The 139,016-nt window shown below is 52.4% G+C and overlaps 7 protein-coding genes, 1 long non-coding RNA gene and 1 pseudogene across 9 annotated transcripts; 6 read left to right on the top strand and 3 right to left on the bottom strand.

Moving 5' to 3' along the window:
- On the top strand, positions 8,868-21,059 carry LSM4 (LSM4 homolog, U6 small nuclear RNA and mRNA degradation associated). Its single transcript, XM_018051433.1, has 5 exons — positions 8,868-8,990; positions 13,245-13,286; positions 15,815-15,913; positions 18,408-18,591; positions 20,425-21,059. The coding sequence occupies exons 1-5, from the start codon at positions 8,988-8,990 to the stop codon at positions 20,514-20,516; spliced, it is 420 nt and encodes a 139-aa protein (XP_017906922.1). The 5' UTR covers positions 8,868-8,987; the 3' UTR covers positions 20,517-21,059.
- Positions 25,763-32,794, bottom strand: LOC106502274. The gene is made up of 3 exons (XR_001918371.1): positions 32,567-32,794; positions 30,716-31,488; positions 25,763-26,398 (listed from the first exon to the last, which is right to left on the bottom strand). It is a non-coding gene; the product is annotated as an uncharacterized LOC106502274 (long non-coding RNA).
- On the top strand, positions 37,237-39,086 carry JUND (JunD proto-oncogene, AP-1 transcription factor subunit). The gene has a single exon (XM_018051431.1). The coding sequence runs from the start codon at positions 37,358-37,360 to the stop codon at positions 38,399-38,401; it is 1,044 nt and encodes a 347-aa protein (XP_017906920.1). The 5' UTR covers positions 37,237-37,357; the 3' UTR covers positions 38,402-39,086.
- KIAA1683 (KIAA1683 ortholog) lies at positions 54,174-65,382 on the top strand. The gene is made up of 2 exons (XM_018051430.1): positions 54,174-57,836; positions 64,374-65,382. Exons 1-2 carry the CDS (start codon positions 54,189-54,191, stop codon positions 65,298-65,300), a joined length of 4,575 nt encoding a protein of 1,524 aa, XP_017906919.1. The 5' UTR covers positions 54,174-54,188; the 3' UTR covers positions 65,301-65,382.
- On the top strand, positions 66,269-71,356 carry LOC102171051 (putative protein TPRXL). Its single transcript, XM_018051429.1, has 4 exons — positions 66,269-66,535; positions 69,141-69,536; positions 70,920-71,071; positions 71,189-71,356. Exons 1-4 carry the CDS (start codon positions 66,421-66,423, stop codon positions 71,234-71,236), a joined length of 711 nt encoding a protein of 236 aa, XP_017906918.1. The 5' UTR covers positions 66,269-66,420; the 3' UTR covers positions 71,237-71,356.
- On the top strand, positions 88,655-100,495 carry PDE4C (phosphodiesterase 4C). 2 transcript variants are annotated; one of them, XM_005682114.3, is made up of 15 exons: positions 88,655-88,840; positions 92,325-92,516; positions 93,053-93,089; positions 93,177-93,250; positions 93,460-93,512; positions 93,778-93,890; positions 93,970-94,063; positions 94,600-94,763; positions 94,961-95,059; positions 95,483-95,647; positions 95,733-95,832; positions 96,408-96,562; positions 97,965-98,087; positions 98,343-98,525; positions 99,055-100,495. In XM_005682114.3, the coding sequence occupies exons 1-15, from the start codon at positions 88,695-88,697 to the stop codon at positions 99,460-99,462; spliced, it is 2,106 nt and encodes a 701-aa protein (XP_005682171.1). In that variant the 5' UTR covers positions 88,655-88,694; the 3' UTR covers positions 99,463-100,495. The 2 variants fall into 2 exon arrangements, with proteins under 2 accessions (XP_005682171.1, XP_005682169.1); XM_005682112.2 differs by having other exon boundaries at positions 88,657-88,840; positions 93,781-93,890.
- RAB3A (RAB3A, member RAS oncogene family) lies at positions 104,747-110,485 on the top strand. Its single transcript, XM_018051428.1, has 5 exons — positions 104,747-104,952; positions 106,071-106,298; positions 107,440-107,558; positions 108,562-108,686; positions 109,631-110,485. The coding sequence occupies exons 2-5, from the start codon at positions 106,071-106,073 to the stop codon at positions 109,819-109,821; spliced, it is 663 nt and encodes a 220-aa protein (XP_017906917.1). The 5' UTR covers positions 104,747-104,952; the 3' UTR covers positions 109,822-110,485.
- Positions 110,525-113,694, bottom strand: MPV17L2 (MPV17 mitochondrial inner membrane protein like 2). The gene is made up of 5 exons (XM_005682183.3): positions 113,452-113,694; positions 112,639-112,809; positions 111,588-111,664; positions 111,309-111,437; positions 110,525-111,018 (listed from the first exon to the last, which is right to left on the bottom strand). Exons 1-5 carry the CDS (start codon positions 113,681-113,683, stop codon positions 110,926-110,928), a joined length of 702 nt encoding a protein of 233 aa, XP_005682240.2. The 5' UTR covers positions 113,684-113,694; the 3' UTR covers positions 110,525-110,925.
- On the bottom strand, positions 124,732-125,311 carry LOC102171964 (annotated as a pseudogene).

Here is a 139,016-nt window from a genome sequence, read left to right as displayed (position 1 = left end):
TTTACTCCAGGTGGTCTTGATACCTGTGAGTCCTTTAGGGGTCTCAGGCTAGCAAACGGAAGGGGTGCTTTTGTTAATGAACCAAACTTGGGTCTGCTCACATGCACACAGTAAAGTCAATCTACGGATAGGGGTTTGTGGGGGAGGAGAGCGTAACAATTAGCGCAAGTCCCCATAAAGGAGAGTGGGTGGCTGCAGCGGCTTGTGCTCCAAGACCCTGACCTCGTGGAGGAGCTCCTCCTCATCACAGTTACTCTGTCTAGTGCGTCGCCACGTAACATCATAACCTGCCCTACGTGTAGCATGTACGTTACAGGTGCCTTTTCAAACTGAAGTATGAACCACACTTCATTAACCGGTTGTGTTTATTTCAGGTATGCAGTGAAGTGATTCAGTTACACATAGACACGTATTCTTTTTCAGATTCGTTTCCATGATAGGTTATTGCAAGATATTGAGTATAGTTCCGTGTGCTATCTGGGAGGTCCTTGTTGTTTGCTTGTTTCTTATATAGTAGTGTGTATATGTTAATCTCAAACTTCTCTTCCCCCAGCTACCGCTATCCCCTTTGGTAAGCGTAAGTTGTTTTCAATGTCTGTTAGTCTATTTCTGTTTTGTAAATAAGCTCATCTGTATCTTTTTTTTAGATTCTACATACAAGTGATATATTTGTCTTTATCTGCCTTACTTCACTTAGTATGATAATATCTAATCCATCCGTGTTGCTACAAATGGCATTATTTCGTTCTTTTTCACGGCTGAAAGTGAAAGTCGCTCAGTCGTGTCCAAATCTTTGCGACCCCATGTACTATACAGTCCATGGAATTCTCCAGGCCAGAATACTGGAGGGGGTAGCCTTTCCTGTCTCCAGGGGATCTTCCCAACCCAGGGATCCCGTATTGCAGGCGAATTCTTTACAGCTGAGCCTCCAGGGAAGCCCAAGAATACTGGAGTGGGTAGCCTTATCCTTTCTGTAGCAGATCTTCACAACCCAGGAATTGAACTGGGATCTCCTGCATTACAGGTGGATTCTTTGGCTGAGCTACCAGGGAAGCCCTTTTTATGGCTGAGTAATATCCATTTTATTTATGTATTTATATATGTAATATATCACATTTCTATCCATTCATCTGTTGATGGACATTTATATTGCTTCCATGTTTTTGTCGTATGATTTTGAAATTTTGTTTTGGTTTTTGGTCTTTTTGGCCCAACCCTGCGGCATGCAGGATGTTAGTCGCCAGACCAGAGGTTGAACCCGTGTACCCTGCATTAGGAGCTTGGACTGCCAGGAAAGTCCCCTATGTGACTTCTTAAATAAGTTGTTAATAGTGGAATAAGTTCGGATCTATAGAAAAGTTGCAAAGACAACACGGAAAGTTCCCTCTATCTTCACCCATAGTCACCAAATAGGAGCAGCTTACATGATCAGTTCTAATGTTTGTACAGCTAAGAAATCGACACCAGTGCACTGCTGTCAACCAGCCATCTGGCCTTATTCAGATGTCCCCAGTTCTTCCATTCACGTCCTCTCTCTGGCCCAGGACCCTGGCCAGGGACCCTTGTTCCATTAAGTCCTCATAGCTCCTTAGTTTCCTCTGACTGGGACGGCTCCTTGCGCTTTTCTTGTTGCTCATGACCTTTGAAGTCTTGGGGAGGGCAGGCCAGGCGTCCTTCACGCTGCCCCCGATCTGGGTCTGTCTGATGTCCTTGTCATGATTAGAATGGGTGTTTGAGGAAAGCCACAGAGTTGAGGCACCTTTCCCATCTCGCCATATCAGGGATCCCTGACTTCCGCACGACTTGTCCCAGTGACATGATCTGAATTACTTGATGAAGGCGGTGTATGAGATTCATGATTGCTGTATCAAATGACCACAAACTCTGGCTTAAATAACACACGTTTATTCTCTTGCACTCCTGGAGGCCAGAAGTCTGAAATCCAGGTGTTGGCAGGGCCACATTCCCTCCAGAGGCTGTGGGGAAGAGCCCTTCTTTGTCACACCCCTCTTCTGGGGCTCCAGGTATCCCTTGGCTTGTGGCCACATCACTCCAGGCTCCACCTCTGTCCTCTCTGTCTGTGTCTCAAATCTTCCTCTGCCTTTTCTTAGAACACCAGTCACTGGGTTCCAGCTCCAACCTAAATCCCAGACGACCCCAGGCTCCTTAGCTGAATTACATCTGAAAAGACTCTTTATTCAAATAAGGTCACTTTCACTGGTACTGGGGTCAGGACTTGGACATATGTTTAGGGGGCCACCATTCACCCCACTGGCTTCCCAGGTGGCCCCTTGGTAAAGAATCCACCTACCGACGCAGGAGACATGGGCTTGACCCCTGGGTCGAGAAGATCCCCTGGAGGAGGAAATGGCAACCCACTCCAGTATTCTTGCCTGGAAGATTCCATGGACAGAGGAGCCTGGCGAGCAAGTCAGAGTCGGACACAACCAAGCACGTGAGTATATGCACACCACATATTCAACCCACTACAGGGGGTGTTGCTAGTATTTTTACTGTTGAGTTTCTATTTTCCCCTTTCTCTATTGTTTAAAATCTAACCCCTAAATTCAGCCCACTGCAGCTCCCCCTGCCCCAGGGTAAAGGTGGGGGAGGATTAAAATATAATTTTTTAATGAATGGAAAATATTCTGTCTAGTGGAAGAAATATAGCTTACTCAACTAGTCCACTGTTGTTAGATATTTATATTCTTCCTGCTATTTTAAAATTGGTGACATTGCTGCAAGGCCTTGGCACAGAGCAGTTCCCTTCATTTGTAAGACCTCCTTAGTGTAAGTGTTCAGAAATGAATTACTGAGTTGCAGGGTGTGACACTTTTATGGATTTTGAAACAATGCCATTTTCTTCCACTTAAAAGAAAATATATGTCTACCAGTTTCACTTTGTCAGTATTGAGTTTTAAAATCCTCTCCTCATTTTTAAAGTGGAGGGTGGTGTATCTTTTCTTTTAAATTAATTATCTATTTATTTTTGGCTGTGTGGGGTCTTGCTTGCACACTCAGGCTTAGCTGCCCTGCTGCATGTGGGATCCTAGTCCCCAGATCCATCAACTGAAACCCTGTCCCCTGCATTGAAAGGTGGGTTCTTAACCGCTGGACCACCGAGGAAGTCTCTACTGTGTCTTTTTTAATTTGATAGGTTTAGCAGACACTCTCTAGGTTTCTACTGTCAGAAATATAATTTAAACTGGACCGCGAAAATGGAGGAGTATTTTCAAGGGATAGGAAATGATGACAATTTATGAAGCCTCAGCTGCAGCTGGATCTAGGATGAAACAGGACCAGGATGCCAAAGTGGAAAGATGGCTATGTCTGTACCTGACTCACATTACTCCAGCTCTGCGATTCCAGAAGCTTCCCAGGGAAGACCTCTACTTGGCTGAACCTGTGTCATGTGTCCGTGATAAAGGGGAAGGAAAACCTGTGCTGACAGCCTCAAACAGTGGCCCATGCAAACTCTCACATTGTTCCTATAAGTCAGGATCGAGAAGGATTAAGTGTGCAAACAAGCGATTACAACTTGGGCCAAACCAGGTATTGATTGAAAGTCAATACAAGGTACTGAAGTTCAAAGTATAAGAAACGGAATGATTAGATTTGGGGGGACAGTCACTCAAGAATTCAGAGCAGCTATGGTATTAGTGGAGGGCTTGCCAATTGCTAGGGACAGAGTCTAAGCTCCAAGCGGATTAAGCAACAAAGGACAACTACTTGTATTCATATATGTAGAAAGTAGACCTATGCCTTCAGGTACAGCTGGATCCAGGAGCTGAAAACATGCCTCTTTTCCACAGAGAAGTTCTTGTGTATGTTAGTAGAGAGCTTCTTCCAGAAGATCAGTTGTAATAGCCCTGGGCTTTCACTATTGCACTTTCAAAAACCTCTGTAGAAAGTGCTTTTCTCCCTTCTAGCCCTCAGTATCCCTTTCAAGGGAGAGTCTAACTGGCCTTGGTTGGTCACTTGCTCCTATTAAACCGATCAATCACTTTGCCCAGGTGGACAGAGAACTGATTTGGTGGTGGTGTTCAGTTGCTAAGTCATGTCCGACTCTGTGACCTCATGGACTGCAGCACACCAGGCTTCCCTGTCCTTCACTGTCTCCTGGAGTTTGCTCACACTCAAGTCCATTGAGTCAGTGATGTCATCCAACCATCTCATCCCCTGTCATTCCCCTCTTCTCCTGCCCTGTCTTTCCTAACATCAGGGTCTTTCCCAGTGAGCCGGCTCTTTGCAATAGGTGGCCAAAGTATTGGAGCTTCAGCTTCAGCATCAGTCCTTCCAATAAATGTTCAGTGTTGATTTCCTTTAGGACTGACTGACTGATTTCCTTTACGATTGAATTCTAATTGCCCAGCACAGGGCTTCTGTGGTGGCTCAGAAGTTAAACCATCTGCCTGGAATGCAGGAGACCTGGGTTCGATCCCTGGGTCGGGAAGATCCCCTGGAGAAGGAAATGGCAAACCCACTCCAGTATTCTTGCCTGGAGAATCCCATGGAGGGAGGAGTCTGGTAGGCTACAGTCCATGGGGTCACAAAGAGTCGGACACGACTGAGCAACTTTACTCTTTCAAGAGTGAAAGCGACTTCACTCTTTCAGCTCTTGAAAGAGCTGAGCAAAACTGTAGTAACCATAGTCTGCCACAAGGGGTCACCCAAGCAGAGTTTCCAAGGATGAATATGAGTTTATCAATTGCGCAAAAGGAGAAAGACTGCACATAGAAAGATCTAGAAAGGCAGGAAGAGGTGCATGACCATGCAATTTTCTGCCAGCACCATGTTGACGTTGGAGCACATCATGTGCCCCAGTTTCTGTTGTTTACATCAAAGTGGCCTTTACCCTTGCCAAACACAGCTTGGCTGGTCATGCTGATCCCTCTAACCCAGTTGGCATATCACTGTTGCCTGCTACTAATGTCCTAAACACTTCCCAGACCTCACCAGCACCCCTGGGATCATCCCCCAGCCCATGATAGAGAGGAAAATAAACACTGCCCTAACCTGGGTGGGACCTCTTTGAGACACAAGCTCTTGTGTTGTCTCCCTAAGGTCCACAGCTGGACTAACCCTCAGGTGCCCACTCTGTCATCTGCTCATTGGTGTCCACTGCAGGGATCCTTCCCTCTGTGTCTCAGTTCTCCATCCCCAGTGGGGACTTCCTAGGGTCATCCCTTGAGTACTCTATGTACCCTTGAGTTCTCATTTCAGGGTCAGCTTCTGAGGGAGGGAAGACCCCAAACCAAGACACGAAAGACAACCGTGGGTCCAGGGCTATCTGCTGCTTCAGTCTTTATACGAGTTTCACATTTGATCACTCCACACAGTAACCCTGGTTGGCAGAGATGATCATAGACAGTCCCCAACTTGTGATAGTTTGACTTCAGATTTTTCAGCTTCATGATGTGGGCAAGCAATCGTTCAGGAGAAACCACACTTTGAATTTTGATCTTTTCCTGGACTAGTGATATGTGGTAAGATGCTCTCTCATGATTCTGGGCAGCTGGCAATGAGCCTCAGCTCCCAGTCAGTCATGGGGTTACAGCGGTAAACAACTGATACACTGACTTTTTGTTAACTTTCAGTACAGTATTCAATACATTATATAAGGTATTCAACACTCTTATCCAATAGGCTTGTGTTTGATGATTTTGCTCAACTATAGGTTTATTTGAGTGTTCTGAGCACGTTTAAAATAGGCGAGGCTAAACTAAGCTATGACGTTTAGTAGGCTAAATGTATTAAATGTATTTTCAATTTATTAAATTTTCAACTTACCATGGGTTTATTGGGACATAACCCCATCACAGGGCTTCCCTGCTGGCTCAGTGGTAAAGAACCCACCTGCCAATGAAGGAGACCTGGGTTCAATCCCTGGATAAGGAAGATCCCCTGGAGAAGGAAATGGCAACCCACTCCAGTATTCTTGCCTGGGAAATCCCATGGACAGAGAAGCCTGGCGGGCTACAGCCCACGGGGTTGCAAAAGGGTCGGACACGACTCAGCGACTAAACCACCACGCTATCACAAATGAAGGGAAATCTGTATTCTTGTTTTTAGCGAGAAGAAAGAGGGAGGAACAAGCCTGAGCTACTCAGTCCCTTCATAACAAAACTGACCCCCAAACCGTCTCCCCTCACTAGGTCCTGGAGGGGAGATTCTAGTGCCCTGCCTGGTGGGATGTGGCTGGGCAGTTCTCATCCTCTTCTGCCCCGGTCTCTGAGACCTGATGCAGGGGAATCTCTTACTGAGAAGCTGAGCATCAAGGGGCTCCCTAAGCCAGCTCTGAGAGACATCGGGTCTCTTCAGCTGGAAGAGCTTGGCTCTGGGCTCTTGGGAATTCCCTGGTAGTCCAGTGGTTAGGACTTGACGCTTTCACTGCCAGGGTCTGGGTTCAAATTCTGATTGGGAAACTAAGATTCCACAAGCCATGCAACGCTGCCAAAAAAAGAAAGGAAAAATCTCTCAGGCCGATGAAGACACTAAGGAGGCCTGGAAAAGGGTAGTCCTGGAGGAGGACACCTATGTCTCATTTACAAACCTGAGTCAAGGCAAGTGTGGAAGCCAAAACAGAGAAAGGAACACTCAGTGGTCACCCAGCTGGATCTCTCTTGGAAATTTAGGCTGTAGACATGCTCATGACTGTGTGAAAGTATATGCACGGTCACCTAGGAGATGTGAACTAGTCACATAAATGTCAGTGTTCAAAGGAATCATAGCTTATACTTGATGTAGTGGGTTGAGAATTGGCCCTAAAAAGATACATGCTAACATATCTTAAAAAACATAGATAAGTTCTAGTCCCCATATCTGTGAATATGACCTTATTTGAAATACATTCTTTGCAGATTTAATCAAGATCTCAAGGTGAAATTTATCCTGGATTTAGGGTGGGCAGGCTTCCCAGGTGGCGCTAGTGGTAAAGAACCCACCTGCCAATGCAGGAGACAAGAGACGCAGGTTCAATTCCCTGGGTCGGGAAGATCCCCTGGAGGAGGACATGGCAACCCACTCCAGTATTCTTGCCTAGAGAATCCCATGGACTGAGGAGCCTGGAGGGCTACAGTCCATAGGGTGGCAAAGACTCAGACACAACTGAAGCAACTTAGCACGCACAGCACACAATAAGAGAAAGGAGTGTCCTCATAAGAAAAGAAGAGGAAAGAGAAAAGCTATGTGATGACAGGCAGAGACTGGAGTGACATGTTTATAACCAAGAACTACAAGGATTGCTGGATTGCTGGAGGAGAGGCTTGGGATGAACTGTCCCTCAGATCCTTGAGAAGAAACCAATCCTGCCCACACCTTGAGTTCAGACTTCTGGATCACGTTCTGTGGTTTAAAGCCACGCAGTTTGATTGCTCTGTTGTGGCAGCCCAAGGGGATGAATACATTTGCCAGTTTGTCTTGCTCACCAGCTGTCACCCCTCCTAAGCCTTGGGAGGGCCAGGAGTTTCGTCTGGTTTATTCACTTTGTGTTTCCCAGAGCAGGCCCATAGTAGGTGCTCAATAAATATTGCACATCTGAATATATCAAGCAGACACTGTTCTGTGTGCTTTCCCATGGCTTACCTCATTTCCTCCTCACTGCAACCTTCTACAGCACTCATTACACCCATTTTAAAGGGAGGTGAACTAAGGCTCCGAGGGACAAAGCCAGGATTCCAACCTACCAAAGAGATGGTGACTGTAGTCATGAAATTAAAAGGCACTTGCTCCTTGGAAGAAAAGCTATGAGGAACCTAGAGAGCGTATTAAAAAACAGAGACTTCACTTTGCCGACATAAGCCCGTATAGTCTAAGCTATGGTTTTTCCAGTAGTTATGTACAGATATGAGGATTAAACCATAAAGAAGGCTGAGCGCCGGAAGAATTGATGCTTTTGAACTGTGGTGCTGGAGAAGACTATTTAGAGCCCCTTGGACAGCAAAACAGAGAAGGCAATGGCACCCCCACTCCAGTCCTCTTGCCTGGAAAATTCCATGGATGGAGGAGCCTGGTGGGCTGTAGTCCATGGGATCACTGAGGGTCGGACACGACTGAGCGACTTCACTTTCACGCATTGAAGGAAATGGCAACCCACTCCAGTGTTTTTGCCTGGAGAATCCCAGGGACGGGGGAGCCTGGTGGGCTGCAGTCTATGGGGTCGCACAGAGGTGGACACGACTGAAGTGACTTAGCAGCAGCAGGACAGCACAGAGATCAAAGCAGTCAATCCTCAACCCTGAGTATTCGTTTGAAGGACTGATACTAAAGCTTCAACTTCAATACACTGGGCACCTGATGCGAGGAGCCGACTCACTGGAAAAAACCCTGATGCTGGGAAAGACTGAAGGCAGGAGAAGGGGACGACAGAGGATGAGATTGTTGAATGGCATCACCGACTCGATGGCCAGGAGTTTGACCAAACTCCAGGAGACAATGAAGAGCAGGGATGCCTGGCGTGCTGCAGTCCATGGGGGTCACAAAGCGTCCGACTCACTGAGCGATTGAACAACAATAATGAGAACCAGAAAAGGGGCGGGAAGGCAGACATTAAGCACATTCCAATAATAACCGATAATAACCGAAGAGCCTCCATTTCTCAAGGAAATTGGAAGTAATAACCGACTTTGCCCACAGCGTGGAGCCGATGAGATCCTCGAGCGTTTGACCTGCGCAAGCGCCTTTACCCACAAAGCCTCCTGCTCGGGCACATATTGTTCCGCCCCCTTTTGCAGCACTCAACTACGGCACTTTACGACTCTGGTCCTTATTTCACTGGTGAGAACACGGCCCGGCCCGCCCCTCGAGTTTAGTAGGCCCCGCCTTGCTCTGAGTGGATTGGTTGTCCTTCCCACGAGCCCCGCTCTGACTGGCTCGCGTCGCTGCCACTCTATTTCAGCCTAGTGGCGCGCAGCGGCGGCTCCCGGCGGGAACGTGAGCGGCGGCGGCGGTGGCGGAAGTGGCCGGGGAGGCCGGTCCCTACCGACACCATGGTGAGGCGACGGGGGAGCCGGCCGCCAAGGGCCCTCGGGGCGGGTGCTGGGGCAGGGGCGATGCAGAGCGAGTGTGTCATCCGGGCCTCGAGTCCTGCCACCCGGTCGGAGCGGGGGAAACAGACCGGAGAATGCAGGGGGTTCTCTCAAGACACCTGGCACGTCGGTCTCAGGGGAATAGAGGATTGGACGAACGTGTAATAGTGTAGCAATCTAGCCGCAGTCTTCTCATTTTTCGTATGGGAGAAATGAGGTCGGAGAGGAAGGGGAACCCCCCACCCCTCCCAGAATCCCAGTGAATGAAACAGCATGACTTCTCAGTTAGAGAAGCGACTCCGAGTGATCAGACCCAGTCTGACCTCGTGGAATGTAAAGTTAGAGCGCCAGGAAGTAGAGACCCGTTGTGCGTTCTCAGATTACGCCAACTTGGGGAATTTCAGAGCTTGTAAGGTCCTTAGAGGGCTTCCCTCGTGGCTCCGTGGTAAAGAACCCGCGTGTCAGTGTAGGAGACGCGAGTTCCATCCCGGGGTCAGGAAGATCCCCTGGAGAAGGAAATGGCAGTATCTTGCCAGAGAAATCTCGTGAGCAGGTGGGTCTGGCGGGATACAGTCCATGGGATTGCAAGAGTCGGACCGACTTAGTTACTGAACAACAACAAGGCCCTTAGGATGCTAGCTGCACAATCTCCTGTGCCTCTGTTTTTCAGGCTGAAAAACACCCAGAGATGGGTTTGCTTTTCCCAGGGTCACACAGGATGCGGTTCAGAGGGAGAGGGGTCATTTTGAGCCAAAATGGGCTAACTGTCCTCCCAGTTCACAGAAGGAAAAACTGAGACCCTGACAGGAAACCTCTCCAAAGGCATGCTGTTCACAAGTTGTGGACAAGTTATAGATCTAAACCAGAGAGTGCACGTCCCCCCGCCCCGCCCAGTGTATGACAGAAAAACTGTGGCCCCACAATGGAATTGAGAGCCGAGGGCTTCCTGAGAGAGTATTTGGCCTGTCAGCACCCAGGTTGCTCTGAGGTGGTCGCTGCACATTTCTCTGAGCCAACCATGAGGGCTCATTAAATTTCTCCTGGTCAGTGTAAGGCTGGAGAGAAGGGAGCAGGTTCCTCTCTGCTCAAGGGTACAGTTGGTCTCAGGGAATGAGCAAAACTGGAAAAATCCATGTGTTAAGCTCTGTGGAGACAGGATTTTTGCTTTTTATTCTCTTAGGAGTCCCAGAGCCTAGAGTAGTGCCTGCGTGAAGGACAGGCTCGTTCAGCCTGTTCCTTCCTTCTGGGGAGTGTTGAGGCCGTTGACAGGGCTTTTTCCCTGTGGTCCCTGCAGGGCTGGAAGCAGAGGTCTGGGTGAAGGAGTGGGTGGTCTGCAACAAATTCCTGAATTAGGAGCCTCAGGGTACTGTTAGATCTAGGCCTGAGGACCAGGCCCCAGGCGTTCTGAGAAAGGCCTTTCTTTCCTCAACCTTTTTTCCCTGACTCCAGAGGACCCTGTCTCCCCCAGAACTGAGTGTTCAGCCCTCTCCTGTCTCCCTGGCACCTTCAAGCATCTTCCATCCCCCACCCGTGCTGCTATCCCTTCCCCTTGGCTTTCAGGTTCCTCAGGATCCTCCCCTTCCCCTCACCCTTGTCTTCAGCACAGTTTGGGGTTGTAGAAGATGGTGAGATGTGACCGTGGCTCCAGGCCCTGGGCTGTCCCAGCTCCACCTCTCCCTACCTAAGCTCTCCTTTCTTTGTGGGGTGGAGCAGGAATCCCCCCGCCCCACGTGCCTCCAGCGGGTGGTGTGTGCTGTATTTGTTCAGCAAATATTTACTGAGACCTTCTCGTGTGCCTGACCGGGTGTTCAGTGCTGGACAAAGTCCACACCCTCCGAATTTTCCAGTCTAGCAGGAGGTTTGGCGTTTCCAGTCTAGCCAGGGAGACATCATAAATAAACAAGTTAATTAGAGACTGGCTGTGTCCTGTAATAGCAGCAGCAGAGGGTGACCCAGGTGGAAACCTCCTTTCTTCCCTCGACAGGGTTATAACGAGGACCTGGCTGAGGGCACAGTCACCAGCTGGGGGCAGGGCACCCCAGGCAGAGGGAGCCTCAGAACAAAGGCTGCCAGCAGCACCAGGCGCGGTGTGTGAGGCGCAGAGTGGGCCAGTTTGCTGGAGCTGGATCAGGTCTGGCTCTGTGGGCTGCCTAGGGAGCGGGTGCTGGTCCCATCTGTGTCACAGCCATCCTCCGAGGGCACACTGCCAGCAACAGCTGTGGAGGCTGTGGGTCCTGCAGGTCTGTGCTACTGGTAGCTGGTACTGGTGGCAGCCTGAGAGGGACCAGCTTAGAGGCTCTGTGTGCCATAAAGGGACATCTGTGGGTTCCCTGCTGACAGGCATCAGCCCCCTCTCCCCAGCTTTACCAGGACCTTGCTCTGTGGCCCTGGGCAGGTTCCTCCTGCTCTAGCCGCTGGTGTCTCATGTAGAGGCTCCTTGATTGGACTGTTCCGACCCCCTCCAACCTCTCAGAGTCCATCTTCATTCTCACCTTCCAGGGCTAACCTGGTGATCTGGGAGGAGGATCTTGGTGTGCCCCAGTCCAGATTCCCATTGTGGACACAAGAGAACAAGAGAACAGGCTTGCCCAGGAAGAGTGCAAGGCTTTGCCGCTGTAAATACCCTGGGTGTGTGGCTGCTGCATGCGTGTCTGCTGAACCTCCGGCTCACCGCACTCGGGCAGCCTCGCACAGATTCATTCCAGAGCAGAGGGCAGGTTGGCCACCTACGCGCCCTTCTGGGAACAACCACCTCCTTTCCACGTGGCCCCTTCTTCCTCCTTATCTTGCCCTTCCAGGAAGCCTGTGCAGGAAGTGGGCCTGGGCCTAGCTTCCTGCTGCCACTGGACCTCCCCTGGGTGGCTTGTAGGGAAGGCCCGTGGGATGTGGAATTCCCCTCCCTCCAAGCCCTTCCACAGGGAACCTTCCTCTGGAGATTGAGGGCCATTTGTGGCCTCCTGACAGAGAGGCTCACAGTCCCCACCACCTGGAGAAACAGCTACCACCTGTTAGATAGAGCCTGAGGGTAGGCTGGGACTCCCCAGCAAAGAGCTCCTGGGGGTCAGGCCAACTTAGAGTTCCCCAGTTACTGGGGCATGGTACGGTTTTCCCTGAGATAATTTCCTGTCTGGTGGGGCCCTTGCTCTAGAACTTTCACCTGCCTATACTGGATAGGTTGCCATTGGACTCTGAACCCAAGCACTGCTCCTTGAGTCACCCTTCTGGAGGCCCAGAGACAGGCCCCAGGGTAAGGCTCAAGATTTGTGTTACAAAAATGAAAACTGATTCCCACCCCCACCCCAGTTAACACTATATGGGTTTTTTTTTATGAAAAAGAAATTCAGTAATGAAGGAAACAGAACTATCTTGAAAGTTTACCTTACCTGGGTGAGTTTTTAAATCCCATCGTTTATCTGCTGTCCCAGTAACCACAGACTTGTTCTGAAATGTTTCTTCCTCTCACCTGGTAAATTCCTCTTGAATACCCAGCTCAGATGTCACCTCTTTAGATCAAGAGGCCAGTTGAGTCTGATGGATCACTCTGCCAGGGGACAGTCAGGGCTGCCGCCCAAGGTGTGGGCCCAGCATGAGCTGGCTTCTGACAGGGTCGAGCCATGCTCCATCTCTCACTAGGTCTGTGGTGCTGGGCAGGTTCCTCAGTCTCTAAGCTCATCCTCACCTGTAAAGTGGGTGTGAGGATAACCATCTACCATACTGAAAATGAAAGGCTTAGCTAGAACTGCGTGTGTTAACCTGGACGTATCTCTGAAACATCATCAGAGCAAAACACGTAAGCAGGAGCAGGACCCATGTGCCATGATGCTGTTGATAAACCTGGGGGGCTATGCCTGGTCCTGTCAGGCATGAGCTACAGAGAAATACCCAGAATGATCAGCCCCAACACCAGAGGGCAGCTGCTGCTGAGATTATCAGGGGAGAGATCAAACCATTTTATTGAAGGACTTCAGGGGAGGGTCAAAAGGCTGGGAGGACAAAGATCTAACGTCCTTCTCCAGGCTGGGGTCTCCCCAGCTGCAGAATTGCTGAAATGAGATTTTTTCTAGACTTCAGTGCTAACCTGGGAGGCGGATATGTGGCCTGGGGTTGGGGAGAGTTCAGAGGCTGTGTTTCTGTTGAGGGATATGCTAGCCCTGCCTAGAGGCCGAGTCCAGGGTGCTGATGAGCCAGACAAGTCATGCTCTTTTATTTGCCTTTCAGCTTCCCTTGTCGCTGCTGAAAACGGCTCAGAATCACCCAATGGTGAGTATGTGCCACTCTGGAGTGGTGCCTTTCAGCAGGGCCCAGCCTCAGCACAGGAACGGACACGGCACAGGGCGAGGTGCCTCCAGACAAGCCCGCCTCCTGCCTGTCCGCGAAGCAGCAGCTTGACCTCTCCTCCCTCCCGCACGCCAGGGCCTGTGTCATTTCTGCTTCTGCTCCAAGTCATATGTACTTATTAAAAGTGGCAAATACTAGAGATTCGGAGGAAGTGGAATCCCCTCTTCGTTAATCTTCCCAACAATTTTTTCTTCGGTATTTACACGTTTTGACTTTTAACGTGTGTGTAAGCATGAATGAATTTTTAAAATGTGGGTGGGTTCATGCAATACACATTTCCTAATGTGCTTTTGTTCCTTTGTGATAGAGTGTGATATCTGTCAATATGTTCTGTTGTCTTTCCTTTTTTAAATTCGGATGTTATTCACACGACCATGCAGTTCAGCCTTTTCAAGGCGGACAGTTTAGGGACGCGCAGCACGTTTGCAGTGTTGTGCAGCCGCCACCTCTGTGTCATTGCAGAGTACTCCTGTCACCCTAAAAGGTGGCCCAGTCCCCATTAGCAGCCACCCCACAGCCCCCTCCCCCAGCACCTGGCAGCCACTACTCTGCCTTCTGTCTCTGTGGATTTGCCTGTTGTGGACATTTCCCATACATGGGATCACGCAACATGTGGCCTTTCATGTCTGGCTTCTCTCCCTCAGCATGATGTTCTCAGGGCTTGTCCACTTTATAACGTGTGTCAGCCCTCCGTTCCTTATGGCCAGGTGCTATTCCATTGTGTAGATATATGACACTTTATCCGTTTGTCCTGGTGGCTTCCCTGATAGTTCAGATGGTAAAGAATCTGCCTGCAGTGTAGGAGACCAGAGTTTGATCCCTGGGTCGGGAAGATCCTCTGGAGAAGGGAATGGCAGCCCACTCCAGTATTCTTGCCTGGAGACTTCGGTGGACAGAGGAGCCTTGCAGGCTACAGTTCATGGGGTCACAGAGTCAGACACGACTGAGCAACTAACACACGTCCATTTGTTCCTGATGACGGACATTTGGGTTCTTTCTGCTTTTTGGCTACTGAAAATTTGAGCTGCCGGGAACATTCGTGTGCACATTTTTCCATGGATGTATGCCTTCGTTTCTCTTGGGCAGATAGCTGAGTTGATTCCTTTTCTTTTTTTTTTTTTTTCAATTTTTTCAAACTGGAAAGTGATGACTTTCTAAATCATGTTTAAACCTTAAAGTGGTTGCCAAGGGAAACGGGCAGAGTAGCTGTAAAATGTCGACAGCACCATGGAAGGCAGGGGAGAGCACGTGATGACTGCCCGTGGCCATCCGGGGACTCAGCTGAGCTGTCCTACAGGCCTACCAGGGTCTCACCCTTGCCCCCGTCACTGGTCACCCACCAGCAGGAACTTGAGCAGGAAGTCACGGGCATGGGCTGGGCTGCCGCTGGCGCTCATCATGCCAGCACCCGGCATCGTGCCAGTGCTCAGGCTCAGCCCACAGAATGGTGCAGAGGTGGTGTCTGGGCAGCCCAGTGCCTCTCCAGCCCCAAGAGTTGATTATTTTAAAAAATTTTTATTTTATATTGAAATATGGTTGATCCACAGCACTTTGTTAGTTTCAGGTGTCCAGCAAAGTGATTCAGTTATGTATGCGCAGGTATCTGTTATTTTAAAAATTCTTTTCCCATTTAGGTTGTTATATAATATGGAGCAAAGAATTCCCTGCACTCTAGAGTAGATCCTTGCTCCGTTCTTTGTTTGCTTTTGGGGGAGAATTGGTTTACAGTGCTCTGTTAGTTTCTGCTCTACCATGAAGTGAATCAGCAGTATGTGTATGTATCCCCTCCCTCTTGGACCTCGTCCCACCCCACCCCCTTCCCATCCGTCTCGGTCATCACACAGCATTGAGCTGAGCTCCCAGCGCTATCCTGCAGGTTCCTGGTTATTCATTTTAAATGTAGTTGTGTCTACATGTCAATTCCAAAGTCCTTAACTATCCCTCCTCGCCCCCATCCCCTCTGGTAACCGTAAGTCTGTTCTCTCAGTTGATTTTTTTTTTTAAGACAGGCTTTTCCTAGCAAAAGCATGTCTTCTGAATGAGGTGCTTTTCCCGAAACACATCAAGACAGGCCAGTAATTCCTGCAGTGAAAGACTATCTCCAGACCACCATGGATCACGCATGTGGCATCCCTGGGCACCTGGCCACCCTCTTACCCTAACTTTACTCGTTCTTTTAAAGATGTGTGGGTGTTGTTCATTTCTTCCACACACAGGAAAACGGTTTCATCATAGAAAGTGTACAATGCCCAGCAAAGTGTACTGAAAAAGCAGAGCACATCTCCTGCAAGATGGGCCCCTGGGGGCCTGGGCACTGTGCGCTGTGCCCACTGGGTCCCAAGAGGAGCCAAGGCCGTGTCTGACCAGGCCCGATGGTGGCGACCTGCTCCTCGGGGTAGGTCTGCCCTTCCTCGGGGCCTGTGCCTGATGTGGGGCCCGTTTCTCTCCAGCTGGTGGAGCTCAAAAACGGGGAGACATACAACGGGCACCTGGTGAGCTGTGACAACTGGATGAACATCAACCTGCGTGAGGTGATCTGCACGTCCAGGGTGAGTACCCTGTGCCCTCAGCCTGTACCCCCATCCGGGGGCCTTCAGGTGGTACTGGTCTGGTGGGTGTTTTGAGTGGAGGCTCTGTGGCCAGGGTCACGCACTGGAACCTGGGATGACCTTCCAGAGCCTCGGCCTTCCCACTTCCAAGTCCGGTACAAGCCCTCTGCCTGGACTTTTGGGAGGAGTGGGACAGCCCACACCTCAGCCTCTACTGCAGGTCATCCTGCCAGGGGCAGGGCTTTGTGGAGGGCCGGGGCCCGAGGCACGGGGCTGGATGTGGAGCTGGGCAGAGGCACAAGGCTCCAAGTCTCTGGTGCCCTGGACTTTGCACCTGTGGTTGCTGCCCAGCAGGTACTGAGCTGCTCCTCCACCCCCCAACCCCAACCCCACTCCTGACCAGGAAGGACTTGTGCCGTTCTCTACAGGAAGGGGGTGGCCTCCAGGGCAGACTCCCTCCCCCTGCCTGCACTGGGTTCTGCTAGTTAGCGCTTTCCTTTCCCCTTGATTCCCGTCTCCATCACCTGCCCAAGGTAGCCCCCCATGTTACGGGGAAGAACCTGCTGGGAGGCCCGGGCTGTCTTGAGCCAAGGACAGGGTACCCCCAGGGCTCGCCCCGCCAGCATTCAGCAGAGCACGAGGCAGCCAGTCTTGTCCTCGAAGACAGACAGGGGCTGGGGGACCACCCCCGCTCCCCCTCAGCTGCTCAGCTCTGTGGCTTATTTCCTGGGACCAAACTCCAGGTGGCGGGTGGCTGGGGATTTCCATTGTGGCTGTAGCACATGGCGCCATGGTGCACAGCTGGGCACGTGTCCTTCTGCACACGGCCAATAGGTTTCTGTCCACTTTGAGGACATCGAGCCAATCACTGGGTCTTGGGCCAAGGTCAGTCCTGCCTCCATGGCCAAGCCTGGACACATGGCTCCCCCTGGAGGGTTCCCCTCAGGACCCAGCAGTTGGGAGGAGAAACTGGGTGTGAGGAACCAATCTGTGCAGCCATCAGGCCTCCTCACCTGTAAACAGGTGACAGCAGCCCCTTCTCCCCTCGGGCAGCCGGATCCAGAGACCCCAGAGGCTGAGAGTGTGCAGGAGAGCAAGCGTCTGGAGGCATGAGCTGCCCCATGGAAAGCGTGTAAGCCTGGTTCCCCCAGGGAGTGCACTGGGCTGGGCTGCCCTTGGCTGGGGAAATGCCTCACGCTGAAAGGCCGCCCCGGTCCCAGCCCTGAGCTTCCACAGAATCGTCGTCCTGCCTGGCTGTACTCTGCATCCCCACAGACTTGGCTGCTCGCCTACCCTTTCTGGGAAAAGAATGCTCTGAGGCCTCTTGGGGCTCCTGTATGGGTCGGGGGCTCTTATGTATGTTCCTGGGAAGAGCTGGCCCTCAGACATTCCACTTGTCCCCGCCGAGCGCCTGCACTGGGCTGCGCCAAGTGGTCCAGGCACTGCTGATGTCATTCAGGAGGACTGGGGGCTTCAAGGAGGCTGCAAGTGAGGCCTGTTGAGGGCTGCAGTTAGCCAGACATGAAAAGGAGGAAACAGCGTGTGCAAAATGCTGGAGGCCAGAAGCCCACTGCGTGTGTTCCAGAATGTTCCATCTGGAAGGCACATCGAATGCTGAGGGAGGGCAGCCAGAGTGGGGCTGGATCTCAGGCCCTCTGGAGCCACACTGAGAGAGTTGGACCTTGTCCTCGGCCAACGGGGCCCTGATTGGGATCTAAGCAGGGAGATGTCTTGGTCTGATTTCTAAGGGTGTGGGGGAGGGGTTGGCTTGGGGCAGCAGGGGTGGGGCAGGAGAAGCAATCTGATGGATGAGATCCCGGGCTCCTGCCCAAGGGCAGCAGGAGGGTGGGGTGAGGCCTTGTGCTGGTCACAGGGTGTTTGAGAGTCGGGGGGAGACAGCATCCTGAAAACTTCAAGGTTGGCGTTGCTCAGGAGTCTACAGCTGTACAAGTCCTTGTCTCTCGAGCTTCCATTAGCTCCCCTGTAAACTGGCATCACTGGATGCTGCCCCGGCTGGCCCCAAACCTGCCTCCCCACCCTCTCCTGGCCCTCTTCACCCACCACCCAGGGTCTGTGTCCTGCTCACCTGTGTCCCATGGCCAGCTCAGACCCTGCCACTAGACACTTGTGTGAATGACTGAGTCACAGTGCGTGGAGCGGACTCCAGGAGAGCTCGGGGAGACGGGGAGCAGAAGGGGGAGGAGCTGAGCTGTGGCAGCACCTGGCCTGTGAGGCAGCCTCGCGACTCTCCAGGCTTTGGATGGCATCCCCCACCAGAGGACAGGCTGAGGGCACAGGCTGCTCACGAGGCCCTGCCCTGCCCGCCCTCGTGCGTGAAGGGCTGCCAAGGGTCTGGAGAGAGCCTGCTGGAGGGCGGCCCTCCCGTGTCCTGTGCAGAAGGGCGCCGCCAGGCGCAGGGAGCCTGAGTGGATGGATGCTGCCCGGCTGCCTACACGTTCCTCCCCACGGCTCTGACACGTACCCCCTGTTGCAGGACGGGGACAAATTCTGGCGGATGCCCGAGTGCTACATCCGCGGCAGCACCATCAAGTACCTGCGCATCCCCGACGAGATCATCGACATGGTCAAGGAGGAGGTGGTGGCCAAGGGCCGTGGCCGCGGTGGCCTGCAGCAGCAGAAGCAGCAGAAGGGCCGCGGGATGGGGGGCGCCGGGCGAGGTAGGCCCTTCTCTCCGCCTTCTCCCCTGGCAGGCAGCCGGGGCCTCCCCGCTGGAGGGTGACTGCCGCACGCGGCATCTGGCCTGGCCCAGGGCTGACATTCTCCACTGGTGGCGTCATGTTGCCGAGGGCCTGGCTCTGCGCCCCTCCTCCATGGCACTGGGGGGCTGTGACTCACGGGGCTCTTCTGTGGAACAGCTGATGCTGCTGGTTGCCACCTGCATGCCCCGTGTCCCCTACCCCAGGAGCCCAGCTAAGCCCTAGTGGTCAGTGCTAGCCGCGCCCATCCTCACAACATGGGCCCTCCTCCCCGCAGTGGCTCTTGGTGCTCCCTCAGCTCCAGATGCCGCCCAGCAGACTAACCCAGTACCCACACAGACCTGGGACTTGAGCCCCACCTGTGTTTCCTGGCAGGTGCTCTGGGCACCTCGGGGAGGCTCAGATTCCCCCCTGCGGAGAAGATCCCCGTGGTGCCCAGCCTGGGACCCTTCCCTGCTGTGACTCCTTTAGACAAAACCAAGGTCACGCCTTTTGGGTAGATCACCCCGCACCACCCTGAAATCATAAATCTTGCATAAAACTAAACGTGCAGTCAGCTAGAGCCGCAGCCCAGAGGCCAGCTGTGGGCCCCACCCTTCCCCACCTCCCCCACCCGACTTCTGTCTCACCCACCTGGAGGGGCTTGTATGCCAGGTTCCAGGAACCCACCTTGGAGGCGTATATGCAGAGCCAGGAAAGACATAGGAGCCCCCCCTGAGCTGAAGCTTGAGTGACAGAAAGGAGCCAGAGAGAAGAGGGCACCGCAGGTAGAGAATAACCTAGGATGGGGGTGAGCAGGGCCCCAGAGGTCCCAGGACCTGCCCCTAGGGCTAGGCTGTCCACCCAGGGTGCCATCGCTGTCGAGTAAACTGCCTGAAGGAGCAGGGAGGACAGGGAGGGGCGCTTGCTTGCATAGGGGCCGCTGCATGACCAGGCTCCCCTTGGCCAAGCTGGGTCTTGCTCCATTAGAGATGAGGCTGGGCAGACCCTGTCAGCCCTGGCTCTGTCCCCTGTATGCGTGTGGAGGAAGGGGGCCCTGGAAGGCCAGGCTGCTGCTTCTGCGACTTCCTGGGCAGGGGCTGCACCCACCCTTGGGCTATTCACCTTCCCCAGCAGCAGTGCTGTGTGCTCCACGTAAAATGCCTTTCGGAAACAGCCCCACCTCTGGCTGCAGAGGTCAGAGCTCAGGAGGCCCCCCCGCCCCTTCTCTGGGCTGGACACACAGAGACCCCACCCCACCCCATTGTTTCTCTCGGGGCCAGCAAGGCAGGGTGGGGTCCCCCGGTGCAGCCCCAGTCACAGAGCTGAGCATCGTTGCTCCACCCCTGGGCTGAGTCCAGGCCTCATCCTAGCTTGTACTCCCAGCTCCTCCTGGAAACCCTTCTGATTTTGTCCTGCTGATGACTACCCACCCCCTCACCTTGGCCCTCAGCCCTCTCTTCCAGGAAGCATTCCCCCCCCCCCGCCCCCGCAAGCCCCAGCGTGACTTGATGCCAGCCTCTGTCCTTCTTGGCATCCATCGCACCCCTGGGGCGCCTGGTCTGATATCCCTTGTCACACTGAGAATGTTGTGGAGCAATACCCCTGCCCAGCCCTGGTCAGACACTCCATCTCAGGTTTTCAACCTGCTCTTCCCACTGACGGTACAGTCACTGCCCCCACTTTACAGAGGTGAAAGCTGAGGCTCAGAGGGGTTCAACGACTTGGCTATCGTCTAAGGGTTCCAGTTCCTGGTCCCTGCCCACAGTGACCCTCCCAGCCTGGCTCTACTGAAGCCCCCCTCCTGTCTCACAGGTGTGTTCGGTGGCCGAGGCCGAGGTGGGATCCCTGGGACTGGCAGAGGTCAACCAGAAAAGAAGCCAGGCAGACAGGCGGGCAAGCAGTGAGCCGCCCCTCCATTCCCAAGACTGAGCTGCCGCGCCGAGCACCTGCTCCCACCCTGAGGCTGCATTCCTGGTCTCCAGTTTATGACTGTTCAGAACAAAAAGAAGAGGCAGGGGTCGGGGAGGACCCCCTGCCTGTCATCTTGTGGTCCTCCTCTTTTTTTGTTAGCCAGCAGTTCTATGGTTGGAAATGTTATTCTGTGCTTCTGGTTTTGTGAAGCCGCAGCCAACTGGATTCCTGGAAGATTCTGTGTTTAATGCATCGTTAAAGCCCTCACTCTTGTTTTAAGGGCAGGCATTTTCCAAACAGGTTTGTTTTGCATTCTGTGTGGTAAACAGACGGGAGGTTTTTATTTTCAGCTGTTTGCACTGAGATTGACAGCCTGGAGGGTCTCCTGAAACACGGACCCTGAAACTGCCTTTTCGAAATGGATCCAGGCAGACGTATGCCTCAGAAGCTGTTCTGGGGCATGATGCTGGGCCCTATTCCGTCCCTTCTTCTCTCCCTCTTTGTCTTAGAAAAATAAAAACAAATACAACTACAAACTGCGAAATCCGTAATTCCTTTGAACCACTGGGTGAATCTAGTTGTAGTGTCCTCAGGAAATCACAGCCCCCACGCAAGAAGTTTCCTTTTGCCCCCTGTGGCCTCTCACCAAGGGGAAGCATTTCAATGGGACACTGGTTCCCATGACCCTCAGCAGCCTCTTACAAAAGGTGGAAGGCAAAATGGGGGTCTGGGCAGTAGGGGAGCCCCTTCCCCTCTTGGGACACCCACACTGCCTGTCCTCAGCCTCCGTCTCTGTTGTGCAAGCACTGTTCACAGCAGAGCTCCCTGAGAAGCTGTGACACGGAGCTGCCTCCAGGAACACATGAGGAAGGCTTTTCACGAACCGTTTACCTCCTCTTAGAGTCGGGGCACTTGCCTGTCCGCGACTCAGCGATTTGCCTGAGACGCTGAGCCAGCACTTGTGCGGAACACTTCCGGCGATGTGGTCCTTTGACCGATATTCCTGGACAGCCTGGTGTTAAGAGGCTGGTTCCTATGGATGTGAGGTCTACCTGGCCTGAGGTCTACTTGTCACCGATACCATGTTGAGACCGGTTCTGAAGGGTGATTGGAAGAAAAGATGGTGGTGCCTGTAGAACTCCACTTAGGTCTGCCAAGTACTGGCCTAGCTATGGCAAAGCCTCTCTAAGGTTTCTCAGTCTCATCCTATCTGGAGAGTGCTGTTCCCTGCCACTTCCTCATCATTGCTTCTCTCCATTTGCACCCCGCCCAGGACCTGCTGCTGCCTGAGTCCTTGTTTTGGCATAGGTTGGGGGCAGGGGTGCGGGGTCTGAGTGTGACCTGGGCCCTGGGAACCCACCTCCCTCAGAGACGTGGGTGGTGCCAGGCCAGGCTGGTAGGAAGACAAAAAAGAATGGCGGGGAGGGAGGGCCTGTGTTCACCCCATAACCCTGGACACAGAATCCCATAATGGCCTTTGGGGGCCTTGGTCTGAAGTCTGGGTTTCCCACTTGGCAAGGGCGTGATGTCTGGTGAGGCTTTGATGAAAGCCGGGGGCTCTGCCTCGGGTGTCCTGCACGGCTGTGAACGAGAAAGCCTTTAGAAGCCCCGCCCCTTCCTGCTGTTCGCGGTTTGGTTTTTCTTCCTTAGCTCTGGACCAAGAACATGTTCAGACGTTCCCAAGGGCCTCTTCGCCGCTCAAGGTCTTGGGTCTCCGACGCGCCCCGTCTCCACACAGGGGCGCATCCCCGGCGGCGTGCGTAATCGCGGCTTCCTGCCCGCGCCGCCAGCCGCCCCTGACCTTTCCAGCCGGGCAGCCCCGGCTCCCGGCCCAGTTCTCTCGGAGCCCGCTGGTGACGTGAGCCGCCTCCCCAGCACTGGCCGCTTAGGTGCCAAGGGGCTTCCGGAAGCCTCCGTCCTCCTGAGCTGGATGTCAGGACAGCCCGGTTTTCCAGTTCTTCTTCCTGGTTGGTTTCAAGAAACCAGCCTCAACGCCCTGAACAAGAAGAGAAACCAAAAGTGCCGGGCTGGTTCCCACAAGTCGGCCTCCTTCTTTCTGCCCTCCTGATGGTGTGTGTCCGGGGGCTAGCGCCCCCACCATCTGACTGCTGCATGACCTGCAGCCTGCGGGCTACCTTAAGTGTAGGTGGTGAAGTGTAGGTGTTTCCCGCGGGCCGTCCTCCCTTTGGAGTTTGTTCCAGCTGTCAGGCCAGGGAGGCCCACACACCCAGGTGTGACTCAGCCTGGGGCCTGCCTGGATTGCCCTGTTGCTTCAACCTGGGGCCATGAGTCCATTTCAGGGAGCTGGATCCAGTGGGCAGCCGTAAGCAGCAGCCCCCAGGTAGTGGTGGGCAGGAGGGCGACTCTTGCCTTCCTGTCCTGCACACCCCTCAGCACTGACTCCTCCTCCGCTGGCCTCACCGGCTGCTCCACCAGCACCTCCCCTGGAAGCCCTGCCCCAGCCTGCTGCCTCCCACTTCCTCAGGCAGGCTTGATGGCAGGTGCCCTCCCCAGCCATCCAGCTGGGCCCTGGGGTCTGCGTGTCCCGGCCTGTGTGTCCCTACCTGCCATCACTGTCTCAGTGTTCTCTGAGAGCCCTCCGTGGACAAGGCTGTCTGGTCTGTGGGAGGTACGGGAGGTGGTCTGATGTCCACTCAGACAGTCTCAATGAGGGCAGCTGTTCGCCATAACGGGAACAGAGGCCTGGCTGGGGGTGGAGGAACTGGGGCCACAACCGCATCCCAGGCACTGGAGACTAAGCTGTGAATTAAACAGAGTCCCCCAGCCCAGTGACCCTTAACCTTCCAGGAGGGTGAGCTGGCAACGAACAGGCCAAATGCACAAATGCCAGGAAGAAAATGAGGGTGGGGAGAGGCGGTCAGGGCAGGCCACCCACGGGTGACATTTGCGAAAAGGGCTGGAGGGAGGCAGAGGAGCCATGCCCCCGGTGGAAGAGTGTTCCTGATAGGGAGACAGCCTGTGCAAAGGTCCTGTGCCAGGTGGTGGCAGGAGCAATGTGAGAGGACAGGAAATGGGGCAGGTGCAGGCCCTGAGTGAGACAGGAAGCCACAGAAGGTTCTAGAACAGACGGAGGCAAGCCTGGAAGCCAAGAGACCAGAGGAAGCAGTGCTGGGGTGGGGGGTGGGGTCAGCCCAAGGGAGAGGCCACAGAGGCGGTGGGGGAAGGGGACAGGGCTGTTCTGCAAGCTCAGGACACTGGGCTGGAAGCTTTCTGAAGAAGGGGCACATGGTCAAATCGGTTTCTGAAGGACATGAAGCCTCTGGGCAGGACTTTCCTGGAAGCCTAGTGGTTAAGACTGCCTTCCAATGCATGGGGTGCAGGTTTGATCCCTGGTCAGGGAGCTAAGATTCCACATGCCTCTGGGCCACAAAACCAAAACAGAAAACAGTAACAAGACTGTCCAAATTCAATAAAGACTTTAAAAATGGTCCACATCAAAAAAGTCTTTAAAAAAAAAGCCTCTGGTCTCGGGAAGAGAGCAGGGAATAACAGGTAAACGGAACAGTAAGCACAAAACCCCTGAGACTCTGGGGCCTGCTTGGGGAGGGAAGTGAGGATGAGCAGGCCCAGGGGCTCGATCCCAGTAACAGCCGAGTGGGGCACAGGCAGTGCCCGTGTGCGAACACAGAGAGGGCGAGCCATCTACCCCAGGACACACGCTGGCACGTGTAGCCCCACTGTGCCTCAGACACACAGCCAGCGCTCCATACTTGGTTTTTTAAAAAATAAAATTTTTTTCATACTAGGGATTGAACTCGTGTCCCTTGCAGTGGAAGCGCGGAGTTTGAGCCGCTGGACCTCTGGGGAAGTCCCTCATTCCTGCTTGGAAACAGGAGACGCGCCTCACTGGGCACCTGGGGAGTGTCTGAAACCTCACCTGGGACCCTCTTTCTCTCCATTAGCTGTGAGGGCAGCGTGACTGACTGGCCGGGGGGACCTGGGCTGTGGTGCCACGCCACAGGGAGGGGCCGGGCCACCGTCCTCTGTGCCCCAGAGGCCAACACCAGATGCCTGGCCCCAGGTCCGTAAGCTGTCACCTTACAGGCCCTGGGTCCTGCCCTGAGACCCCCCCTCCTGGTCTGGGCCCAGCCACCCAGGGATGACTCACCCCCACTCCGCCCCCGCTGGAACCAGGCACCAAAATAGTCACCCAGCTCACTCTTGGGAGTGGCCGTGGAATATTTCAGGGCCACGTTCAGTGCCTAAAAATACTTGGGGAATACAGGCATGCATCTCCCCTCCCTCGTTCCCTTCTCTGTTCCTTGGAAAACCATCCCTATAAGCACCCCGGGCCCATCCCTCCACGCTACACCCCTCCAGCAGGTTATGCCTCCCCGGCCAGCAGGGCTGTGGGAGGTCCGCAAGTGCCCACATCCCTGTCAAGTGTGGTGAGGTGGCCTTGCTTCCTCCCTGTTGCCATGGAGAGACTCCACAGGTTCCCCAGAACTCTCTGGAAGGGCGAAGCCTTTTCCATAACCCTTAGAAGTCTTGATTCCTGGAGAGGGAGGCCAGGACACAGCAACATGGATCAGGGAGATCTTCATTACTCAGCACTTTTCCTTCAAAATTAGAAAATGGACCTTGCTGTTTGTGTTCACGAGGCTGCTGGAAGCAGGCTCCTAGGACAGGGCCCCCAGCTGGATCCAATCCTGTTGCCTCCCCCGGCCACCTGTTTTGGGACCCCACGTAGGTTACTGGTCCTTCTCCCTCCCCCAGGGAGCAGGCTGTCCCCCTCCAACGCACCCAAATATCTTTGACATCATCCTAACCACTCAGTGTCCTGGGCACACTCCATCCTAACCACCAAGCTCCTTGACCTTTCTTGTGGCCCCAGGAAGGAAAGGGGAATGATTCGAGTTGGAGAGTGGCTTGGCCCACTGGGGTCTGATTCGCTTCTCTACCCCCTGAAGCCTCCAGCTGGAGGGAATAGCAGGTGCAAAGGCCCTGGGGAAGGCACATGCTGGGTGTCTTGAAGACACAGCAAAGTGAGCATTATTGCTTAAAGTCCACACCTGATGACTCAGAAGGTAAAGAATCTGCCTGCAATGCAGGAGACCTGGGTTCCATCCCTGGAATTGGGAAGATCCCCTGGAGAGGGAAATGGCAACCCACTCCAGCATTCTCGCCTGAGACATCCCATGGAGAGAGGAGCCTGGCGGGCTACAGTCCACGAGGCTGCAAAGAGTCGGACACAACCAAGCAACTAACACAGACAGTTTTTACCCAAAGTGCTTTAAAAACAATTGAAGTAACATTCAGTAACATAAAGTCAACCTTTTTAAAGTGAGCAATTCAGGGACCTCAGTGACTAAGACTTTGCTTCCAGTGCAGGGGGCCAGGCTTCCATCCCTGGTCAGGAGGGACTAGATCCCACTTGCCTCAACCAACGATCCTGCATGCCACATCTAAGACCTGGCACAGGCAAATTAGAAACAACCAAAAGAAAGTGAGCAGTTCAGCGGTATTTAGTACCTTCACGATGTTGTGTAACCACCACCTGTACCTAGTTCCAGAACATTGTCTTCACCCCAGAAAGAAGCCTCACGCCCACTCCCTCCTCCTCAGCCCCTGACTACCACTAATCTGCCTGCCGTGTTTACAAACTGACCTGTTCTGGACATTTCACATAAACGGAATCACATCCTATGCGGCCCTTGGCATCTGGCTTCTTTCACTCAGCATGGGATTTTTAAGGTTCATCCGTTTTGCAGTGTGTATCGGTGCTTCATTCCTCTCTTTGGCTGAACAATATGCCATATGACTGGGTACACTGTTTATCCTTCATCAGCTCCTGGACTGTCCGTTGAGTGTTTACATCGAAGGAACAACAGGCCATCTCTTAGGTCTATATACTCTGAAGATGGAGGGTAGAGAGATAACCAGGAAACCAAGAATTAAACAAGACAGATACCGGGTGAAGACCCTAAGGGTCTTCCAGGCAGAGAGAGCAGCATGTGCAAAGGCCCCAAGGTAGGAATGAGCTCATGTACTGGAGGAAAGGCACAAGGGCTGACGTGGCTAGAGCAGGATAAGTGAAGAGTGAGGTGGGCACAGCTGTGAGGCCTGAGGGGTGTGGGGAAGCGTCTGGGCTGTACTTTGAGATGGAGAGACAGAGAGACTGAAAGAGACACAGGAAGAGGGGGAGAGACTGACAGCAGAAGGGAGAAAAGAGGGCCTCAGCATCTTGAGGCCTGGGCCCAAGTGGCCAAGGGTCTTCGCCAGCATCCTCTCAGCCCAAACCCTTCTCAGATACTCTGATTGCATGGGCAAATTAACTACCCTGTGCTGGGAACAGTGTGGCCACACAGGAAGTGGTCCATAAATGTTAAGTGGATGAATGAACAGAGGGATGGATGGATAGGTGGGTGGATGGATGGGTGGACAGATGGGCAGGATGACAGGTGGATGGAGGGAGGAAGAGCTGGTACCCAGTCACTGCAGTGAGAACAGGATCTCCCACCTGCTAGTAGGTGATTGGATGGGGGCTGTGGAGGAACTTAACCAGCTGCCACAGGGCCTCACCCACCCCTCTCTGGTCTCAGATGAGTGGAGTGGAGGCTGCAGGGTGGGGGCTGGGCAGGGTGCCTTGCGTGCAGAGGCGGCCGCCGGGTACCAGATGCTGCTACCTGCCTCTGCCTCTGAGTCAACATCACCATGGCAACGCGGGCCCTGCCGGATGCTCCTCCGGGCACATCCCCCATCACTGCAGCCACCGTCACCGCCACCTCCTCACACGGGGCTGGGGCAGAGGGGCAGCTATTTTTAACCAGGTTGCGGGCAGAGCTCAAGGACCCCGATGCCCACCTTCTCCCATCTGTCAGCCTCTCTGTCTCTTAAGCCACCCCCTCTCTGCAGAGCTTGCAGCCAAACATGGGGTGAGGGGGCTGAGTGAGGGGCCCAGTGGGGTTGGGGAGCCAGCCGAGGGAAAGTCTTCAGGCTCGGCTAGATAGGGGGGCTGCAGAGTGTTTTCTAGGCACTAGTGAGGGAATATCATGGGCAAAGGTTAGGTGGCTTGATGGCAGCAGTGGGCAGAGAGCTAGGGGGTGACAAGGGGATGGGCTGAGCAGGGAGCCACAGGGCATGTGAAGAGGCCAGGGGGGCACTCTCAGAGAGCCGAAGATGGACCCCTGTGACCTTGGGCAGCCTCTATGCCCCCTGTGTCTCCCCTGCATTCTCTGGAACATGGGCACTGGTGGGGAAACGGAGGCAGAGAGGGTAGTCACAGGCTCTACCTGAGCTGGCAAGGACTCCACCTAGCCCCACCCCAGCTACTGACAACATGGATGCCCCTGTGATTCGCCCCTGCCCTTACCTTCCCCCATATCCCCTTTCCTCACTCCACTCCAGCCTCTTCCTTGATTGTCTTCCAACACACCCCTTATCTCTACCTCAGGGCCTTTGCACTTGCTAATCCAGCGTTTAGGAACTTCCTTCCCTGGTGCCTTCTTGCAGATGTCATGGACCCTCTGTATTCCCCACTCCTCTCTTCCTGGTGAGATTTCTTCACAGCTCTTGCCAGATATTATATTACCTATGTTTTCAGACATTCCCACCCCAAGAATGCGGGCCCCTCTCAGAGTGTCGGTCTATCCAACGATGGCAGTAGCCAGTGTGCCGAGGGAAGGGGAAGCCAGACCATGAAATGCCAGTGTCTGGGTCCTCTCCACCTGACCCAGAGCTGCAGGGCCAGGCTGGGGACTTGGGAGCGAGAGCCACAGCTCCCTGGGTGGTTCAGGCCACAAAGCACTGTCAGAGGTCACTGAGCAGTGGGTGAGCCAGGCCACGGCCAGAAGCCAGCATCAGGGGTCTTGCCCTGTGAGCCTCCAGGGTAGCAAGGTGGCCTCCTGAATCCCTTATCACCACACATACTGAGCATCGCTGCGGCCACCATGTCCTCACTAGCTCTAACTAGGCTGCCCTCGGACAGCCACTTCAGATAGTACCTTCCTTGTACAGATTTATAATGTCACCTTCTCACCATCCCAACAAGACTGAAGACTGGTTCCAATCCCCAGCCAAGAACCACGCATCCCAGTGAAAACTGGCTTGATTTTATAACAATCAAGTGTCTCTTGCTGCTCTTCTGCCTTCTGTAACTGGTCTCTCTTCCCACCTCCTTCCTCTTTGGTCTCCCTCTGTCTCCCCCAGACTTTGCCTCCCTCCCTTTCCTGCTCTCTTCCTCCGTCTCTGCCTTTCTCCCTTTGTTTATTTCACTGGTAACTGCTAAGTCACTTCAGTCGTGCCCGACTCTGTGCGACCCCATTGACGGCAGCCCACCAGGCTCCCCCGTCCCTGGGATTCTCCAGGCAAGAACACTGGAGTGGCTTGCCATTTCCTTCTCCAATGCATGAAAAGTGAAAAGTCAAAGTGAAGTCGCTCAGTTGTGTCCGACCCTCAGCGACCCCATGGACTGCAGCCCACCAGGCTCCTCCGTCCATGGGATTTTCCAGGCAAGAGCACTGGAGTGGGGCGCCATCGCCTTCTTTCACTATATTTCACAGTCACTATAATTCCTTTTCCCCTCCCAACTATTTGTAGGCTCCAGCCCTCCTTTAGGAGGCCATGAAGAGTCTGCCTCGTCCAGAATCTTGGGGCCAGCTCCTAAGCCTTGATCGATCTGTTCATCAGTTTATCCTGGTGGCTCAGTGGTAAAGAACCCGTCTGCCAATGCAAGAGACTCGGGTTCCATCCCAGGGTGGGAAAGATCCCCTCGAGAAGGAAACGGCAACTCACTCTAGCATTCTTGCCTGGGAAATCCCATGGACAGAGGAGCCTGGTGGGCTACTTGTCCATGGGGTCGCGAAAGAGTCAGACGTGATTTGGCGACCAAACAACAACAACCCATTGATCAGATGGGCTTGTCCTGGGGCCTGAAGTTCTGGGCGGAGGGGAGCTTGGCAGCTGACACTCTCCCTCCTTCCCGGGCAGTAACAGCGCTCCAGGGCCCGGCATGGAAGGGGTTAAGGCGTGCGGTCCTCCCTTCCCCAGCCCTGCATTTAATTAGCGGCCCCGCGCGGGGAGGCCAGCCAGCCCGGGGGTGGCGGGGCGATGGGAAGGAGGAGGGGTGGAGGGGGGGAGAAGTGGAAGGGAGGAAAAGAACGGAGGGAGAGGGACCAGAGAGGGCTGGAGGTAAGGAGGGGGGGCCGGGAGCCAGTGGGGATTCGAATCTTGCCTGGCTAGTGTCCCCAACTCGTACCTCTGGGCTCTCGCTTCCCTTCCCCGCCCCTAGGGGTGGGAATCCCCTCCCAACCCCCTCCCTAAGGCCGAGCGGGCACTCGCAGTAAACGCCGGCTCTCTCCCCATTGTCGGGTGGAGAAAACTGAGGCCCACGTTGAAGTGGCGACTAAGTGCGGCAGCGCCTGGGGCCGCCCAGCGAGTATTTAGGCGGCTTTGTCCGCGTGCTGGAGAACAAAACTGACACATCAGTCCGTGCCAGCCAGGCGACCCCGGGTGGGGGGACGAAGGTGGGGAGTCCCGGCTTGGATGAGGGTGACCAGGTGGGGCAGGGGCGGGCGGGGGCCTGGAGCCCGGAGACCCGCGGCGATTCCAGGTAGGCCACGCCCCTTCTCGTGCCTCAGTTGCCCCGTCTTTTTGCACCGCGTGGGGGAAACTGCGGGGGTAGGCCTCCCCCCACCAACCACACCCACCGCCTCCCGAGCGGCGGGGGCGCGGGCCGGGAGGCCCGAGCATCCCCGTCTACGCCGCTCCTCCTCGCCTTGACGTCGGTTCTGACGCCACCCACCCCCGCGCCGGAGTCCGGCCGCCGCAGGGGTTAACTCTTGCGCTGCCGCCCGCTGCGCCGAACCTCGCCACCCCCGCCACCACCTTTCCCCGATCCCCGCCAGAGGCGGGGCCAGGCTGCGGGGACCGACGTGAGACAGGTTTTGGGTAGCGCAGCCGCGAGGCAAGCCGAGAGGCCCCCTCGGGATCCGGTCTTGGCCTGCGCCGCGGAATGCGCCTCCCTCCTCCCTCCAAGTCCACGTTTACCGCGACGTCGCTCCCTCCGGCCCGGCCCTGACCCTTCCAAGGCTGGGCATGTCCTTGTCCGGCTGGGTTTTCCCGCCCCGGGCCGGGAGCTGGGGTGGGGAATGGATAGGGTCGAGGGGCTCGTCAGGTCCGGGGCGGGGACCTCTCACCCAGCAATTCACTGTTTCAAGGTCGAGCTTCTTACCCTCACATTTAAGATGAGAACCGTCAAAGCCTAGAGAACTTGTGTTACCGGGGTGGGGTGGGGGGTGGCAGGCGTGCAACCCTGGCCCAGTCCCAGCTCGGGCAGCCCCCTCCTTGGCCCCAACCTCTGTGTGTGTGCTGGGGTGAGGGCCCTGGATTCCTGCTGCGGGGGAGGGAACCCTGCAGGCCCCGCCCTGCCCCAGGGGAAGTGAGAATGGGGGGCCCTCCCCCGCATCCTCACCACTTCCTCCCTGGGAGAGGCGGTGGCGGCGGAGCCTGGGGGGAGGGGGAGGAGGCGACGGGCTAGGGGGTTCGGAAGAATGTCCTCAGGTTCAGAGGAAGGGTCGTCCTGCCCCTTCGCCCATTAAGGGCAGGACTGGCGTTCATACATACCCCACATGTAGGCCCTCGCCCCCAGTCTGCTCCTTCCTCGGGGCCTCTTCCTAAGCGACGCGGACTCCGCCTGCTCCTCCCCACCCTGGGGGCCCCCGCCGCCTCCTCCCCGCTGCCTCACCCCCTCGTTCGATCTACTCCCCTACAGGGGCCAGGATCCTGTAGAGCTGCCAACGTGGTGCCTTCCCCCAGGGGCCCCCGCAGCCCCAGGTCCAGCCTCATCTCCCCGAGATGCCCAGCTCCCTGAGCCTTGCCTGCCCGTAGAGATTCACCTGGATTCCAGTCTTCCTCCAAAGTCTGGATCTATGCTTTGCTCAGAGCCTCAGTTTATTTATGTGAAAAATGGGGACAGGTGTACCTCTTCGTGGTGCTTCTGTGGGGCTTTTAAAGAACAATGTCAAGAGTGAGTTTCCCATCTTGGCCTCCTGGAAGCATCTGCTCATTACTTCACTAAATTATACACTTATTCATTTAATTATTTGTTACTGTATCCATTGATTCCCAACTTCCCTGGGGGCTCAGATGGTAAAGAATCTGTCTGCCATGCAGGAGACCTGGGTTCGATCCCTGGGTCGGGAAGATCCCCAGGAGCAGGGAATGGCTACCCACTCCAGTATTCTTGCCTGGAGAATTCCAAGGACAGGAGCCTGGCGGGCTACAGTCCATGGGGTCGCAGAGTCAGACACGACTGACATCCCCCCTCCCCAACCCCAGGTAGCATGGGAAGGATATCAGGGTCCCACAGTATTGTGGGTGGGGCAGCCCCAAGGTCTTTAGGCAGAAATGAGAGCTTCCACTTAACCAACCTGAAGCCTCCTCAGAGAGACCCCTGGCGATGCACACCCAAGAGGCCTCTGCCTGCCACTGCCATCTGTCCCCCCTGCCCCCCAAACAGCTCAGTACCTCGAAGGACCTTGGGAGGATTCTGGCTGATGCAGGCAAACCCACACATACTATAGTAGGTGCTTATCACGCAGGGTGGGCACATTATTGAGCTCCTATTGTATGCTGACCCCCCTCTCGGAATGCTGAGTGGGTCCCTGCAGCCATTCCTGCCCTGTGAACACACATGCCTGTCTTCTTGGTTTGGGGCTTCCCAGCCTTTACTATTTTTTGGATACTGGAACATTTGGGGTCTGGAATCGACCCGGAGTGTCCCCGAGGAGGGAATGCCTGAGTTTTGCTCTCATTTCTTCGTTTTTCAGTTTCCTTCTATTTATGGCAAGAGAAACTGGTTTTCCATTCCTGGTGGTGACTCGAAGCTTCCCTTTTGAAATGCATTTACTGAAGTAAAAGCTGAAAAGGGGTCGACTTAAAGGGGAAAAAAAATGGTGACCCTGACCTAAAGTGGGCATCTCTGTTACGGCGGTGGTTTCCCATCCCCCGCGAGATTCTAGCCAGCTTAGAGGTGATAAGGGATGGCCGTAAACCCTCCCCCAGCGCACAGGCCTTGGCATACCGCAGTTGTTCAGTAGAGGGTGGTAGATGAGCGAGGATGCTTCAACTTGGCCAAAAGCAAAAGTCAACCTTCTGAAGTTGGTCTTGTGACATCTGACCCTTAAATCTGTTTCTCCAATGTCCACCTGTGAATACATTGGGCCTGGCTTGTGTATACGGTAAGTGTACTCACCTAGGCCTGTACTATGTGCTTAGTTGTGTCCGACTCTTTGTGACCCCATGGACTGTAGCCCGCCAGACTCTGTCTATGAAATCTTCCAGGCAAGAATACTGGAGCAGGTTGCCATTTCCTACTCCAGGGGATCTTCCCCACCCAGGGATCTAACTGGAATCTCTGTCTCCCGCATTGGCAGGCGGATTCCTTACAACTGAGCCACCTGGAAACCTGGGCATGGGTATTCAGCAAATGTATCCTGGTGGGGGGGAGCGGTGTCAGAGTGGGCTAAGTTATTTTCTTCTTGTCCCATAGTCCTTCTGGGCTTACTTGGTACGTCGATCAATCAACATATATTGGACTTAGCGGCTCTTCTGGGAGCCTAGGGACATCACAATCTCGGGGAACAGTCAACAGGGTCGCCGGTCGTAAAGCAGGCTCTGCCCGCTCTTCTGGTGCTGAAGGGGTCTGGCGGCGCATCAGTTTCCTCGCCTGTAAAATGGTCTTGTGAGACTGGAAAGAGCCAGAGGGCTGGGGCTGGGTCCTCACCCAGCGACCGGACAAACACCTGCACTGGATGAGGAAGCTGACTGCCGTTCCCGCTCCAGGCCAGGGCGGAAGCGGGGCAGGAGGGGAGGGGCCGCCGCCTGCGCCAGTAACCCGATCCTCTGGAATGCGCCGGGGACAGACGCGCCCCCAGCCCGAGCCCGGCGCCCTTCCCCCGGCCGATCCACGGGTCCTGTCTCTGGGGACGGTCTCCGCAGTCTCCACCCCCACCAGCCCTTGGGTCCTAAGCGCCGGGGACTCTGTAGGCAGGAGCCCCACCCGCCCCGCGGGGTCCCGAGCGCCCGGGGACCGTCTTTGGCAAGACCCTCTGCCGCAGGACCCCTCCCATTCCTTTCGGCTTCCTCCTTAACTTTCTTTCTTTGGGGCTTTGTGTTTTATTAAGTAGATTTTAGGTCTCGATCTTCAAATAAAGACTAAACATTAAATCGAATTGTAGGTTGCTTTAAACAAGAGAGCAATCTCTTCGCGCTGGAGAGAGGCCAGAGCCTGGAGATTTGAAAGCGGGCGAGGGGGCCGTTAAGATCAGCCAGCCTCCCTTTGGAAAGCTAGGGTGGGGATGGGGCTTCAGCTTCGGCTTTGTGACCCAGGGCAGGTCACACATCCCCTATGGACCCTGCTCTGGGTGGGGGGTGGGGTGGGATAATTCCCAGGACTTAAGATGCTGCAGGGAGAATAAACGGGAAAATGAAGAGTCCCAACCTAGCCCTTTTACCGTCTAGTCCCTCAGTTCCTTCTGCCACTTCTGCCCTTGAGACAGGCACTCAGCCATGTCTGAATCTTAGCGATCCCATGGACTTCCTATCTTTTACCACGTCCCAAAGTTCAAATAGCACCTGGGTTTCAGTGGAAGCACTTTCACCTTTCACCGCCACCCTTACCTTCTCTCCCTCTGGCTTTCCCTGGCTCAGTGAATCCAGCCTCACTTCCGTCTCTACCCTGCACAGATGTGGCCAGCAGGTTTCTGCCCCTGGACCTTTGCACTTGCTGCTTTCCCTGGGACACTGCCCTCAAATGAATTATCTCATGATCTGCTCCAGCTCCTCCTGAATTCAGCATCATCTCCTGGGGTGACCCTCCCAGAGTACTCAACTCTAAAACCACTTCCCCCTGCATCCTGCAGGAAAGAGGTACCATTTACTCTCCTTGAAGCTGTGCTTGTCAGGTTCCTCCCTCAGACTCTGTGCCTGAGCGGGTGCTCGTGTGTTTGTGTCATTCATGTGTTCCCCCATCACTAGGCTCACAGTAAGTGCTCAGTCAATGTGTGTGGAATGAATGAATGAATGGGAAAAGCCCATGTTCACTGCCTGGGACTGGTTGATGGATTTCAGGCCCCCTTTGACCTGCCTGAGGAGCCCCCAGTCTGGGAAGACTAAGCTGGAAACAGCTGCACCCCAGCTCTGGGGGGTCAACCTCTGGCCCAACGGAGGATCAGGACTGGGGTATCCCAGAGGGAAAAAGGAGAGGATGAGGAAGGACACTGGGTCACAAGGAATGGCAAGTCACAGCACAGGAGCCTAATGGGGTAGGTATTGGAGAGTAGGGATGGCAGAGGCTGCCAAGGGCCGCCAAGACAGGTCTGTAAATCAGACATAGAGAGTGGGAAGGGCTCACTCAGATGGAAGGGTCTAGGGAAATCCCTGTAGGCATGGTGATGGAAGACTTCTTGGAGGAGGGGAAACTGGAGGTGGGTTTTGAAGGATGAGTAGGAGTTTGCCAGGAGGCTAAGGAAGGGCAGTCCAGGCTGAGGGTACTCCAAAGAACTGCAGTTAAGTTTGGCCAAATGATAATAAAACAATTACAGAAAACATTTATTGAGCTCTTACTATTTGTTCAAATACTTCCAATAGAAGTCACAATACTCTATGAAGTAGGTGGGATTATTTGCTCCATTTTCGTAAGCAATAAATATAAACAGAGAGGTAATACTCCTTGGGCTTCCTTTGCCTCCATTTTCCAAAGCCTGTCTGCTGGTCACCCTCTCAGCTCAGGCTAGCCCTGCCTGCAGCTCACCAGACCATTCTTACCTATCAAAGTCAAGGCCCAAGGTCGGGGGGAGCCTCCTCAGGCTACCCACTCACCCTCCTGCCTTGGGGAGAAGCATGGTCCCATCTCTTTCAGTCTAGCCCCACCGCATAGGCCCAGAGAAGGGTCCTAGGCTGCGGCTGGTTATAGGCTACGGGCTGCATCCCCTTCATTTAGGCGTCCCTTTGGCCAGACTGGGGCCCGAGAGGACACGACTGGAGGCTACAGAAACCCACATGCCTGGAAACACACACATACACACATACATACACATATGCATGGATTCACACAAGCACAGACACCCACTCCTGTGTGTGAACACACCTAGGTTCATACATGAACACATACAGGCACATGTGGGCACAAACAGACATTTGTGGGTCCACAGACACACATACCCCCAACTCTCCACCAGCCAGGCCAGGCCTCTTGCTCATGGTGCAGCCTCCCTCAAGGCCTTCTTGCTCCACAGCCCAGTTAGGGGCAAGGCCACGTGAGGAAGGGAAACAGAAACCAGGTGTTCATGTCCATAGGCCAGTCGGACAAACAGGCCAGAAAGTGCCACAGCAACCCCACCAGCCCTCTCCGTTAACACTGGCTATTGGATGCTAGGCCTCATGCAGGGAGCCAAAGACAGGGAGCCAGCACCTGTTAAGGCCGTGAGGGCAGCAAGTTGGGAAGACGCTGCTCAGAGAGGGTTAGAGTGAAAGGTTAGAGGGTGTCACCGGAAAGAACAAAGGAATGTATGGGCCCTCCACCAACTGGTGATGGACTGACTGGGGGCCATCCAGTGTGTGATGAGAGCCATGGGGGGGGGGGGGAGGTTTGTGCAGGGGTCGTAGGTCAGACCCAGATGTCCCAAGGATCTCCTGGCAGTGTGGTGAAGGGCCCCTGCCACCTCCCTCATATTCCCATTCCCAGCCAGTCTTTATGGAGGCCCATTAAGCCTGACCTGACAATCATAGTAGTAATTAACAGGTAATAATTACCATCTGGGATTCCTGACTTAACAGCCCAGTCCGGGAGCCACCGAGGTACCCACAGGAGGCTCTGGCAGACGCAGAGGTAAAAACGTAAGCCGCTGCCCGGGGCATGGACGCCCGGGTTCTACTGGATGGATAAGAGCTCAGGCTTGGTCACGCTCTGGCCTCGAGGGCAGGTCACTCCACCTCGCAGAGCCTCGATTTCCCGTCTGTAAAGTCAGGAAGTCGGACTCCCGCGATTTAGACCCCACCCTATGAAAAGCAGCAGGATCAAAGCATTTCCAACAACTTCTGGCTGGAACCTCCTCTCCCCTCCTCAGTCTTTCTGGGGCAAACACACTGCGGTGGGGGTGAGCTGGAAACAGACCTGGCGCACACCCCCGGCGAGCCGCCGGACACAGCTCCCTTAGGCCCGCACAATGCCCAGTGTGAGGCGCGACAAGGGAGACAGCATAGTGAAGCGAGAGGCGCCAGGGAGTTATTTATCTATCCGGAGCCCCATCCCCCTCCGGTCCCCAGAGGCCAGCACCGCCCCCGTCCCGCCCGGGGCCCCACGCGCGGACGCGGGGCGGGGCCTCTGGGAGGGCGGGCGCCGGGTGGCCGGGCCCATCACGCCACCCGGGACGTGCCTTGGCGGGAGGCGGCGCTGGGGGCATTGGTCGTACACAGCACTCCTGGGGCGGAGTGACCAGGCCTGGTGCTCGGCCCGCCCCCATGACGTCAACCCACAAGGCAGCGCGCTGTTGTGCCGTTTACCGCGCGTCACCCGGACAACGGCAGGCGGTGGAGGATGAGGGGGGCGTCATTGACTTGGCCCCACCCCATCATGCAAATGAGAGACGTCACTCGTGCCCAATGGCGAGCGGGGACAGTGAGCTCATCGCGCCGGGCCGAGGCTATAAGGGGGCGCACGGGTTGCGCGGCGCAGGAGCCGCCGCCAGCGGAGGGCCGGGCGCAGCGGCCGCGGCCGGGGAGGGTGCAGGGCCGAGCGGACGGGGGGGGGCGCGGGCCCCCGGGCGGCCGCGGCCACTCCCCCCCCGGGCCGGCGCGGCGGGGGAGGCGGAGGATGGAAACACCCTTCTACGGCGATGAGGCGCTGAGCGGCCTGGGCGGCGGCGGCAGTAGCAGTGGCGGCGGTGGCAGCTTCGCGTCCCCGGGTCGTCTGTTCCCCGGGGCGCCCCCGACGGCGGCGGCCGGCAGCATGATGAAGAAGGACGCGCTGACGCTAAGCTTGAGCGAACAGGTGGCGGCAGCGCTCAAGCCCGCGGCCGCGCCGCCCCCGGGCCCCTTGCGCACCGACGGCGCCCCGGGCACGGCGCCCCCCGACGGTCTGCTTGCCTCGCCCGACCTGGGGCTGCTAAAGCTCGCCTCGCCCGAGCTCGAGCGCCTCATCATCCAGTCCAACGGGCTGGTTACCACCACGCCGACGAGCACGCAGTTCCTCTTTCCCAAGGTGGCGGCCAGCGAGGAGCAGGAGTTCGCCGAGGGCTTCGTCAAGGCCCTAGAGGACTTACACAAGCAAAACCAGCTGGGCGCGGGCGCGGCCTCCGCTGCAGCCGCCGCCGGGGGACCTTCGGGCACGGCTGCGGGCGCCGCGCCTCCCAGTGAGCTGGCCCCAGCGGCGGCCACGCCCGAGGCACCCGTCTACGCGAACCTGAGCAGCTACGCGGGCGGCACCGGGAGTGCTGGGGGTTCTGCGACGGTCGCCTTCGCCGCGGAGCCTGTGCCCTTCCCACCGCCGCCACCCCCAGGCACGTTGGGGCCGCCGCGCCTGGCCGCGCTCAAGGATGAACCGCAGACGGTGCCCGACGTGCCGAGCTTCGGCGAGAGCCCGCCGCTGTCGCCCATCGACATGGACACGCAAGAGCGCATTAAGGCAGAGCGCAAGCGGCTGCGCAACCGCATCGCTGCCTCCAAGTGCCGCAAGCGCAAGCTGGAGCGCATCTCGCGCCTCGAGGAGAAAGTGAAGACGCTCAAGAGCCAGAACACTGAGCTGGCGTCCACGGCGAGCCTGCTGCGCGAGCAGGTGGCGCAGCTCAAGCAGAAGGTCCTCAGCCACGTCAACAGCGGCTGCCAGCTGCTGCCCCAGCACCAGGTGCCCGCGTACTGAGCCCGCGCACGGGGCGCATGCGCGGCCCCCTCCCAGAGAGGCGGGCTCGCGTGGGGGGGGGGGCGTGGGCGCTCCGGACTCGGAGAGGGCGCGGCCCCGGGGACCCCCCCCCCATGGTGCCAGGACTCGGAGAGGGCGCCTCAGACTCGACAAGCTGGACCCCCTGCTCCCGGGGGGGTGAGCGCATGACCTCCCCTGCCCCGCTCTTGCGCTGCCTTTATCCCGGGCCGCGGTCACCCCGTGTTGCACAAACCCGCGCGTCCTGGCCGCCCCTTTGTACACACCACCGCCGAAGGAGGCTCCGAGGGGGCGCAGCCTCAAGCCCTGCGCTTCCTTTTTCTTTCACCCTTTTTTTTTTTTTTGACTTTGGAAGAGAGAAGAACAGAGTGTTCGATTCTGCCCTATTTATGTTTCTACTCGGGAACAAACGTTGGTTGTGTGTGTGTGTGTTCTCCTGTGTTGGTTTTTTAAGGAAATGGGAAGAAGAAAAAGAAAAAAAAAAAACCCTCTCTCCCCCCCGTCCTCGCTCTCGCTTCCCCCTCCCCTTCCATCCCTCCGACACCCCCTCCTCCCACCCTTTTTCCTCTGTTTGTTTTTCTGTTTTGTTTTGCTACGAGTCCACGTTCCTGTTTGTAATCCTTGGTTCGCCCGGTGTTCTGTTTTCAGTAAAGTCTCGTTAACGCCAGCTCGGCTCCTCGCCTCCTTCTTCTCTCGCAGGGGCCTGACAGGGTGGGCGGGGCCTGGCCGAGTCCCCTCCGCTGCTGCCTCCTTCAGCTCCTCCCTCCGCCTCTGCTCGGAGGAGGCCGGACTCGGCGTCCGGGAAGAGCCTGCACATCTGGCGCTCAGCGAGCGCCATCTAGGCGCCCCTGGGCGCCGGGCCGACTCCAGTCGGCTTGGGTGGGGGACTTTGGAGTTTGCAACCTGCCTTTGGAAATAGCCAGCCCGCGGGTGTCCCCTTTGCGTAGGAGGGACTGCGAGAGGGGAGCGGGGGCGGGGGGGCAACTCCAGCCCGAGACGGAGTGAAAGGCAGAAACGTGAATTTTCCGGGCTGTTGTCTGCTTGTCTCTAAGATGGGCAGAGCAATCGTAAACTTGTCCCATAAAGTGAGGATTAAGAGAGTTAGTTTACAGAACAGGTCTTGGCTTACAGGTGGTGCTCAATCTAAGCTTGTGTTATCATTTGTTGGATGGGAAACCTGAATCGCAGGACCAGAAGAAAGGCTGTCTTCCTCCAGGCCTGGGGTGTAGGTAGGTTCTGTGGGACCTCCCTGTTAGAGCACTAACTTGAAATCCAGGATTTTTCAAGTACTTTCTGAAACACCCCTCCGCCAACATCCTATTCTCCCGTTTTGAAGAAACTAAGGTTCAGAGAGTTGAGTGACTGGCTTGAGGTCACATACCCTTTTTAGGAGCCTGTGTGGGGATGTATGGACCTTGGACCTCTCATCTCCAGAGCCTTGACTGCCAGGTTCCCCTCTTCCCCTGTCTGTTCTGACCTTTCCTATTGTGGGGGCAAAAGACCCCAGACCTTGGGCTTCTGCCCAACTTGGGGTCCCTAGGGCCTTGAGCTTTGGTGGCCAACAACACAGGGCAAGTGAGTTTTGAACTCCAGTTGTGTACCCAACCCTGCTAGGGAAGGTGGGCAAATATGCCTGTTTTACAGATGAGGAAACAGATGCAGAGAAGGAAGGTCTTGTGCCCACAGTCCCCCTTGGCCATCAAAAGAGAGGGGCCTCTACCTACAAGTTTATTTTTCCTCCAGGTCACCCTGGCTGCCCACTTTTCAAGGCTTTGAGAGCTGCTGTTTTAACCATGTGACCTCTCCTTGGTACCACCTTCAGGCAGACGTTTCAGGAGAGGGGCCTGGAGTGAGAAGAGGGCTGGTAACTGAGCTTGGGGTGTCCACACAGAGGGGACCAAGAAGAACCATGCCCGGGGGCAGAGCCTCACTCTTCGGAAGACTTGGGTCCCAGCCTGAATGCCAGTGTGCGGTGACCCTCAGCCGAGTTCCCTTCCTGCTCTGGCCTTGATCTCCTGTGCTGTGAAAAAGGATGTTTCCTGTGTCCAGGTAACACGTCTCAGGTCAGAAGCTGGAAGTGCTCAGGACACAAACCGTAGAGCAAGAGTAGTCAGGCGAGGTGCACCCTGTGCAGCCCCAAATCTATAGAGAAGGGGGGACCCCAGGGAGGTTAAAAGATCTGATGCCCCCTGAAATGTTTTTACTCACAGCACTTTTGACATCAAATGCATGTTTGTTTTATTTTTCCCCACACCAACCAGTTCTCCAACTCCAGACACCAACTGGGTATCCTACAATTCTCTACTGGAATTAGAAGAGGCTGCACAGGTGAAGAGTTCAAGACTGCCCCACTTCAGATACCAATCAGTCCCAGATTACTACCTATACTCCTTTATGTTTTAATTTTTAAAAAAATTACCTATTTATTTATTTTTGGCCTCGCCGAGCATGCTAACCAGGACTTGAACCTGTGCCCCGTGCAGTGGACAGGCAGCATCCTAACCACTGGAGCGCTAAGAAGTTCTCTGCCCCTTATAGTTCTTAACGACTGATTATAAACCCGAGCATTTCCACTACCCATTCCTCAGGTTCAGTAATTTGCTAAAACAGCTCACAGACCCCAGCTCAGAGACTATTTCCAGTTGATTATAAAGAAAACAACTCAGGGACAAGCACATGGAAGAGACGCGCAGGGCAAGGTATGGGGGAAGGGCAAGGAGCTTCCCTGCCCTCTCTAGGTACCTCATCTTCTGAGCATCCCATGTGTTCACCAATGGGATGAAATCACTGGCATTTGGGGATTAACTCAAAATCCAGCCATCTCCCCTCCCAGGAGTTCTGGGAATTAGGGCTGAAATTTACAACCATCTAATCACGCCTTCCCTGGAGTAGGAAGTGGCAACCCATTCCAGTATTCTTGCCTGAAGAATCCCGTGGACAGAGGAGCCAGTGGGCTAAGGTCCATGAGGTTGCAAAGAGTAGGACAGTAAGTGACTTCACACAGCACAGTCATACCTTGGGTCTCTTTGGAGACCAGGCCCCATTCTGAAGCTATTTAAGTGCCTTGGGCCACTGGTTTTCTTATTAGCATACAAAACACACGTTAGATACAAAAAAAAAAAAAAAAAAAAAACTCCAGAGTTCACCAAAGTTTTAGAAGCTGTGTGCTAAAAACCAAGGACAAACATCAGATATATCTTGGGACTAGCTGGTGGTCCAGTGGATAAAGACCCCACGCTCAGAGGGCAGGGAACCCAGGTTGGATTCCTGGTCAGGCAGCTAGATCCCACATGTGAGAACCAAAAGTTTGCATGCTGCAACTAAGACCCTGCACAGCCAAAAAAGGATCAAGTGTGTCTTACACCTTCCTGCTAAATGGCAGCATGGGGGCTTTTCACCTCCCTCGAAGGAGCCTTGGGGCTCGGTGGAAGCCCAGTCTTTTTACTAGCATGTGCCATGAAGGGCTTTCTGGAAACCACAGATCTGACCCCTACTTGATACTTTTCTGGATAAAAAGGCTTTGACTGCACTTGGTCCTGGGCAGGTGTCTCTCTCCAGGCCCCACCTCCCCACCCAAACTATTGCCTTTCCTTCTGGCCTCGGTGCCTTTGCACAGCTGCATGGCCTGAGACACCTCTTCCTTCGGCCACACAGCTCATCTCCACCTTTCAGCCTCTGCTGCAGGTGCCCTTATGGGGCTCCATCGGTGCTTTGTGCTTCTGCTATTATTGCCCTGATCACCCTGGATTTGTGTTTGGCTTTCTTAGGGCCTGGATAGCACCTATCCTGGTGGCTGCTGAAACAAAAGACCGAAGTTTTGTCCAACTGCCATGTCCCTGGTTTTGCCCAGAACCTCACCCACAGTGTGGAAAAGACAGGGTCTTTGGAGAGGAATGCTGAGTATCCCTGATGGCCTCTTGCTTGGATGTCCCCCCCATCCACCCTGCAGGCTCCCCAGGGAGGCCAGCCAGAGGCCTGTGGGCCAGGCTGTGTGGCTTTGGCAGGACTTTGCTGAGCTGAGGCCAAAGTGTGTGTCAGCCGGGACCCAGCCAGCAGTGATTCACACCAGGCGTTGGCCCAGCCCCAGGAGGTGACTGGGGACGGTGGCCTCAGTTCCCCTTCCAGGACTGTGGCTCAGGGTCAGTGCCCACTTTTGCCAAGCAGTGGTAAGTTCCCAAGGGGCCCTGGATCTGGCACTACCCTAAGGAGCCCCCATCCTCAACAGCGGGAGCCCAGAGCCTGTGCTCCTTTGCTTTAAACCCTCTCATGGCTTCCCTGCACCTTCTCAACAAAACCAAAGCTGCTGTCCTCCTCTCTGAAGCCCCACCTATACAGTCACCCTCCCTACCCTCCTTTCCCTCCCTCAACGGCTTTAGCCACCTCCATGATGTCTATGGTTTTCCCTGGTGACTCAGACAGTAAAGAATTCTTCCTGCAGTGCGGGACACCTGGGTTTGATCCTTGGGTCAGAAAGATCCCCCGGAGTAGGAAATGGCAACCCACTCCAGTATTCTTGCCTGGAGAATTTCATGGACAGAGGAGCCTGGTGGGCTACAGTCCAGGGGTGTGGCAGAGTCTAACAAAACTGAGCAACTAACGCTTTCACCATGTTCCCTAAACGTGACCAGCTTGTTCTCACCTCAGGGCCTTTGCGTGTGCCCTGCCATCCATCTGGGTTGTCCTTCTCACAGCAGGCCCCCAGTAAACTCTTTTTCTCTCTCTGTGGGGTTCAGCCCATCCCACCCCCTCTTTGGTTTGTGAAATGAAATATTTCCTTCTGAATCCAGTGGGCAAGAAATGTCACAGCCATCAGCAATTTCTGGCTTCTAAATGTAAATGAGGGCTCCCAAAAGGGCACAAGATCCCTGCGATCCAGCAGCTTTCCCCCATGGAGATTGCTGAGGAGCTGGGTGGTGCGGGGTTAGGGAGGATGCAAGAAGTAGCCGTTCGCCACACCTGCCACCCCTTACAGTGAACAAGGAAACAGGATTTGGCCCCACATGGCTCAGGTGCATGGGAAAGAAATCATTTTGGCGAGCCCAGAGGCTTACATCTTTTACATAGAACGTTAAATTCCTTAACTTGATACCTGATTTTTCTTACCTCACAATAATCTTTGATGTTCTGACTACTTGCTCCCTTTGTTGCAAACTTGGATATAGCCTGACTCCCTCCCCCTCCCGCATCCTTGGAGCAGTTTTCTCAGCGCTACTGAGAAGCTGGCTCCCGGGCTTGGTGTCCTTAACATTCCTACCAAATAGAACAATTCTCTATTTACAGGTTGTGACTATTTTTCAGTCGACAGGTTCCTTCCTAACAGTTTCACACCCCTAAATTATTTGAGTTGTTTGTGTCCCCAGCACAAAGGTCCCAGCACAGAGTAGGTGTTCAGCAAATGCCCAAGGGATGGGAGAGACTGAAGTAATCTCCGGACACATGAAGGGGGATAATTTGGGGTCCCCTCTGTGCTCAGAGCCCTAAATTTTCTATTTGGGATGGGCAGGCAAGATGTAGCAACCCTTCAGCCCTGACCTGGGTCCTGGCCCCTCCCCTATCCCACTGAGTCAGCCTTCTAGAACCCCCACCCATCAGGAACTGGTGGGGATTGGCTGGAACCTGGCTGTGAGTCACAAAGCCGCCGTGGTACCAGCGCCCCAAGGCTGGCCATTCGGGCTGGTGGGTTCAGCTTCAAGGGCAGGTGAGTGAGGCTGGTGGTGGGTTTAGTAAGGGTGGGTAGGTGGAGACCTGGTCATTCTTCCAGGGCCCCCAGGGTCTTCAGGGTCTTCAGGGTCCTCCTGGGCCTTCCAGGCTGCTCTGAGAGGTGGGACAGCCCCACAGCCCCTCACAGCAAAGGTGCAAGGGGCCCCCAAAGGCCTGATGGTGAGTTTGTCTGCCTCGGGGACCCAGCCTGGAGAGCCTATCACATTTTCTTGGGAACCTGGGAAGGTGGTCTTTGCTCATGTGACATTAAATGGAGACTCAGAGGGGTTTACTCAAAATTGCCCAACTGGCTACTCAACTCACATGTCTGCGGCTCTTACCCCTTCTTCTCGTTTCTCGACATCCTGTTTCTGTCACCCTGTCCTTCCTCTGTCTCATTCTGATTGAGTTTATGGGACAGGCTGAACCATGTGGTTGAGGAAACCTCAGAACCTGAGATGGACTGATTCAGATCCTGAAGTTGCCATCTCTAATTTCTGAAGGCTGGGCCACGCTCATCCATCCATCTGCTGGTCCATCCATGTATCCATCCTTCCATTCATTCTTCCATTTATCCATACATTTCTCTGTTTAAAAAAAATATTTGTTTGGCTGTGCTGGGTCTTAATTGTGGCGCTTGAGATCTTCCATCTTCCCTGTGGCATGCAGGATCTTCAGCTGAGGCATGCACACTCATAGCTGTGGCATGTGGGATCTAGGGGCCCAAACAGGGGTCAATTCCCGGGCCCTCTGCATTGGGAGCACAGAGTCTCAGTCACTTGACCACCAGGGAAGTGTCCCCATCAATATATCTGGGACACCTACTATCTGTACTGTACTAGACACTGGGACTCAAAAGCAGACGAAGGGTCCTACCTGGTGGTCAGCTCACAGTCTAATGGGGGAGGCAAATAAGAAACCGAAATAAAGAAGTAAGACATGGTATGTTGGCTCCTGTGGACCTTAGTTTCCTCCTCTGTGACATGGAGACAGCAACTGTGCAGACCCCCAGGGGAACCAGCCTCAGGCCAGTTTGCTGTTATGAGTCAGTTCCCATTGATGCCCATTGTGCCTGGGCCTGGCCCATCTTGGGGCCAGATATTCAGACCATCACACAAGTGAAGTCAAATGTCTAATGCGAAAGGAGGTGGTGCTTGGGTCTTTGAAAACAAATTGGTTGTGATCATCTCTTTCTTAAGGTATTTAGCCCATTACCATATCAGTGATTAATATGATTGAACTTAAATATACCATTTTACTAGTGTTCTTTCTGTAGCCTCCGAATTTTATTCCTCCATCCCCCCTTCTGCCTTTTTTTTTTTTTTTGGGTCATTTTTAGAATTCTATTTTAAACTCTACTGCCTTTTTTTTTTTTTTTTCCCTTTTTAGGGGCTGCTCAAGGAATTGTAATCCTTAACAAACATCCTTAAATGATAACTGAATTGGAGTTACTGTTGTTCTACTTCATTTAAAATGTAAAAATCTTCCAACCATATAGGTCCTTTTACCCTCAACATTGTTGTTTATTCTCTATTTTTCATGTGAAATACATCTACATAGATTATAGATGCCACAAGACCCTGTGTTACTCTCTGCATATGTGTTGTGTTTTTTTTTAAGATGAAAATAATAGTCTTTCCTTTTTATGTAGGTATCTATCATCCCTTATGTATTCTTCATTTCTCCCCAGATGTGTCTCTCTCAAGTATAATTCTCCTTCAACTTGAAGAAGTTTCTTAGCATTTCTTATAAGGCAGATGTACAGGTGACAAATTCTTTGTTTTATTTTACCTGAAAATGTCTTTACCTTTATTCCCAAAGGACGTGTTTACTAGGTATAGAATTACCAGTTGGCAGTGTTTTGTGGCTGTTCTTTCAGCTCTTTAATTATGTGCATGCCAGTCCTCAATCTGTTACCTCTCGCCTCCAAATGTACCTTTCACTATGTACCTTATCTGTAATAAACAAAGGAGTTCCTTTCATTGTCTCAAGTGAGCCTAATATTAATCTTTCTTAGTAGAGGGTACTGGCGAGACATTGCAGGATGGGTCAGTAGTAGAAGTGTGAAGATTCCTGGTGAACCTGCCTCACTCCTGAGATTTTGCTGGCTTGGCCTGGTGAAAACCTTTCTGTAGCCTTCTTGACATCAAAGCCCCCATGGAAGCCCACACACTCTGCAGACCTTCTGCCTCCAGCAACTGGGTTCCTGATATGTGCTCACATCACCAGTTACTGAGCACCTGTTCCCTCATTTGCACTTCAGGGGGAGGGTGCCTTTGCTTGCTTGGAAGCGCCAGACCTGCTTCAGTCTGGCCAAACCAGCTGGTATCTCTATTGTCTGATGAGTCTGAACCACATCTTCTCCAGGGAAGTCTGAATTTCTTCCCAGTTTGCCCTTCTTTGGAGATATAGCTCAACCCTAGGAAACCACATCAGAGTTTCTTTTTGCCTTATAGTTGCTGTTTCATTGTCATAAACAGTACATTAAACATCCCTCATTTAATCTAGGGTTGGTTTTGATCTCCTGATTGGGCCCAGACTTGCTTCAATATGATTCCACTGTCTTCTGGCTTCCATAGTTTTGGAGGAGAAGTTGGCTGAATCATGGCTCCACTGTATGTTATCTGTTTATTTTTCTGTGACTGATTTCAAGATTTGATCTTGGCTCTTCAGGATGCTGACTGTGTTGAGCCCAGGTGTGTTTCTTTGTGCTTACTTGTTTAGGGTTTTCTGAGCTTTTTAAACGTATACATTTTTTATCAATAAAATTTTGGCCACTATTTCTTTACATATTTTTATACCCTCCTCCTTTTTTCTGGGACCCAATTATTTATTTGCTATTGCCCCATAGGTCCCTAAGGCTTGCTCTATGGCCCATTCTTTATCCCTTCTGTGTTCTTCAAATTGCATAATTCCTACCTATTTATATTCAAACTCACTGACTCTTCTGTCATCCGCACTCTGCTTTTCAGCCCATCCAGATACTTTTTGAATTCCAGATATTTTATATTTTTAATTTTAGGATTTCCACCTGGTTCTTTTCCAATATCTTCATTTTTCTGTTTACTGAGATCCCCTGCCTCCGTGCCTTATGACCATGTTTTCCTATTAAGTATAATTATAATAGCTACTCTAGAATCCTTGTCTGATAATTACAAGAACTGGGCCTCTTGGGGTCACACTCCATTGATAAACTTTTCTCATGAGAATGTTTCATTTTTTTGAGTTTATTCAACTGTGTCGTCATTTTGGATTATATCCTAGACATTGCAAATGTTAAGTTGCAGACACTCTGGACACTGTCATAGTCTTCCAAAAGTATGGGTATTTTTGTTTTAGCAGGAGAGTAACTTGGACTCTTTACCACATGCATTGCAAACTTTTTTCCTAGTCTGTTATACTTTGGCCTTTTTTATGGCACCATTAATCATACACTTTTTTGTTTTTGTCTTTATGATGTCAAACATGTTTATCTTTTTCAAAGCTTTTGGGTTTCCTGTTTAGTATCATAAGAGCTCACTTACTTATACACATATAATAATAAATGTTATAATTTTTCAATCCATCTGAATTTTTTAGTATATGGTATGAGGTAGAGATCCAAGCATAAGTTCTTGCAGATAGATTGCCTTGTACCCTTTATTTAAACACAGAATTTCCCTCTCCTGAATTGAAATACATTATATCATTGGTATTTTGGTACACTGGCATTAATTTCTGGTTTCATTTTTCTGTCCCGCTGGTCTATTTTTCTAGTCATGGATGTGAACCATACTGTGATTAGGATGGCTTCTAAGTCTATACATCTGGCAAGTCAAAGTTTCCTTGTTACTGTTATTTTTTATGATCTTTTTGGCTACGCTCACTCTTCCATCTGAATACTGAAATTACTTCAGTATTTCCAAAACACTCCACATTGAGATTCTAATCGGACATGAATTATAGTCTGTGAATTGTGACATTGTGTAATAATTGTTATAGGAATTCGTTCTTTCTCCTAAATTGGTGGTACATCAGGTGCTAGGGTGCCTGTAGTTTGTAACTTGTATTTTTCATTTAATGTCTGCTCTGATTATTTGCTTACCTCATTACATATTCCTCAAAATCACTTAAGAGTATTTTGGCCTCTATATGAAGGTGATGCAGAGAGAAAAGCCTCCGAGAGATCTCTTGTCTCTTTTCCTAGCCTTCGCGTAAGTCCTTTGGCTTTTGTGTAATATTTGTTCCTGTGAATTGTATAGTTTGGGACATCACTATGAATTTTTTTCCTCATTCCCATTTGCAGCTCGTTTTGTGTGTGCGGCCATGTGCCATAAGAACAATGGGATATATATACATACATGTGTCCTGTATGTGTATACATATATGCTTTTAAAAGTTAGAATTTCTTGGATCTTCTAAGTTGACAATTCCTGCTAAGCTCTCTTTTCAAACATTTACACTGATTGTTCAAGTCCCAGTTATCTTACTTTTGCTGTAATTACCAAAAATAATGAGACCCATAGCAAGGGTGGGCAACATCTTTCTCCTTCCTTTACCAAAAATGACTTCAGAATTTCAATTTTAAAATGGCATTTGTTATGGTTTTGTGGTTAGACTTACCATTTTTAGGTACTATCTTATCTATTTTAAAAAATATTTATCATAAATAGCTATGGATTTGGGAAAACGCTTTGGGGTGCTATTTAGAAAACCATATGGCTATCTTTTAAAGTCCTAGATGGAATGAATTACCTTGGGAACTTAAAGATACTGAACTACTGTTACATCTTTAGAATAAATCCTACTTGGGTATAGTATTATTCTTCTGATAACTGGTCTTTTTTTTTTTTTTTTAACTGGTCGTTTTTTTAGAGTATTTGCATCATATCTGTTAGTGAGAGCTAGATTTTGGTAATGTTTTTCTTTTTTCTTCTTTTTTTAAAAAGGAAATTACAAAGTTTTTCTTTTCCTTTTTTTATGGTAACTGGTGGCTCAGACCATAAGGCATCTACCTGCAATGTGGAAGACCCCGGTTCGATCCCTGAGTCAGGAAGATCCCCTGGAGAAGGAAATGGCAACCCACTCCAGTACTCTTGCCTAGAAAATTCCATGGATGGAGGAGCCTGGTGGGCTAGAGTCCATGGGGTCACAAAGAGTTGGACACGACTGAGCCACTTCAATTTCTTTCTTTCTTTTTTTATGAGTTGGTTTGTTTTTGAGGTATAGTTTTCTTTTTAAAGAAAAGTTTCCCCCCAGTTTTATTGAAAAATAATTGACATACAGCACTGTGTAAATTTAAGGTGTATGGCATAATGACTTACATATATCATGAAATAATGATCATAAGAAGTCTAGTGAACATTGGGACTTCCCTGGTGGTCCAGCAGTTAAGTCTCTGAGCTCCCAATGCAGCGCATGCTGATTTGATCTCTGGTTATAGCTCAGTTGGTTAAGCACATGCCTGCAATGCAGGAGACCCCAGTTCGATTCATGGGTTGGCAAGATCCGCTGGAGAAGGGAAAGGCTACCCACTCCAGTATCCTGGCCTGGAGAATTCCATGGACTGTATAGAAGATGGGGTTGCAAAGATCTGGACATGACTGAGCGACTCACTTTCACATGGAGAATTAATCCCACATAATACAAGTCATGGCCTTAAATAAATAAATAAATATATAAAAGAAAAAAATGTTCAGTGAACATCCATCATCTCATATAGATACAAAATAAAAGAAAAAAAATTATTTTCCCTTGTGATGATAACTCAGAATTCACTCTCTTAAATCTTTCGTATATGACATACAACAGTATTTTTAAATCATGTTGTACATTACATCCCTAATATGTATTTATCTTATAGCTGGAAATATGTACCTTTTGACTGTCTTCATCCACTTCCCCCTCTCCCTACCCAAGTCCCTCTGGTAACCACAAATCTGATCTCTCTTCCTATGAGTTTATTTGTTTGTTTGTTTTGGCTGCACCACAAGGCATGAGGAATTTTAGTTTCCCGACCAGGGATTGAACCCGAGATCCCTGCAGTGGAAGTGTGAAGTCTTAACCACTGGACCACCAGAGAAATCCCTGTTTGTTTGTTTTTGAAGTGTAATTGACACACAGTGTTAAGTTAGTTACTACTGGTTTACAATTTAGTAATCTGATGTTTCTATGCATTAAACAATGATCACCATGTAACATTGTTTTAAAATATTCCATCATTCTTTCTATGTTTGAGTGAAGGAGTGAAGGAGGCTAGGTTCCCATATCACATCCTTCTGCCACCTTGACTAAAAGGCCAAATTCTAATTTTTTAAGTGAAATTTTGTCTATTAAAGTACCCCTTGAGTCTACTCCTTACACACACACACAAGCACTTGTCAATTTAATGTTTATCCTTCCGGACTTTTTAATGTCCATTCCAGCGTGTGTGTGTTGTGCGTGTTTGTATGGGCTATTTTTTTAAAAAAGTCAAGTCCTAGGACCTCCCTGGTGGTCCAGTGGTTAAGAATCCACCTTCCAGTGCAGGGGATGTGGGTTTGATCCTGATCGGGGAACTGAGATCCCATATGCCATGGGGGAAGCTAAGGCGGCACACCGCAGCTACTTAGCCCACACGCCGTAGGTGGAGAAGAGCCTGCCCGCCACTGCTAAGCCCTGATGCAGCCAAACACATGAACAGAAGAAAAAAGGTCAAGGCCTGTGGAGCTTGCTGTTTGTAACTTGCATTTTTCATTTAAGGTATGCTCGGATTATCTGCTTATCTCCTTACATACTCCTCATCATCACTTATGAGTATTTTGGCCTCTATATGAAGGTGATGCAAAGAGAAAAGCCAGGCCATATTTTCACAATCCAAAGAAACCTATGTGACTGGCCTCCCAAGCCCCCTCATGTCCCCTGTCAATCACCTCATTTCTGCATTTTATTTTTTGGCTGTGATGGGTCTCCCTTGCTACACACTGGCTTTCTCTGGTTGCCGTGAGCAGGGGCTACTCTTTGTTGTGATGTGAGGGCTTCTCATTGCGGTGGCCCCTCTCGTGGAGCACAGGCTCCAAGTGTGTGGGGCTCGGCAGTTGCGGCACACGGGCTTAGCTGCTCCTTGGCATGTAGGAGCTTCCTGGACCAGGGATCAAACCTGTGCCCCTTACCTTTCAAGGTGGATTTTTAACCAGGGAAGCCCTTGTCCAGCCTTTTAATAGCAGAGCTTAATTTCTTCTCTTCTCTTTCGTATGTCCTGTAACTGGAGTAACCAATTTGTCATCTTTTACGTTCAGTTTCTTTCTCTCAAAACAGTGTATGTGAGGTTCCTCTGTACTGTTGACCACTTTCTCACTGACATCTCAAATAGGATCCATTGATTTATAAATAGGTCAATATTTTAAATTCTATTCATTTATATTAATATATTGATGGATATACAGTTGACTTACTCATTATTCTGTTGATGGACTTTTGTATGGTTTCTGGTTTGGGGAGAGTATAAACACTTGAACATCCTGAGTATATTCATCTGTGTGGAACTGATGAGTTGTCTTCAAGATATGGATCCAAGTGGTTGTAACTTGTTTACCTTTTAAATTTTACCTATTCTTGGATCTGGACACCATTTCTTATTTTAAACCCTTTCTTTTCTTTTTTAAAAATATTATTTGGCTGCGCCATATTTTAGTTGCCGAATGCAGGATCTTCAGTCTTCACTGAGTCATGAGAAATTTTAGTTGTGGCTTGTGGGATCTCGTTCTCTGACCAGGGATTGAACCTGGGCCTCCTGCGTTTAAGCCACCCCTCTGCTGATAAGCATTGTTGTTTTCAGTTTTGACTCTCATAAACAATACAGTGATGAACATCCTTGAGTACCCTTCTTTATGCACTTGTTAACTGACCCCCTAGCAATCACCTTTTTGGTTATTTTCAGTTTGGTTTTTTTTTTTAGGTACAAAATAACACTGGATACATATCAAATCTATAACCAAACGGACCTACAATATAACACAGGGAACTATGCTCAATATCTTGTAATAACCTATAATGAAAGAGAATGTAAAAAAGGAATATATATGTGCCTTTCCTCATGGTTCAGTGGCTCAGACTCCAAGCTCCCAGTGCAAGGGGTCTGGGTTCAATTCCTAGTCAGGGAACTAAATCCCATATGCTGCAGCTAAAGTTCCCACATGCCGCAGATAAGACCTGGTGCAGCTAAATAAATAAAATAGCACAAATAAATATTTTAAGAAGGAATATAGATATGTATATATAACCGAATCACTTTGCTATATACCTGAAACTAATACAACATTGTAAATCAACTGTATTTCAATAAATTTTTTTTTAAAAAGGAATAAACTTCCTTGCACATTCATTTTTTGGACTTAAAATGCTTTGTTTTTGATGTTTCATTTTTAATCCAAAGACATGAACATGGAGGATATTCACTGACAGTTATAGCCAAAAATGCCAATTAAAAAAAAAGATTTATTTATTTATCTGGATGCACCAAGACTTAGTTGCGGCATTTGGGATCTAGTCCCCGGCCAGGGATCGAACCCAGGTCCCCTCCACTGGACACGAGAATTAGCCACTACATTAGCTACTAAACTGCCAGGGAAGTCACCCAAAATGCCAGTTTTCCCCCACGCCTCCCAGGTTCCAAAATAGCAATTTTTGATGCTATACTCTTTGACCTGACTGTTATTTCTCTAGTTTTACCTCTGAATAAGTGAACTTTGCAATTAAAAAAAAAAAGGTTTTGTTTTGTTTTGTTTTTTAAATAGAATTTAGTTTTTTTTTTTTTTTTTTTTTTTGGTTTTAACGTCTCTTCATTTTGGTCTTGGGGACAGAGTCAGCCCAGGGCAGTGTTGCTGCACATTGCGTGGGATGAAGGGCTGAAGGCTGCTGCTTCTTGCAAGCTGGCTTCTGAGATTGCACCTTCTTCTCCTGCTCCTCCTCCAACTCTATGATCTTCCAAGGTATGCAGTCTGTGGTCTCAGCCAGAAGGGGGGACTCCTGTAAAGTAAGTGTCTTATGTTCCAGGGCTGCCTGAGTGTCTGAATACTCTGCACCGGGGTACTTCTGAAATCCAGTCACCTCTTCATTGTTCCCTGTGCCCATCCTCCCATCTGTCATTGATCTATCCATCATCTATGTTATCCCCCATCTGTTCTCTGATCCATCCAGGCATTCATCAATCCACCTCCTTTTCACTGATCTCTTTACCAATGCCTTTGCCTTTCTCCACTCACTCACTCATTTATCTGCTCATGTTCCATCTGTTTGCTCACCCACTCATCTATCCTCCATCCCTCCATCTATCCAATTACCCTGCTACCCAGACCCCCATCCATTTATCTGCTTACCCTCTCATCCATCCATCCATCCATCCATCCATGTATCCATTTCCTTATGTACTGATCTGTTTGCCAATTCATTCATCAACTTCATTTACTCACCCATTTTCAACCCAAACCCTTTTATCTGTTCCTCCAACCCATCCAATATTCATTCGTCCACTAATTTATCCATCCAGGATCTAGTCATCCATCTATCCATCCAACCTTCAATCTGCTCCCCTACTCATTTACAGCCAGGCTAGCCACTCAGAATGTCTACCTTTTCACAACTGGGAGCCCAGGCCCTGTGACTGAGATGGGGCCACAGAAATGAGCCAGGCTCGGTTCCTACCATCTAAGAATTCAGAATACCATCAGTCACGCACAGAGACACAGGCAGGGTCTCTCCCAAGCAGTGTGATCAGTGCTGTCCTTATAGTACGTTCCAGACACAGAGGGGAGTTGGAGAGCAGGTAGGTGGTCGGGCATTCAGGTGAGAATGCGCCCTGTGTGCTGATGTCGAAGTAACCACAGCATGATGTGGCCTGGTGGTAGGAAAGGCCACCCGGGCATGTGACTGGGAAGGAGTTCCTGCCAAGGAGAGGAGGGAGATTGCAAGATACCAGGAACAAGAACATGTCGGTTCTGGGGGGTGAGTTCCCGCCCCAGCCAGGAGGCCTCGTGTCTCGTATGACGCTGCTCCCTGACCACTTCCCTACTGGCCCCCACAGGCAGAGCTGACCCGCCGAGGAACCCAGACAATGCAGCAGGCAACACAGCTGCAGGCGTCACCCGGTCGGCAGAGCTCCTATCAGCCCGTCCCCAATTTCCAAGACAGAATGGGGACACCGTGTTCACAGCTGCAGGCGTCACCCAGTGGGCGGAGCTCCCATCAGCCCGCTCCCAGTCTCCAAGACAATCCGGAACCACTGCATCCACAGCCCCAGAGTGAACCACCTTCCTCTAAGGAGACCCTTCTGGAACAGCGTGACAAGGACAAGACGGTGGCTCGTCGTGTCCCTCGCCTCCGGGCTGTGTTGGAGAGCCAGGCCTTCAGGAATGTCCTGGTGGATGAAATGGACATGATGCTGTCCCGTGCAGCCACCCTCATTCAAGCCAACTGGAGGGGGTACCGCCTCCGGCAGAAGCTCATCTCCCAGATGATGGCAGCCAAGGCCATCCAGGAGGCCTGGCGACGCTTCAGCACCAGGCGCCTCCTCCGGTCTGGCAAGACGATGGAGAAAAAAGCAAAGGTGGAGGAGGGGGACATCCCTTACCACCCGCCCCAGCAGGTGCGGTTCCAGCATCCGGAAGAGGGCAAGTCCCTTCTAGCCCAGCCCACCATGGTGAGCAAGGAGACCCAGTTCCCTTCCTCCGACAGCCTGGCCGCTTATACCCACCAACTGGCCCTGCTCCAGTCCCAGGGCACGTCACCACCTGGGATGTGCTCTGCCGGAGGCCCCAGCATCACCTTCCTGCCACACCAGACAGTCGCCATCAAACTTCCCTGTCCCGTGAGTCTCGATGCAAAGTGCCGCCCGTGCCTGATGACAAGAACTGTTAGGAGTACCTGCCTTGTCCAAGTAGAAGGGGACACAATGAAGACCAAGCAAGTAACTGCCAGAGCCGACAAGGCAGGAGCCACGGGGCCACCACCATCTGGAAGGTGCACCCAGGCAGTTCAAGGACAATTCAAGACCCAAACCCAGGCCCCCATGGAAGCAGAGGTCCTCAAAATGCTACCTCGGACAGGCCCAGCACCTGTGATAAACAAGACCCTCTCCCAGCCAGGGCCCACTATTACCACGATCAAGACTCCCTTCCAGATGTACCCGGCAGCCGCGATAGCCAAGACCTCGCCCCAGCCTTGCCCGGTGCCCATGGTAACGATAGCCAAGACCCCACCCCAGATGTACCTGGCAGCTGCGATGACCAAGATTCCACCGCCGACGTACCCAGCAGCCCCCATGACCAAGACTGCGGCCCAGACGTGCCCAGCGGCCACCACGATCAAGACTCCACTCCAGTCGTGCTTGGCAGCCATGATGAACAAGACCCTACCCCAGCCATGCCCAATGCCAACTGTCACAGTAACCAAGGCCCCACCCCAGGTGTACCCCCCAGCCCCAGTGGCCAAGATCCCACCTCAGACGTGCCCACCAGCCACAGCGACCAAGACCCCACTCCAGTCATGCCTGGCAGCCATGATGAGTAAGATCCAACCCCAGCCATGCCCAGGGCCCATGATAACCATCACCAAAACCTCACCCCAGCCCTGCCCGGCGACCCAAGGGACCAAGACCCCAGCCCCAATGCGACCAACAGCCTCCATGACCAACACTACACCCCAGACACGACCGGCGAAGGCTGCAATGACGAAGGCCCCACCCCAGCTATGCCTCCTGGCCTCGATGATCAGGTCTCCAACTCAGACACGGCCTGCGGCCACAGCGACCAAAGTCCCGCCCCAGCCGTGTGCAGTGCCCTTGCCAACCAAGATCCCACCCCAGATGCGCCCAGCACCCATGGGGACCAAGACCCCACTGCAGACGTGTCAGGTGGCTACAGTGAGCAAGACCCCATCTCATCAGATGTTCCAAGGAGCCACGGCGGCGAAAACTGCTCCTCCCCAGACGCGCCTGGCCGCCATGATCACCAAGACTCCAGCTCAGTTACGCTCAGTGGCCACCATCCTCAGAACCCTGTGCCTGCCCCCTTCAGCAGCTGGAAACCTCAAGCCTCCTTTCTCAGCAGCGGCGACAGCTGGAATTTCCGACACCTCATCCCACACGTGTCTAAGTGGACCAAAGGCCAGGGGCGCAATGAACGCGAGACAGGCGACAGGGGCTGTCAAGGTCTCGTCCCGCTCATACTTGACAGAGAGAAAAGTGGAATGCTTTCCCCCATCGCATCTGGGGGCTGAGGCTCCCAAGCCTCCAGCCGGGCCTCCTTTGGAAGGCGAGAAAATCAAGGTCTTCTCCCAGAAACAAGGCAAAACAGAAACCGCGTCTCACACCAGTATGGCCGTGGAAATGCCCGGGGATCTGACCTGGGCAAAAGTGGCCAACGACAGGACCAAGCGGGCACATCTGAGGACGGATGCCTTGAAGGTTCAATCCCAGATGTACGGGCCTGCGAGAACCGCTGGGGCGCCTCTGAGCACATGTCTGCCTCAAGCGCAACTGGCCCCTTGTTCAACCACAGGCTTGCCTCAGGCCCATCTGCTGGCTGAGCTGACTAAGGCCCTGCCCCAGGAGCACGTGTCTGCCAAACTGACCAAGGCCCAGGGCCAAGGACATCCACCGGCCCAACCGCCAGCAGCCGTGGCCCAACCACACCTGAGTGTGTGTCTGTCTAAGACGCTGTCCCAGGCACACCTGCCCGCCAAGCTCATGAAGGCGCAGTCCCAGGCACAGCTGACCACGGCAGTGATCAAGGTGCAGTCCCAAGGGCATCTCCCCACCGGACTGACAAAGGCGCAGTCCCAGGCCCAGCTGGTCACAGATACAGCTAAGAGCCTCTATGCCGCCCACCAGGCTGCTGAACTCAGCAGCAAGACGCAGTCGCAGCCACTCCTGGTGGGCTTCAAGGCTTCCACACAGCCCTGCCAGCACACTGGCGCTCTGCCCCGAGCCAAGCCAGAAGACAGACTACTGAGCCAGCTCCCATCCCACAGCTACGTGCAGGGCAAGGCCACCCTGGGCCTGCGCCAGGGGGCCGCTGAGACCCAGAACATGCTGGTGCCTCTGCTGGCCTCTGCTGGCCACACCACGTGCAACACTGACTCCTGGGGGGACAGCAGGGCTGCCCGGGCCCAGCCATCAACCACCAGCGCACCCCCGCCCAGCCAGGAGGAGCTAGCGGCCTCCCAACTCGCCTCCCTGTGTGCTGAGCTGGCCGCTGTGCTGGGATCCCAGGAGGACCTCCGCGCCTTGCTGGCCAAAGCCCTCTCCCAGGGGGAAGTGAGGGCGGCCCTGAACCAGGCCCTGTCCAAAGAAGTCTTGGGAGCCACGATGGCCAAGGCCTTGCCCCAGGGCATCCTGGGCACGGTGCTGGTGAAGGCACTCTCCTGGGGCGAGCTGGGCACCAGCCTGTCCCGCGCACTGTCCCGGGGCGAGCTCACTAAGGCCATTCAGAGCAGACTGGCGGACGTGCTTAGCAAGGCCCTGACGGAGGAGGAGCGCGCCACCTTGAGCCAAGCCCTGTGTCAGGGTGAGCTGGGTGCAGTCCTCAGCCAATCTCTCTCTCAGGCAGCCCTGAGGTCTGGAGTCGGCCTCCCCAAGGCTACCTCAAAAACGGTGGGAAGTGGGATGACTGTGATGCCGGCCCCCGTGGAGGTGGACTGCAGGGGGAGCCTGTCGGCCGCGTGGGGGCCCACCCTGGGCCCCATGAGACTACAGCCCAGCAAGGTTAGGGTTCCCTGGGGTGGGGCCTGGGAGGGTTTTGTCCCAGGCTGGCCCTCCGGGCTCTTGGAAGAGAGGGGGGATGGGGCTATGCTCGGGGGGCCACCCTGCTCATCCGTGGTCTCGGTAGGTGCCTCCTTGATTGCTGGGGTGATCACCATTCACCAGTATCCCCCTATTTCTGCCCCGGGTCCCACTCTGTCATGGGAGATGGGACCCAGCAGGAGCCCCTTAAATCTGTACCTGACCCCCAGGGTCTGTGAGGAAAGAGTGTGCCTGCACCCCAGGGCGAGTGAATTGGCATCAGCTCTCGGCCCCACGGTGAGTGACGTGGACCCCAACTTGCCCAACATGCCCCACCAGCAGCCGTCCTCCAGTCTGTGGCAGCCACTCCTTGCTAATGGCGTGGGCCCGAGCACCAGCCGGCCATCACTGGCCACTGACAGCTCAACCACAAGCGCCCACAATCCACACGAGGTCAGCAGGGTGGCCCCGCACACAAGGGCATCCCCAGGGGAGTGCAGGCTAGCACCGGGCAAGCTTCCCAGCACCGCAGCTCGTGGGAGGGGCACCCACTCCCACAGCTGTGCCGCCAACTATGGGGGGTCTGTTTGCTGGTGTCAGCCCTCAGGGATCAGCAGGGTACCCCCCAGTGGGGGCCAGCCCCAAGGGGCCAAAGTTCCACAACAGCTACCTGTGGTCCCCAAGGAGACCATGCAGAGAACTCGGTCCCCGAATCATAAACGAGCCTACAAGGGCCCTAGGCAGATGAGCAAAGAGGCGAGCTCAGCTCCGCCACAGGCCGCCACAGTGAGCAAGGCACAGCTGCACGCCCCCAAGGCCTGCACCATAACCGCAGGTCCGTGGCCCGACTCCGTGGCTCCTGGTCGTTGCTCGGCGCCCAAGCAACGGGATCAGGTGGATCCCGGTCTGTTCCAAGCCTCCCCAGGCAATAAGCTGACACCCACCCTTTCCCGAACAGCCATCCCTGGGAAGGAGAAGAATCAAACACGGGGTAGCCTTTCCAGGGCACATGGCCTACAGGAGCGGATAACTGGCCATATACTTGGCGAACTGGTGGCCAATATGCCACAAGGTCCAGACAATGACCTGTCCAGAAGCGTCTCCCAGGGCTCCACAGACTACGGCCTAAATATGAGCAATTCCCAGAGCTCGCTGCGCAGCTGCAGCTCACTCAGCCTTTCCACCACGTCTATGGCCAGTATGGCCGTTGTCGACGTGGTGGAGGAGGAGCCCTGGGAAGCCAGCTTGGACAGGGACTTTGATCTAAATGCTCTCCTCTCTGCAGAGGCCGTAGAGAGGTCCCAGGGACCCAGGAGTGTGGGAGAGACTGAGGGCGCAGGTCACAGGCACCTGGCCCCAAGCCTCCATGACCAGTCTTCTGCAGACCCAGAGCTGATCCCCGTTCTACATCATAGCTCACTGGCCAATCGTATGACGCTGAGTGTCCACTGGGACTCAGAGGATGAGGAAGACGTGTCCTCAGATCAGAGCTCCATGAATCTGAAGGAGAGTTTGTCCCAGGCACCCTATGGGAATCTGTTGGCCAGAAGTTTGTCATTGAGTAATGTGGCCTCTACTGTCTATGAGCAGCCGTCTGTGGCTGGTAGGTTGGCCTCATGCCTATCTCAGCCTATAGTAGCCAGTAAGGTGGCCTCAAATCCAGGCCAGCTCTCCACGGCCAGTAGAATGACCAGCAGCCTATCTGAGCCATCGGTGGTCAATAAGCGGACTCCCAGCTTAGGCCAGATGTCCAGGACCAAGAAGGTGTCCCTCAGCCTAGGCCAGCCATTGATGGTTGAGGGGGTGGTTCCCAGCTTTTCACAGCCACTGATGGCCTGCAGACTGGCCCTGACCCTACCCCAGCCATCTATGACCAGTGGGGTGGCCCCCAAGCTCAGCCAGCCACCTGTGACTAGTGGGGCAACCCCCATACTTGCCCAGCCACCTGTGACCACTGGGATGATCCCCAGCCTTGCCCAGCCAGCTATGACTACTAGGGTGGCCCCTAGCCTAGCCCAGCCACCCATGACTAGTGGAGTGGCCCGCAGCTTAACCCAGACATCTGTGACTGGTGGGGTTGTCCCCAGCCTAGGCCAGGCATCTAAGGTTTCTGGGGTAGAGCCCAGTCTAGCCCAGTCACCTATGACCACCGGGGTGGCCCCTAGCCTAAGCCAGCCATCTTTGAGCTTTGGAGTATCCCCCTTCCACACCCAGCCATCTTTTACCAGCGGGATGGCCCCTAGCTTAGGCCAGCCTTCTGTGACTTGTGTGGTGGGCCAGCCATTTGTGGCCACTAGGGGCACCCCCAGCCTGGCCCAGCTACCTGTGATCAGCGGTGCAGGTTGTGCTATGAGTGAGCCGAGTTGGGCCCCCAGGATGAGTCCAAATTTACCATCATCGAGGGTAAATGCAGTGGCTCCCAGTCAGCACTATTCATCATTAGCCATCGAGGTCACCTCAGGTGCACCATACGCATCAGTGGCTAATGGCGCGGGCCGGGGTCTGAGCCAGCCAGCCGTGTCTGCCAGGGTGGACCCACGTCAAGATCCTCTGACGGTTAGAGGGGTGGCCCCGCATCCCCAGGCCCCTGAGTTCAGCGAGGTGGCCCTGGGCTTTCATCAGCTGCCTGGTATTGGTGGGAGGCACCCAAGAGTAACTGAACAACCTGCTGCCATCGTCTCAGCTCCAAACCTCTACCAGGCACCTGTGGCCAAGGGGGAGAATTCTTGTCTAGGCCAGGAAGCCAGTGTGTCTCTGTTCAGGGGCATGTCTGTGGGCAGATCCCAGGATGCCATAGCCTCCGACACGCTCTCAGATGTGTCTCGGGGGACTCTGGCTACTGGCATGTTCCTAGGTATGTCTCAGGTACCAGTGTCCCCTGGCAGATCCAGGAGTGTGGCCCCTACTATGGGCCCCAGACAATCTCGGATGAGCAGGGGCATGGCTCCCAGGACATCCCGTGCCTCCGTGCCTGCCGCCCCTTTGACTCATGAATCGGCTAGGGTGGCTCTTGGCTTCTCTCAGGCTTCAGTGTCCGGTAGACTGGGTGTGAGTTCGTCTAGGTTTTCCATGACCACTGTGGGCCCCAGCATATCTCAGGTCAGCGTGGATCTTCCAGTATCTCTGGACCACCGGTGTCCTTCTGTGTCCACAATCTCCAGCAGTTCCCAACAAGCTGCTGTTATCAGCCAGGAGCCTGCAGTGGGCATGCCCAGTGCTATGGCCCCAGGCTCTAGAGCCGGTGGCGTGGCCTCTAGTCTACCCCCAGGGTCCATGATCAGAGGCTTGGGCCAGAGCCTTCCTCCAGGGCCCATATTGAGTTGTGTGGCCCCCAGCCTTCCACCAGGTTATGTGGTCAATGGTGTAGTCCATACTCTTCCCCCAGGGTCCATGATCAGTGGTGTGGGCCTGGGCCTTCCCCCAGGGTCTGTGATCAGTGGTTTGGGCCTGGGCCTCCCCGCAGGGTCTGTGATTGGTGGCATGGGCCAGGGCCTTCCTCCAGGGCTTGTGATTGGTGGCGTGGGCCAGGGCCTTCCTCCAGGGTCTGTGATTGGTGGCGTGGGCCAGGGCCTTCCTCCAGGGCTTGTGATTGGTGGCGTGGGCCAGGGCCTTCCTCCAGGGCCTGTGATTGGTGGCGTGGGCCAGGGCCTTCCTCCAGGGCCTGTGATTGGTGGCGTGGGCCAGGGCCTTCCCCCAGGGCCTGTGATTGGTGGCGTGGGCCAGGGCCTTCCCCCAGGGCCTGTGATTGGTGGCGTGGGCCAGGGCCTTCCCCCAGGGCCTGTGATTGGTGGCGTGGGCCAGGGCCTTCCCCCAGGGCCTGTGATTGGTGGCGTGGGCCAGGGCCTTGCTCTAGATCCCATGATCAGCACTGTAGCCCAGGGCCTTCCTCCAGGGTCTGGGGCAACTGGCATGGCCAGAACCGTGCCTATGAGTTCTGTGGCGACTTCAGTGTCCCCCAGTCTGATTGCAGCATCTGGCACTGATGGGAAGAAGCAAGGTCTCTCGGTGAAACCGTCAGCTAGTCTAATTGCTCGGGACCTGCTCTTAGATTCAGTGGCAGGTGCTGTGGACTCCAGAATCCCTCCTTGTCCTGTGAACTCTACTGTGGACACAGCATCTGTGCCTGGGGGACTGAGTCAGAACCTAGTTCTGGAGTCCATGGCTAGTACAGCCAGTCCACCCTCCACAATCGGAGGCGTGGCCCCGAGCCTTCCCCAGGGGTCCCTGCTGATTGGAATCTCTCCTCGTCCATACCATGGGGGCCTGGCAGGTGAAGGGTCCACAACCACCTTGCAGGCATCCCATCCCCCTGGCCTGGCTCAAGCTCCCCTCCAGGAAGCTCCTGGCATGGCCGGTGGAGTATACCAAGTACCTTCAGTTCTGCAAAGAGCCTCACAGTTGAACCAGGCTCTTGGAGTGATGACAGAATTTGAGACCACAGATCCCAAGACTGTGATGAGACCAGAGGACTCGGGCAGGGCTCCTCCCCAGGGGTCCATATCCAGGCAGGGGTCCGAAGTCCTTGAGGCAACCCCATGGATATACCATAGTCCCCTGGCAATAGACACTGACCACAGCCAAGAATTCCCTGTAGAGAATGAGGCTCTTCCCAAAGACCAGAGGCCGCTATTGGAGGAGGTAGCTCCCGGCCAAGCTAAGTCAATGCCCAGCAGTGTGGCCTCTGTCCTTCCCCAGTCCCCGAGTCTTGCTAAGCCCTACATGGTCAGTAGTGGCACCCCAACCCTGCAGCACAGGTCAGAGACCAATTTGGTGGCCCCTGGTTCGCACACTGTGGCTGCTAGCCCCAGTGTGCAGGCGGTGCCCATCAAGGGCACTGGGGCCCCACTGGCTCACCCGCAGACGCCAAGCTTTCACACTACACTCCGGAGCCCCTCGGCTTATCAAAAGGCTTTGATGACTCATATAATGCCCCAGAGCCCCTCAATGACTCATGAGTCCCATGGGGTCATGGCTTCTACTGGAGTCTCAGGGTCACCCAAGCCGACCCATGACAATACTGCAGCCAGCGGTTTGCACCCAGGGTCTGTGGCTTGGACGAGGACCCAAAGCACTTCCCAGAGGTCACGGCCACATGTTTCACCTCATCCATCCCTGATTAAAAAGATGATGTACAGTGGTTTCCAGAAGGAAACCATTCCCAGCGCACCCCAGAAGACAGCTGGCGGTCTGATTCAGAATGGCCATGGGTCCCTTCGCCCTAGAACATCCTTCAGGTCCATGCATGCTATTTCTGTACCAGAAAAGCCAGATAGTTCTGCAGCTGGGACTGTGCCCTCCGGTCAGGAGCAGCAGGATGCCCCCAAGTCCTTGCAGAAATTTCCTAAACATTCCCTGGGTGCACCGCCAGCCTTAACGCCAATAATCCACACTAATGAGCTGGCACATGGCATGGCCCCCTCTAAGCTGAACCCAGGGATTCGGAGGGTGTCTCTGGGTTATGAGTCTTCACCGAGGGGTTCTCGGCGGCCCCTTTTTAGGCAGGAGTTGCCGCAGGCGTCTCCAGTTTCCCTTAGCTTCATGGCTCCTGCAGAGAGTCTCAGGGCATCCGCAAGTCCCGCTGACATTCTTGGAACTTCTGTGACTCCTGCTGAGAGTCTCGGGGCACCCCTGACTCCAGCAGACAGTCTTGGGGTGTCTCTGACTCCAGCAGACAGTCTCGGGGCGTCCCTGACTCCGGCTGACAGTCTCGGGGCGTCCCTGACTCCGGCTGACCATCTTGGGGTGCCGCTGACTCCAGCTGACCATCTTGGGGTGCCCCTGACCCCGGCTGACAGCCTCAGGGTGTCCCTGACTCCGGCTGACAGTCTCGGGGAGTCCCTGACCCCGGCTGACCATCTCGGGGTGCCCCTGACCCTGGCTGACCGTCTCGGGGCGTCCCTGACCCCGGCTGACCGTCTCGGGGAGTCCCTGACCCCGGCTGACCATCTTGGGGTGCCCCTGACTCCGGCTGACAGTCTCGGGGTGCCCCTGACCCCGGCTGACCATCTCGGGGAGTCCCTGACTCCAGCTGACCGTATCGGGGCGTCCCTGACTCCGGCTGACCATCTTGGGGTGCCCCTGACCCCGGCTGACAGCCTCGGGGCATCCCTGACTCCGGCTGACAGCCTCGGGGCGTCCCTGACCCCGGCTGACAGCCTCGGGGCGTCCCTGACCCCGGCTGACCGTCTCGGGGAGTCCCTGACCCCGGCTGACCGTCTCGGGGCGTCCCTGACCCCGGCTGACCGTCTCGGGGAGTCCCTGACCCCGGCTGACCGTCTCGGGGCGTCCCTGACCCCGGCTGACCGTCTCGGGGCGTCCCTGACCCCGGCTGACAGTCTCGGGGCGTCCCTGACTCCGGCTGACAGTCTCGGGGCGTCTCTGACTCCGGCTGACCATCTCGGGGCATCCCTGACCCCGGCTGACCGTCTCGGGGCGTCCCTGACCCTGGCTGATAGTCTTGGGGTGCCCCTGACTCCGGCTGACCATCTTGGGGCCTCCCTGACTCCCGCTGTACTCCAGGGCCCGGAGGACACTGCCATGTCTGGTGGCCAAGCGTGGAATTCTACCATCCCCAGCGTAGCAGTTGGGCCCAGGGGCAGCACCGTGGCCCCCGGCGGCGCTTGGGAGCTAGCCAGGGGCACTGTGCCGTGGGACGTCGTGGGCAGCAAGGCAGCGGTGGACCCCAGACAGCCGAGGGAGCTGGTGGCATCCGTGCAGGCTGTCGAGAAGATAATCGTCCATGCGGTGGTTATTATCCAGGCGTGCGCACGCGGCTTCCTGGTACGCCGTACCATCAGGGTGTGGCACCAGTGGGCCATCATCATCCAAGCTGCCTGGCGTGGCTACCGTGTGCGGCGGGACCTGGCCCGCCTCTGCCGAGCTGCCACCATCATCCAGGCTGCGTGGAGAGGCTTCGTCATTCGCCAGAGCCGCACCCAGCAAATGCTGCTCCAGAATGTGTGGGCTGAGACCGGCAGTGGGGCTCGGACGACGTCTGACCACCGCTGCTTCCAGGCCTGCCAGCCACATGTCTGTGCTCTCTGCCAGTCACTGACCTCCGGACTAGGAAGCCCACCCAGCGTGGTGATGCTTGTGGGTTCCAGCCCCCGCACATGCCACACGTGCGGCCACACCCTGCCCACCCGGGTGGTGCATGGCACGGGCCGGGGTGCTGCCAGCCAGGCCGGCGTGCCGCGGGGCTGCCTGAGCCAGTCAACTGCCCAGAGCCTTCGGCAGCCCCTCCCTCAGGCCAAGGCGGCCACAGCCATTCAGTCTGCCTGGAGGGGTTTCGTTGTGCGCCGTCGGCTGAAGCAGCAACAGGAAGCAGCCAAGATGCTTCAAGCCACCTGGCGCGGCCACAGCACCCGGGCCTCCCTCACCACGGACGCGCTCCTGGGGCCAGCGGTGTGGGACAACTCACGACACACGCAGTGGCCGGGCGTCTAGGACCTTGGCGTACTGGTGGGGGGATGCCGGGGAGGGGCCACATGGCTCTCTGGGTTTCATGAATAAAGCCCTCCACAGCCTGGGTCTTGGCCTCCTGTGCGTGTGGGCGTCTCGGGCATGGTGTAGGGTGGAAATCTGGGGGACCTAGAACATCCTGGACCAGAGGGGTCCAAAACTTTCAGCCACGCCGCAGGCACCTGGGGTCTGCCTGGAATCAGGACCTTAAGCCTTCCGCGGAGGTCAGGGCGGCCAGCCTGGACTCACATGTGCCACCGTATTCATCCAGGGCGAGCAGGGCAGCGTCCAGTCAGTTGTGGACGGAAGCACCCCAGAAGCCATTGTCTGGGGGGCCTGACTTGGAATGGCCACCATGAGGCCCTTGTTCCTAGAAAATCCTAGAGGCTTCCAGCCACATCCTGACTTTGGGGGATGCTGGGCCACCCTCAAGGGGCCCCAGTCTAGGTGAGAGAGACCTGGATGCAGGTGGGATCAGAGACACAGCAAAGGGAGGGGCCTGGGGGCACCCAGAGGGGCAGCCTGGCCAAGCGGAGGGGCATGGGGGTGACAGCACGGACTTGGGAAAGGCATGGAGGGGCAGCAGAGTGGTGGGGGCTTCGGTGGAAGCTAGGAGGGGCAAGGATGTCCTGGAGAGACATGTGTGCGTGCTAAGTCACTTGAGTTTTGTCCGACACGGACCACCAGGCTCCTCTGTCCATGGGATTCTCCAGGCAAGAATACTGGAGTGGGTTGCCATGCCCTCCTCCAGGGGATCTTCCCGACCCAGGATTCGAACCTGCAGTCTCTTGCGTCTCCTGCATTGGCAGGCGGATTCTTTACTGCTAGCGCCACTTGGGAAGTCCCCTGAGGGGACAGGCAGAGTGTAAGGCTTTGGGGTCATGAACCAAGAGGGTTTGTTAGGAGAGGTGGAGGAGGAAGTCAGGAATATCAGCCCTGGTGAACAGTAGGGCCCTCAAACGCCCTGCGTCCGGAGGCCCCACCTCCGCCTCGGCCCTGAACAGTGCCGCGCGCCGCCGACAGCTGGGGGCGCGCAGGTGTAAAGAGCGGGCACCTGGCCACACACCTGTGCGGAGCCCGTCTTTCCCCCGCTCCTCACGCAAGAATGGCGAGCTCCCAGCCGCCGCCGCCGCCGCCGCCGCTTCTATTGCTGGCTCTACTGCCGCTGCTGCTAAAAGCTTCTGATGTGAATTCCTCTGCTCTCATGGGCAGCTCCACAGGTAAGAACAGGTAAGATCCGGCTTCCAGGAAGCTGGAGGGGGGAGCGGCCTAGTCGCACACCTGGTGTCTGGGCACCTCCCTCAGGCCACACTAGTCTGCCACCGCCACCCCCGCGCCCCCAGCCCGGAGCTGTTGCTCCTGCTGGAAGCAAGAACAGCGGGAGCACCAGCCCCTCCACCCCCCACCCCTCACCCCAGTCCTGAGGGTGCCAGGTCTGCCACCACAGCATTACATGAACAGCAACAGGCTGGTGAATGCCTCCTACCCAATTTGAGGTTCGGTTCCCAATCTCAATTTCTCTTAGGCGCCCCCAAAGGGAGAAGGGTGAGAACCCAGGGGCCACGGGGATGCGGGCGGGAGAAGGGCTTACTTCCTGGTCACTGAACCTCTGCGGCTCCCAGCGTAGGCTCTTGGCCCCCGACTTAATTTCTTTGTTTCCCTATATAAGACAGCTCCTGGGGTGGAGAAGAGTTGGATTTCTCGCATCCATGGCCCCCATCCTTTCCACCCCATCAAGCCTCTGACCAGTGTCCCAGCCCCAAACCTGGAATATCAGAGTGGAGGCCACCACAAAATGAGACTCTCATAGCAGACAAAAGCTTTACTCGGAAGGACCACATAGCTCAGGAAACTGAGGCTCAGACAAGCCAAATTTCCCAGCCTGTGCCAGACCCAGATTAAACCAGCTGACTTGACTCATGCCAGCCTCCTGGTCTAGGAGTCTCTGGGCAAAGCAAAGTCCTGGCACGGCGCATAGACTCAGCCCCATTTCACCTTCTGGTCGGCTCTCCCCCTATCTGTGCCAGGCACTCAGCAGAGCTTATGTCCTCCACAACCTCCTCTTTCCAGTTTTCCTTAGTTTGCCTTAGAAGTATGACTCCTCAGAGGTCTCGCTTGGCTTGGGGTCCACTGTGGCCCCCGAGTCATCTTCATTTCAGCTGAAACCTCTGTCATCTGGATTCCTTCTCAAAGAATGGTGGGAGACAGTTTGAGGAGGCTGGACTCTTAGTCCTTGACTCCTTGGAGGTTTTGTTTTGTGTTTTACTCTATTTTTAATTGAAGGATAATCGCTTTACAATATTGGTTTCATTTCTGCCATACATCAACATGAATCAGCCACAGGTGTACATATGTCCCCTCCCTCTTGAACCTTCCTCCCACCTCCCATCCCTTCCCACCCCTCTAGGTTGTTAGAGCCCCAGTCTGAGTTCCCTGAGTCATACAGCAAATTTCCATGGGCTGTCTATTTTACACGTGGTAGTGCATATGGTTCCGCGCTACTCTCCCCTGGAGATCGTTGAAAAGCCTTCTTACTTCCCAGTCACTGGGCCAGACACTACCATTGTGAGCCTCAGTTCCCCACCTGTAAAATGACGATAAAGTCAGGCCAGTATACCATGCCTCCGTCTAGACTCATCTGTCATCCCCTCAGGAGCTGGGAAACTGGTTAGAGAAATAGGGTCTGCATGTGGACCCAGCCCCCTCCTGGGGCCAGGGCCAGAAGTTATTTCCTCATTTGTGCTGCTTAGGGTGAGGCAAGCACAAAGATCCACCCAGGGCAGAGCGGATTGGGTGCGGCAAGATATGGTTGATGAATGGATTTGCAATCAGTTAAGTTTACCAGCAGCCTGGAGCTGGGAAGGAAGTAATTGTGGGAGGTGGCCCATGAAATCTTTACCCACCCTCAGCCTGGCCCCTGGGCCCTAAGCTAGGGAGCAGCTAGAAGAAGGTAGCAGAGGTTCCAGAGTCTTATTGCTCAGTTGTGTCTGACTCTTTGTGACCCCATGAACGGCAGCATGCCAGGCTTTCCCGTCCTTCACTTTCTCCCAGAGCTTGCTCAAACTCATGTCCATTGAGTCAGTGATGCCATCCAACCATCTCAACTTCTGTCATCCCTTTCTCCTCCCGCCTTCAATCTTTCCCAATATCAGGGTCTTTTCTAATGAGTTGGGTCTTGGCATCAGGCGGCCAAAGTATTGGAGCTTCAGCTATGGCATCAGTCCTTCCAATGAATATCTGCTGACTGTTCTTAGAGCTCAGGCCTCAGTGCCCCCATTAAAACCTTGAGTTTAACCATGGGGACCTTCCAGGTACCTGGGAAAGCAGATTAGGGTCGATACTCTCTGGGAGCTCAGAGATGGATCTCTGCTGCTCAGAGATGGATCTACCAGCATCACTGAGTATCAGACCTGTGTGAGCTCTCAGAGACTCTGACTTTCTGTGATGTCCATTTTACAGATAAGTAAACTGAGTCCCAGAAGGGTTCAAAGAGTTGCCCAGCATGCTGCCTGGGTTGGCAGCCATGCCCTATATCCAGAAGAGTTCCAGAGCCCTAAAGAAGAGTAGGGGGCAGGGAGGGTCCACCCCAGACTGAAATGCTGGCTGTGGGAACTCAGATGAGGAGCTTCAGACACCAACACCTCAGTTTCCCACTGAGCACTCCCACTGTGCACTAATCCCTCCAAGTCTCCCTAAGTGGTGGGTGCTGTCTAGTGGCGTAATAGGGAAAGAGGCATCTGGCTGGTTGGGGCCAGGGCTGCATATCCTTGTTCCTAATTATCTCCTTCCTACACCCCAATGGTGTTTTCTTTCCACATGTTACAGCCTCAGAGATGGACAGCTCGACTTCCAAACCTCTGACTTCTCCCTTCAGCTACAGCTCCCCTACTGTCTGGGAAAACCACGCCAGCCAAGAGAGCCCAGAGACAGGCTCCACATTCCATCCCAACAGCCCTAGTTCAGAGGCCACAACCTACCGCAGCCCCTCAAATTCAGGGACAACCTCCACCACCCAGCCCACCTCCTCACAACCTGAGCCAGACACCCACCCCAGCTCTGGCTCCCCCAGGTCGGAGCACACCGTCACCTCCCCCTCCAGCGCCCTGAGTTCTGTCTCCTTGGCCACCCTGCCTTGGAGTCCCACTCACCCCAAGCCCAGCACGCTGCCTCCCTCTGTGTCCTTGGCCACCACTGACCGGACATTCGAGACATCTGGTTATGGTGAGTATTGGGACATTGGGGCCTGTAGGGGGATGGAAGGATTGAAGGCAGGAGGAGAAGGGGATGACAGAGGATGAGATGGTTGGATGGCATCACTGCTCCAATGGACATGAGTTTGAGCAAGCGCTGGGAGATGGCGAGGGACAGGGAAGCCTGGAGTGCTGCAGTCCATAGGGTCGCAAAGAGTGGGAGGAGGCTGAGCGACTGAACAGCAAGGGGTATGGTTGGGGGTACCAAGTTGCAGTTCTGGGATTGGCCACCAGGGGGAAGCACAGTCCTAAGAATGTGCTGGGAAGGGCCTCTTCCCCACCCCACCCCTCACCTCCCATCACCTAAGCCTCTTCAGACCTTCATCCCAAGCACGTTTTATTAAGCACCTATTGTGGGTCAAGTCCTGTGGGAAACGGTTATGTTGGAAGATAGGTTATAAGTAAATTTGTTTATAAAAGAACAAAGTAGAGCAGGATAAAGGGTCGAAATGTGAGTGCAAAGAATTTGAAATTTTAAATGACTACTCGGCAGAGGTCTTAGTTTGAAGGAGGTGAAGTAGAGAACCATGCCCGTACCTAGCGGGAAACAGGACGGGCAGTGAGCACAGCCAGGGCAAAGGCCCTGAGCTAGGACTGTTCCTGGTGCATCTGAGGTGCCACCAAGAAGTGAGGTGGCTGAAATGGGGTGAGTAGGGTACTAGCTGGGGTGGTGAGGGTGGGGGACTTGCAGTGTGGTTATACGGAGTCCCTGGGGTCCACAGAGGCCAAGCATTTTTTAGAGGGTCTAGAAAAATCTATCATTCAAAATAATGTTATCTCCAAAACATGCAAAGAAGAGTGTAAACATGAAGTAAAATAACATTTTGCTATAAATTCAATAACACTCTGCTATAAATAAAAACATTTTGCTTAAAGTCACAGGATATAAAACCATCTTTACAAAGTGTCACATTTTGTACGTAGCCTCAGAAAGTCACTGCGTTTGGGAACTGAGTTTAAGGTTGAATTTTTTTTTTTTTTTTTCCCCCACTTTGCAAGAACTCCCAGAAATGGCCAACAATGGCGTGGGAACACAGCAAACAAAGCGAATGCCTTGTAGACAAACATATTCAAAAGAAAAGAAAGAGAAAAACGAAAGTGAAAGTAAAAAATGTGCTTGAAGAGATAGTTGGAGCAGCCACTAGAGAGGAAAGTAAGCATCGCGTCCTGAGAAGGGACTTAAAGGCCCTGGACTCTATCCTTCCAGTGCAGGAGATGTGGGCTCCATCCAGGGAACTAAGATCCCACATGCCTCGCAGCACAGTAAAAAAAAAAAAAAAGGCCCTGGGGCCCTGGTGTGTCTCAGTCTTAGAAGAGTTCAGTGCCGTGGCTGACTCAGAGCTCCTCCCTTTAGCTCCAGGTGACTCTGAGGCTCTCAGGTTGCACAGGAACCCTGGTGTGGTGGTGGCCGTGTGTCTGCTAGTGTCTGCTTTGCTCATCGGAGGTGTGATCATGGCAGTGAGGCGCTGTCACAACGGGGTTTCTGAGTTCCAGAAGCTGGATGAGGTATCCATGGTGGGGGGGAGGCTGGACCGGGGTGGGGGTGCCCTCTCAAGCAGGGCAGGCCCCTGCTGCAGAGACTGCTGGTCCCTGAACACCCCCTCGTGTGTGTTCCTCCTTCAGGGGCTTGTGAGTCGAAGGTCTTCTTCTGCCCATCACAGACTGCCGTGATCTTCCATCTTTGAAGCTGAGGGAGAGGGACTTGGATGAGGCTGGGGCATCTGGCGAGGGGCAGTAAAGCCCCTATCACTCCTCCGAGGCATCTTGAGTCATAAATTCATTTGACAAACATTTTAGAGTGTCTACTCTGTGCTGGGGTCACCGTGGGGACCATTCCTCCACCCTTATGGAGCCCACAGTCTCAAGAGGGAAGACCGACAGCAGCCAGGTAATCAAGTGATATAATTTCAGATGGCTGAGGGCCACACAGTGGGGTTGCAGCTGGAGCCCAGGGTCCTGTGTGCCCAGGTTTGCCGAGAGGGCAGGGAGGTCTGTCTGGAAGGTGATACTGTTTTCCCTGGCCATACCGTGCAGCCTGTGGGATCTTAGTTCCCCAAGCAGGGATTGAACCCAGGCACTCAGTAGTGAGAACATGGAGTTCCTACCCATCAGACCACCAGGAAGTTCCCTGGAAGGTGGTATTTGTGCTGAGACCTGAAAGAGATAAAGGGGCCGCTGTGGGGACACCAGGGAAGGCGTGCCTGGGGGCAGACACAGCAAGTGCGAAGGCCCTGTGGTGGGTAGGAAACACTCGGGGTGTTTGGGAAACAAGGAGATGAGTAAGGTCAGAGCGTGAGGGAGGGGCATGTGGAGCACCAGGTGGGCTTGGGAAAGAGCGTGAGTTCTAGCCAGAACACCGTGGGGGCATTTTCATGCAGCAAGTGCCAACATCCAACTTCAGGTCTTTAGGAGGGCAGATCAGCAGGGAGAGAGGCTCTGCGGGAGGCAGGAGCAGCCTGTGCAAAGGCCTGGAGACTGGACAGGGCCAGAAGCAGGCAGAGAGCAGGGAGTCACAACAATCCCCACCCCGCTACCCCAGTCTTGTGGTCCAGTGGTTAAGAAACTGCCTCCCAATACAGGGGACGTGGGTTCGATTCCTGGCTGGGGAACTAAGATCCCACATTCCAGGGGGCAGCTAAGCCCTCACGTGGCCACTACTGAGCCTGCACATCACAGCTAAGAGCTGACGCAGCAAATATAAATAAACAGCTTAGAAAACAGCCACCACTACCCCCAACCCCTCCATTATCTCAGTCCCGTTTCCCAAGGTCTGAGCCAGGCATCCATTCTCTTCCCTCCCATTGTACAGGAGGGAAAACTGAGCTCAGGGCAGGGCAGGCCTGGGGCTCAGGCTCCCGGTGGTTATGGGCTTTCCCTTCTAATGGGGACCTTCCAGGATTCTCTAGCAGCTTGGGACATGGAGGCTTCAGGCTGGGTCTTACCCTTGTCCCTTGGCCACGATTCAGGTCTGGGTTTACCGTGCAGTGAAAATGGGTGGTCAGAGGGGCTGAGGGTCAAGGTCACCCAGAACATGGAGGTGAAGCCTGCCCCCAGAAGGGTCACGCTCTGGTGATTCTTGGAGGCGGAGGGGACAGCAGGGCCTCCTGGGCAGGCGGCAGGTCTGGTGAAACATTAACTTGTGGCAGCTTGGGAGGTGGCCTTTCCCCTGGCCACAGCGCCCCCTCACCCCACAGCCCCTCCTGGAGGCCCCCAGTTCCTGCTGCAGCTCCAGCCCCCACTGTTCGTGAAGTGAGTGTCAACCAGAGGACCAGAAAAGGTCATCAATCTGCCTGGGGCAGCAGGACATGACAAGTAACTTTCCCAGAGCCTCCAGGGACCCCCTGGAAGCCATCTGCATGTTCCTGAAGCCATTACTCATGGACTCTGCTGTGAAGCCCGGGTCCCAGACCCCAGGGACTGGGGTAAATAAAGTCCTCTCATCCTTTTTCTTTTGGAACAGTTGCTTTACAATGTTGTGTTGGTTTCTGCTGTGCAATGAAGCAAGTCAGTTTCATGTATACAGATATCCACTCAGGGCTTCCCTGGTGGCTCAGAAGGGAAAGCGTCTGCCTGCAGTGCGGGAGACCTGGGCTCAATCCCTGGGTCGGGAAGATCCCCTGAAATGGTATCCGCTTAAGAGGGTGGCAAAGCATGAATCGGCTGGATAACATCACTGACTCTATGGACCTGAATCTGAGCAACTTCCAGGAGATGGTGAAGGACAGGGCCGCCTGGCATGCTGCGGTCATTGGGCTCGCAAAGAGTCAGACACGAGTTAGGGACTGCACAGCAAATACATAAATCCCCTCCCTCGTGGCCCTCCCTCCCACTCTGCCACGCCACCCCTCACAGGGCAGCGAGTTGAGCTTCCTGCGCTATACAGCTCTTCCCACTGATTATCCGTTTAACACACGGTAGTGTATGCGTGTCAACCCTAATCTCCTAATTCGTTCCACCTTCTCCAAATCCCCCAATTCTGGCCTCAGAACTGCGCTTCTCTCTGCCTCCCTTCTCCGTGTTTTTCTGTCTCCATCTCTTGCCGACTCTCTGGGTCTGTCCTCTTCTCTCGCTGTCTCCCTCCCTCTCTCAGCAAACACAGAAACAATTGAACTTAATGCCTGCCCACTCCGGGCTCACCCCACCCCCCTCTCTCCCCACACAAACACAGATGGTCAGCGCTCCCGTCCACTCTGTCTCACACCGTCTCAGTGACACTTTCACACCTTCCCAGTCTCTCTGCCTGCCACTTCCGGCTGGGTCCTGAGGGGAGCACGTGGGTGTGGGTGTGTCCTGCTCAGGGCTGGCGCTCAGATAGTTAAGGGGCTCCACCAGGGCGGGGACCCTGGGCTGCCTCTTGGGCAGGCTTCGTCCTCCCTGCCCCCCCCTTCCTGCTGGGTCACAGGACTCAGTCGTGGCAGTGAGCTCAGACCTACCCAGGCCTCTCAGAACTTGTGTGAGTTTGAGGGGTTCCCAAGTGGTGGGCTGGGGTCCCTGAACTGTCCAGAGCTGGGCTGGGAGCTAAATGGACAGCCCATGGAGCCAGGGGACTTCTTCCTGAGGGTCCTGATGCTCCAAGGCTGCTGACTCTGGGAAGGAGTTGGGAGGGGCTTGGGGAGTACATGCGGGTGCCAGACCCGCTGCTCCTGAACAGAGGTCCCTGAGGAAGGCTGGACGGTTGTCCTACACTGGCGCCAGTGGCCTGGCCCAGGCTACCGTGATTGAGTGTCTTCCAGGAGAGGGTGCAGGCTGTGGGAGTGAGCTCTCTGTCTTGGGGAGTCTCGCAGGGGAATAGCTGGGCTCCTGGAGCCCAGAGATCTCATGTTCATCTCCCCAGGTACAAAGACGCCTCGGGCTTCCCTGAGGCATAGCAGAAGGTGCTCTCCTTCCCGCTAAGCAAGGTGAGCAGGAGGGGTGGGGCTGTGACTGAAGCGGGATGGTCTTGTGTGTGCTGTGGGGGCAGGGGTCCCAGTACTTAGGAACACCCAGGGCAGCCTGAAGACCCACTTGCAGGGGAGGAGAGTGAAGCCTTGAGAGGCCACGAGGAGGCTGCTTGCTGCAAGGACCCAGCCCCTGGCTGCAGCTGTCGCTGTAAGGGCAGGAGACCTGTGGAGGCGGTTGAGGGGAGGGAAGGCAGTAGGGTCCCCTTGGGTCCGGATGCAAGGCTTTGCCCAAGGAAAGGGGGTCTGGGTGTCCTCAGTCCAGGGTGAGGAGAGTGTGAAGCCTCACACTTCCTTTCTTTACAGGGCAGGGAAACTGAGGCAGGAGTAAAAGACAGTAGTGAGTGAGGAACTGGGAAGGGGCTGGATTTGAATCCCAGGTTACTGCCCGAGCGGCTGGGACACTCACACTCTGTAAGCATGCGTGCTAAATCGCTTCAGTCGTGTCCAACTCTGTGCGACCCCATGGACAGTAGCCTGCCAGGCTCCTCCGTCCATGGGATTTTCCAGGCAAGAGTACTGGAGTGGGGTGCCATTGCCTTCTCCGCTATATATGCTAGTGTTTAAAATAAAAAAAAAAAAAGCTAAAATTGTGTGGCTGGAGAGAAGTCAGTATGAGGCGGTCCCAGCAGCAGGCAAGGTCCTACACACCTTACCTTGCTTAGCCATGCCCCAGCTGCTAGCAGGTGGAGGAGAAAGATGAAGGTGACTTCAGTTTACACGAGAAAACTGACAGAGAGGTTCTCTCTCCCGTAAGCTGAGTGGCTGAGTGAGTGTGAACCTGAGTCTTCCAGACCCTTTTCTGAGCTCTGAACCCCTGTCAGCTAAGACGAATCCCCAGCTGCTCCAACGGCCCAGGACACTCCCTGGCTGCCCTCTTTACTGTGGTGTGTGATCATGCAGCCCTGGTGAACCCCAGCAGCTGTCTCCCTCTCCAGATTGCACCTGCCTTCTCTTTAAAGTGGGCATCTTTGACATTCCCTGAAACACTCTTTCACAGTATCAGGCATTCCACTTGCACGTGGGGTGCCTCCTGCCCTGGGCCTGGGGACATAGGGACTCACAGGCTGGGCAGACAGACCTTAAACCAAGAAAAAGGATATCCTCTGAAGGTGGGTGAATGTGATTGAGGCTTCCCAGATTGGGCAGGGAGGGCTTCTCTGAGGAGGTGACATTTGAGCTGAAGAATGGATGTAAAGAAGGAGCCAGCCACGGGGAGAGCTGGGGGCAGGGCACTTCCTACAGAGGGCACAGCCTGTGCAAAGGCCCTGAGGCAGGTTTAAGGGAGCAGCTATGACAAGGCTGATGGCGCTGGGGCAGGTAGAGCGAGGGGAGATGGAGGAAGGTGAGAGGCAGTGGCGGGCAGGGCACATGGGGCCTCTGGGGCCGTGGTGAGGGGTGTGGGTTGTGATCTAGGGGTGCTGGGAGCCACAGGAGGGTCAGGAGTAGGCAGGGAACAGATTGGAGGCTAGTCTGAGAGGCAAGACTAGCAGCTAGAGCTAGGGGATATCAGGATTTCAGAGACAAGAGAGAGCACAAATCAAGCCAGCTTCTCAGCCTCTCTGCAATCCCCCCACCACCACCCCCCACCCCCCCGCCAGGCCTTCTGTCCCCACTCCAGCCTCTCAGTGAGGAAAGCAATTAGTCTGGAATGGCCAGTTGATTAATCTGCAGCTGAGAGGCCCAGAGGACCCTCCCCTCCCCCACCTGCAGCTCTGAGAGTTCCACCCTCCCGCCACCCTTCCCCTACCCTCACTCTGGATGAGGGAGAGGCAGCCGGGCTGGATCCAGGGAGTCGGAGCTTGCTGAAGAACCACCCGCCCCAACCCACTGCAGGGCTACTGACAGCTCCCTATAGGCCCTGTCTTGTCTATTTCACCCCCAAACTAGCCATCTCCCCACCCCAAAAAGCCCAGATCCAAGCTTCAAGCTGCCTCCTCTGCTTTCCCCTGGGAGACATGTGATGCTCAAATGGAACCTGGATTCACCAGCTCTTTGGGGCTTCCTCCCAGATCTTCACCATCTGGGCGGTGGTTGCCCCACCCACCCAGAGAACTTCGTGACTAGTCACCCATCGAAATCACGAGTTACCTCTGAATCCCCTTGAACATCCTATAGCTGTGGCCTGTCTCTCAACCACCAAAACATGTCCCAAATCCACTCATGGGCCTCAGGCTGGCCCATGTCCCCTTCAGATGCTGCCCCAGCCTCTATTCTCCCACAATGGACCCTGCTCCCTGGCAGGCACAGGAGGCTCCTTAAAAACTTCCCTGGTAGGTCAGTGGATAAGACTCAGTTCTTGATTCAGGGGGCCCAGGTTCGATCCAGGGAACTAGATCCCAAATGTCACAGCTGAGACCTGGCTCAGCCTAAATAAATAAATAAAATATATGTTTTTTAAAAAAATCATAAAGCAAGTGGTGTATCTTGAGAGCTCTGAATCCGCACCCAGAAGCAACACCCAACTCATCACCCCACCCCTGAGGCCCCACATCAATTTCCCCCCAACTCATCTCCCCGCACTCCATTCCCACCTCCCCTCACTGTCCACCTAACCGGCCAGCTTGGTCCCACCTCAGGGCCTGTGCAGGTTCTGCCCCCTCTGCCTGGCACGCTACTTCCCTAGCTCTCCCCTGGCCAGCTCCTTTTTCCTCTTTCCAGTCTCAGCTCAAAGTCCTCTCCTCCAAAGACCCTCAATGACGCCTGAGCAACATTAACAGCCCTCCCCCAGTCACACTCCCACTCCCTGGCATGGTTTCCTTTTCTTCCTAGCACCACACAAGCCATCTTATTGTATTCAGTGAAGAAATGAATGAATATAAATGTGGGCAAGTGATTTTCCCATCTGGAAAACAGTTTCCTGAAGAAGAGGCAGCTGACATCTCCATGGGCCTCCCGTTCTGGGAGGAGCCCATTGTTTCCATGTCCCCACCCTCAGCTTTCCCTGCACATCCTCCAGCTGCCAGGGATCCTCCCTGGGGAACCTAGGATGGAACACTTCGATTTCTGCATTAGAATTCAGATGCCCCTGGGAGAGAGGGATGACGCGTGTAGGGGAACAGTCAGGTGTCCTGCATCCTAGGAGGGTAAGATTCACGCAAAGAGCTGAAGGGAGAGTGGGGAGTTGAGCGGCCCCCAGCTGCATGACCCTTAGCAGCTCATTTCCTCTCTGAGCTTTAACATCCTCCTCTGGGACAGGGGAATAAGAGGGACCACCTCACAAGGAAGGAAGTGAACCTAGAAGAGGTCCAACTGATGTCCCCTTCTCCCACCTTCTTCCCCATCCCCCCTTGCCCTGGCTCTGGCCCAGATTCGCCTTCTAGTCTTGGCCTTCAAGGCTTCCCCGGTGGCTCAGTGGTAAGTAAAGAATCTTTTAGCAATGCAAAAGTCACAGGGGTTGCTGGTTCAGTCCCTGGGTTGGGAAGATCCCTTGGAGAAGGAAATGACAACCCATTCCAGTATTCTTGCCTGGAGAATCCCATGGACAGAGGAGCCTGGCGGGATACAGTCTATAGGGTTGCAAAGAGTTGGACACAAGACTCAAGTGACTTAGTATGCACGCACACTTGGATCTCAGTTTCCCCGTCTGAATATTGAGTCTGGCAGTGGGGACACACTCACTTGTGTGGTGCAGGGTCAGAGGCGCAGAAGGCTGTTTCTGAGCTCTGCCTCTCCCAAGTCCTCATTTGTGCCTTTGGCTCTTACCCATATCCCCATGGCCGTGGGTTCCAGTTTTGACGCTATTTCCTGGGGTCAGCACTGCGGATAGTTCCCAGACTATGGCTGGCATATGCCTGCTGGACGATTCTGTAATTAGCAACTCCAAGGAACCCGTGTGGATTTCATTACTGGTTGACAGATGAGGAAACTGAACCATGCTTGGCCTAGACCATATCACATGGATTGAACTCAGATCTGATGGTCTGGAGAGTGCATCAGTTCATCCCGATTCTGTTTGATTTATATATACCTATATTCTGGCTATGCACAAAGTATGTGGGATCTTAGTTTCCTGACCAAGGATCAAACCCATGCCCCTTGCATTGGAAGCTTGGTGTCTTAGCCACTGGACCACCAGGGAAGTTCCCTGTTTGATTTTTAAATGTCTCAAGTGTTTACCCAGAGCACGTTTGCAAACACTATCTCATTTAATTTTTCCTGTTCAGTCCTTCCAACAAGAAACCTCAGAATCCAGAATCTCATCTCCACCATTTCCTTACCACCTGCAACCTTGGGCAAGTTACTTAACCTCTGAGCCTCAGTTTTCTTGTTTGTACAGTGAGGATAATTGTACAAAATGGTCTCATTGTGTTCTTGTGAGCTGATCCACGAGGGATCCTTCGAACACAACCTATGTGGAATGAGTGTGTAAGGAAGAGTAGCTATTGGTCCTGTCACTATTCACTCGTTTATTTACTGCATGTCTTATCCTTATATTTTAATAATAATAAGACATGCTAGAATACCACTACAGTGCATATTATTATAATAAATGGTGATATATATAATGTTATAAACAATAAATATTCTATATATAAATTGATTGATAAAAAATATTTTTTCAGTGCCTGCTGTGGGCCAGGCACTATTCATATCCTGCAAGGTTTGAGATCCACATCCCCACTTCATCGGTGAGGTAACTGAGGCTGAGAGAAGGAAATTCACTGAGGGAAAAAGAAGGACGGAGATACAACTTTCTGCGTCAGTCCAGGAATCTGGACTGACAGAATGTCAGATCCTGGAAGAATGTTTTCTGGAAGAAACAGAATGTGCAAAGTCTTGGAGTCAAGGGGATCAGGTGCATGAGCTGAACATAGATCAGTGTGGCTGGAAGGTGGGAGGGGAGCCTGGAGAGATGGGCAGGGGCTTGACCACACACGACCTGGTGAAGGTATCTCAGAGGCTCCTTGTCCCCAGGGCTCCAGAGAGCTCCCTCGCCTGCGAACTTGATCACGTCTTGCTGCTGTCTCCCCAGCCAGTCCGGGAGCTGGCTGATTCTGGCTTGGCCCCCATGAGCCCCTTTGGCAATGGTGTCATCCGGACATGCTTCTCAGGGACCCCATTGCTGCCACGACTGTCACACTGCCTCAGGACCGCTGCAGACATGGAGCCCAGGGCCTGTATGCTGTTCAATATCGGGGCTGGAGGGAACTAACAGAGCCACGGCCTGGCCCCAGGCAGGTCAGGAGGCTTGTGGGGATTGAGGGGGCCTGTCCCAGGAGAAAGAAAGTGCCTTGTGTAGCTGGACCTTTCTTTAACTTGTTCAGCAAGCATTTATTAAGCACCTACTGTGTGCCAGACCTCCTACTGGGAATATAGCCATGGGCATGTAGGTGTTCACAGGATGATGGTGGAGATAAACTCATACTAACTGGAGAGACCAGGGTGATAAGGGAGCCCAGAGGAGGCTTCCAACCCAGCACTGTGGAGGGAGGGTGAGGGGAATGGGACGAGGAAGGGCTGCTAGGAAGAAGCGGTATCCAAGCTTAGCCTAAAGGATGAAGAGAGGTCAGCCAGGAGGAAGGCAGGGAGTGGTGGCCTATTTGCTAAGTCATATCCGACTCATGCAACTCCATGGACTGTACCCTGCCAGGCTCCTCTGTACATGGGATTTTCCAGGTAAAAATACTGGAGTGGGTTGCCATTTCCTACTTCAGGGGATGTTCCCAACCCAGGTATTAAACCCAGGTCCCCTTCATTGCAGGTAGATTCTTTACCAACTGAACCAGAAGTGTGTGCCAGTTAGAAGAAACAGAATGTCTGGAGTCTTGGACTCAAGAGGATCAGCTGTGTGAGTTGAACATAGACCAGTGTGGCTGGAAGATGGGAGGGGAGCCTGGAGAGGTGGGCAGGGGGCTTGACCACCCAAGGTCTCATGGGATATAAGGGGAGGCATAGGTGGGTTTTCAAGGGAGTGAGTTGAGCAGATCGGCATTAAAAAAACAAAATTCCCTGTGGCTACTGTAGGGAGCACTGTCAACAGCAGAAGTGAAAACAGCAGGAGTCCAATTAAGACACCTTGACAGTTCTAGGCGGTAGATAGTGGTGCCTGGATCAGGATGGGAGCCATTGGCTGGAGAGAAATAGGCAGACTCGGAAGTTATTTATAGCATAGACACACGAGGCTTTGGTGGGCACCAGCAGTGGGTAAGAGGAGGGGATCTGGTGTGGACAGCTCCTGGTCTTTGATCCTTCACATATGACATTCCTTTTCATCCTTGTAACAAAGCCAAGAGATGGGAACACCATCATTATCCCCATTTTCTGAAACAGAAACAGGTTTGGGGAGGGAAAGCAAGAGCCAGCCAGTGGCAGAACCCACATCCCCCACCACTGGACCAAGCTGTCTCCCACTATCAGCTTTGGAGGGCAGGGGACCGAGCCAGATGTAATGGACAGAGAGGAGCAACTTGTTTGGCACCAGCCAGCAAGACATGGCAGTATTGTAGCTGGAGCTCAGTCTGTCTGATTCCCTGGTACAAGCATTTTCCATTCTTCCCACTCAGGGACACAACTAGGGTAGAGGATAGACAGTCTTCATGGGAAATATCCTTGAGATGCCCTTGTGAGCTCTCTGAAAAGATCGGAGCTCTTCCTACCCCCAAATCTGTTGCACCAAATGGTCCCAGATACCTCCCTGCCTCGGCCCACACCCACCCTCTTACACCTGCTCTTGCCCCTGTCTACGTCTGCTAACCACGATAGAAAATATGCTCGCCCTCCCTTTGCTACTTCCCAGAAAATTACCCCTGAGATTAGAATGCCTGGTGAGCAGGGCCTTGAGTTTCTAGAACTAGGGAAGGGAGGGGCAGGTCTGAGATTTGAGAGCAGGAATTGTGGCTGTAAGGAGGGGCCCAGGGCGTCACGGGGCAAATGAGATCCTGCCGTTTCCGCTGAGGGTCTGGGCGTCAGTGTGGTTATAAAAGAGTGCCCCTCTCTACCCACCCCAACCAGAGGCAGCTTCTTGTGTGCACACCCCAGGCATTGGAGCACCCTTCCATAGCCCTTCCCCATTTCTCTTTACTTCTCTGATTCCTGCCCAGCATGTATGGGGCTTTTAAGATCCCAAAGAGACCCGATCTGGGGCTGAACTGCTAAGCCTACCTTCCTGAGCAGAGAGACCGCCATCTGTGCCTACCTCTGAAGACTAGAGCCCTTGATTCTGCTTCCAGACACCTCTTTGCTACAGTCACAGGGGAAGGCTGAAGACCCACAACTGCTTTGAGCATTTCCTGGGCCATCGACGCTCTGGTCTGGAGGTCTTCCTGAACCCCTGTCTGTCTTCCTGCCCTGCCTTCAGAACCGACAGGTCGCGGACAGCTCCTCTCTGTCTCTGCCACTCCTGAATCTACTACACTTTCAGCGTCAGGAGTAGGGTCAGTGCTTCGGTGCTGGGAGTTTCCAGAGACCCTGTTTCCTTCCTCTCTGTTTGGCAGAAAACGGGAGGACAATTTCTGTCTTCACCCCAAGTCCATGTCTTGAACCTATTTCGTTCAGCTCTAGAGGGGACAGCAGACCACCCTTGGCGCAGGGGTCCTCCCCAGCCCCTTTCCCCAACCCCACCCTCAAGTTCTTTTTGCCCTGCTATCTATCCTTCAGCACCACCTCAGTGAGGACAGCTCCTCGGGATCAACCCCACCTTGAGCCCCTGTTGCTACCTTTTCCTGCCTCAGCACCTTCAGCGCGGACAGCTCCTCGCTGTCGTCTCCACTCCCGGCTCTGGCCGGGACTTCGGCTCGGGCGCTCTTCCCTCCCGGGGACGGCTCTCGTGCCCTGCTCTCCGCTTGCTCCCCAGTTCTGGCGCATGGAGACCCCGAAGGTCCAAGAAGGGCTAGAGGCATCCTGCGAGTTGAACTCCGCTCGCAGCCGCCAAGGCGTAGCCAGGGCCCCGAAGCACCTGTGGCGGCAGCCCCGGCGCCCCATCCGCATCCAGCAGCGCTTCCACTCAGACCCGGACAAGTCTGTGGGCCGCAGGGAGCGGGACTTGAGCCTGCGGCCGGCTCTCGAGAAGTCGCGGCGCTCCTGGCCCACCTCCTTCCACAGGCGGTAGGTGGGCGGGGGCAGGGCGGCGCGCAGGGCCTGGCGGGAGTAGGGGAGGGTCTTTGCTTTTCCAGGGGCGGGGGTCTCTGCCGTGTGGCTGCGGCCGGCGCTTTAGAGGAAAAGGCTGTCTTACGCGGGGGTGGAGCTGGGGGGCGGTGGTGTCATGATTGCATATGGTGTGTGTGACACCGAGCGGCTGCATCCGAGTGCGTGTGGGTCTGAGCAGTTACGACTCAGTGTGTGCTCCGCTGGCTGGGTCTCTGTGCGTGACGGGATGTGTTCGGGTGTGTGTATATCAGTTATGTATGCGCTTGTATACTGGTTATGTGCCTGCTTGAGTGTTTCCCCTTGTGGTGCCCGTGTGTGTTTGTGGCTGGGTGTGTCCTCGCTGTGATCCAGTTGGGTGTCCAAGGGTCCTCCAGATCCTGGATTGTACTCGGTTGTTTGTGGGGTTTGTGGTCACAGAAACCATTTGAGGGGAGCTTGGGCTAGATATACTAGAGGGCCAGGCTCAGCTGTCTGCTGTGCTGGGGGGAGGAGCCTCCTCTGAGGAAAGCCTCCTGGGGAGCCTGAGCACAGGATGTTTCTTCCAATGTGAGAATGAGGTGGAGAAGAGGGGAGTAGAGGTGTGCAGGGGGCTGCTCCTGATTCATATAACTTGAGAGAGGGGGGCAGAATAAGACAAAGACAGAAGAGAAACACAGAGAAACAGGGGCCTTGGAGGGGCCAGAGAGGTCTCAGCAGCACCAAGGAGCAGCAGCATCCTCCTTGGATGGGTGTGTGTGTATGTGTGTGAGTGTGTGTGTGCTCACTCCTGTCAGACTCTGCAACCCCCTGGACTACATATAGCCACCAGGCTCCTCTGTCCATGGGATTTCATAGGCAAGAATACGGGAGCGAGTTGCCATTTCCTCCCCCAGGGGATCTTCCCCACCCAGGGATTGAACCTGCGTCTCCTGTATCTCATACATTGGCAGGCTGATTCTTTCCCACTGTGCCACTTGGGAAGCCCTTGGATGGGAGAGGGAGCTAAATCAGGCCAGACCTAGAGTTCTGGGTTTGAGGCCAGGCTAGGTGACCGTGAATGAGTCATTTTCTTCTCCAGCATGCGTGCTTAGTCATTCAGTCATATCTGATTCTTTGTGTCCCTGTGGACTGTAGCCTGCCAGGCTCCTCTGTCCATGGAATTTTTCAGGCAAGAATACTGGAATGGGTTACCATTTCCTTCTCCAGGGGATCTTCCCAAACCAGTGATCAAACCCATGTCTCCTGTCTCCTGCATTGCAGGTGGGTTCCTTACCTGCTGAGCTACTGGGGAAGCGTATCCTCTCTGGACTTTTCTCCTATTAATACTTTGGTTCATGGACCTCCCAGGGCTACTGATTTCTTGGTCAACAAGCCTGGCCTAACACACCAGGCTGGCTCTCCAGCAGCCTTGATTGGTGTTTGGGGCAGCGGGGCCCCACGACCCATAGCATTGGCACTTCCCCAGGTGGCCCAGCAGGCCCCTTGCCCCCACCCTCTAACCCTCAGTTCCCCTCCCCACCCTCCCAGTGACTCATGATTTTCCATCTTCCAGAAAGAACAAATGGAAACTAGGTTTGGGCCCATTTCAGGGGAGAACCACGTGGCCCTGGAAGGCAGGAGTGGTGGGTTGTGTTCCTGTGAGTGTGCGTGTGTGTCCTGCCTATAAGTGCACATATGGTGGGAGAGGCTCAGCCCTCAGGGAAGCTAGGTTCAAGGCCCATATTCTGTGCACTTCCAAGCAAGTGGTGGTGCCTCCCTGAGTCTCAGTGTCATCAGTGAAACGCAAACACAAAAACTCGCAGGTTTTGAATTTTGTCAAGAACATTCTGCGCCAGAGCATAGGCCTCAGGGTGGCTTGCCTCCCTACCACCCCAGGTAGATCACAGAAGTCTGGGAGGGTCTGAGTATCTTGTTCAGCAAACATTTATTCAGCAGCTATTGTGTGCCACACCCTGGACTGGGGCCCAGCCCAAGGGCAAGCGGGAGCTCATAGGCTAATTGTAGAGACAGACGTACCAGCTGGAGACCATACAGAGTGATCTATATTGTGAAGGAATGAGATCAGGGTGCTGTAGGGCCCAGAGGAGGCTTTTGACCCAGCAGCTGGGGCCAGGAGGAGAGGAAGGACCACTTGGAAGAAGTGACCTCTAAGCTTAGCCTGAAGGATAAAGTGAAGTCCGCTGAGGAGTGTAGAGAAGGGTATGCCAAGGAGAAGGAATAGAAAGTGCAAAGCCTCAGACTCAAGAAGATCAGATGTGTGAGGAGCTGAACACAGACCAATGTGGCTGGAGGGCAGGAGGGGAGGTTCTCTAATAATTTCTCAAGCATTTACTGAGTACCTACTCAGTGCTGGCCACGGAGGTCACAACTGGGAACAAGGCAGACCTGGTCCTTCCCTCAAGGGCATGGTGGGTGAAAGTGAAAGTCACTCAATCGTGTCTGACTCTTTGTGACCCCATGGACTGTGGCCCGCCAGGCTCCCCTGTCCATGGGATTCTCTAGGCAAGAATACTGGAGTGGGTAGCCGTTCCCTTCCCCAGGAGATCTTCCCAACCCAGGGACTGAACCCAGATCTCCTGCATTGCAGGCAGATTCTTTACTGTCTGAACCACCAGGGAAGCCCAAGAAAACTGGAGTGGGTAGCCTATCCCTTCTCAGGGGATCTTCCCGACCCAGGGATTGAACTGGGGTCTTCCGCATTGCAGGTGGATTCTTTACCAGCTGAGTGACCTGGGAAGCTTTGGTAGGTGAGGCAGACACAGATCAAATAATCAGGACATTACATAGGAAATTGTACCAATAAGAGGGTGCTCTGAGGATATTCACTTATTTAGCTGGTCAGGGAGGGCTTCCTGCCGAGGGCAATGCTTCAACTGTGACCTAAAAGCCAAAAAAGTTAGCAGGGGAGGAGGCTTCCGGCGAGCGCATGGGATAGGAATGAGCCTGGATGCTTCCAAAAAAACAGCAAGGAGCGGGAGATGATGAGCCTGGAGCAGAGTGAGCCAAGAGGAGGAGGCTGGGGAGACAGGCAGGGGTTGGGCTACACAAGGCCTCCAGGGAGGTGTGGATTCAGAAGTGAGGACAATGGGGAGCCACGAGAGGCTCTGGAGTAGAGGAGAGTGAGATCTTACCCCTGTGAGCTCCTGCACGTGGGACTCAGCCTCCACTCTCCTCTCTCTCTAGACTCTTCAGGGAGACTTGGGCAAGTCATCTCTCCTCTCCAGATCCAGGTGTATTTGTTCAGAAAACAGGGTAACAGCATCCACCTCCTGTCTCACTAGGGCCACCTAGTGGCAGAGGAGATAAGTGCTTGCCCAAGGAAGAAAGAAAGAAAGTTAAGTCAACTCAGTCCTATCCGACTCTTTGTGACCCCGTGGACTGTAGCCCACCAGGCTCCTCTGTCCATGGGATTCTCCAGGCAAGAATCCTGGAGTGGGTTGCCATTTCCTTCTTCAGGGGATCTTCCCTACCCAGGGATCAAACCCAGGTCTCCTGCATTGCAGGCAGGCGTTTTAACCTCTGAGCCACCAGGGAAGCCCCTGCCCAGGGAAGAGGCTCACTCAAATAGGGGAAATGGAGACATTGATGTGTTAAGGGCGCTAGAGACTGATGGTCACCTCTCCAGGCCACATAGCATGCAGAGACAAAGTTAGGGTCAGCCAAAGTCATGTCAGCACCTCCTTTGGCCTCTGCCCTCCTGGGCGAAGCTTGGAGTCTCCCAAGGTCAGGCAGGCCAGGCTTTGAATGCCGAGTCTTGGCTTCGCAGCTATTTCTCCATCCAAAAAGCAATTGATAACCGTAAAAGCATTACCGTTAAAACTGGTCATAAAAAAAAAAAACTGGTCATAAAATATTTAAAGTTGAATCTATTAATGAAACATTAACATTAAAATTATCGATAAAGCATTAATGTCAGAGTAGCATCTGGGACTGGAGAAGGTGATGGCACCCACTCCAGTACTCTTGCCTGGAAAATCCCATGGACAGAGGAGCCTGGTGGGCTACAGTCCATGGGGTCGCGAAGAGTCGGACACAACTGAGCGACTTCACTTTCACTTTTCACTTTCATGCACTGGAGAAGGAAATGGCAACCCACTCCAGTGTTCTTGCCTGGAGAATCCCAGGGACGGGGGAGCCTGGTGGGCTGCCGTCTATGGGGTCTCACAGAGTTGGACATGACTGAAGCGACTCAGCAGCAGCAGCAGGATCTGGGACTACACAGGCGATGGACCTCAGTTCAGTTCAGTTGCTCAGTCCAACTCTTTGCGACCCCATGGACTTGCAGCACGTGAGGGTTCCCTGTCCATCACCAACTCCTGGAGCTTACTCAAACTCAGGGGATGGAGCTAGTTAAGCATTAAGTTGGGAGAGGCTGGGGAGCCTGCCAACCCAGCCTTGAGTGACTTCAGGCAATGAGCACCCTTCTCCGTGCCTCAATTTCCCCATCCACAAAATGAGAATACTAGTCCCCACTGTATAGAGCTGCTCTGAAAATCAAATCACTTTTACATGTACAGCCCTTGGCTCGGCGCCAGAAGAGCAAGAAATGCTCAGTTTGTACCCGTGTGTTTAGTCTTAACCTTCTATTTTGTGTCTGTGAACTCAGGAAAGGGACTGAATCTCCCTCTGCCTCGGTGTCTCCTCGGGGCCACAAGAGCATCCTGAGCCCCTCCCACAGGCCTGGGGGTGGTGTCAAGCCTCCTTGGCCCCAACCCCAGTCTCTCCACTAGACTGAGCCCAGCGGCCTTTATCCCCTGGGGACCAGCTATAATTAGGTCCAGTCACAGCAGCTACAGATGGTATTTTTGTCTTGGGGACAGAGAGTCTGATTCCCACCAGGTGTCCGGTTGCAGGGCCCTGGGGACAGAAGGGGGTTCCTAGCCAGACCCTTGAGACTCTTCTCCTGGGCCCCAGCATGACTCCTCTGTGAGCCTCCAGTTTCTCACCTCAACAGGGACCATAGTATGATTGAGATGTCAGGGGAGGGTCAGGGTCTCCCCACTGAAGCCTGATCTCCTGAAATAATATCTCATATCCCCCCAGGACTGCCAGAAACCTGGGTGGCATTTGTCTTGGCACCCCCAAATTGGCACCACCAATTTGTCTTGGTGAAGTCCCCTGGAGCAAGGCTCAGGCAAGGGGGCTGTTATCACACGCAGGACACAGTCAAGCCCAGAGCTCCTGTGGGGCCTCAGCTGGGAGGCCCAGGCTCCTTGCTCCTTGGTGACTTGTCACCAGCAGGGGGGCGTTCTGGGCCTCACCTCCAGGCACGACACTCTCTGAGACTTGGTTTCGTTTTCTGAAGAATGAGGCAGGACCACCTGACCCAGCAATCCGGGGTAAGCCAGCTGGTACAGACTCTTGAATGTCCCCCACCCCCGACACTAGGGGCAAAGCTTCCCTTTTGGAGGGTCCTTCTAGGGGTGGGCTGTCAAGCTGAAGCTTCACAGGGCGGAAGGCTTGGCAGGAGTAGAGTGCGGATGTTTGTCTAGGGGAGACAGCAGGAGAGGGGGAAGGATCCAGAGACAGGGACCGGAGAATGCCAGAGCAGGTGGAGGTCACGTGGGGGCTTGTGGAGGGGGACAGAAAGAGGGGGAGGAGACTTGCAGTGAAGACTTCAGTCTGTTTCCACCTTTCTCCAAGCCTCAGTTTCTCCACCCGACAAAAGACTCAAGGACTGTAGTTTCTGAGCAGGCTCTTGGTGGCTCTGGCCTCAGTTTCTCCATCTGGAAAATGGGCAGAGGGGGATTGAAAGTACTGTGTGGGATCTGGGCAGCCCCTCCGCATACTCGGAGACTCCCTGATAGTGGAGGGAACTTCCTTTTCTGACTTCCGTTTCTCTCTTTTCAGCCCAGCAAGCTACACCTCTGGGGGACATGCTGAGAGGGAAGTGGTGTAAGACGAAGTTTCTGGGCTGCCCCAAAGCAGGGAAGCAGAGAGCCCCGTCTAGCTCAGTGCCTCAGTTTCCCCCATGTGTCCCCGTGGGGGCGTCCCTGAGCGGGTCCCGCGGCGAAGGCGGGGCGGTTGCGCCTTGGGTTCGCTCCCCACAGGGCCCCGCCCCCGTGGCTGTCCAGAAAAGGTCCCGAGCAGCCAGTGCTGCGTCCAGCCTCCACGCGGTCTTGGCGATGCAGGGTGCCCCTGCTCCCGCCCCGGCCCCTGGGCCGAGCTCCCCTCGGGGCTCCCCGCGCGGCTCCCCCGGGCTCTTCAGGAAGCTCCTGGTGAACCAGAGCATTCGCCTGCAGCGGCGCTTCACCGTGGCCCATCCGCTGTGGTGAGGCGAGACAGGGCCTTGCAGGGGTCATCGGAACCGCCGGGCTGGAGGTGGGAGGGGCAGAATCAAGGACAGTGGGAGCTAGGTTGGAGGGTCAGGGCATAAAAGCTCTGCTCCTTTGCCCTTTTTTCAGGGTTATCTCTCTGCCCCTGCTCTGTCTCTGTCTCTTTTAGTTGACGACTGCCTCTCTCTCTCCATCTGTTTCTCTCCACCCACCGCCTGGATACATGCCCAGGGGACCAGCCGTCTGTCCCTTTCCAGCTGCGTGCCCCGGAGCAGGACGGGCCGAGGCTCACGTCTCCTTCTGACCCTTGCCAACCCGGGGCGGGCGGGCTGAACGTCCAGGCAGTGAAGGGATGAGGGTCACTCCCCGCCTTGGTCTGCCCGGGCCATCCACCCCGGTGCCAACAACGGGGTGGCCTGGGGGCCTCACACTAAGCCCTCGGTATCCTCGGAGGAAGACGTGATCTGATGGAGGCCTTTGAGGCACGGTGTTCGCGATGTAACAGGGCTTGTTGCTGTCCCAGGCTGAGAGCTGACAGGCGCGGAGCGCCACTTCTGCGCAGCCCCACTTAGTGGCCTCCTTCAAAGACTCGTCCCATCGCTTTGGGTTTAAATTCCGGCCCTTCAAGAAGCCACTGTAACATCGTGGGTTGCGGGGCAGAGGCTGGGGTTGGAGGTGGAGCTGGTGGGCGCCGACTGGGTCTGGTACCTTGGGCTTGGTTCGCGCGGCTTTAGCACTCAACTTGGTAACTTGGCACTTGGAGGCTCAGAGACTAAGGTCCCTTCTCCAAGGTCACACGGCCAGTGACAGCTGGTGTGTGTGGGGAGGCAGTCGTGACGGTGGTCCCTGATGGCACCATTTCAGGCCAGAAGGGGGTTCCGGGTTCGGGAGAACCTCCCACCCCCACCCCGGTGCACCAGCCGCCTGAGAAGAGGGGTCCCAGCCGAGGGCTTGGGAGTGAGCACAAAGGCGTCGAGGACGTCAGGGGTGTGAGGCTGGAAGAGGGCGGATCTTTCTGAAGCCCCTGTGCCTCAGTTTACCTGTTTAACCGATGGACGGACGCGCCGTTCCCACAGTCCGTGCGACTTTCTCCCCGCCGCCCGCGTCATGGAACCGCGGCTTGACCCCGCCGCTCTCGGCTAAGTTTAGAGCAGAAAGAAAAACAGCGTCGTCCGCAGCGAGAAAACCCCGGCTCAGCCCTAACTCTCCGCACTCGCTTTTGGATTTGAACCCAGCACCCTGTGACCTCTCCTGGCCTCAGTTTCCCTACTTATCCACAGTTGCGCCTTTTCCAGAACCTTTGGGGAGAGGGGAGGGAGGGGTAGGTGGTAGCCATTCCCGGGCCTCCCCCTCGGATCGCAGGTTTAGGGTATCCACCGAAAGTACCCCGCCCCCAAGAGTCTCCGCCAGTCACTCCTCCAGCTCCAAGGCGGGGAAAGCGCAAGGAATCCCCGCCCCTCCTGGTGACGTCACGAGGCGGGAATTCAGAAGCTCTGAAGTAGGGACTTCTGCGCGAGCCCAACCTGAACGGACCGAGAGCGATCGGACACAGCCGAACACCCGAATGGGGCCGGACTAAACCGAATGTGCCTGACGTTGCTTGAGCGCCACCTCGACTTGCTCGAAAACTTCGTGCGGCCGGACACAGCCGAACATGCCCGAAAGCTTCCGAACATACCCGAGTGCAGTCGGAGGTAGCCAAATTCGGCCGAACTCACCCGACCAAACTCCGCGGGAAGAGGCCCAATCCTGTAAGACCAGACCCTTAGAGAGCCCAGAGCCTTGGGCTTCCCGGGTGGCTCACACGGTAAAGAACCCGCCCGCAATGCGGGAGACCTGGGTTCGATCCCTGGGTTGGCCAAGGTTGGGAATACCCGCTAGAGGGCATGGCAACCCATTCCAGTATTCTTGCCTGGAGAATCCCATGGGCAGAGGAGGCTGGCAGGCCCCAGTCCATGGGGTCGCAAAGAGTCGGACATGACTGAGCGACTAAACAGAGCACCCTGACCGAACTCAGAGCGAAGAGGCCCGATTCTGTATGACCAGGCCCAACTTAGTCAAACTCGGCTGTCCAACTTAGTCAAACTCGGCTGTTCATGACTGATTCCTGCGGAATTCCCGGACCCCCAACTCGGTCTGAACCGAATTCCCTGCTCAGAGTCTTCCTTCTGGCAGGTTCTGGCAGGCGCCGATCCCAGCCTGCGGACTTGGATGGGATGACCTGGCAGGGGACCAGGTGGCCACTGGACCTTGGCCAGAAGTCCTTTGCCTAGGGGCGTCCCCCAGGGTCTTCCTGTCTCCGCCTTTCCTGCCTACTCCCTTCTCTGTGACCCACTTGCAGCCCCTCTCCCTGGTTGCAAACTCCTGGTCTCACACTTCTGTTCTAGCCCCACGCCCCCTGCCATTCTTTCTCTGACCTCTGACTCCAAGTGGGAGAGGCCTAGATCCCCCTTACTTCCTCAGAGCGTGGCTGGAGGGAGAGATGGGGCTGAGAGATAGGGGGTGGGGTTGGGGATTGCCTTGAACAGGGGAGGACCGTGCCCTGGGTAAAGCGCACAGCCTGTGCAAAGGCCTGAAGGGAGAGGAGAACAGACAAAGCAATTCAGGCCAAAAATAAAGCTGAGGAACTGGGGAGCTGAGGATGGGGCTGAGTGAGCTGGAGGCGAGGTTGATGAGGTGGGGGCAGGGCTATATTATGGTTTAGGGTGAGGCCTGGAGCTGGGGTAAGGGACAGGTGGTCCAGGGCATAGCCAAGGACAGCTGAGGGTGGGGCCTCTCCTGGCTGTGGGGGACCTTCCAGTGTACCCCATCTAGGTGCCCTCCTGAGAGCAAAGCCCAGGAGTCCCCATGCACTTACCCTTAGTAATCTGGGTAAGTTACAGGCGCCCTCAGGCGCTGGGTTGTAACCCCCTAAAAGTGCGCTGGGGATGAAGCCTGCATGAGTGCTAAGTTGCTTGATTTGTGTTCTACTCTTTGCGACCCTATGGACTGTAGCCCGCCAGGCTCTTCTGTCCACGGGATTCTCCATACTGGAGTGGGTTGCCATGTCCTACCCAAAGGGATCTTCCCAACGCAGGGACCAAACCCATGTCTATTAAGTCTCCTGCATTGGCAGGTGGGTTCTTTACCACTAGCGCCACTTGGGAAGCCTGGATGTGGTCTATGATACCCATACTAGAAACAGTGGTTGATGTCGACAGAAAAGCTGTGACCCATGGTCACACAGCCACTTAGAGACAAATCCAAAACTCACGTGCTGGAGTCCAGATTAGTGCCAGTGGAAAAGACTCGGGTTCAGAGGCAGAGATGGAGGCGTGAGGGGCACTGTGTCCCTTAGTGTGGGTATGACTGTAACAGACGGACAAGCTGCAGGCTACTCCTACCCTGCCCTGGGGAGGACATGAGAAAATGGATTTAGACTACGATGTGGCATCCGTACGCCAGGACCCTCAGCTCTGACTATGTCTCCTTTGCCTTCAGCTTGGACCTGGAAAATGGGCTTTCGTGTGGGAGAAGCATCCTGGACCCTCAGGCCGGATCTGGCTTTGGCCGGATCGTCCAAGCGCCTGCCCAGCACAGTCAGAGGCGGGAATCCTTCCTGTACCGCTCAGACAGTGACTATGAACTCTCATCCAAAACCATGTCTCGGAACTCCTCCATGGCCAGCGACCTGTGAGTTTGAGGCTGGTGGGATAACACCTCCTCGTACTTTCTTCTTTCTGTTATTCCTCCGTTTCACACACCTCCTTCAGGTGACCATTTGAGCTGGGCTTTGAAGTATAGATAGCAGTTTGCCAGACAACTCACTTACTCAGTTGAGCAGGATGACAATGCTATCCCGTGATCCTTTGTGCCTGACTCCAGGTTGGGGTTGGGTGGTAATCCAGAAACATTGAAGTCAGTTAACAGCAACCCAACAAAGCCCTTGATTTGAGCTTCCTAATAGCCATCATTTCCTGCCTCTACTAAGACCCCTGTTGTCCCTGGTACTCAGATTCTCCCTTTGTGAGATGGGGATAAAGTGAGTGATTGGTCAGAAGGGCTATGGTGGCCTTCAGAGAAGCGTCGGGTGAGGGGAGACCAGGGACTTCCAGGAAGACACTCCAAGGACGCGCTCAGCGGAGGGCACAGTGTGGGTAAAAGCTGGAAGATGGGAAGCTTTGGGAGGGCTCCTCCTGACCGCCCTTCCATGTCCCGTCTCCCCGCAGACACGGAGAAGACCTGATTGTGACGCCCTTTGCCCAGGTGAGTGCCCACCTCTTCCTTCCGCCGTGTGCCAAGCAGGCAGAGCCGACCCCTCCTTTCCAATGCTCACCACCCCTCTCCCGGCAGGTCCTGGCCAGTCTGCGGACAGTTCGAAGCAACGTTGCGGCCCTTGCCCACTTGCAAGATCGCGGGGCAGCCAAGTACGCAGGGGGCGGGGCGAGGCCTGGCAAAGAGGGGCGGGTTCAAAAGACGAGGTGGGCCAAGGAGAGTTGGGCGTGGGCGGAAGGGCTGGAGACGGCAACTCGCCGGGGCGGGCAGGGGGAGTAGCGTAGGAGGGGGCGGGGCCTGGAGGCCTTGGGGGCGGGGCCCAAGGGTGGGGCAGGCCACTCCTGAGCCTACTATACTGCAGGCAGGCGTGCGTCTGTAACACCCCATCTGGCAGCCAGCACCCTCCACCAACAGGTAATGTGCCTACTCCTATCCCCTCCATCCTCTGTGGGACAGCTGTGAACTCCCTCTCTGTGGTGACCTCTCCAGTCCATGAATCTTTAAGCTGTGCTAATTCTAAGCCCTCTTCCCCCAAACACCTTTGGGGATGGAGAGAGCCGGGCGTCCTGAGTGGCCTCATTGGGAAGAGCTGCAGGGTCCAGATGCAGAGACGGGGCAGGAGGGGTGCGGGGTTCCCGAGTGGGGGGTGGGGCAGACCCCTGATCAACTTGGCCTCCAGAAGACACTGGGCAGAAGCTGGCTTTGGAGACACTGGATGAGCTGGACTGGTGTCTGGATCAGCTGGAGACATTACAGACGCGGCACTCAGTGGGGGAGATGGCCTCCAACAAGGTGAGGGAGGCCAGATAACTGCGACCCCTTGCCTCTGTCCACAGGGCCCCATCCTCACTGTCCTCATCTTCCTCTGCAGTTCAAGCGGATGCTGAACCGGGAGCTGACTCACCTGTCTGAAACCAGCCGCTCAGGGAACCAAGTGTCCGAGTACATATCCCAAACCTTCCTGGGTGAGCTATGGTGGGTCACTGCCTAGGCCAGATTGCAGAGATAGGAAGAGGGAAGAGAAAGAAAGCCTTCTACTGCAGAGTTCAACTGAGGAAGATAGAACCAGACACAGACACCTCCAGCCGTATGTGGTAAGGCTGGACCAGAGGGAGGAACAGGAGGATCTTCCAGGAGGAGGGGGACATTAAAGTTAGGGTTTTGAAGCATGAGTAGAAGTTTGCCAAGGAGGAGCTAGCAGGAACCACGCAGTCGGGTCTCCAGTTTGGGAGATGGAAAGGACATTTGGCTTTCCAGAAAAAATACTAAGCTCCAGATGCCCGGAGGCCATGTCCAGCAGAAGGGGTTACTGAGATCAACCTTGAACAGAGGGGAAGGGTAGCTACAGGCCAGACAGGACTTTACTCTGAGATTACTTAGATTCAGGTAAAAAGGCATTAAGCTGATCTCAAGGCTTGGCAAGGTCCAGTACCTGAGGCCAAGCAGACCAACGCTGGCAGGCAAACTGACTTCTCCGAGTCCTACCCTGCCCCACCTGCAGAGCATCAGACTGAGGTGGAGTTACCCAGGGCGACCCCCGCGGAGCCCCCAAGGCCCGTGTCCCAGATCAGCAGCCTGCGTGCACTTCCCCACAGTTCCAGTCTTTCCACAGCCACCGTCCCACGCTTTGGGGTCCAGACGGATCAGGAGGGGCAGCTGGCCAAGGTGGGTTTCCAGCGGGAATGCTGAAACCCAGGTTTGGATGCATGCTCTGTGTGGATACCCTGTTCTGGCCCTCAGTTTGCCCACCTGTATACTGACCAGGTGAGGCTCATGGTAGGACCTGAGGCCGGGGATGGGGGTCGAGGCTCCAGAGTCTATGGAAGTTGGGCTGAGTTAAGCTCCAGTCCTTTACATTTTAGGAACTGGAAGACACCAGCAAGTGGGGGCTTGATGTGTTCAAGGTGGCAGAGCTAAGTGGGAACCGGCCTCTCACAGCTATCATGTTCAGCATCTTTCAGGTACCTCCCCTGCCTGTGGCTTCTGATACCCCATGTCTCCTTCACTTCTTCCTACCTCAGGACCTCAGGGGACGCATAATCCTCAAATCCTCCCTAACATGTCTGAATAGGGTCATTTGAGTAGGGGCATTGAAGGATGGATAGGAGTTCATTAGGTTTAACAGTTCATTGCTGGCTATCAACAAAACTCAGCCTTGGGGCAGGCCTGAAGAGACCCAGTCTGGAGGGAACAACTGTGTGATCAGAGATGAGAAAGAGGGGAAGAACAGAGACTAAGGGAATTCAGAGGGAAAGCAGGGGACGCATCCTGGAAGAGAGGGCGCTTGAGAGACGGCTAGGGATTCAGAAGGAGAGACGGCGCAGGAATAGTGTGTGCTGCCACCCAGAGGCCGAGGCCCTGACTAGGGGCCTGTGATGGACCAGGAACGGGACCTGCTCAAGACATTTCAGATCCCAGCAGACACGCTTGCCACCTACCTACTGATGCTGGAGAGCCACTACCACAATGATGTGGCCTACCACAACAGCCTACACGCTGCTGACGTGGCCCAGTCCACGCACGTGCTGCTCGCCACACCTGCGCTCGAGGTAGGGCCCAGGGGCAGCGGGCGGCTCTATGGGTGCCAGGCACAGAGGCCCTGTCCCTCACCTCTTATGCTCCATGCCCACTCAGGCCGTGTTCACAGACCTGGAAGTCCTGGCTGCCATCTTTGCAAGTGCCATCCATGACGTGGACCATCCGGGGGTCTCCAATCAGTTTCTGATTAACACCAGTGAGTTAGGGAGCTGGGCCCTGCCACCGCCTGTCAATCAAGTGATGTTAGGTGGTCCCATCCCTGCTCTGAAACAGCTGCCACAATCTTCTCTCCCTTAGGTGCTCAGAGCAGGCCTAGATATACAGCAGATACCCAATAAATGAGAGAATAATAAACGTGGCAGAGCTGATGTGAGCCCACTGAGATTCTAAAGTTTAGGATCCTTTAGGAGCTGTACGCAATGGTTAGGTACCTCTTATATATTGATACATCCCTGGAGAGGTGGAAATAAAGAGTGGAGCCCTGACTCAGTAGTTCATTCAAGCAGCACTCAGCACTCTCTCCTGCCATGCCGAGTCTCCAAGGAGTCACCAGTCTCAAGGGGGCAGAGCTGAACACAGATGCCCCCGGCCCTGAAGAACCAGGTCAGGGCCATGGGGAGAGACAGGGTCCTAGAAGGCTTCCTAGAGGAAGGGGGCACTAAAGTTGGGGCTGCAATGCATGAGTAGGAGTTTGCCAAGACTTTACAGAACCAGCCTTTGGGTGGAGTGGGTTGGGTGTGCGGGTCTTGAGACTCTCCACTTCCCCCACAGACTCAGAGCTTGCACTTATGTACAATGATGCCTCCGTGCTGGAGAACCACCACCTAGCTGTGGGCTTCAAGCTGCTGCAAGCAGAGAACTGTGACATCTTTCAGAACCTCAGCACCAAGCAGCGGCTGAGTCTGCGCAGGATGGTCATTGACATAGTGAGATCACAGTGATGGATGGGAGGGTAATTTTGGCATGGCTGGGGGTTCAGTAGGATGAGAGCATCTCCCCATTCTGAGCCTGAGCTTCCTGGTTTTGTAAAAGGAGACGATGACTGTCTAAGCCTTAGGTGGGACTGACTGGCCCTTGGTTGGGCTACTCAAGTCTTCTATCCAATTCACGTGCAACCTCTGTGGAAACTCTCTTTCTGGGAAACTCTTTCTTTCTGGGAAACTCTTTCTTTCCCAGAAACTTTTCTTTCTGGGATGTCAGGTGCAACTTTATCTGCATTTTATATTTTTTGAGTTGGGAGACACCAGTACGTTTTGTGATCTTATGTCTCAAATCATTTATTTAACTAGCATTTATTGAGCATCTACTGTGTGCTTGCCCTTTGCCAGTGACCATTAGAATTCTTAGCTTCATGAGACTTACACTCTGTGGGGGAGATGGACACATAGGCAGAGCCATGATGGGGGACCTGTAGACAGACCCTGTGGTAGAGAGGTGCTCAGGGTGGGAGAACTTCCCCAAGAGGGAACGCTGAAGCCAGGGCCTGCAGGGTGTGAAAGATCATGGGATGGGGAGGAGTGTTTCCAGCAGAGGGAACAGCATGTGAGGAGGGCTCAGAGGAAACCAAGGCTCCAAGTGAAGAAGAACTGAAAGCTTGGTAAGGGAGAGTGGGAGCTTTGGGCAGCAGGCACCCCCAGCAGAAGCATCATTTGGGCCTAATGGGAGGTTTGGGGAGAAGATTTGAGACTTCTGTCTGATTCTCAGAGAAACCCATGGGTCATTCCTGGGCTGGGCCTGTAGGGGTACAGCTAAGTAATTTTTAAACAATCGTGTTCAAGGCTGAACTTCCTTTCTAATGGCTGAAAACAGCCCTCCCAGCCACGCAGCAGCCAAAGAGAAGTTTGGGGAGCACGAAGTACTTGTGACTCCCATAGCCCTCTGGATAAATCCCCCACTCCCCGCTGAGGCCCTCCCCACTCTTATCACCCTCACTTGCTCCTCTGTTGCTCCTGCACTCATTTGTCCAGGCACAACTGTCTCCTCTGTGTAGCCTCAGGGCCTTTGCACTGGCCATGTTATCAGCGGGGTCTCTCTACTGCCCTCCGGCACACTCATCTCAGCCCCCAGGCTTAATCTCCCTCCTCCATGCCCTGTCCCATGTGTGGGATGCACCCCACAAGTCCAGCAACCTTGGAGAAGGGACTATTGACTCAGCCTCTTTGTGAGCTGGTTTTGCAATGACTCTCATTACATGCGCCCATTTCTCAGGTGAGGACACTGAGGCTCAGAGGGTTGAAGAACCAAGTGGGTCCAACATCTGCAAGGTGGGGAATGGGGATGGGGCAAGCATTATCTTCCTACCTGTCATCTTCCCTCGCCTGCCTCCAGGTGCTGGCCACGGACATGTCCAAACACATGAACCTCCTGGCTGACCTCAAGACCATGGTGGAGACCAAGAAGGTGACAAGTCTTGGGGTCTTGCTGCTAGACAACTACTCTGACCGCATCCAGGTGTGTGGCTGGGCAGCCCTGGGCTGATTTCCACAGCTCTCCTTTAGCTCCATGGATGAAGTGCCAACTGAATGCCCAACTTGAAGAAACAGAGGCACCTATGCCCCTGTGCCTTTGTCTTAGCCCCCTCTTCCCCTCCCTGGCCTCAGCTTCCCCATCTGTAAGATGGATGTGTCCATGGCACCAGCCTCTTTAGGGCAGATACCAGCCTGGGGGTGGCCTGGCCTGAGCCCTCCCGACCCTCGATCTCACTAGGTCTTGCAAAGCCTGGTGCACTGTGCTGACCTCAGCAACCCCACCAAGCCGCTACCGCTCTACCGCCAGTGGACAGACCGTATCATGGCCGAGTTCTTCCAGCAGGGCGACTCTGAACGGGAATCAGGCCTGGACATCAGCCCCATGTGTGATAAGCACACAGCTTCAGTGGAGAAGTCCCAGGTCTGAGAGTGACTGATCTGAGCTGCTGGGCACCGGGGAGAGGGGAAAGAAAGGAGTGACTGAGCTGACCCTATGATTCCTGGCTTGACCCCAGGCTGGCAAATGAGGCAATGTGGCCTAAGGGTCTGCACTGGGCTGGGTCTGATGTGTCCTGGGATATATTCCCTTTGGGATGCTTTAAGAGAGATCTGCACTTACTCGTGGAGTTTGGAAATGCTTGTTCTGGGTGACATGGAGTATTTTAGAAGGGGTCCCAGGCTGGGGGCACATTCATCAGCCCTGAGGAGTCAGGAGTCAGGGCTTAGGTGGATGGAAAGACTTAGGAGTTGGAGAAGCCTAGAAGGGGAAGGAGAGACGTCCTAGAGGAGAGGTTTTTTGAAGAGGGTTTTGAAGGATGAATAGGAATTGGGAAATGGCATTCCAGGCAGAGGGGAACAACCTGGGCAAAGGCCTGCCTGGACTGGGCTTAAGTTCCACAGCGACTCACCATTCAGCAACCTCTATCCCCTCAACTTTGTATTACCCACAGGTGGGTTTCATTGACTATATTGCCCATCCACTGTGGGAGACGTGGGCTGACCTGGTACACCCAGATGCACAGGACCTGCTGGACACTCTGGAGGACAACCGCGAGTGGTACCAGAGCAAGATCCCACGCAGCCCTGAGGACCCCACCAGCCCCAAGCAGGGTAGCCCTGACAGATTTCAGTTTCAGCTTACTCTGGAGGAGGCAGAGGAAGAGGAGGAAGAAGAGGAGGAAGCATTGGATGGAGAGGCCTCAAAGTCACCTGACACTGAGCTCCGATCCTCTGAGGCCAGCCCAGATCCTGGGGCCAGCCCAGACCCTGGGGCCCCACACCTGGATTACCAGAGGACTGTGGGCAAGCCCTGCAGGGACCATGAGGGCAATGCAATGGCGGAGCCTTTGGGCACCTAATGGCCCCAGATGGGTGGGTGGACTTTCTAGGAAGAGATCCCAGGTGGGCCCTGCTTTGCCTCCCCAGGGAGACAACTGGGTTTTTTGCTACAGGCAGGTCTCAGGGCTGAATCGGAGGCACCTGGGTGGGGTCCACTCTGACCCTGGGATCAGCTGAGAGAGCTCTCCAAGGAGCTGGGCTGGTGGGGGCGGGGGGCAGCCTTTTCCAGGGCCCTTGAGTTCTCCCTCCTGGACTTCCACCCCTGGTGTAGAAAGGGAGTGTCTGCCAGGCGCCTTTGTCCATCTTGTCCAGTGGTCACTCTTGAGCCACTCTGTCACTTTATTCTTCCATGCTTTATCAGATATTTACTGGGCACGTACTGTGTGCCTGGCCTGTGCCTGTTATGTGCCTCTGGGGTACCTCTGCACAAGGAGATGGGGAATCAGTCTCGAGGAGATGACCCCTCCCTTAGACACCTCCCCTAAGTCTACCAGGCAGCTCGCTGAAAGAGAACAAGAATTTGAATGGGGGAGTTCTCAGCACCAAACTGCATCTGGACCCAATTCTGGCTCTGGAGTTCTGGTGGTGATAGGGGGGTGATGGTAGGCGCCAAGGAAGAGAGGGCTCTGTGTCAGGAACTGTCTCTGAACGTTGATTTAGCCTTTACTGCTAGTGCCCTGGATGTTGCTTTAAGTTGCTGTGGTTTCTGTCTTCAGGTCTAAGGATCCTGGTTCTCGCTGGCCCTAGGGCCTCCTGCTGGCTCCCTCATATTCTCTCCCTTTTCGAGAACAGTAACAAAAGCACAGAATTCTCCTTCAAGGAAGGTTCTCTCCATCTTCTGATTTTGAGGCTGTCTAGACTCCCCATAGGGAAAAGGAGGCTTCTGACGCTTTCTTATGAGTCATCACCCCTTCTGGGCCTCAGTTTCCCCTCTGTGGCCTGATCCTGGTACATGGGTAAATTTTGGTTGGAGGGTGATGTGTGTGACCTCCCTGAAATCTCTTAGAAATATGGGGCATTTGCTTGGATTAAAATAAACTTTATCACACAGAATTAGTACCGTGCCCGTTTCACGAATGGGGAAACAGGAGCGGAGAGTCTGTCCTGTGGTCTCAGGGCTCAAGGCCATGCTGCTGGACTCCAGACGTTAGCCAGCGACGCCCCCTGGTGGCAGGAGGCGCAGAGGGGAGGCGGGGGAGAATTCGGGGGTCCTCGCCTTGCAGGAAGTCTCTCCGGGCCCGGCTAAGTGGAGTTCATCCTGAGGGTTTCGGGTGGGGCGCTGAGCAGGTGAGGTGGCTCTGTGCTCAAGTCTCAGATTCACTGTTCACTTCCGGAGTCCTCAGTATCCCCCATCCCCCGTCCCCCCACCTCGCTACCCTCCCTCCCTGCGTGTCTGAAGATTTATACATGACAGAAATCATTACAGGGCAGCCTCTGGCTTCAAGAACGGCTGGTTTCATTCCTAAATAATTTCATTAATAATTCCATTCCACTGATAATTCATCGTCATCACAATTAATCATCTAACTTCACCAAAAGAGAATGAAAGGGCATCTGGATCATGAACTTGGTACATTTCCTTCCAGGCTTTTAAAAGGCAGAGATTTATGGGATTTTTATTTATAATTTTTTTTATCCCTTCCCCTTTACTTGCAAGTAATACACGGTCACTGCAGAGAATTTGCAAATAATGGAAACATGTAAGGATGAAAATAAAATTCTGCTATAATCTCACCCCTAGATCATCTGCCTTCAGCATTTCACCTTATTTCTGTTTTTTTTTCTCCCTCTCATTCATAAGAACAGTCATATGTTCTCCTTCGATTTGGGCCACAGCTATTCCTCCATCTCCTCCTTACTGTGAACTCTGTGCATGCTGGCTTTTCATACCCCAAGCACAGTGCCACCTCAGGCCCTTTACACATGCTGTGCCCACCACCTGGAATACTTCTGTGCCTCATCCTCACCCTTTGGGTCTCAGTTCAGCATCCCCTCCTCCAGGAAGTCCTTCCTGACTCTCCCACTCCCACTCCAGGCTGGCAATAGTAGAAGCTCTCTGGGATTCTTTGCTTTGTTTCTACCACCCTCTCCAGACTGAGATCTTCAGACTCCCCCAGAGACTGACTTTGACAACTTCAACTAATCTCTTAACCTTCCTGAGCCTGTGTCATTTCACAGGTAGAATAGGCTTGCTTTGTGCACGTGTGTGTGCTAAGTCGCTTCAGTCATATCCGACTCTGTGACTCTGTGGACTGTAGCCTGCCAGACTCCTCTGTCCATGGGATTCTCCAGGCAAGAAAACGGGAGAGGGTTGCCCTGCCCTCCTCCAGGGGGTCTTCTCGACCCAGGGATGGAACCGCGTCTGCTATGTCTCCTGCACTGGCGGGCGGGCTCTTTACCACTAGTGCCCTCTTCTTTCCGTTTCACAGAAGTAAGACCTGAAGCTCGCAGAGAGAGAGAGAGGAAGAAGTCATTCGCATGCTCCAGGTCCCCCATTTTCTCTGTTTAGGGTCTTTCCTGAGGGACATACTCTTTGCCTTTGTGGCCCACCCTAGATCCAAAGGGAAAGAGAAGTTCTTTAGGGCCCCTGGGGACTTTCAGGCCTTGACTCTAGGACCCGTTTGCCCTCTGTTTAGGGAGAAAATATTGCCTGGCCCCCCCTTGCAGAGCTGAAGAGGGGCTGTCTCTTGAGCTTATTTAGTGAGTTCCAGCCTGAAGGCCTTTGCAGTTGCTGTTCCCTCTGGCAGAGCACTGTCCCCCCACTTCTCTCTGTGGCCAGCTCCTTTTCCTCCTTCAGATTCCTGCTCAAATGTCACTTCCTCGGAGAGGCCTTCCCTAACCTCCGTGGCCAAAGCCATCCTCCCTTCAACCCTTCCTTGGTTCACTGACCCGCTCATATCTTACCATCACAGAGTGCCTACTGTGCCTACAGGCGCAGATGCTCAGGACACCAACCCCGGACTCCCAGAGCTCACAGCTGGCTATTGAATAAATGAGTTAGCGTGACACTTCTGATGGGGATGTGTCAGGAAGGAGAAATACGTGACATGATAGGAAGTGACAGCGTGAAAGCAGAGCTTCCAGAGGGAGGTGGGTGTTGATTGGAGACCTGAAGATGATGAGAAAGCCCGGCGCAGGGAGAGCTAGGGAAACAGCTCAGGTAGAGGAAACAGCGGGTGCAAAGGCCCTGAGGCAAGATTGTATCTGGAAGCTAAAATATGGAGCTAGTGGGGAGGTAGTGGGGTGGGATCTGAGAGGGTTTGGAGCCCTTCTCCCCCCCACCCCTCCCACCCCGGCTATGTCTCCCTGGCCACATAGGACACCTCCCCTGAAGTCTGTAGCTCACACCTCCAATTCTACCATCCCTAACTCCAGATCCTTTTGCTGATTCTTAGCAATAAAGTCCTTCCATTATTTTTACTTTAAAATACCAAACACCTTTTGGGCAGAAGCTGGTACACATTGTTGTGAGCTTTTTATGCTTTAGGGAAAAAATAAGTGGGTATCGCCTGGGAGATCAGGGAGCCTAGCAAAGTGCATGCCTTCACCTCCACCAGGGCAATGCCTGGAGCCCCCCACTCCCCAATCCAAAGCGGAAACTCGACTGCTGGTCTTCCAGTGGGGAATTGGAGGTGGATTTATATTTATATTTAAAAAAATTTCCCAATTCGCCGCAGTGGGTTTGTGATACTTTTATAGTCCGAGTGAGGAGGAGGGACAAAGATGTTATCCTTTGGAAAAAATAGATTTCCCAACTGCAGGGAGAGCAGGGGGTGCGGAACTTCTTCGCACTTCCGGGGCGCTGGGGGTGGGGGGCGGCCTCCAGGCGCTAAGTTATTCTGGTCTCTAGGCGCCTCTGCAGCTGGTGAGCTTTTTATAAACAGGACCAGCTCCGCCCCTCGTCTCCAGAGGAGGAATCAGGGAGATCAGAATTTTCCTGGGGCCACACGCCCCCTGCCGGGTGTGGAGACCGGAGCTGGGCGGACGGTAGCGCCCTGGAATGGAGGTCGAGGTCTCGTTCTTCCGCGCCAGCCCCCATTCTGACTTTTTCACATCAAGATCGTTGGGGGATGACGGGTCATCTTGGACCCCAGAGCCTCCATCTCTGAGTCTAGTTTTGCCAGGATGGTGGAGGGAGGACTCTCCATCCCCGTCTTTTAGCTCAGGAGTCCAGCAGGAGCACAGCATCTCCTTCCCCACCCCCCCACTCCTTTATTGCAGGGTCTTTAAACCTCACTGTTTCCTACTTTTGGGGGGTTGTTGTTGTTGTTTGTTTTTTGTTGTTGTTTGTTTTAACCGCAGACTTTGCGAGATTAGGGGACAGGCTGTTTTCCTGCCCTACTTCCGCCATATGAATTTTTCTCTGGAAAATGGGGCGCAGGAAGGCGAGGGGTTCCCGGAGCGTCCGTCAGCCCCCTCTTTTCCGGAAATTGGTGGCGGAGGGTGGCTCTCTTGATCCCGATTTCTCCTTTCTTCATCTCAGAAACAGGGTGGAGCATCTACTGGCCCCACCCCCTTCAGGGGTCTTGAGTGTGTTAGTCGCTCAATCGTGTCCAGTTCTTTGCGACCCCATGGACTGTTATACAGCCCACCAGGCTCCTCTGTCCATGGAATTATCCAGGCAAGAATATGGAATGGGTAGCCATTCTCTTCGCCAGAGGATCCTCCCAACCCAGGGATCGAACCCAGGTCTTCCGCACTGCAGTCAGATTCTTTACCGTCTGAGCCACCAGGGTACATAGCAGCAATGAGACAGGGTCTATCTTGATCCCTATTTCAGCTATTTCTTCTTTTATACTTACTTTGAACCCTGTAAATAAGAGATATAGAGCATTTTCTCGAACCTCGCTTCCTCTTTTCTGAAATTGGGAATAGGGGGAGTTTAATGAGCGGTCACAGCACCTTGGACTGAACGGGTACCTCCCGAGTCTAAGACCTGGGGTGCATGGGGGCGGGGAAGGGGAACGCCCCCAGAAGACTCAGGCTCAGTTGAGGCCTCAACCTCTGGGCCCTTCAATCGCCCGGAAACCAACATTGGACAGGAGGAGGGGGGGTGGCAATCTTTGACTGGTTACTTACCCTGTCGCTCGAGCACTTAAGCCAGTGAGAAGGCGCTGCGAAGCCCCGCTTCCCTTATACTGTAGAGAGGCGGAGCCAGCAAGCGATTCCTCCCCTCCTGCACCGCTTCTGCTAGCTACTGGATGCGCTCTCTGGGCCCCGCCCCGTTCTCGCGTCAATCTGTGCAAGAGCCCCGCCCCTCCCGGCTCTGCCTGCGACAGTAGACCGTATCTCCATCAGTGGCTCCGCCCTAGAATGGCATCACGGCCGTATCTGCATGTGAGGCCCCGCCCCGCCCTTTGCAGGACGTCACCGAGGACTGCAGGGGCCTCAGCCGCTGCCGCCGCCTCCGCTGCAGCGCAGCCCCACATCAGCACACCGGGGGCCCCGTCACCGCCACTGCCAAAAAAGTCGCCGCCGCTAGGGTCGCCACAGCATCAGTGCAGAACAAGGTGAGCTCCCAGGCCTCCAGGTGCGCTTCCGCGCCGAGCACCTATATAACCTTCATTTGACTGGTGGTCTGCTTGGGATAGGGGACGAAGTTGGCCGGCCTTAAATGAGGCAGAAGGATGCGGCGGTCGCGAGTCTGGGGAGGGGGAGGGCCTCGGCTCCCTCTACCTGCCCTGTCCTCACCCCCACCCCCATCCCTCCATCCCCGGCTCTGCGGTGGAGGGGGAGGGGAGATGAGGCGAGTGCCTTGCGGGAAGCTGTGCGCGCGGGAGGCTCTGCGTGCGCGTGCGCGTGCGCGTGGAGTGCACACTCGTGTGCGCGCCCGCCTGTGCAAGAGGGTCTGTGTGTACCCTTGCTTGTTTATCAGGGTATGCTCCTGCATATCTTGGGGATCCCGACCCAAGATTGTGAGTGTTACAGGCATGTGGAGGCAGACGCGTGGACTGCTCGTGTGCGTGCACAAGTGTGCCTATGTGCACAGAGATGTGTGCCCGTGTAGGTGACGTGTACTGGGCTGCATGGGTGGAGGACGCATTGCGCACGGTGGGTTTGCACATTTGTATATACATGTTGGCGTGCAGACAGGTGTCTGGCTCTTTCTCGTGCATCGAGCTTGTCCCAGTATGTGCCCTGCTGTGTGCACGTGAGCGTGTGCACGCCCCGTGCCTATCACGTGATATAGCTGTCACAGCTCGAGCTCTCCCAGCCTGGGAGTCTGGGAGAAGGACGGCAGACACGCGTCCCCGCGGTACCGTACACGCGTGTGCACGTGCGCCCGCGAGGCTCAGTTCTGAGGAACATGAATGATTGATGGGGGGCGGGGCCGGCCGCAGTTAGTCACCTCTTCTGGCGCAGCTGTAGGTTACAACCGGGTCCGGGATGCAGGCCTGCTGGAGGGGGCTGCAAGGTGTCTCCATCCCCTTCGCTCTGAGGTCCTCCCCTGGAACCTCAGGCCTTTCAAGGTCACGGCCCGCCCTCTGCGGTGGGGCGCACCGTTAGCACTGGGGCTCCTGATGGGATAAGAGTAATCTCTGTCTCTCGCCGGGAGCTCTCTAGCCTGAGCCTGGGCGTTTGGGGACGGAGGGGATCCCTCACCTTCGCCTACGCCCCACACCCCCAGATGGCATCCGCCACAGACGCTCGCTATGGGCAGAAGGAATCTTCAGACCAGAACTTCGACTACATGTTCAAAATCCTCATCATCGGAAACAGCAGCGTGGGCAAGACATCTTTCCTCTTCCGCTATGCAGACGACTCCTTCACGCCTGCCTTTGTCAGCACCGTAGGCATCGACTTCAAGGTCAAGACCATCTACCGAAACGATAAGAGGATCAAGCTGCAGATCTGGGTGGGTCCAGCTGGGGGGCCTTCTGGCTCCATCACTCTCCCCCGCCAGGAACAGCAGCCCCAGCTCTGCCTATTTCTTTCCTGTCTAGATTCACTCATTACATACTGGGCATTTATGAGGTGCTTACTGTGTACCAGGGGCTACAGGCACAGAAGAGAGTGTCCTGTTTCTCCCATCAGTGCTCTCCAGGGGTGGGGAAGGGGTAAATGCTGGGTCCTGTCCTACCCCTGACATCATCAGATGCATCGCTTGCTGAGTGCCTCAGTTTCCCCATGTTCAAGTTCCCCCACGAGTGTCTGGATGAGGTTTCAGAGGGATCCTGACCCCCCAGCCTCATTCCCTGGGCCAAGAGCAGGCTCCTCCACCAGGGTCTTCTGGCCACCTCCCTCAACACCTCTGGGTCCTAAAGGGATCTGATAAATCCCAAGCCAGAGCTGGTCCCTGCTCTCAGTCCTTCCATGGCCCCCACCTCACTCTTGGTAACACCTGCAACCTTCCCTTGGCTGAGGAGACCCTGCCTGGTCATCCCCTGTTGATACCTCATCTCATCTGTCTCCCTCCATCTCCACCTCAGCCTCTTCATTGTTCCTCAAATGTACCAGACCCAGTTCCACTTTAGGGCATTTGCCTAGACTTTCCTTCTCCTGACCCCTGTATGACTCCCTCCCTCATCCTTCAAGTTTTTAAACTGTCCCCCAACCCACACTGCCCATCCTTGCCTGTTTTTTTTTCTTCTCCTGTCTCATTACTTTCTGACAATACATTTCTGTGAGCTGAGAATGCATTTTCTTTCTTGTCATGGGTTGATTCTCTGTTTCCTGCACAGAGCTGTCAATTCCAAAAGGGCAGTGATTTTGGCCCATTTTGTTAACGACTGTGTCCTCAGTGCCCAGCACAGGGTGTGGCACAGGTCCCTGTGTGTCTAATGAATGAAGGAATGATGCTGTAGGTACCTTGGGATCACTGGTACTACATTCCCTGGGATAGGCAGCCGACTCACTCTTCCTGACCCACTGTGCCTCTGGGCAAGCCCCTGCTCCTCTAAGCCTCAAGGGGGCTGGCCTCCACCATCGCAGAGTTCATTCCCATGCTGAGGAACTTCCCTGTATCTCCTCTCTGACACCCCACCTCTTCTTCCCAGGACACAGCGGGGCAAGAGCGGTACCGGACCATCACGACAGCCTACTACCGGGGCGCCATGGGCTTCATCCTCATGTACGACATCACCAACGAGGAGTCCTTCAATGCTGTGCAGGACTGGTATGTGAGCCCCCACCCGCCCTCTTCTGAGCCAGGCTTCGTGTAAAGCCTGGGGTTCAGGCCGAGACGAGAGAGTCCCAGCCCCTTGGCAGAAATGTAAATAATGATATCGGGGTCCCAGCTATGCTATCAATCTATAAACATTAAAACAATGTGGCATCAGCTCAAAAGAATGGGAAAGAAAGATTTTAGGTAGGAAAATGAAACTATAAACATGTAAGGGGGAAAAAGTCTGGGAGGGACAGAAAATATAAAGATAGTTTGCAAGTTTTGAAGGTATAAACATGTACATTTTCTGCTGAGAGTAATGATAAATTTTGAGAAAATGTTTGCATTTGTTCAAGAGGGATAATTCTTCTCTGGGGGTTGGGGATCTGGGAAGGGTGGGAAAGACTTCTTGAACGAGGGACTCTCAAGTTCAGGAACTGTGGGAGCAGGCCCCTGAAGAGAGAAGAGTGTTCCTGGCAGGACAAAGGCAGGAGGAGAGACTGAGCCTTGCCCTCCTCAAGAATTAATGAGACAGGATTTCCCTGGTGGTTCAGGGGGCTTCCCTGGTGGCTCAGATGGTAAAGAATCTACCTGCAACACAGGTGACCCAGGTCAGGAAGATCCCCTGGAGAAGGGAATGGCTACCTACTCCAGTATTTTTGGCTGGAGAATTCCATGGACAGAGTAGCCTGGTAGGCTGCAGTCCATGGGGTCACTGAGTCAGACATGACTAAGCAACTAACAGTTTCACTTTCCAGTAGCTAAGACTACACTCCCAGTGCAGGGGGCCCAGGTTCCATCCCTGGTCAGGGAACTAGATCCCACATCCCGCAAGGAAGATCAAAGATCCTGTGTGCTGCAACTAAGACCTGGCATAACCAAATAAATAAATATTAAAAATAGAGAATTAATGGGAGGTGGGGACTTGAATAGGATGAGTGACAAGGAGATGGGGGAGGGGGTTGGTGCTCAGATTCTCCAAGCCCTAACCTTCCTCTGTCACTACCTCCTCCAGGTCAACCCAGATCAAGACCTATTCATGGGACAATGCCCAGGTGCTGCTGGTAGGGAACAAGTGTGACATGGAGGACGAGCGGGTGGTGTCATCGGAACGTGGTCGACAACTGGCGGACCACCTGGGTGAGTACCCAGTGATGCTGGACATCACAGGCTAGGGAAGGGACACTGAGGCCCTAAAAGGAGAAGACACACACCCAAGATCTCACAGCTAAGCCAAGACGCGGCCTGGATTTGAATCCCAATAGTTTATACTCTCTGCGAGCTGACCTTTGATCCAGGGGCCATTTTAGGTGGGTCTTGAGGGATGTTTAGGAGTTCACTCTGCAAGAAGTTAATGATTCATTCTGATACTGTCACTGCCCAGACTAGTGCTGGGTGTTGCTGGGTGCAAGAGGCCTACAGATTTGTGAGAGGGAGGGATCTGGGCTGGCGGAACCAGCAGGGAGCCAGGCTCTGCCTGGCATAGGTAAGGCTTCCTGGAAGTGGGGCGTTGGAACTGGTATTTGAAGAAAAACGGTGATCTTTCAGACAGAAGAAAGTGACTGGACGTGGGAAAGATCTTTTTGGCAAATAGTTTTACATGACTGGAACATGGGGATCACTTGGAGGAAATATGGTTGATCATGTAGGACCTGAACTACAAGCTGGGGAGTCAGACTCTTCAGAGGGCAGTAGGAAGCCATGGAGTTTGTGTGAGCAGGAAAAGCATCTGTGTCAGATGCTGCCAGGACCAGGGCTGGGCCGGATGGTGGGAGCAGGGAATTAGCCCATCACCCTACTTATTATCGTAGTTATTTACTTATTGGAGATGTCCCCCAAGGGCTTGGGCATCCCCTTGTTCCATGCATTGGCTCTGGGGACAATGAGAAGAGGAGAATTTTAGGGTGAAGAAAGGAGTCCAGGAAATAAAGGCTGACTCAGTCCACTGTTGCTTCGCCATGGGACTTGTCCATGCCTTTAACATGCATCTGGCACTGGGAAACTCCAGGTGTTACCTGTCCTCAGCAAAGTGTGTCTGGGCGTGGGGGGTCCAGCGTCCTCACCCCTCCCTTCCCCGACCACAGGGTTCGAGTTCTTTGAGGCAAGCGCCAAGGACAACATTAATGTCAAGCAGACCTTCGAGCGCCTTGTGGACGTCATCTGCGAGAAGATGTCTGAGTCACTGGACACGGCCGATCCCGCGGTCACCGGCGCCAAGCAGGGCCCACAGCTCACGGACCAGCAGGCGCCTCCGCATCAGGACTGCGCCTGCTGAGAGCTGCCCCGCCCCGCCCTGCCCCATCCCGGCCCCGCCCCTGCCCGCCCCCTGGGCCTGAACCAGGGCCCCTACTGGCCATGGGCGTGAGTCCCCTGCCCCAGTTTAGCCCATCACCCTATTTATTATCGTAGCTATTTATTTATTTATTGGAGATGTCCCCCGGGGGCTTGGGCACCCCCTCCTCCGCGCCCCACCCTGTACATACAGCCCTGTTCTCGCTCTGCAGTGGCGTGTCGTGGCCCCGTGAACTCACCGCTCACTCTTCCCTCCAGACCCCACCTTTTTATAAATTCACCCCCATCAACAATTATCAGTTTTGAAGAGGGGGCCAGATGACACCCCAAGGCAGGCTGGTCGGGTGATGGGAGGTAGCCAGCCTCTTGGCTGTGGCATGGTGGGTCCAGGTGGCTGCAGGCATCTCAACGTGGACCACTGGGTGGGTCAGAGCCAGGAAATGGCCCACCTGGCTCTTCACCCCCAAGGTTTTTTTGGGAGCGGGGTGGGGGGATTGCTGCAGATATGCACCACCCTGGGATACCACTCCCAACCAGACCTGTTCTGACGTCGTGAGTGTCAAACATGCCCCCCAGCCCCCCAGGAGACGTCATGACAACACTACACACACCCAATAAAGTGAATGGATGATACAATGTCCCTATGAGCACCGGCCTGATGATGCTGGCTCTATTCATCCACAAGATTTTCAATTACAACGAGAATTTAATGGTATTTCCACAGTCCGTGCCTAGAGGATGAGACTGGAGGCTCCAAATTCTGGGGCCTGGCTGCAAGGGGGTGGGCGATATCCCCCTCCTTGGCCCCGAAGCACCCAGCCTACAGTAGTGTTGAGGGCTTGGTGCCAGCTGGCTGGCTGAGACCCCAGAGCTGAGGATGGCCCATCACGAGTCACTTGAAGCTGCCCCAGAAGGCTGAGGTACAACTGTCCATCTTCATGGTTGTGTTCCAGAGGCAGAAACTGAGGCCTGGCAGTGGGCTTGGCAGGGGCAGCCCAAGCAGATGCCCAGGAGTCAGGGTGTGGCTAGGACTTGGCCTAGGAGTCGGTTCCCCTTCCTGCCCAGGTGGCTGGTCCGCCACGGCGGCTCAGTCAGTCTTGCCTTGCTGTCTGGCATCTGGGGGTTCAGTCTGCATGGTGCCCAGGGCCACACAGCCTGGGGGTGTCAGGGGGCCTGGGATCTGACCGCACAAGAGCATCTGGTTACATGTACTGTTCACCCCACCACGCACCCCACTGAACCCTCCTCCAACCCCTTGGCACTGGGGTCAGCCTCGCTGGACAAATGCGGGCTTGGTCCTCACCTCGTTGGTGATCAGCAACATGCCCACCCACCACGGGGTGCAGGCAGGCTGTCACTGGCAGAGGCAGCCCTCACCCTGAAGGGTAGCTGTACTGCCATTTGGGGCTCACACATGTGCCCCCCTCCCCCAGGAGTCCTCTGGGTGCTTGGTCCGCCCACTGCGCTCACCCGGTATTTCAGGTAGGAGAGGTACGTGTCCCACCCTAGCGTCAGGCCGTTGATGTAGGTGACTCGGAACTGGGGGGGCACGAAGAGGAAATTCACCAGCTGCGCAGCAGGCCACACGCACCAGTCAGCCTATGGGGAGGGGCAGAATGTAGTGAGGGGCGGAATGTAGTGAGGGGCGGAGCCAGGAGGGACTTGGGTGAGGCCTGAAAGGAGGGTCGGAAGCAAGATGAAAGCAGGTGGAGGCGAAGGGATAGGCGGGGCCTGGGCAGGCATGCCCACCTTGTAGAATTCCCAGAACTTGTCCCGCAGCTCCTGACAGCTCTCGTCCAGGGTATGGCCCTCCAGGCAGCCAAGGCCTAGGAAGGAAACCAAGAAATGAGAGTGTCAGGGGCTGGGGAGTATGGAGCACGGTGGTAAAGCGGGTAGGGTAGGACCCCTGAGGAACAGAGCTTCCCTGATGGCTCAGCAGGTGAAGAATCCACCTGCAGTGTAGGAGACACAGGAGACTCGGGTTTGATCCCTGGGTCAGGAAGATCCCCTGGAGGAGGAAATGGAAACCCACTCCAGTATTCTTGCTTGAAAAATCCCATGGGGAGGAGCCTGGCAGGCTACAGTCCACAGGGTCGCAAAGAGTCGGACACAACTGAGCGACTAATCAACACCCCAGGCAGCAGAACAGTGTCCCACCCAGAGGCACTGGGATATTTAAAGGCCTTTCGGTGGGAAGTGGAGCACACCAGAGTGGCTGAGATGGGTAAACAAGAAGTGAGAGGCCTGTCCTGTATAAACTCGTACCCTGTGGGGTGGTGACACCCTTGCTGAGGCAGTTTTATTACCAGTCCTGTCCCTTCCTTTACCTCTACAGATAATGAAATGAAACTGACCCTGGGCGGCAGGGAATGAACAGCTCTCCAGAGCCAAGGGTTAGGACGATTGTGCCCTGTCAACCTCAGTCTCACCTCCCTTTCCTCCAGCCTCAGGGCCTTTGCACCAGTTGTCCTCCCCTCCGCCCCCACCCCCCACCTCCCTCCCGGCCCTCTGGCTCCTTCATGTCTCATCTCAGCGTCTTCTCCTTGGAGAGGTTCTCCCAACCATCCTCTCAGACACTGTCTTCATCCTTCCTTGCGTAGCACCACTGTCTGTGATTCTGCCATTCACACCTGACGCCACTGGGTCTGTCCCGTCACCACTGTACCCCAGTCCTGGGCCACCCACACAGGAGAAGCATCGATAACACATCTCCACATTCTGGACACAAAACTGGCTCTACCCCCCGCCCCCGCCCCCTCGATCCACGAGGGACCAAGCCCAAGTTCACAGGACTCCTTACCCAAGAAGTACCAGACGCCAAGCATAGGAGAGGCCACCAGTTGGTCAATGAGGACCTTCTTGAGGACGTTTGGGAGGCCAGGGAAGCCGGATGCAGGGAACAGGCGGTCCAGCCAGAGATACCAATAGTGCAGGAAGGGGCCCATGCTGCAGCCAACTGCAAACATGCTCACTGTGGACAGTCCAAGAGTTAAGGGGTTCACGTTAGGCCAGCAACCTTCCCCGCTAATCCACTCCCTCCCTGGCTAAGACCTGGGTAAGCCTGACACCCTCCCAGGGCCGAACCGAATATTCTTGCATTATTAGCCCCACCGCCAGCTACCATTCCAAGAGGTGCTTTTGCATCTTCCCTCATTCCCTCACTACCCTATCAAAGGGTACCACCATCGCCCCGCTTTCAGAAGGAGGAAACAGAGGCACAGCTGATAGGGAAGCGTGGGACCAGGGTGCGACCCAAGCTGGCTGGCAGCCAGACGCTGTGCCTTTGACTACCCCCGGTGCAGCATATCGTGCTCAATGGTGAGTCTGTCAGTGCAAGAGAGAGGGTAGCAGATTAGGGGGTGGGCGAGGACCTGACCGTCAGGATGGCAGCGGACAGAAACCCTACGTATTGGAGATGAGATGAAGACTCGAGGGGGAAGGGACGCGGAGAACGGGGAGGGGGTGTCTAGGGTGCACGCTGAGGTCAAGGGTCTTGCCAGGAACTGAGGTCACGGGACATAGTCACGGAGCTCAGGTCCGGTTCACAGGTCTCCGGATCTGAAGTTGGGGGCAAAGATCTGGGGTGAAAAGCCAGCAGCACTGGTCCCCTTACCTGAGCGCCGCGGGTCGAACTTCTGGCCGGGCCGGGCGCGAATCTCCCAGGTCTGGCGCGCCCCATCCCCAGCCGCCATGAGAACGCCGCATCCCAGGGTATTGGTGACGAGCAACGCACGGCCTTGGAAGAGGGGCTGACCTGCAGCCCAAAGGCCGCGCAGCCAGCGCCAGCCGCCGGACGGCATCGTCCGCCGGACACAGGAACCGGCACACCGGGCCGCCCCGCCCATGCCGGCCAATCCCAAGTCGCCGCCGCGTCCCGGTTACCCGCCCCGCGCGGTGGTACCCAATCGAACGCTGCCTTCGTGATTTGTATGCCCGCCCCAAATCGCTCCAATCAATCGCCGACTGCTTCGAACCCTCACACCGCCTTCCACGCCTTATTGACCAATCACACAAGGCTTCGCGTCACATCGCGCACGCCAATTACTGACGTTCCACCCTTGTTTTCCCGCCCCTTTCTGCTCTGGCCTATGGGTAACCGTCGTCACGCTCTTATTTGACCGCCCAGCACTTCACTGACCAATCACTGACTTTAGGCTGGAAAAATCACAGCCTGTTGTCCTGCCTCCCTCATTGAGATGGCCAATCTACGGCAGTTACCGAATTCTCCCGTGTAAATTGCCCTCCAGATTTCCAGATTCTCCTTCAATTCCTGAAAAGTGAGGGCCACCAGGGCGGAAATCCAATCCCGCAGAGATTCCGGCACGTGGAGGCGGGGCTCCAGTTCTGCTGCGCGCGCAGGCTGCCGGGATTCCTGTCTGGACGTTGACCTTGGTCCTGACTACTGCTGGGCGTCTGACCTAAGTTCCACAATAATGACAGTACTTAAGACGCTACGCACTGTTCTGGGCACATGACGTGCTTTAAGAAATTTGACAGCAACTTTGTGTTACTGCAGTGATAATTACATCCCCATATTACCTCCTATGTTCCTGTAGGGGAAAATCTGAGTTTCAGTGGAAATCTATGCATTACTTACCAGAGCATGGTGTCTGGAGCCTGTGGGCCGAATTCTGTCGCCACCTGTTTTGGTGAGGTTCAGGAGCTAAGAATTTTCTTAACTTTTTTTGATTGGTCGATGAAAAAAATCCAGGCACTGTTCTGAGACGTGTGAAAATTGTATGAAATTACGATTTTCGAATCCATAAATAAAGATGTATTGGAACACAGCCATGCCCATTTGTTTATTGTCTACTCTCAACTACAATGAGGAGTTGCAACAAAGATTGTATGGTCTTAAAAAAACTAAACTGTTTTACTCTTTACAAAAAAAATTGTTTTTTTCTCTTTGTTAGAGGACACTCTTCAGTTTTCTGATTTTGATTCTATGGGAGATATTTGATCAACCCCGTGGTTATAACTGAGAACACCAAAAAGTAATTCTTATTTATAAACATGCAAATGAATTCTGCCAAGTAAAGAGACACTCACCTCATTTTTTTTTTTTTTTTGCCTTTATTTGCACATTCATTTTACACTTCCTCTTCTGCCTCTTGTTTGGAACTTCTTTGAAATGGTTTCAACGCCTGACAAGTTCCCTTTATTAATAATGAGTAAACAGTAGTTTTTAACCCATGCTCATTTTTATATCTGTATGAGAAGTGTGATTTTAACTTTTTGGGAAAAATGATCCTTCAGACACTTCCTATTGCAGTCAAGTACCTCATTCTGGTATTCCAGGCTCCAGATTTTACTGCATTTTGGTGGAAAAGCTTCAAAATGGCTTAAAGAGGGGTAAGAATCAAGTTATGATTCACAAAACAGAGTCAGATAAACTTTTTCCATGGGAAAGTACAGTTCATGGTAGCTGAAGCCCTGGCAAATGCAAATGAGTAAAAGAATTTTGCTATTTCTCTATTTTTCTCATTTCTGTTTTCCTTTCTCTAAATACGATTTTGATGCCTTTGAAACAGGAGGGAAGGAGGCATAGCACAATCTTTGAAAGAAAGACATAGCCCAAGGATACAACATAAACTGATTAGAACCAAATAGGTTCAAGATGGTGGACAAGACAGCTTCTGCTAGACCTTGAGCCTCAGTATATGCTCGCTATAACACATCACCAGGCTAAGTGACACAGCCACAGACACCGTGACGTTCCAAGGCAAACCGAAGATCAAAACGTGGGCAGTGGCCCAATTTCTAGAAATTTCTGCCCGCTTCCCCAAAATAGTTGGAATAATCCTCCTGTGTATTAGTCCATGAAATTACCCAACCCATAAAAGCTGACCACAGTGCATTTGAGGCTGCACTCACTGTCTGCCACAGCCCACACTCTTTGTCTGTGGACTGTGTTTCTTACTCCTGCCTTCTGAGATGACCTACAGTCTGTCTGTGGAGTGTTTCTCTCTGGATGAATCCACTTCTTACTTATCACTTTGTCTCTTACTGACTTCTTTCTGCAATGAGACATCAAGAACCTGAGCTTCATTAGGTCCTGAAACCAGGCACCGCGGGTTTTGGCTGGGTCTGTGTCCCAGCCCCTTGGGTTTAAGTCTCAAGCAGGATTTTGGCTGAGTTCAAGTCCTGGCACATGGGTTCAAGTCCCAGTCTGAATGGTTGTAGCTGGCAACCACAAAGGGACAGTGAAAAGGAAAGAAGAGGTTTAGAGTTAGGCCTTGGTCCTATAGAGGCCCTTGGGAAACCATTAGCCAAGTATACAGGAGAGGACCTTTTACTGTTGTCTGCTCATTTCCCCACCCTGCCCCCAACTCTAATCCTAGGTTTATTCAACACAATTACTTTACTCTACACAACAAAATACAAACATAACATTATCTCAAATGCTAGTGACTAGTGAAACTCGCTCAGTGGTGTCTGACTCTTTGTGACTCTAGGCCAGAATACTGACGTGGGTAGCCTTTCCCTTCTCCAGGGGATCTTCCCAACCCAGGGATCAAACCCAGGTCTCCCGCATTGCAGGCAGATTCTTTCTCAGCTGAGCCACAAGGGAAGCCCATCGCAAATACTACAAAGCTACAAAACTCAAAACAGAGAATTTATAGTACAATAAAGCCACCAGGGCTTTCCTGCTGGCTCAGACAGTAAAGAATCCACCTGCAATGTAGGTGACCTGGATTCAATCCCTGGGTCAGGAATTTCCTCTGAAGAAGGGATTGACTTCCCAACTCCTGTATTCTTGCCTGGAGAATGCCATGGACAGAAGAGCCTGGTGGGCTACAGTCCATGAGATTGCAGAGTCAGATGCAACTGAGCGACTAAACATGTACACATGTGTAATAAACATCAAAAAAGCAATGGACATGTTGCCGAAGTAACCTTCACCACTGCCATGAATACCAACACAATGAGGGTTTCAGTGATGATCTAGATTTAAACTCACCATTTCAGAGAGGGTGGAGACGTGTGTGTGTGTCCGCGCACACACGCACATCCATGTATGCACATGCTGCTGCTGCTGAGTCGCTTCAGCCATGTCCGACTCTGTGTGACCCCATAGACGGCAGCCCACCAGGCTCCCCTGTCCCTGAGATTCTCCAGGCAAGAACACTGGAATAGGTTGCCATTTCCTTCTCCAATGCATGAAAGTGAAAAGTGAAAATGAAGTTGCTCAGTCATGTCCAGCTCTTAGCGATCCCATGGACTGCAGCCCACTAGGCTCCTCCGTCCATGGGATTTTCCAGGCAAGAGTACTGGAGTGGGGTGCCATCGCCTTCTCCGATGTATGCACATGAGTACATGGGAAAAGAACTCTTGGGGCAAATATCATTTGCTCACTTTTGACCTGGTGGATAAAATCCGTATGCTTTTGCACATCTGTGAAATATTTCCTGCTGTAGGGCAAGAAATGTCACAGCTATCCGATATTCTGAATTTCTGAGCCATGCGGACAAGGGCAAGTGGTGCCATTTCCTACACAAAGAACTTAAGGATGTCACAGTCATCATGACTACAGCCCTTCAGTGTGACCTAAGGGAATTTAAGAAGAGAAGAATAGGTTCAGTTCGCTCAGTCATGTCCGACTCTCTGGGATCCCATGAACTGCAGCATGCCAGGCCTCCCTGTCCATCACCAACTCCTGGAGTTCACCCAAACCCACATCCATCGAGTCGGTGATGCCATCCAGCCATCTCATCCTCTGTTGTCCCCTTTTCCTCCTGCCCCCAATCCCTCCCAGCATCAGAGTCTTTTCCAATGAGTCAACTCTTCACATGAGGTGGCCAAAGTACTGAAGTTTCAGCTTTAGCATCATTCCTTCCAAAGAACACCCAGGGCTGATCTCATTTAGAATGGACTGGTTGGATCTCCTTGCAGTCCATGGGACTCTCAAGAGTCTTTTCCAACACCACAGTTCAAAAGCATCAATTCTTCAGCGCTCAGCTTTCTTCACAGTTCAACTCTCACATCTATACATGACTACTGGAAAAACCATAGCCTTGACTAGATGGACCTTAGTAGGCAAAGTAATGTCTCTGCTTTTGAATATGCTGTCTAGGTTGGTCATAATTTTCCTTCCAAGGAGTAAGTGTCTTTTAATTTCATGGCTTCAGTCACCATCTGCAGTGATTTTGGAGCCCAGAAAAATAGTCTGACACTGCTTCCACTGTTTCCCCATCTATTTCCCATGAAGTGATGGGACCGAATGCCATGATCTTCATTTCCTGAATGTTGAGCTTTAAGCCAACTTTTTCACTCTCCTCTTTCACTTTCATCAAGAGGCTTTTTAGTTCCTTTTCACTTTCTGCCATAAGGGTGGTGTCATCTGCATAAATGAGGTTATTGATATTTCTCCCGGCAATCTTGATTTCTTTTAGGATTGACTGATTTGATCACCTCGCAGTCCAAGGGATTCTCGAGTTTTCTCCAACACCATAGTTCAATAGCATCAATTCTTTGGTGCTCAGCTTTCTTTATAGTCCAGCTTTCATATCCATACATGACTAATGGAAAAACCATAGCTCTGACTAGATGGACATTTGTCAGCAAAGTAATGTCTCTGCTTTTTAATATGCTGTCTAGGTTGGTCATAGCTTTTCTTCCAAGGAGCAGGCGTTTTTTAATTTCATGGATGCAGTCACCATATGCAGTGATTTTGGAGCCCAGGAAATTAAAGTTACTCACTATTTCCATTGTTTCCCTATCTATTTGCCACGAAGTGAAGGGACCAGTTGCCATGGTCATTTTTTGAATGTTGAGTTTTAAGCCAGCTTTTTGACTCTTCTTCTTCACTTTCATCAAGAAGCTCTTCAGTTCCTCTTCACTTTCTGCCATAAGGGTGGTGTCATCTGCTTATTTGAGGTTATTGATATTTCTCCCAGCAATCTTGATTCCAGCTTGTGCTTCTTCCAGTCTGGCATTTTGCATGATGTACTCTGCATACAAGTTAAATAAGTAGGGTGAAAATATAAATCCTTGATGTACTCCTTTCCCAATTTGGAACCAGTCTCTTTGTGTGTCCAGTTATAACTGTTGCTTCTTGACCTGCATACAGGTTTCTCAGGAGGCAGGTCAGGTGCTCTGGAATTCCCATCTCTTTCAGAATTTTCCACAGCTTGTTGTGATCAACACAGTCAAAGGCTTTGGCATAGTCAATAAAGCAGAAATAGATGTTTTTCTGGGACTCTATTGCTTTTTCCGTGATCCAGCAGATGTTGGCAATTTGATCTCTGGTTCCTCTGCCTTTTCTTAATCCAGCTTGAACATCTGGAAGTTCATGGTTCACGTACTGTTGAAGCCTGGCTGGGAGAATTTTGAGCATTCCTTTGCTAGCTTATGAGATGAGTGCAGTTGTGAGATAGTCTGAACATTCTCTGGCATTGCCTTTCTTTGGGATTGGAATGAAAACTGACCTTTTCCAGTCCTGTGGCCACTGCTGAGTTTTCCAAATTTCCTGGCATATTGAGTGCAGCACTTTCACAGCATCATCTTTCAGGATTTGAAATAGCTCAACTGGAATTCCATCACCTCCTCTAGCTCTGTTTATAGTGATGCTTTCTAAGGCCCACTTGACTTCACATTCCAAAATGTCTGGCTCTAGGTGAGTGATCACACCATTGTGATTATCTGGGTCGTGAAGATCTTTTTTGTACAGTTCTTCTGTGTATTCTTGCCACCTCTTCTTAATATCTTCTGCTTCTGTTAGGTCCATACCATTTCTGTCCTTTATTGAGCCCATCTTTGCATGAAATGTTCCCTTGGTATCTCTAATTTTCTTGAAGAGATTTCTAGTCTTTCCCAGTCTATTGTTTTCCTCTATTTCTTTGCATTGGTCACTGAGGAAGGCTTTCTTATCTCTCCTTGCTCTTTTTTTGGAACTATGCATTCAAATGGGTATATCTTTCCTTTTCTCCTTTGCCTTTTGCTTCTCTTCTTTTCTCAGCTATTTGTAAGGCCTCCTCAGACAGCCATTTTGCCTTTTTGCATTCCTTTTGCTTGGGGATGGTCTTGATCCCTGTCTCCTGTACAATGTCACGAACCTGTGTCCATAGTTCTTCAGGCAGTTTGTCTATCAGATCTAATCCCTTGAATCTATTTCTCACTTCCACTGTATAATTGTAAGGGATTTGATTTAGGTCATATCTGAATGGTCTAGTGGTTTTCCCTACTTTCTTCAGTTTAAGTCTGAATTTTTAGATAAGGAGTTCATGATCTGAGCCACAGTCAGCTCCTGGTCTTGTTTTGCTGACTATATGGAGCTTCTCCATCTTTGGCTGCAAAGAATATAGTCAATCTGATTTCAATATTGACCATCTGGTTATGCCTATGTGTAGAGTCTTCTCTTATGTGGTTGGAAGAGGGTGTTTGCTGTGACCAGTGCATTCTCTTGGCAAAACTCTGTTAGCCTTTGCCCTGCTTCATTTTGTACTCCAAGGCCAAATTTGCCTGTTACTCCTGGTATCTCTTGACTTCCTACTTTTGTAGTTCAGTCTCCTATGATGAAAAGGACATCTTTTTTTCATGTTAGTTCTAGAAGGTCTTGTAGGTCTTCATAGAACCGTTCAACTCAGCTTCTTCAGCATAACTGGTTGGGGCATAGACTTGGATTACCATGAAGCTAAATTGTTTTCCTTGGAAATGAACCGAGTTCATTCTGGCATTTTTGAGATTGCATCCAAGTACTGCATTTCGGACTCTTTTGTTGACCATGATGGCTACTCCATTTCTTCTGAGGGATTCCTGCCCACAGTGGTAGATATAATGGTCATCTGAGTTAAATTCACCCATTCCAGTCCATTTTAGTTCGCTGATTCCTAGAATGTCGATGTTCACTCTTGCCATCTCCTGCTTGACCGCTTCTAATTTACCTTGATTCATGGATCTAACATTCCAGGTTCCTATGCAATACTGCTGTTTACAGGATCGGACTTTACTTCCATCACCAGTCACATCCACAGCTGGGTGTTGTTTTAGCTTTGGCTCCGTCTCTTCATTCTTTCTGGAGTTATTTCTCCACTCTTCTCCAGCAGCATATTGGCACCTACCAAACTGGGGAGTTCATCTTTCCGTGTCATTTCTTTTTGCCTTTCCATACTGTTCATATTCTTCATTAAGGTGGTGTAATCTGTGTATCTGAGGTTGTTGATATTTCTCCCGGCAATCTTGATTCCAGTTTGTGTGATTCATCCAATGCAGCATGTCTCATGATGTACTCTGCGTATAAGTTAAAGAAGCAGGGTGACGATGTACAGCCTTGATGTAGCACTTTCCTAATTTGGAACAAGTCCATTGTCCCATGTCTGCCTCCGTTGCTTCTTGACCTGCATACAGGTTTCCCAGGAGGCAGGTAAAGTGGTCTGGGATTCCCATAACTCTCTGCTTTCAGGTTGTGACTAGTTTTTTAGTCAACAGAGAAAATTAAAAAAGCAACTGCTGGTCTTCAGACTCCAATGAGCAATTATTTCTCCAATTGTCTTATTCAGTTTTCAATAATTGGGATATGGCCGCAAAGGCTGAATGAGACCAGAGAAATATGCATAAGGCCCAAATGATTGCAGCGGCTTTGTCTGCTCAGAGTTGACAAACCGGGAGACTGCTTCTTCTGGCCAATCTGGCCCTGGCAGGCCACTAGGTCCATGGGTACCCGAACAAGGAAGGTGTATCTGACGTGGACAAAAGGGTCACTGGAGGGAAGATCGTGATCAATGTGTCCTTTGCACATAGCCAGGGCATGGGCAGATGGATGCCCCAGGGGCCAGAGAGTGAGGTGCGGAGGCCCTCCACCCTTGTTGGTTTCACAGTCAGAAGACCTACCCGCCCAAAGCTAAAAGGGGCTCTGCCTGGAGATACTATCTACATAACTAGCCTCAGGTGGTTATTGATGTGCCAGGCTACTTGACAGAATTTCTTGCAGACAACCTTCTTGATCGTAACCCAGAGGATTGGAAAACTTAGCAATCATAAGGAATACGTAATGAGGTTGTCAGGGAAGAAACAGGGGCACCTTCTGTGCAATGTCAATGGCCAGCTGTTTTTACATTCCTTTCAATTTGTGCCTTATTGTCCCATTCCTTTGATGGGAAGAGATTTGTTAACTAAGTTAGGGTCATTCTGTTTCTCAAGGGGCAAGGGAACCACCCTTATTGCCAAATGGCTCTAACAGAAAGCAGAAAGCAGAAAGCAACAGATTGAATCTGAAGTTGAGATAGAAGCCTTAGTAGACCCTGGAGTGTGGAGTATCGAGGATCCAGGCCTGGCCGAAGATATCCAGCCAGTGGTTATTAAACAAGATCCTCAAGAAATGGCTGCTGTTCACTGTAGGGGACATCAGTCTCAGATTCTCAGGTCTGAAATTGGAAAGGGAAATCACCATGTTGACCAAGAAGCAAAGGAAGCAGCTTGCACACCAACAGATAGCAGCGTGCACACCCAGGCTTGACAGAGGAAATGCCACAACCCTGTTACATGAAGGAGGAAGATTGGGCTAAAAAGAGGGGGTTAATAAGTCAAAAGATACCGTATATGTTAGATGAAAAGATTATGATCCCACAGACTCTGTGATGGAAAGTAATCAAGGCTCTACCTGAAACCATCCACGATGGATGTGACGCTCTTTGGAATTTACTGCAAAGACAGAATACTGTGCTTTTATTCCAGATAACTCTGCCAATGTATCTCAATTACTGAGTCACATTGCACAAAAAATAGAGGCTGTAAATGACCCTCTCCCAGATTTAGGAACTATTTTGCGAAAATGGTTCAAGTCCCTAAGATCATGGCTAAAATTTTGAAACAGGAACTATGATGCCTCTGTGTTTGCTTGTGTGTTCATATGGGTCTATGTGTGTGTTATAGACATATAGTATTGCCAAAAATTAATTCATAAATGGCTCTTTTTGATTGAGTTAAAGGAAATTAAGCTCATATAAATATTCAGAAATACAAAATAATCTGGCCAGAATAGGTTTCAGGTTCATGTTATCTGTAAAGTATTCAGGGTAAAACTGATATCTGGATTGAAGGTGGCTTAAACTTGTTGGTTGATTAATACAGACATGTCTTTAGAGTCATCATTGTTAAGTATAATACTTCTCTTGTACCTAGGTTCTCTAGATCTAATTATATCTATCGAAAATTTGTCAGCAAGAATAGTAACTCAACATGGGGAAAAAAAACTTTTAAGGAAAATCAGATATGTGTTTTTAGTAAAAAAAAAAGGTGTGAGGAATGAAAAAATACTGAAAGGAATTATGCATGATCAGGATTTTCTAAGATTGGATTAAATTTAGTTGGGTAAATGGATTTTGTTGGGAATGGGCTAGGACAAGATTGGATTTGGATTTCCAAAGTATTCTTGAAATGCTGCTTGTCACAACAGATTGTGTGAGTTTCTTGGCCTTTAATTGATTTGTATTTGCTTGTGAGATCTTTTGTAACTTTGGTTAAGGAATAAGTGTTGTCTCACAGTGACCTGTAGTCTTATTTGACAAGTTTTAAAACTTTTTGACAAATGTCTGGAATACCAAATTTTAATTAATTTTAATTAAAGTTCCGATTTCCAGCTTTAGAGGGTCTCTGAAAGAGAAATATTTAACACACACGTATTTGGTATGTTATGTTAAATATTATTGTAATGTAATGTAATGTAAATGGTTATTGTATCCAAGATTTTTTTTTAAATCAGTTACACTATGTGTTGTGTGCTTAATTGCTAAGTCATGTCTGACTCTTTGCAACCCCATGGACTGTAGCCCACCAGGCTCCTCTGGCCATAGGGATTCTCCAGGCAAGAATACTGGAGAGGGTTGCCATGCCCTTCTCCAGGGTATCTTCCCAACCTAGGGATCGAACCCAGGTCTCTCACATTGCAGGCGGATTCTTTACAATTACACTGTAATCCTCAGATATTTAACTATGCCTTTTAAGTCTTTTGTCATTTATAGATATTTTTGTACTCTGGTGCTGTTACAAAAAGTGCTTCATCACCCAGAAGATTCTTAAGAAGGCTAAGGAAGTGTTCGCTGTAGCAAATACTGATTGCGGGACCCTGTTATGTTAGTGCTCTTCCAGTCCTTCTTCTCTCCACCCGTTTAACCTACAGATGTCTGTTCTCCCTCTTTCTTGCTTAACTGCACTCTGAAAATGATTGCCATCTAGCTACACTTGATGTGTATCCTTCCAGGACAGCACTCCCTAACAGTCCTTTCCTCTGGGAGCATTCTTCATTCCAGAAAGAACGTTTCAGGAGGATGACCTCTAAGACTGCCAGAACCTGTCTTGGAATCACATGATGCCTCATGATCTCAGTGGCCCCAGGAGGAGGAGAAGAATGTAAGACCACAGCAACTCCGATACTTATCTTCAGCCTTATTTTCCATCCTAAGACTCTGAGGCCTCTTCTAACGTCCCAGGAAGTGTGGCATGGTCTTGAAAGCATTAGCTTGCTGCGGTCCCCCTTTGCCTTGCAAAGTAATAACCCTACTCCTTTCTACTCCTCCAAAACTCATCTCCATATTCGTATGTGGCATCGATGAACAGAGCCTGTTTGTTTTTTTTTTTTTTTTTTTTTTTTGCAACACAGTGGAATCAGTTCCACACAAAGATGCTGGCTATGTAGGGGTTCTAGTCCACACAGATTAAAACAAGGAGCTGTCCTGAACTGGGGCAGTATCTGGAGATTTTTACTCACTCACAGGAGGGTCCACACCCCTATTCAGCCTTGAAGCAGTTACAGAAGATACCACCCTTGTCCTTCTGCTTCTCATAAGAACATGGGAGTAAAATCTCTGAGGGGAGAACGAAACAGGATGGGAGGAGACAGGGCACAATTTTTTTTTTTAACTTTTATTTGCATTTATTTTTTGTGGCATTTATTCCCGGGCCATAAGTTTTTGTTTCTTCAGTTTCTTCTAGGATATCTTTTTCTTCTGTGCAACCTCCTCTTCTGGTTTAGGAACAATCTGTTCTTTTTCAGTAAGGATCATCTCAATGTGGCAGGGAGAGCTCATGTAGGGGTTGATCCGACCATGTGCTCTGTAAGTCCTGCGTCGCATCTTGGGGGCTTTGTTCACTTGGATGTGCTCAATGACCAGAGAATCTACATCTAAGCCCTTAAGTTCAGTATTACTCTCTGCATTTTTGAGCATGTGTAGTAAAAATTCAGCACGCTTTTTGGGCCATCGACCCTGAGTCCAGCCCCACTGTTTGGCCTGTGCACACCTGCCAACTCCAGCGTTGTAGCGGCGGAACGGCACACACTGCTTCTTTAACGTGACGCCCTTCAGATACTTGGTGGCTTTTCGGATGTGCATACCCTTTATGGCCTGGGCGGTTTCACGAGTGTTCTTAAAGTGTACACGAAGATTTGAACCTCTTGATTTGCATGATTTTGTGGGGTTTTCTGGGTCAAGTGAATAGCGCACCATTTTTAGGAGTCACCTCAGGCCGCTTACCGGAAAAGCAGGGCACAATTTTTGAAAGAATGACATAGCCCAAGGACACAAAATAAACTGATGAGAACCAAATGGGTTCAAGGTGGTGGACAAGCCAACCTCTGTAGACCTTGAGCCTCAGTATACACTCACTGTAACACATCCACAAGCTAAGTGACACACTCACACACGTCCTGACAGTTCCAAGGCTGACCCTCAAAGATCAAAACATGGCGGCCCAACTCCTGGAAATCTCTGCCCCTTCCCAAATAGTTGGGATAATCCTGCTCATTAACTTATGTAATTACCCAACCCACATTTTGAGGCCTCACTCGCCCTCTGCGACAGCCCACACACTTGTCCGTGGAATATGTTTTTTCTAAATAAATCTACTTCTCACCTATCACTTTGTCTCTCACTGAATTCTTTCTGCAATGAGACAACAAGAACCTGAGCTTCATTAGGTCCTGAAACCGGGTGTTGTGATCTCAGCTGGAAGACTGGGTTCCGGCTGTGCTCCAGCCCCAGCCCCATGGGTTCAAGTCCTAGTCTGAGCTGACAGTGAAGTGAACGTGAACGTTGCTCAGTCGTGTCCGACCCCATGGACTATAGCCCGCCAGGCTCCTCTGTCCATGGAATTCTCCAGGCCAGAATACTGGAGTGGGTAAGCTGTTCCCTTTTCCAGGGGATCTTCCCAACCCAGAGATCAAACCCTGGTCTCCCACATTGCAGGCAGATTCTTTACCAGCTGAGTGACCAGGGAAGCCCACAGACTGGGCTGATGGATGATGTCATTGGCAGGGCTTCCCAGGTGATGCTAGTGGTAGAGAACCCACCTGCCAATGCAGGAGACATCAGAGACGTGGGTTCAGTCCCCGGGTGGGGAAGATCCCCTGGAGGAGGGCATGGCAACCCCATCCAGCATTCTTGCCTGGAGAATCCCATGGACAGAGGAGCTTAGCGGGCTATAGTCCATAGGGTCTCAAAGAGTCGGACACGACCGAAACGGCTTAGCACGTGCACGCACACAATGTCATCAGGGACTGGGAGTTTGGCTTCATCTGACCATTTGGCATTCCCTATCAATGGATCACTGATTTCTGGTTGAAAAGAAATGGAAGATCCATTAAGGATTTAGTGCCCAGGGACTAGTTACGGACTTCTTCGGCCATCCAGTGGTTAAGTTTCCATACTTCCACTCCAGGGGGGTTGGGTTTGATCCCTGGTCAGGGAGCTAAGAACCCACATGGTGTGGACAAAGTTTTTTTTTTTTTTTTTAAGGTTTAAATGTCAAAAGAATTTAGAGCCCATCAGGAGGAACAGCTTTTGATGTCTGGACCAGTGATTTTGGGTGTTTCTGTTGAAAGAATTCAGAACATGTCACCGCCCGCCACCCCCCACCCCCAGTATGCTACTGTAGCAGATTGATTATTTTGAGTTCAGGCATTAGTATAACAGCAAGATGCAAGAAGGGCTCTGGGAACTTCCTTTTTCTTCCTGAAAGCAAGAAATAAACTTCCCATGGGAAAGTTTTCTTCCCTGTACTGGGAGGAAGAAACCTTTTATCCTCAGAGACAGAGTCAGATTTTTCTCAAAAGATTTTTTTCTGTGAGGAAAATCCATACCAATAGGTCTTTTGAAATAACTTATCTTCCTTGTCTCCCCCAGGTATTTCAATAGCTTTTCTATAGTTGCTCCTCTATTCAGCCTAGTAAATAACAAGGTCTTTTGGTCTTCACTTTTTTTTTTTTTTTGGTCAAAGATTCCCACATACACATAAATAAATTTTGTGTGCTTTCCCCCTGTTAATCTGTCTTGTATGTCAGTTTCAGTTGGAGACCCTAGAAGGTAGAGGAAAATTCTACATCCACTATGGTTCTGGAAACAAGAATGGGTTAGCACTGGCAGGGATGCAACTGACTTCTGGGTCTGCAAGTTAGGGATCCAAGGACCAGGCTGGAGCAGAAGCTAGAATCCTTACCATATCTGTCTCCCTGATTGCTGTCTGTGGTACCTCGCAGAGAGAAGATGATAAACAATTTCTCCTTATCTTTTTCTTAGGTGGATCGGCCAGAGAAAAGCATTTGTAAGGATTAGTTCTTTGGGTAGTTAACTTTTGTGAGATTTTTCCTTTTTTTTTGGCCATGCTGTAAGGAAAGCAGGATCTTAGTTCCTTGACCATGGATGGAACCTGTGCCCCCGGTAATGGAAGCTCTGAGTCCTAACCACTGTATCACAAGGAAATTCCCAGAACTCTTGTAAATTTTGTGTGGGGTACCCACTTGTTAACCCTTTCCCTCCCAGGGACAGCTATTTCCTCTTTGTTTCCTATTGTGAGCTGAGAGCTTGGCTTGGCTTTCTGTCTTCTGGGACATGCTGGCATGTTTGGTCCTGAGTGTCAGACCCTCAGGTGAGAACCTTGAGAGTATGCTGATGGCCACACACAAATGTATATTGCACCCCATTTGTGGCTAGGGTCCTACCGACCACTGGGCCCCGTTGCCAGCCTCTGAGGGAAATTGTCCAAGTCTTTCTCTCTTTTGGTCGTCTTTGAGAGAGGGTCTGGATCTTGAAAGGGCTTCCCAGGTGGCACTAGTAGTAAAGAACCCACCTGCCAATGCAGGAAGCATCAGAGATGTGGGTTCGATCCCTGGGTCGGGACGATCCCCTGGAGGAAGGCGTGGCAGTGCACTCCAGTATTCTTGCCTAGAGAATCCCCTGGACAGAGGAGCCTGGTGGGCTATAGTCCATGAGTCCCAAAGAGCTGGACACGACTGAAGTGATTTAGCATACCTGCTGGATTTGAGAGGGTGCCATTTTTTGCACTCTTTGGGAAAATCTCATGCATCCGTGAGAGGGCTTCTCTGGTGGCTCAGATGGGAAAGAATCTGCCTGAAATGTGGGAGACTTGGGTCGGGAAGATTCCCTGGAGAAAGGAATAGCTACCCATTCCGGTATTCTGTCCTGGAGAATTCCATGGATTAAGAATCCTGGTGGGGTTACAGCCCATGGGGTCATCAAGAGTCAGACATGACTGAGGAACTAACACTTTCACTTCACTTCATGCACTCATGGTTTAGTCACAGGAGACTGACTGATTTTGAATCACTTGAAATAAGTATGCTTTGGGTTTAAAAATAGTAGGAAAAAAAATGAGTTCAGTACTGTTGGGAAATTTTACTGTTTGTCTGAGCTGAAACCAGATATTGAAAGGATTTTTTTTTTTTAAAGGAAGCCTATGGCTTATTTGGTGGAGAAGGCAATGGCAACCCACTCAGGTACTCTTGCCTGGAAAATCCCATGGACGGAGGAGCCTGGTGGGCTGCAGTCCATGGGGTCGCTAGGAGTCGGACACGACTGAAAGACTTCACTTTCACTTTTCACTTTCATGCATTGGAGAAGGAAATGGCAACCCACTCCAGTGTTCTTGCCTGACGAATTCCAGGGACGGGGGAGCCTGGTGGGCTGCCTGCTGTCTCTGGGGTCTCACAGAGTCGGCCATGACTGAAGCAACTTAGCAGCAGCAGCAGCAGCAGCATGGCTTATTTGGAGAAACTGGCTTAGTTGGAGATATATTCAGAGTCTGATTGGAAGGATAATCAAGGCCTTCTCTCCTAAGCTAAAATGGGATTATATATCAGAGGGCTATTTGGAAACACACTGGCAAGCAAAAAAGTTTTAAAAGCCTCTTTTCAAGGGCTTCCCTTGTGGCTCAATGGTAAAGAATCCCTCTGACAACGCAGGAGACGTGAGTCGAATCCATGATCGAGGAAGATCCCACGTGCCTTGGAGCAACTAAGCCCATGTCCAGAGCTTCTCCACAATGAGAAGCCTGCGAGTCTGCTAGAGAATCAGCTGGAGAGTAGCCACCACTCTCCGCAACTAGAGGAAAGCCCCTGCGGCAACGAAGGTTCAGCACGGCCACAAATAAATAAATACAATTATTTGCAAAGAGCCTTCTTCACAAACGTTAGTAAACTTGGTCCATCTGCCAGAAACCCAATTTGCACCCAACTGCTTTTTCTTAAATAATGAATTTAAAATTCTTGTACCTGCTTCGTGGCTAAACTTTAAGAATAAAAGCTACAAACTCTCTGTTTGCTTCTGTCTCTATGATTGTTTGTCTGTATATCTATGTTGTTGCGATCCTTTAATGGACCGGAACCTGGTGGTCCAGAGTCAACGATAAGAAAGTGAGAGAGAGAGAAAGAAGCTAGTATTTCCTGGTTTATGCAGAGAACCAATAAAACCCTAGAACAGGGCTTGCACTGCTCATGAAGGCACAGGACGTCCTCTGGAGGAGGTCTTGAAAGCCCGGGCAGGTTTCCATGCTCCAGAGAATTAGATGGAGGGAGAGAGAGAGAGAAAGAAAGACACGGGGACCCAAGTCTCTGGTGGAGCAAGGGTGTTTTAATGATCTTTTTTGTGAGTATGTATAGGCTGTTATACAAGGAATTTCTTTCGACAATGATAAAGATCAGAAAACCAAATGTACAGCAACCGGTATCAAGGAAACAAGGAATCAGCAATGGTCATAAGGTCAGAAGACAATCCATATCTCAAGAAAGAGAGTCGTGACTAAGCAGTTTTGTCGTAAGGAGAATGTTTACTGAAGGAAATCCACAAATGTGTTTTATCTCATGACCTCATTCCTGGGAGCAGCATGACTCTCCACTTGTTCCCGTTGTCAGGAACTGATACGGAACAGAGGATTTATGAGAGACAGGAAACAGCACGCAGGAATCCTGTTAAACGTTTCCTGACACTTCCCCCTTATTTATTATGTTTGTAAAAAGGGTTCTGACCATTTGAGTTTGTCTAGTTTTAACAATTTTTGCATGAAGGCAATGGTAAATGACAAATATAATTATCAAGACAATTACCTAAATTACAGTTCCAGACCCGATGGTGTGAGTAATGTTTTGAAACCATCTGCGTGGGTCTAGCCCAGATAATTGATCAGCTAGTTGTTCAGCTAAAGTTTTCAAATTAGTGGAAGAGGGCAAACTTTTAGAAAAGGTTTCAGAGATTTTCTTTTTGTAATAATTGTACATTCAGAGAAGCATTATCATGTATGTTTTGTAAATGAATTGATTTGTTCCCAGTTGTAGGCACTATGATTGAATTGAACAGGACTGGAAGAAACACAAGCTGGAATCAAGATTGCTGGGAGAAATATCAATAACCTCAGATATGCAGATGACACCACCCTTATGGCAGAAAGTGAAGAGGCTTTTTAGCCTCTTGATGAAAGTGGAAGAGGAGAGTGAAAAAGTTGGCTTAAAGCTCAACATTCAGAAAACGAAGATCATGGCATCCGATCCCATCACTTCATGGGAAATAGATGGGGAAACAGTGGAAACAGTGTCCGACTTTATTTTTTTGGGCTCCAAAATCACTGCAGATGGTGACTGCAGCCATGAAATGAAAAGACTCTTACTCCTTGGAAGAAAAGTTACGACCAATCTAGATAGTATATTCAAAAGCAGAGACATTGCTATGCTGACTAAGGTCCGTCTAGTCAAGACTATGGTTTTTCCTGTGGTCATGTATGGATGTGAGAGTTGGACTGTGAAGAAGGCTGAGCGCCGAAGAATTGATGCGTTTGAACTGTGGTGTTGGAGAAGACTGTTGAGAGTCCCTTGGACTGCAAGGAGATCCAACCAGTCCATTCTGAAGGAGATCAGCCCTGGGATTTCTTTGGAAGGACTGATGCTAAAGCTGAAGCTCCAGTACTTTGGCCACCTCATGCAAACAGCTGACTCATTGGAAAAGACTCTGATGCTGGCAGGGACTGGGGGCAGGAGGAGAAGGGGATGACAGAGGATGAGATGGCTGGATGGCATCACTGACTCGATGGACGTGAGTCTGAGTGAACTCCGGGAGATGCTGACGGACAGGGAGGCCTGGCGTGCTGCGATTCATGGGGTCGCAAAGAGTCGGACACAACTGAGTGACTGAACTGAACTGAACACAAATTGAGTAGAATTTCAATCACATTTTAGTATCACCGTTTTTTGTTCATCTATTAATTGGTCTCCAACCCATTTGACGGCTGTTTTTAGTTCCTGTATCTCATCTTGAATATCTTCATCTATCTGAGCCTGAGTGGCCCACATAGTATGAGCATCTTTAGTCCAATTTTGGATAAAATTATGCGTTTGAAGTGAGGTTTGTAAAGCAACGTCAGTGACAGCAGCAGTGGTGTAAATAGCTATTAATCCAAAAATGCCAAGAATCAGCCATCTGATGAATCATTTAGATCACCAGAGCAGTTTAGTAAGTAACTAGGAAGCAAGTCCAGCCATGGGACCTTCTTCCCAGGGCCGCTGGAGATTTATTGGTAACCATAGACTACATTGAGATCAAAGAATCAAAAGGGTTTTTTTTTTTTTTTTAAGAAAACAGAAGAGTTAAGATAAGTATATAATTTACAATTTATGTAAGTTACAGAACATAAAGTCTTATTGAATTGTAAGTTTTCTATGTTATAACAAAAGGAAGGGGAACACAAGCTTGTATGAAATATGATTGATTATAACGAAAGAAATCGTTAATATGACTACACCTGGTCTCTGTGAAATGTCCAGTCCAAGTTCCAAGTTCTTCAGTGCTTGCAGCAAGTTTTCAGATGTCCCATTGTTTAGGCCCAGTTCGTTTATTGAGGACGATTTGAGAGCAAGAAGGTGTCATTTCGCCATCAAGCCAGCCAAGGAGTCCTTTTCATGGAAGTGTTTCATTGAACTGTTGGTAATCTTTTATGTTACTCGAGTAACATAATCACATATATATGGTACTGCTAATATCATCTGAGCAGCTAGACAGCCATACACCATGGGGTCTCTAATCAACATTGGTGCAATTGGCCACAAACATTAACTTTTCTGATTTAGCTTGACATCTATCTCAATAAACAGGAGCACATTTAAAGTCTTTATAAGGAAACCTCTTATATTCTAACTTTTGTCTTTTTTCTAGAGCTTTGATAGTATTGACATGGTTTTCATAAAAGGTCAGGGCAGTAAGCAGTCCAAGCAACGTGTGGAAGTTCTTTTTTTGGAGGCAGGACGAAAGCCCACGTTTGTTGACTAACACTAATACATAATTTCGTTGGGCCCATGCATAAAGGAAGGATTTCAGAGCCTAGAGAAATGTTCATTAGTTTTCTTTCTTTTTCAGGATGAGAGGGACCCTCCAAGCTCCAAGGAGGGGGCATATGTGTTGAGTCATTAGTGGATATGATTGGTCTTATATCTGTCCATTCTACAACCTACAATAAAAGGGGGGTGAGGTATATAAGCCCAGTAAGTGTGATCAATCAAGTCAGCCTGAGCGGGGGAAGCAAAAGCAAGCAAAGCAAGCATAGTGACAAAAATATTTTCAGGATTCTGAGGCATTCTCTGTTGAGAAACCAGATTTTCTGTTTGATTAGTAAGGGTTTTTTAATCTGTCTCCAAGTAGGGAGATCATAAGGTTGATGACGTCGAGTGTGGTGTTTCTTGGAAATTTTTAAAGCCGCCATGGCTTGTACTGGAAATATTTCTTCCTGGGGATTTTGCTGTTTCTTCTCTGTCTTAAATGTTGGTGACTCCCCTGGGGTGGATCTTCTGAAGAGGGAGCCAACTGATTTTGTTGGATCTATCTAGAGAAATACAAACAAATGCAAAAAAAAAAAAAAAAAACAAAATGGCTGTCTGGGGAGGCCTTACAAATAGCTGTGAAAAGAAGAGAGGTAAAAAGCAAAGGAGAAAAGCAAAGATATAAGCATCTGAATGCAGAGTTCCAAAGAATAGCAAGAAGAGATAAGAAAGCCTTCTTCAGCGATCAATGCAAAGAAATCGAGGAAAACAACAGAATGGGAAAGACTAGAGATCTCTTCAAGAAAATTAGAGATACCAAGGGAACATTTCATGCAAAGATGGCTCGATAAAGGACAGAAATGGCATGGACCTAACAGAAGCAGAAGATATTAAGAAGAGGTGGCAAGAATACACAGAAGAACTGTACAAAAAATATCTTCACGACCCAGATAATCATGATGAAGTGATCACTAATCTAGAGCCAGACATCCTGGAATGTGAAGTCAAGTGGGTCTTAGAAAGCATCACTATGAACAAAGCTAGTGGAGGTGATGGAATTCCAGTTGAGCTATTTCAAATCCTGAAAGATGATGCTGTGAAAGTGCTGCACTCAATATGCCAGCAAATTTGGAAAACTCAGCAGTGGCCACAGGACTGGAAAAGGTCAGTTTTCATTCCAATCCCAAAGAAAGGCAACGCCAAAGAATGCTCAAACTACCGCACAATTGCACTCATCTCACATGCTAGTAAAGTAATGCTCAAAATTCTCCAAGCCAGACTTCGGCAATACGTGAACCGTGAACTCCCTGATGTTCAAGCTGGTTTTAGAAAAGGCAGAGGAACCAGAGATCAAGTTGCCAACATCCGCTGGATCATGGAAAAAGCAAGAGAGTTCCAGAAAAACATCTATTTCTGCTTTATTGACTATGCCAAAGCCTTTGACTGTGTGGATCATAATAAACTGTGGAAAATTCTGAAAGAGATGGGAATACCAGACCACCTGACCTGCCTCTTGAGAAATCTGTATGCAGGTCAGGAAGCAACAGTGAGAACTGGACATGGAACAACAGACTGGTTCCAAATAGAAAAAGGTGTACGTCAAGGCTGTATATTGTCACCCTGCTTATTTAACTTATATGCAGAGTACATCATGAGAAACACTGGACTGGAAGAAACATAAGCTGGAATCAAGATTGCTGGTAGAAATATCAATAACCTCAGATATGCAGATGACACCACCCTTATGGCAGAAAGTGAAGAGGAGCTAAAAAGCCTCTTGATGAAAGTGAAAGAGGAGAGTGGAAAAGTTGGCTTAAAGCTCAACATTCAGAAAACGAAGATCATGGCATCTGGTCCCCTCACTTCATGGGAAATAGATGGGGAAACAGTAGAAACAGTGTCAGACTTTATTTTTCTGGGCTCCAAAATCACTGCAGATGGTGATTGCAGCTATGATTTTAAAAGACGCTTACTCCTTGGAAGAAAAGTTATGACCAACCTAGATAGTATATTCAAAAGCAGAGACATTACTTTGCCTACTAAGGTCCGTCTAGTCAAGGCTATAGTTTTTCCAGTGGTCATGTATGGATGTGAAAGTTGGACTGTGAAGAAGGCTGAGCGCCGAAGAATTGATGCGTTTGAACTGTGGTGTTGGAGAAGACTCTTGAGAGTCCCTTGGACTGCAAGGAGATCCAACCAGTCCATTCTGAAGGAGATCAGCCCTGGGATTTCTTTGGAAGGACTGATGCTAAAGCTGAAGCTCCAATACTTTGGCCGCCTCATGAGGAGTTGACTCATTGGAAAAGACTCTGATGCTGGGAGGGATTGGGGGCAGGAGGAGAAGGGGACGACCGAGGATGGGATGGCTGGATGGCATCACGGACTCGATGGATGTGAGTCTGAGTGAACTCTGGGAGTTGGTGATGGACAGGGAGGCCTGGTGTGCTGCGATTCATGGGGTCACAAAGAGTCGGACACGACTGAGCGACTGAACTGAACTGAATCCTTTTCCCTGTAATATTAATTTTCCAGCTTTTTATTGTTGTCAACCGGTCTTGATACCAAATGGGCAGAGGAAGGAAGGTGTCCTTCAATGTCTCGAGACGTTTTTCTGTTTTTGTCAAAATATCTCCTTGTGGTAAGTTAAAAAAATTTAAAGCAAATAAAGCTGTACTAACAATAATTATAGGCTTAAAGAACATACTGCATTGGAATCTAGTAGAGTCTGTTCTGCATAAGGAAGATAGAAGTGTTTCTGCGTATTCCCCCCCTTTTAGTTTTTTTTATTTGTAGTTTTAGTGTGTGATGTGTTTGTTTAATTATGTCTTGTGTTTGTGGATTATAAGGAACGTCTGTAATCTGTTTAATAGAGAATGAATGTAAAAATGGTTTGAACTGTCTAGAAATATAGGCAGGGCCATTGTCTGTTTTTACAGAATTAGGTGTTTTCATTACTGTAAAGCAAGATAACAGATGGGTTATAACATGTCATGTAGCTTCACCTCGGAGAGGTGTGGCCCATATAAAAGAAGAATTTGTATCGATTGAGACATGTAGGAAGGAATAGGAAGAAAGTTTAGGGCAATGAGTTACATCCATTTGTCATAGGTTATAGGGGCGTTGTAATCTTTGAGCATTGATATCTTGTGTAATGGGCTGAAGATGTAGGGGCCTATAAGTAGAGCAATTACTAATGAATGTCTTAAGACACTTGTATCACGTATAAAACTCTCTTTTATTTGTCACAAACTTTTTTTTACGTTTTCTGTATTCATCACTTATTTGTCTATTCATAGAGCAGCCATCGGTAAGCTATACTTCTTTTTGTCTTAATAAAATGTACCACACATAGAACTTTCTTTCTGGGTTTCACTTTCCACACAAAGGCAGTTTAAGACAAAGGCAGTTTAATGTCTTAAGCATGCATAAAACTCTCTTCTACTTAACACAAACCTTTTTTACACTTTCTGTATTCAGCACTTTATTTGTCCATTTATAGAACAGCCATCTATAAGCCATACCTCTTTTTCTCTTAATAAAATGTACCACACATAGAACTTTTTTCCCTTGGGTTTCACTTTTACAAACCTTTTTACACTTTTCGTATTTATCACTGAATTTGTCCATTTATAGAATAGCCATCTGTAAGCCATAATTTTTTTCTCTTAATAAAATGTATCACACATAGAACTTTTTTGGGGAGTTTCACTTCCACAAATCTTTTTACACTTCCTGCATTTATTACTTTATTTGTCTATTCATAGATATTCTCTTGGTTTAAGGAGAGCTTTTACTAAAATTTGTCAATCATAGGGAATAAAGTTTCCGATAGAAGATGTCACAGCATTTTAGAAGGTCTTTAGTAAAAGGTGAATGTGGGTCATGCATAGTTACAGCCTTTTTTCATTTGTTGTATGTGAAAGAAGTTAATATCTTTATATTGAGGTATTATGTGCCCTTGAGCATCAGGATTTTTTAAAACTGGAAAGGCAGAAAAACTATTGGCTTTAGAGACTTGTGATTGTAAAGCCAGCAATTTAGAGAGGCTCTGTCGCAAAGGAGAGTGAGTAAATGTCGATTTTTTATAAATATAAGTCTGCGTTAAGGACTTATCATTATTATCCAGAAAAGTTTGGTCAGTTTTTGTGTCAAAAAGTGTCTCAGGAGAGTTGTCAGAATCATTAGGTTCTAGCAAAGAAGAGATTTTTGGACCCATGCCTGCTGGCAGAGGAGGAGCATTTGGAGCAGCTGGGACAGGGCTTGTATGAAAAATTCTGAAATATTTTATGTTGTTCTAATTGGGCCTTTTGTAAAGTTTTATCATCTAGTTTATATTCATGTAATGTGTTCTGTCTGTTGTCAAATATTGGGAGGGCTAGAATTACCCTGAAATGGCAGAATTACAACTTTAATGAGAGCCACAGGGGGCCAGAAATCAACTGGAATATTTTTTCTCTGTCTGGTGGCTCGTTCAACATTTTCTTTGACCCAGTGCCAAATTTCTAAATCAAAACTGTCTTTATCAGGGAACTAAGGACTACATTCAACCTACCGTTTGAAGGTAAGCCTCTGTTTGTTGGCGTGTAACCAAATGTCCCTGAACTTTAAACAAGTGGTGAAGTAAAGTAGAGAAATGATTGGGCTTTCCAACTGTTTGACCCGTGTCTTAGTGCTTACTGACCTCAATAGGTCCCGAGTCACTCCGTCTGAAATGCCATGTATACCAGGTCCCTGTTCGGGCGCCACTTGTTGCAGTCTTTTAATGGACCAGAACCTGGTGGTCTGGAGTCGTTGATAAGAAAGTGAAAGAGAGAAAGAAGCCAAAATTCCCTGGTTTATGCAGAGAACCAATAAAACCCTAGAACTGGGCTTGCACCGCTCACAAAGGCACAGGGTGTCCTCTCGAGGAGGTCTTGAAAGCCTGGGCAAGAGAGTGAGCTCGGCGGGTTTACACGCTCCGGAGAATTAGCCGTGGAGAGAGAGAGAGAGAGAGAGAGAGAGAAAGAAAGAAAGACATGGGGACCCAAGTCTCTGGTGGAGCAAGAGTGCTTTAATGATCTTTCTGTGAGCATATATAGGCTGATATACAAGGAATTTCTTTCGACAATGATAAAGATCAGAAAACCAAACATACAGCAACTGTTATCAAGGAAACAAGGAATCAGCAATGGTCATAAGGTCAGAAGACAATCCATATCTCAAGAAAGAGAGTCATGACTAAGCAGTTTTGTCGTAAGGAGACTGTTTACTGAAGGAAATCCATGCATGTATTTATCTCATGTCCTCATTCCTGGGAGCAGCATGTCTCTCCACTTGTTCCCGTTATCAGGAACTGATAAGGAACAGAGGATTTATGAGATACAGGAAACAGCACGCAGGAATCTTCCTGTTAAACATTTCCTGACACTATGTTACATGTATGTAATATTTTTCTACCTCTAGGAAGTATTGCTTGGAGAAGGAAATGGCAACCCACTCCAGTGTTCTTGCCTGGAGAATCCCAGGGACAGGGGAGCCTGGTGGGCTGCCGTCTATGGGGTCGCACAGAGTCGGACACCACTGAAGTGACTTAGCAGCAGCAGCAGCAAGAAGTATTGCTAAAAATTAACTTGTAAAAGACCTCCATTTAGTTGGCTTAAAAAAAAGGTACTTACATAAATTGATTAGCCAAACAAACAAATTTAGTTGTCTCAGCTAAATGTTTAAGATTTTAAAACCATGAACCCAACTTAAGGACAAAACAAATGATAAAAGTGAGTTGCTTGACATATATCAACAGTAAATTTTAAAATAACAGAAGTCTGGGCTTCCGTGAATAAGAATCCACCTGCCAATGCGGGGGACACGGGTTCGATCCCTCGTCCAGGAAGATCCCTCTTGCTGGGGAGCAACTCAGCCTGTGTGCCACAGCTACTGAGCCAGCTCTAGGGCCTGTGCTCTGCAACAAGAGGAGCCACCACAATAAGAAACCTGGACACGGCAGCAAAGAGCCGCCCCCACTCACCACAGCTAGAGAGAGCCTGCGCACAGCAATGAAGATCCTGCAGATCCAAAAATAATCGATCAATTAAGAAATAATATGGGAGAATGGCATTGAAACATGTATACTATCATGTAAGAAACGAATCGCCAGTCTATGTCCAATACAGGATACAGCATGCTTGGGGCTGGTGCACGGGGATGACCCAGAGGGATGTTGTGGGGAGGGAGGTGGGAGGGGGGTTCATGTTTGGGAACGCATGTACACCCGTGGTGGATTCATGTCAATGTATGGCAAAACCAATACAGTATTGTAAAGTAAAATAAAGTAAAAATAAAAATTTAAAATAAATAAATAAATGAAAATAAAAAATAATATAAAGGAAGTCATATATTTAACTTTTTATAGTCTTTGCTTCTGTGATTTTTGACACTTGCCTGATTTATCAACAAGAAAAACAGTGTAAGGTCATGGCTAGCTATTTAACGACTCAGGAAAATTTCACGAGTAATCTAAGTATAATTGTTAGAAAACAAGTAATACATATAAATGAGATACATGTTTATAAGTGAGCTTTTCAACAATAATTATGTGTTACAATATGTGTACTTAAAAATAGCTTCCAGAATCATTATGGAAACTTGAAACTTTGGAGTTATACTAAGTTAAGAAA

This window comes from Capra hircus, chromosome 7 (assembly GCF_001704415.2).
Source record: "Capra hircus breed San Clemente chromosome 7, ASM170441v1, whole genome shotgun sequence".
Classification (NCBI taxonomy): Eukaryota; Metazoa; Chordata; class Mammalia; order Artiodactyla; family Bovidae; genus Capra; species Capra hircus.
This window is presented reverse-complemented; position numbering and strand designations above follow the sequence as displayed.

Bases quoted from the DNA above. Each gene is read 5' to 3' on its own strand.
- LSM4 (XM_018051433.1), top strand. The intron at 13,287-15,814 runs GTGAGTATGTGC...GTTTCTCTCCAG, and splicing joins CGGCTCAGAATCACCCAATG to CTGGTGGAGCTCAAAAACGG. The intron at 18,592-20,424 runs GTAGGCCCTTCT...CCTGTCTCACAG, and splicing joins GATGGGGGGCGCCGGGCGAG to GTGTGTTCGGTGGCCGAGGC.
- JUND (XM_018051431.1), top strand. From the start codon at position 37,358: ATGGAAACACCCTTCTACGGCGATGAGGCGCTGAGCGGCCTGGGCGGC.
- KIAA1683 (XM_018051430.1), top strand. From the start codon at position 54,189: ATGCAGCAGGCAACACAGCTGCAGGCGTCACCCGGTCGGCAGAGCTCC. The intron at 57,837-64,373 runs GTTAGGGTTCCC...GCTGTACTCCAG, and splicing joins TGAGACTACAGCCCAGCAAG to GGCCCGGAGGACACTGCCAT.
- LOC102171051 (XM_018051429.1), top strand. From the start codon at position 66,421: ATGGCGAGCTCCCAGCCGCCGCCGCCGCCGCCGCCGCTTCTATTGCTG. The intron at 69,537-70,919 runs GTGAGTATTGGG...TCCTCCCTTTAG, and splicing joins ATTCGAGACATCTGGTTATG to CTCCAGGTGACTCTGAGGCT. The intron at 71,072-71,188 runs GTATCCATGGTG...TTCCTCCTTCAG, and splicing joins AGTTCCAGAAGCTGGATGAG to GGGCTTGTGAGTCGAAGGTC.
- PDE4C (XM_005682114.3), top strand. From the start codon at position 88,695: ATGCAGGGTGCCCCTGCTCCCGCCCCGGCCCCTGGGCCGAGCTCCCCT. The intron at 93,090-93,176 runs GTGAGTGCCCAC...CTCTCCCGGCAG, and splicing joins TTGTGACGCCCTTTGCCCAG to GTCCTGGCCAGTCTGCGGAC. The intron at 95,060-95,482 runs GTACCTCCCCTG...GTGATGGACCAG, and splicing joins TCATGTTCAGCATCTTTCAG to GAACGGGACCTGCTCAAGAC.
- RAB3A (XM_018051428.1), top strand. From the start codon at position 106,071: ATGGCATCCGCCACAGACGCTCGCTATGGGCAGAAGGAATCTTCAGAC. The intron at 106,299-107,439 runs GTGGGTCCAGCT...TCTTCTTCCCAG, and splicing joins GGATCAAGCTGCAGATCTGG to GACACAGCGGGGCAAGAGCG. The intron at 107,559-108,561 runs GTATGTGAGCCC...TACCTCCTCCAG, and splicing joins TTCAATGCTGTGCAGGACTG to GTCAACCCAGATCAAGACCT.
- MPV17L2 (XM_005682183.3), bottom strand. From the start codon at position 113,683: ATGGGCGGGGCGGCCCGGTGTGCCGGTTCCTGTGTCCGGCGGACGATG. The intron at 111,665-112,638 runs GTAAGGAGTCCT...TTTCCTTCCTAG, and splicing joins TGGCGTCTGGTACTTCTTGG to GCCTTGGCTGCCTGGAGGGC. The intron at 111,438-111,587 runs GTGGGCATGCCT...CCCTCCCCATAG, and splicing joins AGTTCTGGGAATTCTACAAG to GCTGACTGGTGCGTGTGGCC.